General features: G+C 36.3%; 7 protein-coding genes and 1 long non-coding RNA gene across 14 annotated transcripts; 2 read left to right on the plus strand and 6 right to left on the minus strand.

The window, feature by feature from the left end:
• Nucleotides 1-5,715: 5,715 nt before the first annotated feature.
• Nucleotides 5,716-8,246, plus strand: LOC116163867. The gene is made up of 3 exons (XM_031477996.1): nucleotides 5,716-6,180; nucleotides 6,660-7,334; nucleotides 7,384-8,246. The coding sequence occupies exons 1-3, from the start codon at nucleotides 6,051-6,053 to the stop codon at nucleotides 8,244-8,246; spliced, it is 1,668 nt and encodes a 555-aa protein (XP_031333856.1). The 5' UTR covers nucleotides 5,716-6,050.
• Nucleotides 8,247-14,725: 6,479 nt separating this feature from the next.
• Nucleotides 14,726-49,837, minus strand: LOC116163591 (organic cation transporter protein-like). Of its 3 annotated transcripts, none has more exons than XM_031477602.1 (5): nucleotides 49,719-49,837; nucleotides 23,070-23,292; nucleotides 16,756-16,890; nucleotides 16,320-16,489; nucleotides 14,726-15,848 (listed from the first exon to the last, which is right to left on the minus strand). In XM_031477602.1, coding segments are annotated over exons 1-5 (1,509 nt in total). In that variant the 5' UTR covers nucleotides 49,720-49,837; the 3' UTR covers nucleotides 14,726-14,868. The 3 variants fall into 3 exon arrangements, with proteins under 3 accessions (XP_031333462.1, XP_031333461.1, XP_031333463.1); XM_031477601.1 differs by lacking the exon at nucleotides 49,719-49,837 and adding an exon at nucleotides 24,322-24,464; XM_031477603.1 differs by lacking the exon at nucleotides 49,719-49,837 and adding an exon at nucleotides 23,346-23,468.
• Nucleotides 49,838-65,295: 15,458 nt separating this feature from the next.
• Nucleotides 65,296-69,884, minus strand: LOC116163589 (organic cation transporter protein-like). Its single transcript, XM_031477599.1, has 7 exons — nucleotides 69,636-69,884; nucleotides 69,338-69,582; nucleotides 68,679-68,880; nucleotides 66,221-66,575; nucleotides 65,951-66,172; nucleotides 65,633-65,903; nucleotides 65,296-65,586 (listed from the first exon to the last, which is right to left on the minus strand). Exons 1-7 carry the CDS (start codon nucleotides 69,703-69,705, stop codon nucleotides 65,317-65,319), a joined length of 1,635 nt encoding a protein of 544 aa, XP_031333459.1. The 5' UTR covers nucleotides 69,706-69,884; the 3' UTR covers nucleotides 65,296-65,316.
• Nucleotides 69,885-76,216: 6,332 nt separating this feature from the next.
• Nucleotides 76,217-82,500, minus strand: LOC116163009 (solute carrier family 22 member 3-like). Of its 4 annotated transcripts, none has more exons than XM_031476831.1 (8): nucleotides 82,388-82,500; nucleotides 78,142-78,220; nucleotides 77,856-78,088; nucleotides 77,611-77,809; nucleotides 77,206-77,560; nucleotides 76,928-77,158; nucleotides 76,603-76,879; nucleotides 76,217-76,552 (listed from the first exon to the last, which is right to left on the minus strand). In XM_031476831.1, the coding sequence occupies exons 2-8, from the start codon at nucleotides 78,218-78,220 to the stop codon at nucleotides 76,268-76,270; spliced, it is 1,659 nt and encodes a 552-aa protein (XP_031332691.1). In that variant the 5' UTR covers nucleotides 82,388-82,500; the 3' UTR covers nucleotides 76,217-76,267. The 4 variants fall into 4 exon arrangements, with proteins under 4 accessions (XP_031332691.1, XP_031332689.1, XP_031332688.1 ...); XM_031476829.1 differs by having other exon boundaries at nucleotides 78,151-78,220; nucleotides 82,288-82,493; XM_031476828.1 differs by having other exon boundaries at nucleotides 82,288-82,492.
• On the plus strand, nucleotides 81,641-82,250 carry LOC116163011. The gene is made up of 2 exons (XR_004143659.1): nucleotides 81,641-81,844; nucleotides 81,913-82,250. It is a non-coding gene; the product is annotated as an uncharacterized LOC116163011 (long non-coding RNA).
• A 5,870-nt stretch (nucleotides 82,501-88,370) lies between the features above and the next one.
• On the minus strand, nucleotides 88,371-94,192 carry LOC116163010 (solute carrier family 22 member 3-like). 2 transcript variants are annotated; one of them, XM_031476833.1, is made up of 8 exons: nucleotides 93,630-94,192; nucleotides 90,334-90,541; nucleotides 90,041-90,279; nucleotides 89,802-89,994; nucleotides 89,402-89,756; nucleotides 89,130-89,354; nucleotides 88,807-89,074; nucleotides 88,371-88,755 (listed from the first exon to the last, which is right to left on the minus strand). In XM_031476833.1, the coding sequence occupies exons 2-8, from the start codon at nucleotides 90,395-90,397 to the stop codon at nucleotides 88,483-88,485; spliced, it is 1,617 nt and encodes a 538-aa protein (XP_031332693.1). In that variant the 5' UTR covers nucleotides 90,398-90,541; nucleotides 93,630-94,192; the 3' UTR covers nucleotides 88,371-88,482. The 2 variants fall into 2 exon arrangements, with proteins under 2 accessions (XP_031332693.1, XP_031332692.1); XM_031476832.1 differs by lacking the exon at nucleotides 93,630-94,192 and having other exon boundaries at nucleotides 90,334-90,785.
• A 1,038-nt stretch (nucleotides 94,193-95,230) lies between these two features.
• On the minus strand, nucleotides 95,231-97,818 carry LOC116163008 (organic cation transporter protein-like). Its single transcript, XM_031476827.1, has 8 exons — nucleotides 97,640-97,818; nucleotides 97,354-97,589; nucleotides 96,804-96,996; nucleotides 96,396-96,750; nucleotides 96,115-96,342; nucleotides 95,805-96,069; nucleotides 95,486-95,751; nucleotides 95,231-95,431 (listed from the first exon to the last, which is right to left on the minus strand). Exons 1-8 carry the CDS (start codon nucleotides 97,746-97,748, stop codon nucleotides 95,419-95,421), a joined length of 1,665 nt encoding a protein of 554 aa, XP_031332687.1. The 5' UTR covers nucleotides 97,749-97,818; the 3' UTR covers nucleotides 95,231-95,418.
• Nucleotides 97,819-104,684: 6,866 nt separating this feature from the next.
• On the minus strand, nucleotides 104,685-106,698 carry LOC116163012 (organic cation transporter protein-like). The gene is made up of 7 exons (XM_031476834.1): nucleotides 106,614-106,698; nucleotides 106,321-106,568; nucleotides 106,080-106,269; nucleotides 105,682-106,036; nucleotides 105,403-105,636; nucleotides 105,071-105,347; nucleotides 104,685-105,018 (listed from the first exon to the last, which is right to left on the minus strand). The coding sequence occupies exons 1-7, from the start codon at nucleotides 106,690-106,692 to the stop codon at nucleotides 104,737-104,739; spliced, it is 1,665 nt and encodes a 554-aa protein (XP_031332694.1). The 5' UTR covers nucleotides 106,693-106,698; the 3' UTR covers nucleotides 104,685-104,736.
• Between the last annotated feature and the right edge of the window lie 37,481 nt (nucleotides 106,699-144,179).

Raw genomic sequence — 144,179 nt, forward strand, 5'->3', positions numbered from 1 at the left:
ACGGAAAAAAATAAAATAAATCTGATTAAAAAAATGAACAATAGGGGGGGCCCGGCCCCCCTGGAACCGCCACTGACCATAACTACATTGTTATACACACAATACAATACACAATACTAAACTTACGGGGGGATGCGCGTTGCAATGCTGCGCTGACTAGAATTTTCGTAGCATCAATGGCGGCGATGCACCGGAAGGCGGCCAATTACTTACGGCACTAAATATACCCAAATTTCCGAATTGTTCTTGATTTCTGTTTGAAAGAATGTGCAGTGGCAGCTTGAATTTTTAGGTACACCAATGGTGACGTCGGTCTGACAGACCGAAAGGGTTAATTGTCAAAGAACGGCTTGCTTCATCAAGTTGTTCGTCTGGTACTAAACTCAGACACGCAAAATATTAAGCTAGCAGAACTAGTAGTGCCATGCGCTGCGCCGTTTTTACAAAAATTTGAAAAATACTTTTCGTCGGTCTGAGAGACCGTGCGTCACCACTGAAGGGTTAAAGGCTTGATTTAAAAGTTAATAATTTGAAGGTTGTGATGCACTGAAAAAACTGACAAAGTTAATATCTTTCAATGAAACTTTATCTGTAAATACTTTGAAGTAAGTATATACTTTCAAAACTTAATACAGTTTTTCTGTAAATATCAAATTTATAATAAGTGCTAAAATCAGACGTTTTTTAGAAAATCTAACATAACTTTTTTCAGTGTTCATATATTATTCAGACTTTTGCCAGCTTGGTATTAATTGTATAGAGAAGTGATCGCGATACATATGAACACACTTATGCCTCAGGTATGAAAGAGAAGGGAGTATGAATGAAGGTGAAAAATCAAGTTAAAAGCCGTAAAAAAAAGCACTGAATTTGGCCACTCTTCCACCTACATCAGACGCTGCAAGACAACATTTTTTTAGTGTATTGTCAGATTCAACAATGGTTATCTTCTAAAATTTCTCCTGAATCCTGCGGTTGGCAAAAACAAGATATTTTAATGTCTATAAAAATGAAGCAAGACGCTGCTCCCCTTGGAATTTTAAATATGATCTTTTGTAACTGCAAACCTGGTTGTAAAAAGGCTTGCGGCTGTAGAAAAGCTGGGCTACCTTGTTCCCCTGCATGTGGTCACTGTCAAACAGGAAATTGTACTAATTTAGAAAAAAACAACGTAGATATTGACGAAGATGAAGATAATGATGACTTCGACGATCAAACAACTATAAATTGTGATAATCAAGACACTCAAGGTTCACATTTTCAGGATAACTTCAGTGAAGATGAAAATGATATTGAGTTATATTTGAGCTCGGAAGACGAATGATATTGATTGATTTCGATATTATTAATAAATAAAAACTCTACGTTTCTACGTGTCATTGTTTATTTACTATCTTAAAATTAAAAACTTGAAAATTGATGATGTTTAAACATACTCTTATGAAAATTTGGTATATTTCAAAAACTAATGAAGATATCAGAAAACTTTTTAGACAAATTTTGTAGGTAAATGCATTGGCTATAATTTTTGATTTGAACATTTTCCTGTATTTTCATTATTTAAACAATTAAAGTGAAAAAACAAATAACAACATTTTCGACCAAAGTTCTTCCGGAAAATTGCTTACCTAAATTGGTAAAGATTTTCTCATATTAAGCACAATCCTTTTAACTACCTAAATTTGGATTTCCAAAAGGTTTTTACTTTTTGCTGCATTTCACGGATATTTTGTGTACTTTGACCAGGCTAAAAGTCTAAAGTCACTAAAATCTAAATATTCTGTAGTATTCAGTATTCACTATTCAGTGAGTGATCAGTGTTGGCAGTCAACGATTTGGCTATTCGGCATAGATCGTCAATTCGCTACATTGGATGCCCAAAATAACAAATAGGTATCAGGTACAGTACTGCTACTGAGGTGAGGTACCTGCGTCCTGCCTTTCACGAAATGACGAAAATAAGAATGTTATATTTTTTAACAGGAATTTTTTTGCCCATAACCTTTGATTGAGACGTCTAATCGAAAAAGTACGAATCGTTTTGGATTCTACGCACCCAAATTTATAAAAAAAAGTTTTTTCTCGAGAAATTTTGGTGCAGCCGATTTTTGGTAAAAAAGGAAGGTAATAACTGCCTTTTTTTTTGCCCAGAAAAAAAAATTGTCTCAGATCGACCGGAAAATATTTTCTTATAGAATGTGGCATGTAGAATCCATAATTTCAAACAGTTCCAAGATCGGACTACTAGATCAAAAGTTACAGCCGTTTGAATTTTTTGTCGAAATTGGTTTTTTTGCCCATAAATATACCTATTATTCAAAGTTTTCGTTGACTAATTAAAGCAAAAGCAATAAAGGGGCCTGTCAGCAGTAAGAAATAAAATACCGTTCTAATCTAATCTTTTTCGCCTGTACAATAATAAATAGATAAATGACTACCAGCATCAGCAACCTGCAACCCAATTTCTATTTCTTACCCCCCCTCCCCCTTCTAGTACGCACTGGGTGACTGTATGTGCCACGAACTCCCCCCCCCCCCCCCCGAATAAATTTCTACGTACGCCACTGTATATCGAAGATTCTTTACAGAACAAAATTGTAATTGGAAAGTGTTAAGAAAAACTCATTGATCTCTATTGCTTCAGGTTTAAATGAAGAACGTGTTCTTTCTATAGGAAACAACAAACAAATTGTACGTTTAATGTAACAATAATTAAAGATTAAATGCAATGTAAGACAAATCTTACACACCACTTAACCTACACGAAACTAATATACTCCCACCCACATCCAAACTTACATACATCACAAATAACATACAAACATGGAACCAAAAGCCTTTACATGGACGATTTCCACAAGAGGTTAGCCAGGATTGTGTTGATTCTATAGCAACGCACAGTTGGTTGTCTGAATGTGATGTCTTCCCGGAGACTGAGGGTTTCATGTTAGCAATACAAGACCAGGTCATTAACACACGTAACTATAAAAAACACATACATAAAGACAAAACAGTGACAAACGATTCTTGTCGACTCTGTTCACAAACATCAGAAACAATCCAACATATAATATCGGCATGCACACGACTTGCACAAACTGAATACAAACATCGACACGATCAGGTAGCTAAAATCATACATCAAAAATTAGCACTTAAACACAATCTCACAACAGATAAGACACCATACTACAAATACACGCCACAGATCATACTTGAAAACAACACACACAAATTATATTGGGACAGGACACTACTCACAGACAAAACTATCCACAATAATAGACCAGATATTACACTTATAGATAAAACACAAAAATCCATTTGTATTATAGACATTGCCATACCCAACACTAACAACTTAACTAAAACACATGCAGAAAAACACCGTAAATACACCGTTATAGCTATCGAGCTTAAGACGCAATGGAGAATGAAATCTACTGTTATAGTTCCCATTATTCTTAGTGCTACCGGAGTTATACCAAAGACAATACACCACAATTTACAACTATTAGGTTTAGACAAAAACACATACAAACATTTACAAAAAGCAGTCATTATCAACACATGCCATATTGTTCGTAAATTTCTAAACATAACACAAGATACTACATACACAAATGATCCACAACGTATACATGTAAACAACAGTACTCGCTCACAACACGGTACACAACATACTGTAATATCTCCACCTCTAACCCAAACAAACACACAAATACAACTTACCGAACAAACAAGTACAACAAATGATACAACATATACTACAATCAGAGATTCACCTCTGAAGCAAACCACATTATCACGACCCATTAGTATTCAACCCAAACGCAAAAACCTAAACAGCACTTTAGACTCACAACATGAGACACAACATACTGTAATATCTCCACCCTTAACTCAATCAACCACACAAACACAACTCCCTGAACAAACAAACGCAATAAATACAAGTAACGCAACATGCACTACAAAGACAGGTCCACCCAATAAAGTTACACGCCCTAGCACAGTTAAAAAACATAATACTCCTTCTTCTCAGAAACAAACGACTCGTATTCAACCGAAGCGCAAAAATCTAAACAGCACTACTAGCTCACAAAATACTGTAATATCTCCACCAAAAACCCAAGCAACCTCACAAATACAACCTCAAGAACAAAGAAACACCATAAATACAAGTAAGGCAACATGCACCACAAAGACAGGTCCACCCAATAAAATTACATGTCCTAGCACAGTTAAAAAACACAAAACTCCTTCTTCACAGAAACACACCACGTTATCACAACCCACTCGTATTCAACTCAAACGCAAAGCCAAAGAAACACTTACACAATAAACTCCATCAAAGATCATACTACACTAGATAGACAGCGCTGTATAAATTTTAGACTCTCATAATTTGTCCCGCCACATAAGTCGACTGCGTCCTCCAGCGGCTATGTTTTTATGAGAATAGTACAAACTACCTGGCGGGGTAAGAAGACTCGCGAAATGGCAAAGCACAGTTAACAAAGGGCTATTGTATGGGATATCGGTGTCATTCTTAAGCGCAACCTTGTGTGGGTGTTAATAGATGTTTTATCTGGTTACCTTACTGTAAATTAAAATTCCGAATATTCACATCTTATTTTAAATTAAATTTTTTATCGTAACACAACGAAGTTGAGGTAAAGCTTATGTGCTCGTGTTTCTGTCTGTCCGTCCGTCCGTTCCATCGAGATCTCGGCCCCTGGGCCACCTAGAGACTTCGGGTTTTCGCTAATTGATAGCCGTTATGGTCTATATTTGCCCATTTCGATCAGTTTCATATTTTCCATATTTTGCGCAGACTGCGCAATGCCAACTTTCATATTTATGGAGATATTTCTTTGAAATTATAACCACAGACGCTTCTAGTTCCGACTCACTTTAGCTGGATACAATTTTATTATGTAGGAGGCTAAGCGGGATATCTCGTTTATCCCAATCATAAAATGCTTAATTACAACAAATCTAAGTATCGTAGATACGTGAAACTAAAAGTTTTCAGAAATTATGCTAAGAAAAAAGACGCTTTTGCAATTATTAATTTAATCCGAAAATCTGGAAAATGTATTGGTTAGCGCTGGTTAAAAAAAAGCAAAAGGAATATTGTGTACAACCTTTCAAATTATTTCTTTCATTGTAACGTCCTGTCTGTAATAGAAACTACCTTGTCTTGAATGACGCCCACGTACAAATGTAATTTTATCCCAATGATAGTGAGGAGTGTTCAGTAGGTCATGTTTATGTGTCTCGTGTTTAGACAATAATCACTCTTTGTATTTATGATATGATTCGAACTCGTACGAAGACGGCTTCGGATGAATCAGTTACGTTCTTAACTTTGAAAGCCCCCTATAAATATTTTTATGGAACTACTTAAACGCGAAACAACTCTTGCATATACGCTGGCTATCTAGTGTAGTATCACAGACAAAATACTACAGACGGCTCATGAGATATACGAAATGCTTGCGCTGAACAGAAATCCGTCTGCTAGCGCTACTACCGTAAAATGTTCAAATGCTTAGCTCGTAAATGCACTTTTTTCATCGTAAACGAATGGTTGGAAACTGTACTGTAATACATTTGAGAAGGCATGTGTAATATAAAATGATTTAAAGAAAAGAATATCATATTTCCGTCAAAACACTTTATCTGTAGGTCAGGATATCCCATGTAAGGTGCATACCTATTATAATTACGAAAGTTAGGATATTCGCAAATAAATTTTCTCGTTATTTTTTTACGGATACGGATTACAACGGACTGTTTTGCATTGTGTAACCATTTATTGTGGGATGCCGAATATGAACTTTGAATTAAGGTTTAAAGGGAATCGCATTACTTAACCGTTAAGGAATATAAAAAAAGACACTTTAAGCTTAACACTTGAACAGTTCAGACACATTTTCTGTTTATAAAGACGTATTTTTGTGTTTTAATTTTTTTAAATAGTCTATCGTAATTACAATTATTATTGTTTTAAATACCTAGATACTTTTGTGTTAATTATAAAAATGGCCAAAGCAGGAAATGTTTGTCAGTACTTTCAATGTGGTGTTTCAAAACGAGTGGAACCCAATCTTAAAATGTATGGATTTCCTTTTAAGGATGAAAACCTGTGCCGCGTTTGGATTAATAATGCTGGTTAGTCATTCTTGTTTCATTGATAGTATTTGATCATTTATTGTAAATCATACATAATATGAACTATTACCAATTAATGCTGCCATGAAGTTGGCCGTTAAAAATTGAGCTTTGCTGGTTTGAGATACCTACATTAAATTTAGAAGAGGGTACTTATATTAATCGCCGGAGGTTTTCCGAAATCATTTCGGTACACTATGATGAAGTTGACCGGCTGTGATTTTCTGGAATCGGATTTTCCAGAAACGGGAGAGATACCATGAATCATCCAAACAAGTTTTGCTACACTGAATTCTGAAGAAGGTAATTCATTTATCTTTGGGGATTTATGCAGAATTTGTTTGGTGCTCTCAGCTCTCATCAAGTTGACATTATACATTTTCGAATCGCCAATTTTTGGCGACCAGCTTCACGGTGGCCCAGTTATATACAATCATCAAATAAATCTTCCCTATAGATAAAAAAGCACGTCTTTACAGGGGCTACACATCTGATTCCACTGTCACCGAATTCATTAAAAAATAAAAAAATCTGTGAAAAACATTTCCGATTGGAAGACTTCACAAAATCTTCCAATGAAAGGCTCATTAAAGGCACAGTGCCTATGAAATACGATTTTGACACCGAACATTTCGAGGAACATTTACATGTGAATAAACCATTGAAAGTTTACACCAGAAAGAAAGAATTTCCACACGAATTGCTAAGATCGCCCTCACCACAACCTAGTACATCCTTTGACACAATGGAAACGCTAAATATCAGCCCAGATACATCGGTGTGGTTAAACTCACTATCTTCCCTTCCCTCTCCACCGGAAAAAAACGCGAAAAGAAAGCTGCAGTTTAAAAATGATACTCCAAAAGAGAAGAAACTTCGACTTTGCCTGTCGAATCAACGAAAACTTCTCTCAAGAAAAAGAGCAGACATGTCTCGCCTAAAGAAATCTTTGAAAAAGAAGAATGCGACTTTAAGTGCCCTGTCTTCAAATTCAGCAGAATACAGCTATAGTCTATTAAAAAAAGATCCGAAAACCTTTGTCGACATGAATTTATTTCACAAAAATAATACTTCCTGGAATAAAAATGAAAAGGAATTTGCTATATGGTTGTACTACAGCTCACCATCAACTTATCGAGGATTTTTGCAAAAAGGTAAATTTATTCGAATGATGTCGACTATCTATGGAATTTTATTTTGCAGGTTTTAAATTACCTTCTCTAGCCACAATAAAGCGTTGGATAGGTGCTTCGGTATTTAAGCCGGGTTTTACAAAGCAGTTTTTTCATCAGCTGCAATTAAAGGCACAAACATTCGACAGTATTGAGAAAAAATGTGTTTTGTGTCTAGATGAAATGTCCATCATGAGTATCATTGAATATTCAAAATCATTAGACTGCATAGAAGGATATGAAGATCTTGGGTTACCATTCGGCAGGAGGAATAAAAGAGCAAAAAAAGCAATGGTATTTATGCTTAGAGGGCTACACTCGAAATGGAAGTTGCCAATTGCATATTTTTTGTCGCATACAGGTCCTAACTCCAAAGAATTGACAACACTAATTCAAGACGCCATCATAAAAATTAAGAGCTGCGGCTTGCAATTAAAGGCAATAATATGCGATCAGGAAACCACAAATGTGTCCACCTTTAAGCAACTTTTGGTATCAAAAGAGAAACCATACTTTTTTTTTGAAGGACAGCAAATCTATGTAGTGTATGACGTGCCTCATCTCATTAAAAGTCTTCGAAATAATTTATTAAATGGTGATTACATTATAAACGATAAAAGGGTGTCATTTAGCGATATTGTACAAACTTATGAAATTGATAAAAACAGTGGTAGTGCTAGGGCTTTGGTAAAAATAACCGACGCTCACATAAATCCAAACGCTTTCCAACGCATGAACTGTAAGTTAGCTTTGCAAATCTTTAGCAATAGCATGTCAGGGGCGATAAGAACGTGCATTGATACGGGTCAGCTTACCAGCAGTTCCGCTGAAAATACTGCGGAGTTTCTATTGCTAATTAATAAAACTTTTGAACAGCAGGGTTCCATACAGTAAGAATCCCTACAATTCGGCACTTTCCAAGGAAAACACATTAGCATGGAATACTCTCAACACAGCCAAACAAGTCCTCTGTGCGTTACATAAAATTGATAGGAAGGGTAAGGTTTCGAAACCTCCCTCTATAGATGGTCTTATTTTGACAATAAATTCGATTATTAGTATCTTTAATGAAGAAGATACAACTTTTTTGCTCACGTCTCGATTAAATCAAGACGTATTGGAAAACCTTTTCTCCTGTATCAGACAAAGAGGTGGTTTTAACAGAAATCCCTCCAGTAGAGTCTTCAGAACCAGTTTACGAATAATTACGTTGACACGTCTTATGCAGCCTCCAGAAACGTCAAATTGTGAGCAGGACCAGGATGAGATGTTATTTCCGAAACTAGTTGAAAAAGGGGAAGTAGATGATTTAGGAAGTGCAAACTGTGCATCCGTAAAATATGAAAGGTCCTCTTCGTCATCTTCAATATCCTCCAGTTGCAGTACTTCTTCTACCCCAAAAGAAGTGACATTAGAGGACTGTGCAACAGTGTATTTTGCAGGTTACTTAGCAAAAAAATGTATTGATAAATACAAGTGTAATGGTTGTGGACAACTGTTGATATCACAAGATCAGTTAAATGAGAAGAACCAATTACTCATTGTGAAAAAAATGTATGATAACAAATTAGTGACATCAGTAGGTTTAAGATCACCAAGTGCGGTATTAGTAGACATAGTTGAACATAGCTTAAAAATAATTTCTAAGTGTTTAAGATTTAAACCGGAGCGAAGTGGATTAGGGTTGTATATATATTCACGTATTTCTAAGTTAATTAGTGTACAGTTCCCAGAGTTCAGTTTAGAAGTCGGCGAATGTAGTGCTCATAGGCAGTATCTGTTGCAATTATTGATTCGGACAAAAATTTTCAAATGGTGTAAATGGCAATCTACACAGCACGTCAAAGAAACAGCGCATGCTAAACTTCGCATTCTTAAAAATCAATAAGCTATAATTTCTTCTAATACTAAAAATTATCAAAAAGTTGACGTACATATGCCTTAAGCTACGTTCAGATAGGACGCTATTGCGCGATGAGGTACTTTTAGATGCGATGCGATTAATCTCAAGCAAATATCCTTGCATTTTCTAACAAGTTGCCATGCGATGCAATTAATCGCAAGAATTTCTTGTACCATATTCCATATTTACGAAAGTAGTCGCAGGTTAGTCTCCACTCTCCGTTCTATGTACATTACAATAACGAAACTTATATAATAGACGGCACATACTACCGGCGGAAAGTTCTCTATAAAATATATATAGAATCCAAATTAAGGTTGATTCTCACTATACATAACGTTTCCATACCATATCCTTTCCATAACCATTCCGTAAATTATTATATCTAGGAAATTGACCTTTAAGTGATATGTGCGTAAGACATTTAGCGGCGCGCTAATACACACTCTCCTTTCCGTTCACATATGGAAGGCGAATGTGTATTAGCGCGCGACTTAATGTCTTACGCACATATCACTTAAAGGTCAATTTCGTACCCTATAATAATTTACGGAATGGTTATGGAATGGATATGGTATGGAAACGTTATGTATAGTGAGAATCAACCTTTAACCGTATAAAAACGTAAATTGGTAAATACATCAATATGAAAGGAACGGTATTTTGTGAATTTTATCACCTTTTTGTGAAATTGATATCGGTTGTTGTAAAATAAGTCTATTTTCAAATGACTTTGGACCACATTTAATTACCTATATTGAGAATCAAATAAACAAATATAGAAAACGAGCTCCTGGGTATGGCTGTAGCATGTGCAAAACCAAATTTTAAAACTGGCGTTAAATTTGCTTTTATTCCAAGTGTCCCTGTATCAAATTTCATTAAAATACCTTCATAAATAAAAAAGTTTGCAATTCAGTTTATAAATGGTTGAGATGCGAAAAGGGCATTGTGAATGTTGATCGATTAGGCTCAATTTTTGGAATTGCGTTTTATATGGCTAAATCTATACGCATATTGAATTTCATACAATTCCGTTCATAACTCACGGAGATGTCAAATGGCCTCCCTTATTTTTTGGGCTACATTGCCAATTCACGAACTCCGATCCACAAACTTGATAAAGAATCCATCTACTAAATTTTATCGTAATCGGCCCATTCGTTACCGAAATATCGTGCTAACGGACGGACAGACACCGCAAAATTATAAACTCGCTAGGGCTCGTTAATAAAGCCACTGTCTACTTCGCTTGCAATGAGTGGTGATCAATCAAACTTGCTTGAATTTCAGACCATCGCCCAAAGTAGCATCGCATCGCATAAAATAGTTGTCTTAATAAACGTTTGGAGGTTTGAATTCATCGCATCGCACAGCATTTCATCGCCCATCGCGCGATAGCCAGCTATCTGAACGTATATTAAAACGATCGTACGCCAGTATGGATTTTTTGAAATAACAAGCATTTACCGTACTTATTTTTCAAAACCTTAAATCCATATTAAATAACGATTAGGTAGGTACCTATAGTAAATAATATTATTTCATCCTATACAGATATCAGATATTAACTCATTAAGGACATTAGGAATAACCTACCTAGCTATGTTTAACATTTTTCAATTTTCTACTAGTTACAACCTTTGCAAATGAATAAACAAAGCTACAACTTGTTTGTGAGATTGTCGTACTATAAAGTGGAGTTCACTCACTACAAAGAATAAATGATAAACTTTTATCGCAGACTGTGTAACATTATACCTTTAGGTATTATGTTATATAAATAAAAGATTTTTTCTTCTCTCTTCTGCTTTGCCATTTCGTAGGAACGTTGCAGAAATCTTTCTAACAAAGAATGAACTTTAATTTTAATGTTTGGGTTTGAAACTGTACTAGAAAGTTAATTTGGATTTAACACACTTGGCGGTGAAATCCAAATTTCGCGCAGCATATTTTTACATGGCGTGATATATCTGGATTATTTTAATCTGTGGTAGTATGATCTTTGACTCCATTTAATAAAATTACAGGAATTATTATAATGATCTTTTTTGTTTGTTTTGTTTTGTCCTGATAGCGTTGGCTATTGTGCCCATCAATAGCTATGTTGGTAAGTATGAATTACATACTATCTCTAGATTTCCAATGTGAGTGTGTGAATTTTTATTTTATTTATTTATGTATTTTATTTTTTTTATTTTTTAGGACCCTACATAACTTCACCAGACACAGACACAGACACTAATCGTTACTTGATTTTAATCCCTGCGATTAGTTAACCAGGCTAGACCTGAGTTCTCACAAGATACACCGACCATAATAATAATAATAATATTGCCTTTATTAAAAAAACAAGAAAAATAAACAACAGATAAAGTTAGTACAAGGCGAAGTTCAGATTAGCAGCAAAATAATGCCATCTGTTCTTACACTTAACCTTGCTATTTGAATTCCGATCGGTGAAAAAGACGAAAATTACATTATAAAAGAAGTATAGAATATAAGAAAAAAAGAAAAAAAAAGAGATAAATATAAATTGCATCAATTTAGGTGTACTATAATCTTACCGGTATAAATATGTGAAAATTTAGAAATGGAGAAATGGAGCACTTACTTAAACTGTATTTGTTTGTACCCTAAGCAGATCTTTATGAATAATGGATTTGAAGGTTTTTAGGGAAAGCGATTTAAGGTTCATGGGTAGTTCATTATACGCATGTGTAATATAATAGGTGTAAGATTTTTTGAACGCTTGTGTTGTATGAATCGGAGGCGTTAACAATCCCTTGAACCTCAAATTAAGATTGTGCACGTCCGTTCGAAAATTAATTTTCTCGTACAAGTAAGTCGGTGTTTTATTTATTATGATACTGTGGAATAAGACTGTGGCATGCAAGAGGCGACGATTTTTCATATTCAACCATCCGAGCTCAACCAATTTATGACTAATACGTTCTCGCCTTCTTATTCCAAATATTAGCCTTAAGCACGAGTTCTGTAGCTTCTGAATTCTGTTTATATTAACCGAACCAAGGCATGGACCATACAGAGAGTCACAGTAGTTGAGCCTGGATAGTACCAAAGTGTTACAAAGAAGTTTCTTATGCTGAGTGCCAAATAGGTGTCGGTTTTGATAAATAAGTTTTAGACTTGCATAACCGCTTCGCAAACACTTTGAAACATGATGATCAAAACGCAAGTCTGAATCCTGAATCCATGGTAAGCCCCAAATTATTCACCCAATCCTCCAACGTCAACGGCCTATTATTTATCGTTATATTTATTCTATCCATAACTTTAAACCTATTTTGACGACTACCGAAAAGTACCATTTTCGATTTATCAGGGTTGCAAAAGGAGGCCGTGCGCTGCCGACACTCCTGACACGCGCTCCAACTCATCGCTCATGGTTACGCACGCTTGGTGCACCTCATGGGGTAAAAAAGAGTAATATATTTGAGTGTCATCAGCGTAAAAATGAGACAAACAAGAATGAAGAACGCCAGGAAATGTCGATATGTATATGGTGAATAATATGGGACCCAATACAGACCCCTGCGGAACACCGCTCTTCACAAGTAACGATTGTGAAATATTACCGCCTACGGAAACTATTTGTGTCCTATTACAAAGGTAATTAGCAATTAAGCTTACAGCTGTAGGACGAAGACCAATATACTTTAACATAGATTGAAGTAAACCATGGTTGATCGTATCAAATGCCTTCGAAAAGTCCAACAACACCAATACCGTTACTTTACCCTTGTCTGTTGCGCGCATAATATCATCCACTATGTTTAATAACGCCGTATTACAACTGTGTCCGTCTTTGAAGCCGGATTGATTTTTTGGTATGATGTTATTGGACTTTGGATGCATTTTGCACACAGATGACTTTTTCAACAACCTTGGATAAGGCTGGCAATATACTAATTGGCCGTAAATCTTTATGGCTGGTGGGGGTGGCTGTTTTTGCTAAAGGTGTTACCCGTGCCTGCTTCCAGCACATAGGAAAGACCGAATGTGAAATACAGTAATTCACTAAATGCGTTATGACTGTCAGCAAGTACGGCACACATAATCTTATAACACTGATATTAGTACCATCCACCCCACTCGCTTTGGATTAATGGCGCTCAGGGCCAGCAGACAAATGCCACACACAAGCGATCGACTGAAGAAATTAATTAACACATACAGGGTGATTCAACATTACTGCAGTTGCTGATACCAAATAAAACGTCCCGTTGACATAATTTACAGTAGTTCAGTCCATTCCACCATATGGCGTTGTTTTCTATTGTGATTCCCGGACTCTCCCTTGACAATTCTGCAAGGACGTGATTCCACTGTTGATGTGGTGCCAGTTTATTGATTTCTATCACCCGATTGGATACGAATGTATTCCATCTGATGACTTTGATCCATGCTAATGGTATACTGCTGTCGCTCAAAATACAATGGCACTCTCAACATTTAGTGTTACCTGCTGCTCTCTGTGCCAGTCTTGCCAATAATGGCACCGCGCATAATTCTAACTTGGGTACAGTTGCTTTTCTCTTGACCGGTGCCACCTCATTTTGCGGTGAGAATAACGTCAGTTGCCCTTGTTCCGCTCTTGGATAGATTGCTGCCCTATACGCCTTCTCGGATGCGTCGCAGATCCTCCAGAATCAAAACAAAGCCAACCAAGAGATCTTCTGCGTGAAATCTGTAATGTTCTTATTTTTGCACATGATTTGTCTGGATGTGACACCACATCAAGTGTGAACAATCACTTAGATACGGCTGCTCAACACCAAAAACCTCCACCAAAACAAATACCTTCGTTTTACCTCCGTCTGTTCTATTTAACGACTCTTTCCATGTACACCTTCCGCCTCTACTTCTTTATCCAAATTCATCCGTCGTCGAACGAAATGAAACACCTGTGTCTTCTGTTTAGCGATACCTGCTATCTTCAAACTTAATTAGCTTTTTGTAGCGATAAAGAAACTCTTATCGCATTGACCGAAGATCAACTTTAAAATAACACAATGCAATTATTTAGACATGAACCTTATATATAAAACAAACAAAACGATTATTTAAACAAAGTCAAGATCAAATAAATCTGATACAAAAGACATTAAGGTGGCAACAGTAGCAATAAAAAATAGATTCTTTTTTTCTAAATATCTGATTTACTTATGTTTAATAATAGCGTGAAAGAGAAAACTTTATTTAAAACTATATTAGCAATTTTCGTCCAAATTTAATCTCGGCGGGACAAAAAGTGACACTTCAGTCCTTGTCATAATGGAGTGAAGTTGTCACTTTAGTCTCGGAAGTACGAAAACGTGTTTTTCTACAATCGATATCCAAAGTAGGCATTTGCGCTCGTATTTGACAACGTAAACGTCATCTTTTTCGAGGAATGTCACTTTGTGGCTTATAAGCGACAAAATAGAAGTAAAATAAAACCATACGATGAATAAGTACCGAACAATAAAAATTTTATTTATCATTGATAACTAGAAATACATTATTTTCATAAATCTATTTACAAAGTACAAAAAAGGAACATACAAACACAGTATCTTAATTATATTAATCACAAAGTTTGAATTTGGCCTACGAGCGAGCCTCAAACTGAATCGTACTATCAAGCCCTGGTGCAACGCTACCTTTGCGTTGCCTTGAAAATTTTTCAGCGTCCTCCAATGTTTCAGGTAGTACGCAATTTTTGGTTTCTGGTAAATAGTAGCACAACGCAGCGCCGATTAAGGGCACAATTCCGAAAATGGCAGGAGCTAACCAAGGTTGATAAGATGCAAGTCCGGCAACGAAAGGTGCCAGCATTGATCCCACCCTGGCGAACATAGACGAAGTACCAACTCCAATGTTTCTGATAACAGTTGGATATAACTCCCCCGAATAGATGTACACGGTGGGAAAGCAGACGGATAGTCCAAACATTCCGAGTGTGCCCAGTAGTACTCTAGGCCAGTGAGCGTCTTCCGGTACAAAACTGATTAAGAGAAACGACAAACCCGCCAAAAAATCGGAACCCATCAAAGTGTATCGCCTTCCAATGGACTGCATGAACCAAATTGAAAATATTGTTCCCGGTATTTGTATTACGGCAGACATAGCAATATTGACAAATACGTTACCGCCGAGTTGGCCCATGTACTGTGCGCCTCCGAAGAAACAAAGGCCGCAAACGACCCAGTTATAGAAGATCGATATTGACTTTACTCTCATACTTTTGGTGCGCACCAGATCCATGAACGTTCCCGTAGCTTGCTCGATGCTATGTTTCTTCATATAAATGTGTACATCTTCAGTAATAGAGCTCGTCTCTAATTTGTTAAAGCGACACGCCTTCTCCATCACTTTGATTGCTTTTTCGGGTTGACCAAGTGCCAACAACCATCGAGGCGACTCGGGGATGATCCAGTAGTACGATATTAACAGCAGGGAAGGTAGAGTGATCGCCAACTGAACGTAGTGCCAATCTCGAATGAGGTAGCCGATCAGTGCCAGGGATAAGTGGCCCACATTAAACGGAACTTGGTACAGTATGCCTAACGTGGTCCTCCATTTGATCCCTGTAACAAGTGATTATGTGCAAGGGTTATTTAGTATAACTAACAGACATGAGTGTTTGGTACTTTCTGGGTTTGGTTTGTTGGGTAACCGTGACGTGTATATTAATTTCAAGAATAGATTACACATTTTCTACCTACTCGTTTACTAAAGTAAATTTATGTGACCGACGATTGTTAATCAATTCAAATGGTTCATATTAAATTAGTATGCGAAGAGTTGACTATTTCATAATTCCTGTATTTTAATAAGTGAATTGTCTAGCCAGGTGTGGGTACTGTTAGAATCTAATAAAAAATCAAGGCCTGTCTCTCAGTGACCTTTAATTTAAATGCAAAAACCAAGTATAAGCTACCAGGCGAGTTTTGCGAAATGAATTATCGTGCAAGGGGAATTCCAAAGAACTTTCATTTGAAAGGCCGGTTAATGCCTCAACAAGTTATGTAAAATCTTTTTTGCAAAACGAATCGTACCAGTAATTTCCATAACGAGTACGAAAGAAGTGACCATAGTTCCACCGGTTGCAGCGGCTGAAATGAATCTTAGCAATAAAAACAGCCAGAACCATGGGGCAAATGCAGTTGCCGTCCCAGATATTAGTTGTATAATGACGGCCCATATCAGTGGGTTACGACGTCCGAATCTACAAAAAATGCCATTGGTTATAGCGAAAAATAATATTATACATCAAAGTAGCTTATAATAGTCCGTAATTACAGCGTATTTACAAACCCATCGAACTAATGCCACAAAATTGTTTTATGGAGAACCAATTTAATGGAATCTTCTCTAATGTGAATTAAAATTTAACAACTGTGGTTGAGGTGTTATTAATTTAGTTCGAAAGAAAGATGAATGAGTTAGGGACTTTGGAGGGCATTTGCCTTACAGCTTACGTTTTATACTTACTTGTCTGATAATAATCCAAAAATAAAATTTCCAATAAGGATTCCCAACATTGTAATTGTTTGTGCAAAATTTACCAATTGTGATCTATCGCAAATCAAATTCCACTCCATTTGTATCGTGTTGGTAAATATCGATCTGTAAACGAAACATAATTTAGATTTTATTTACGAAAGTAAAATTAACATTGCTAAAGTTTTAATGATGGTGTTGCTGGAAGGCTTAATGCCCAGAAGTGTTACTAGTATCTGTAGAATCATTAGGCAGCTTGATTGCTAGTATTCATTACTTTTCCTATTTATTTATTTTTAGCGCATTTCAACATAAAAAAAATGCGCTATTGTGGCCACTTTGTCCGCCCGTCCGTGCGTCCTTCCGTTCGTCCGTCCGTCCGCTCGTTTTGAGACGCTACCAGTTTTTTATCTTAAGAGCTATTATTCTACTTTTTTCGCTATTTGGTTCGTTATGGTGTCGAGTCTTGTACCAAGGAAGGAATTTTTTCTGTACCGCTTACAAAAAAAGTTATTGTAGATCGTTTATAATTTTGCATTGCTGTCTGTCGTCTGCCTGTTGGTCTGTCCGTCTGTTCCTTTGTCTGTCTGTCCCTCTATCTGTCCGTGTGAACGATAACTTTGTTTAGAAATGTCCGCTCGCTCTTACATCTCCGTTAGTTATGAACTGAATTGCATGAAATTCAATATGGGCATACAATACGCAATTTAGCCATATAATACCAATGCCAAAAGTTGAGTCGAATCGATTCAAAATTCACAGTGCCCTTTTCGCATCTCGACCATTTATAAACCGAATTGCAAACTTTTTTAATTATAAAAGTATTTAAATGAAATTTTATACATAGCCATTTGGAATAAAAGCAAATTTAACGCCAATTTCAAAATTTGGTTTTGCGCATGCGCAGTGCTAACTTTCTTATTTATGGAGGGATTTAAATGAAATTTGATACATAGCCACTTGGAATAAAAGCAAAATTAACGCCAGTTTCAAAATTTGGTTTTGCGCATGCGCAGTGCTAACTTTCTTATTTATGGAGGGATTTAAATGAAATTTGATACATAGCCACTTGGAATAAAAGCAAAATTAACGCCAGTTTCAAAATTTGGTTTTGCGCATGCGCAGTGCCAACTTTCTTATTTATGGAGGGATTTAAATGAAATTTGATACATAGCCATTTGGAATAAAACCAAACTTAACGCCAGTTTCAAAATTTGGTTTTGCGCATGCGCAGTGCCAACTTTCTTATTTATGGAGGGATTTAAATGAAATTTGATACATAGCCACTTGGAACAATAGAAAATCTAACGTTAGCTTCAAAATTTAGGTTTGCGCATGCGCAGTTCCAACTTTCTTATTTAGAAAAGCATTGAAATGATATTCTTCTTATAAACTGAAATTGAAGTAGGACATCAAAATGGATTGCACATTATGCAACGCTATCTTTCATATTTGTGGCCGGATTTTTACAATTTGAACAAAAGTTGCATCTTACAAATACGAAATGAATGCAAGTTGAAATGCGCTTCATGTAAATCGTTTACGATTACTTTTTAACTTGTTAACCTTTATTTCTAAATGGGTGGTGTTTCAGCCAAGGCTGCTTTCTCAGGGTGGCAATACATGTCTACAAGGTACTGTACGGATAAAACAATAGACTGTTATTGTTGCACCCTTTTGTAAAAAAAAACATCTGCAAGTAATAGTGATTGGATAGTTTGCAGAATCGTATCCCCCAAAAATTGCTGGTATTAAAATGGCGCACAATACATCGATTTATGGACCTTATCAGAATATGAGAACGCATTACCATTTTAAAAGAAATTCTTATTCAATGATGGTAGGTACTGAGTAAATTTCTTCCGCTGTTCGGATTGGTAGATTTAACGCAGACAAAGACAGATTTAAATGGGGAAAACTATAACGTTTAATTTTGGACAAAATGTATGACTATAAAGCCTGTTTCGGTTGAAAACATTTCTACGTGTGATTTTACACGCGGATAAAGACCCTTACACACTGTTGTGTAAACTACATCATGCGGACTTTAAATGTGATCGCTAATTTTAGATTGAAGACATATTCACAAGTCAATGGTTTTTGTTTAAATAATCGCTTTGTTATTTTGATTTGTAATTGTAAATTTGAATTACGCGTTAAAAGATTTAAGTTGACGTTTAATCTTTTGGATTTAATTGGGTGTTGTTATATATTATTATATTATCTCCGGTCAGTGCGATAAGATTTCATTATTGTTGCGTTAAGCATGTGTACGCGGAAAGAAAACACATGTGTTCAGTTATTCAAAAACGCGCATTAATCCAGTTAAATATATTTAAAAAAAGCTTCTGTTATCTTTGACGTGACTATGTCTTTGTCAGCTGTATTGCTAGACCTGTTGCTAAGTCTGGAGCGGTTCACTTTAGCAAGATTCTATACGAAGCAAAAACCCTGGCGGAATGCGGAAACAGCCCCCGTGGAAGTTGGAACAGACAATGTGGCAAAATATGCCAGCCAGTGCGATATTTACTCGTAAAAAATGCAATCAGACAGTGGTAATCAATTTTATTTTCCTCTTCCCTTTGTGAGCCGTAACAAAGTGCACGTCATTAAAAACCAACAGCTGAGGTGTAAGCTAAAACGCATGGAATTTTAATTGCCATCATCCATATTTTATTAATCTCTGGCAATTGGATTCATTAAATTGGGGATTCTGGAGTAATTAGTGAACGGATTCTCCTTTAACTCCTTAGAGAGGATATAATTGCGTTTTTTTCTGGCTTACCGTAAGTACCGCCGTTTACATTTCATTTACTAAGAGTGTACTTCTTTAGGTTCGGCCGTCATCTGCTATACGACATTTTTCCATCGACATATTGTTGCTTCATCTATAATTAACCCTCTTGTTTAAGAGGTATGTACATTTTATAACATCAACGAAGAGGGTTACCTTTGCTTTCTTTTAGGGTTCAAGTTTTTGTTCCAATTTTTAGTATTAATGTTGGTTTAAATTCAAATTTAATTCAACTGTAAGGACCAGCTTAAGTTTCCTACAATTGTATTGACGTACGAGTGTGTAACCTTCGGTTAAATTCACCGTTGCTTGGGAGTGCCAACACTTTTGACAAATCTTCCGCCTGCTGATAACGATCGGCCATTTTCTGGAATTGGTTCACCAGGTGATGAACGAGATTTGATTCGATCCTCAACAAAGAGACAACTTCCGTAACTCTTTAGCGTATTAGTTAATAACTATTTTGTTCCTTCTGGGTTAAATGTTACATCCAAGTAATTTGTTAACGTTAGTACCTATTTAATATCTTTGTACGGAATATCGATTTATTTGTGGAAAGTTGTATTATGATTCAGTAATTAGTTTGTTAGTCTATCTTCTTGATTGGGGGTTTTGTTGAACTGGGGAATTTCAATTGTACATTGAAGTTACTAGGATGTTTGTGTAACATAGTTATAATTTTGAGTATTTATGGGAGTACTTTGAATATTTGTGCGCTACGCTATCCCATTGTGGAGAGAATTTTTATTTTTGCCATTTGGTTGAATAAACCAGTATCTCTTTTGGTATCTAAATTGATTTGTATTGTTTTTACTACCCTCGTACCTTCTCAATTTCAAACGGGGAGAGTTACCTAGAAATCTAGGTAGAAATTGGGTGGCGGTCAACCATTGGTAATTGCAACGGAGGACGAAGATCAAATGTGAAATACAGAGGCGCCATTTCACCTTAACGGGGGGGGGGGGGGCTAAGCAAAGCAACGCAAGCCTATGGTATAATACCTACTGTAATTTTAAGTTTCAAGATGCCTACCCCTTGTTGAACATTTGTTGCATTTTCAGAAACGGTAAAAAAATATTTTTGCAGCATACTTTTTATTTTCCATTTGCCTATTATATGCCAATCACATTTGTATATTAGAAATACATTATTTGGAATTATGAAAAATAATAGTACATTATATATCAAGGTAGAGAAGTCGCCTTACACCTTACACCCCTCGGCGCAAGCGCCTCGTGATGTAATCTTGGTGCTCAGGCAATAATAGACTTCTCTACCGTGGTATATATACTATTTTTTTCACTAGTAGCACTTGAAATCCTCTAAATTAACATATTATATTGATAATAAAGTAAACGGTTGGACAGAATTTTTTGTTTATTAATTTAACATTTCAATCAAATACGTAGAAGTACAAGTCAAACAGGCCGTATTTTGCTCTGTCATTGAGATATTTTCAAAGAGTAATTTCGTTCGAATTTTTTCAAAATGTGATAATTTTAGGTATGTAATTTCTCTGGAAATGGCGGATGGTGGCAATTATTCATTTTAGAGAACTGGTTCAAACGTTTATTGAGCGAAATTTCGGGTGGTGTTTTCTAAAAGTGACAGCGTGACAGTTCTCATTATTGACTACTATTTAATAATAAAAGATTATTAACCACTTTGAACAAATGCCGAGAAAGCCTACTTTACAAGTGGAAAAAAGGTTAATAATCAAGTCATCAGACGCTAGTAGTGGAAACAATGTTGTATATGCACCTCAGGACTTACTGGATATTTAACCCTCGGGCGACTTACAATCCCTTGGGCCAGAGGCCCTCGAGCTCTGTCCCCCTCGTCATAAATATCGCTAAATATCTATATACTATCGCAATATTGAGCATTTAATATAGACGAGATTTTGACTAGTTTATGTACTATGTACCTATACTACCTAGCTACATTTACCTACATAGGCATGTGGTCTACTAAATACATACAGTCCATGCGGCATACATTACATTTTTACTAAAGTAGGTACGTGCCTATTTTTCCAATACGACTCTCACCTGCCCCCCTCAAATGGCGCCCCTTGTGAAATACAAGATTTTTGCTAATGTAATTTAAACCAAACATGAAACACTACATGATGACCTTTGTTCTGTACGTCAGATGTAAGTTAATTTTATAATTCTAATTTCTATGCTTCTACCAGCAGCGGTCATTCTATAAATAAGTATAGGTAAGAGTAATTTAAAGCCATTTTATTCAATGGTAGCCGTGATATCCTAGAAGTTTACATGAGATGCCTTGCTTAAAAAATCATACACCTGTTCTATGATTAAATTTTTCGGTTTCTTCGGTTTATACTTTCTATTTTTCATTTTAAGAAAATGAGTGATTTTGTGTACTTGCTTATATGTAAATTTCTTTAAATTTGGAACTTTGTTTTTAATATGAAGTATTCGCAGCGTAGAAGAGATTCATCTTTACTTTTTCAAAAAAGGAAGCAAAGAACGCGCTTTCAGTAAAATTCCCTATTTTTTCCTCGCTCCAAGTTCAGAAACTCATCAACTTCTTATCGTAAACGTATCTAGATTTCATACGAAGCAGCTTAGCAATCGCGTCCTTTGTATTCGATGCCAAAAGGTTGTTGTAGTAAATTCATTATACTCTTCAATAATAAATTACCACACTATTTACAAATTACCAAGCTTTCACACTCTGGATTATAAATGCGGAATCCCAGTCTCTTGGTCTATAAATAACCTATTGTTTATATTTAATTAGACTTCATAATAAACAAACAAGGTGAGGTGAACAAAATTTGTACAAATATTAGAATTGTTAATGATATATATATATTTATACCGCTATAAACAGCAAGCGTATACAACACGGGAGACGGAGATTAAAAAGTTCATCATTCTCTAGTTTTTCTTTAATTAAATTTCAGCATTGACCTCCGAGAAAATGAGTGTTCGTACTATTTTTAAACTCGTTCACTATTTTTAATATGTTCATGGTGTGTACTTAGTTTTTGGTTCGTCTTCTTTTGACAGTCAGCCAAGTCCTCATAAATCATTTGCCTGGTTCAGTGCACTAACGATAAATAGTAGGTTCAGAAGAAAAGTTCAAAGTTGTGTAGTTATTTTTTAAAGACATTTGTTCCCATCACAAAGTGTAGGGTAGTCCAGTCTTCTTACATTCAGCCCCCTGAGTGTCTATTTCGACATAGCCATAGTAACCAGCAATGGGAGGAGGGCGCTCATATTTATTTTCCTACTACTTCTGACCTTAATGGGCTCTAAAATTTCATACTTCTAAACGCAAACGCTTATAAATTCTTACACTTTGTTGGGAGTAATGAGAGGCGAGATCCAGCGGGATGAAGCTGCATTGTTATGAAGATAACTATGGCGTCAACCAAGTAACAGATACAGATTTTGAGGAGTGTAATTTATAAGGTCAAAATGCAAAATGTCAAGTATTAGTGTAGTCAAAACCGGAAAAAAAACCTCATACTCACCTATCAAAAACAATATCGGAGCAATTAGACGAGCACTTCTCAGTCATATTCTCCGCACACGAAAATTCTGTAGGAGGAGCGAGTAGTACAATATTTAGTTGATGCCATGCGATTGGAAGTTTGCACAGAAATACTGAAACACAAATAAGTATTTGCCACCGACCCATAACACCCATGCATTTTTCCACAATGTCGACATTCTGTTCTTCTTTTGCTGGTGGCACTGTAACAAAAATTGTGCTTTAAAGATACTGTTGAAACAATTTATTTCTTTACCCTAGTATTTCCTCAAAATAAAAGAACATGGATATCATATTGTTTTCATCACACACATTAGGCAGGAAATTCCAGATTATCATCTACAACGATTTAACATGAACTCTGGAGTTTGCGTGGAATGTGCGGTATTTTGAATAGAGCATATATAATTAAACGCAGATTTTAATTTATTAGTATCAGATCTAAAATTATGTAATGTGTTGATGAACAGGAGCGTGAGCGTATTTTTTTAGCTCGAACAGGTATCGATTTCAAAAATTTGCAAAACTTCTAGGCTGCTTTGTCCATGATTATATCAATGTTTATACATCTTATCTTACTGTGTATAGAAACTAGTAGGTAATAAATTGTAACGGAGACATTTTAGGTAAAAACGTAATGTAAATACTTCTGTGGAAACATGCAATAACTACGTAAGCAATTTCAATTCAATTAGTCTCAGACTAATAACGTTAATTGATAGTTCTATTATTACGCATGTAAAGATAAGCGTAATTAATAAATAATTGTATTGACTGAAAATGATAGTTGTTCGCCGCGTGGGGGCTCGACCTCAACTTGATGCCTTGTTATATTTTGGTATGACGATACGCGATTTAGTGAGATGAAAATAAAAGACATGAATTAATAATAGGATAATATATTATTTGCCTGATGAGGAAGCATTCCAGTTTATAGAATAAACGCTCAAACGCCTAATTTTGAAAATAAGTTTGTTCAGTGACACCTTAAAAGATAGTAAAGAAATCGGGTCGATTAACAATAATATCCTGTATACATCACTAAAATCATTTGGAAAAGTTCGAAGTCAAAGTTCCACAGACAGAAAAAAATTACTGGATATATGCGGAAAGAAAGAGCATTGAACAACCCACATAAATTTCCATGATCACACGGGGCAAAGAATAAAATACAGAATTAAGAATCTCATATCAATGTCAATGATTTAAGAATGAAAGTTATTGTTACTCACTGAATTTCTCCAGCTCGCCATTGATCTGGATTTCGTTTTTAGCCATTTCGACAGTTTGAAGAAAATTGAACTGTATTACAAGAAGCTTTAAAATTAACTGATGTATTACAAACTATTTGACGACTGTTAAGAAGAAAGATAAGATAATGTCGCCCCGTAGATTACTTGCTGCATTTCGATAGGCAAATCTATTAGGTCCACCTTCCACTGTTTCACTCGCAAAATGCAAAACAAAGGATTTGTATAGATTTTGTCGATATAATGTCGTAAAAATATATTAAAATGATGTTTGTTTGTAAACGTCAGATTGTTGGTAAATGCTTTTACCGCAAACGAAAGGTTACAACTAAACTAAAATTATAGTTGATTACATCTCGATTTTGAAAATTTACTTAAATTATCACGATGCTGGCATTACCTTATAGTGAAGTACTGTAGGGAATCTATTAAAATTTAAGTTTTTTTATTCAATGGTATGACTTTAAACGTCATCAATTTGTTAATACCTACGCGTGTTTGAATTGGGGAATCCATAGTTAGCAGAATTAGCAGAAGAAAATATTTCGATATAAACATCTTCATTTTTATTTCAGAAGTACGGAAAAACCGCCTTGAAAATAAAGGGGAATTTTGGTATATGAGATTGGTAAAATTTTTACGCATCAAAGAAGCCTGAGTTACTTACAAAATTGACCATGTGTGTTTTCCCCAGCGTACTTTCATGGCCTTACTGATATGTTTCATTAAACGCAGGTTTTGCCAGAATCTAGATTTTAAAAAACGTTTCCATCGACAACATCACCCTCTTAAATAACTTTTTCTGCGTTTAAAGAAAAAGTATTAGGTATGTACTATAGCAAATAAACGTGACGTTTTGTGTCTCATCTGAACTCTTATGGATTTGTCACAAAAAAGTATAAGTATATAATATAGCCAGTCTAAAAGTACCAAACTTGTGTTTAATTGAATTCATCGAATGACGAATAGTGAAACAAAGTTTATATAGTGAAGTGCGTATAATCTGAACTTCCTTCCTATTATAGAAATTGGTGATGTTTGTTCCTTTCAGCTTTTATTTGTCCCAACCAGTTACCACTAACATAAAGGGTCTCCATATTAGAAAAATTAGTTTAGAAATGAATAGTAAAGAATATAATGGACATAATGAAATTAATTTTCTTTGACTTTTTTTGGTACACGGAATCGTTTAGCTTCCTAGCATGAGCTAGTGTAGTTATTGCGATCGCCGTTTTTGGGACATGACAAAATTTCATGAAATCTCAACGTTTTACATCATTTTAAGGAACTTTCAAAATAGTATATTAAGAAACAAGTGTATAATCAAGTCTTTAGCACGCGCAACGAGTTTAAGGGCACGACGCGCAGCGGAGTGCCTTTAAACGTTGCAAGTGCTTTAAAGACCAATTATACACGCGTTTCTTATAGTATTTTTTATTATACCTGGAATATAATTTAAAAATAAGGGAAGTACAATGAAATCATATTGACGTTCTACTTGAATACATTTCTAATTAAGTGGGCTGATTATTTGTCATTCTATGATTGCCATGGAAATGTCACTTGACGTTCGCGTATTAAAAATCACTGTCTTTGTAAATAAAATGACTTCGGTTGAAGAAGACAATACACCGTCTATTCAGTGGCTTATTTCTGCAACAGAAGAACCTGTAACATTCAAATGCAAAAGCCTATTATAAAGAATATATGAAAATGGCGTGGAATAATAGGAAGCATCTACCAAACAAGGTCTTAAATGCATCGTTCATGCTGTCATATATGAAGGAAATATCAAAGGTAGGTATTTAAATCTTCTACCCTTCGGTGCATTCATTCAAAACTTGCGTTGAAGCTTCCCACAAAGGATACGAGCCAAAGACACCTTTTTCATTTGCAAAAAGCGATCCGAGGGAATATTTTATTTCAATCCCACATTACAAATATAGTTTCATTATGTCATATTTGAAGCAACGTTACTTAGCAACCTTTAAAGCTCGGCGTGTTTTAATCACCTTTTTGCGCACGCTCAGGCGTGTTTTAAACAGCGATTATGATGCAGGTATAATAATAGTACATTATATATCAAGGTAGAGAAGTCCAGTATTATTGCCTGAGCACCAAGATTACATCTCGAGGCGCTTGCGCCGAGGGGTGTAAGGTGCGAAGGCAATAATAGACTTCTCTACCGTGGTATATATACTATTTTTTTCACTACTAGCACTTGAAATCCTCTAAATTAACATATTATATTGATAAGAGAGTTAACGGTTGGACAGAATTTTTGTTTATTAATTTAACATGTCAATCAAGTACGTGGAAGTACAAGTCAAATAGGCCGTATTTTGTTCTGTCATTGAGATTTTTCAAAGAGTAATTTCGTTCGAATTTTTTCAAAATGTGATAATTTTAGGTATGTAATTTCTCTGGAAATTGCGAATGGTGGCAATTATTCGTTTTAGAGAACTTGTCTAAACGTTCATTGAGCGAAATTTCGGGTTGTGTTTTCTAAAAGTGACAGCGTGACAGTTCTCATTATTGACTACTAGTTAATAATGCCCACATTATTAACCACTTTGAACAAATGCCGAGAAAGCCTACTTTACAAGTGGAAAAAAGGTTAATAATCATGTCATCAGACGCTAGTAGTGAAAAAAAAATAAAATTGTATCCGTCTGTATGTACGTACGTATGTTGGCAATTTTCCAAGTTAACGGCTCGACGAATGCGGTTCAAATTTTGGATATGTATATTAGGCATACAGAAACGGAAAATAAATGTGATTTTTGAAAAAAATTAGAAGAGAAATTAGAGCACCACAACGCCATCGAACCCCTTTTCAAAAAGCAACCTAAAATTTTTAGTAAGGTATTCGAAAGACTTTATTTTTCTGCGTACAACCTACAAAAATTGTGCCAGATTTTATTACAAAAAAACTGAGAAAAAATGTCAATGTTAAAGAACTAAAATTTTTTTTCACCAAAACTAAATTAATTCTAATTAGGAATTACAATTATTAATTATATGATGCTTTGTGGCATTAAAATAAAAAAATAAATAAAATCAATAGACAAACATGAGCAAAAATTAAAACAAGTTAAAAAGTAATCGTAAACGATTTACATAAAGCGCATTTCCACTTGCATTCATTTCCCATTTGTAAGATGCAACTTCTGTTAAAATCGTAAAAATCCGCCCACAAATATGAAAGATAGCGTTGCGCATGGGCAATCCATTGTTGACGTGCTACTTCAATTTCAGTTTATGCGAAGAATTTCATTTCAATTCTTTTCTAAATAAGAAAGTTGGAACTGCGCATGCGCAAACCTAAATTTTAAAACTAATGTTAGATTTTCCTTTGTTCCAAGCGCCTAAGTATCAAATTTCACTTAAATAGTTCCATAGATAAAAAAGTTGGCACTGCGCATTCGCAAAATAAAATTTTGAAACTAGCGCTAGATTTTCCTTTATTCCAAGTGCCTATGTATCACATTTCATTTAAATTCTTCCATAAATAAAAAAGTTGGCACTGCGCATTAGCAAAGCCAAATTTTGAGATTGGCGTTTGATTTTCCTTTATTCGAACTGCTTCTGTATCAAATTTCGTTTAAATTCTTCCATAAATAAAAAAGTTGGCACTGCGCATGCGCAAAACCAAATTTTGAAATTGGCGTTTGATTTTCCTTTATTCGAAGTGCTTATGTATCAAATTTCGTTTAAATTCTTCCATAAATAAAAAAGTTGGCACTGCGCATGCGCAAAACCAAATTTTGAAATTGGCGTTTGATTTTCCTTTATTCGAAGTGCTTATGTATCAAATTTCGTTTAAATTCTTCCATAAATAAAAAAGTTGGCACTGCGCATGCGCAAAACCAAATTTTGAAATTGGCGTTTGATTTTCCTTTATTCCAAGTGCCTATGTATCAAATTTCATTCAAATACTTTTATAAGTAAAAAAGTTTGCAATTCGGTTTATAAATGGTCGAGATGCGAAAAGGGCACTGTGAATTTTGAATCGATTCGATTCAACTTTTGGCATTGCGTATTATATGGCTAAATCTATGCCCATATTGAATTTCATGCAATTCAGTTCATAACTAACGGAGATGTAAAAGCGATCGAACATTTCTAAACAAAGTTATCGTTCACACGGACAGATAGATGGACAGACAGACAAAGGAACAGACGGAGAGACCAACCGGCAGGCGACAGATAGCAATGCAAAATTATAAACGATCTCTAGGATCGTTAATAAACGGCAAAAGTGTAAAATTATGGAACATGTAAAAAACGGTTTTTTGTTTTTTTTACAATAACTTTTTTTGTAAGCGGTACAGAAAAAATTCCTTCCTTGGTACAAGACTCGACACCATAACGAACCAAATAGCGAAAAAAGTAGAACAATAGCTCTTAAGATAAAAAACTAGTAGCGTCGCAAAGTTAGCGGACGGACGGACGGACGGACGGACGGACAAAGTGGCCACAATAGCGCATTTTTTTTTTATTTTTGTGGAAATGCGCTAAAAAAAGAGGCGTTCCCAAGCGGTCACCCTTCGCGCTCGACGTCGCTTAAATTTCGGTGATCTGACGAGAACCGGTGCGGTGTTTTTAACGAGGCATTGCCGTTGTCGAGAAAGTTACTGTTCCAAGGAAAACAATTGCAGAATATCTTCTAAAAAGGAGCACACGAAAAGGATGCATAAGCGATGCGAATTTCACGATTTGGGGCTTTGAGCACTGTTTAAAAAATCGTTAAACAATTTTCGCATGCTTGATGGAAAGTGCCTCCAGATCGCAGAGGGAAAATGTGTTGAGTCCTGTGTTAAGAAAAAGATGCACAAAACAATAAGATGCATCCAAAATAAAGCAATTTTCAATTTCAAAAATTGACCGCAATTAATAATCGTTTATATTGAATTCTGTAAGAGGCCAACAAAAATTTTCCAGTGGGAATTTGAACAATTTAGTGTTTAGTAATAAATCGGCACATACAGCAAATTAATATGACTTTTGGCAGTGTATATGTTGGGCGCAAAGCCCGAAAACGGCCAATGGTCGTTTTTTTTGCTCAATCTTAGGATTGGACTATTTAAAATGACCAAAGCTCGAATTCTAATTCAATTTCGGGCTTTGGCCGTTCTTAAGCAGCCAAACCTAAGATTGAGTAATTAGGAAATAACCAAAGCTGACACGCATTTTTAGTGACTCACTAGAAATTCAGTAACATTCAAAATCTTTGGAGAGGCAACCCATAAATGACGTAACGCACTTATTTCGAAATTTTGATCCCCGTCCTTCCCTTTATGTAACAGTTTTGCCAATCCCCCTCCTAAAATTACATTAACACTTTAAAAACCAACCCCTGTTTTTCATGTACAAAAATTTTTTATTTTGATTTCATTAAAAAAAATAATTAAAAAAATTGCAAATCATACATGGTTTTTCAGGTGTGCAGATACACTGTAAAAAACATTTTCGTTAATATTTTGCCTATAAAATATAAATAACTTCTTTTTGTTTGGCTTGATCGCTTGAGGTTTTGTGTGATATTGCACGATTTTCTTCTTTTTCATCTTAGTTGCTATAGAGACGTCTGCATTAGAATTGTCATTTGATATATTTTCCAGTGCTTCTCTAGTAATGTTTTGAAGGATCTCACGAAGTATATTTGAATCGAATAGGCCATTACGTATAGGAACCCCAAACTTCGCCTCATATGGACTTCTGAGTATACTTGTATGAAAATATCTATTTTTTTGTTAGTTGAAAAATCGCAATCCGTTAGCCCAATTATTAATTGTGAATTATTTTAGCTCCGAACATATCAGCAAGTTCATTTATGACTGCTCTGCTCTGCGGTGAACTCTCTTCCATTGTCACATTGGAGAATGTAAGGAGGAACTATTATACAAAAAATGTCTAATAGATTGTAAGGTATCCCCGTAACTCTTTTAGATTTCAAAGGTTTTAAAAATACTTAATTTTGTTAGATGGTCCTGATAATTTAAAATAAATTTATAGTCTCCGTCTGGTTCTATTTGCATATCTATAAGATCCACCTGCCCTCTTGAGTTCATGTTGTTGCTCAAAATTGATCTACGTTTTTTACGTCACCAATGGTTAAAATGTCACACCTACCTCACACTGACACTGGAACCGAATTTATTAAACTTTGGTCGTTTCATATTTGCACGATCCTAGGTTTGGCTGTTTGGAAACGGTCAAAGCCCGAAATTGAAAGGAAATTCGGGCTTTGGTCGTTTTAAACAGCCCAATCCTAAGATTGAGCAAAAAAACGACCATTGGCCGTTTTCGGGCATTGCGCCCAACATATATATGCATAAAGGATGTAAGACTGTCAAAAAAGATTTTTTTGTTAAATATTTGCTTCGAGCAGGAAGCTGTTCTGTCAACAATTTGGCAACTTGTTTAATATGTAAGTATAGGGATCTGACCCCAATGCCCAATATCCATAATGCAAATTCTGGTCATGATCCCCAAACGTAATGTTACACTTCACGTCAAATATACAGGGTGTAGCAGCTAAGATTCCTCCTTTACCATAAAAGATTCCAAAAAAGGGGCGTGCTGTATTACAATGGCGTATCAAACTTGCATTTTTTTTAAATGGAACGCCCCATATTTTATTACTGATTTGGAGAGTACTTGAAAAGTATTTATTTTTTATGTAACATAATACACCCCTAACTTTAGCGATTTCGCTGTAATAACCTTTTTAGCGCATTTTTGCAAATTTATTTGTAAAAAGTAGCTTTTAATCTCACTTTGGCTGGCTGGCTGGCTGGCTGGCTGGCTGGCTGGCAGCAAATGTGGGCGCGTAGAAGAACTCTTGTAGAAAGGCAACGGGTGTACGTGTATCTACAGGGCCGTGAAATTTGTCAACCTTAGGGACATGGCTACATGATGTGGGGTTGGCGACATCTGGGCGTCATCCTCGAGCGTAGTATACTAACGTGAAGGTTTTTCAGTTTTTTCCTATCTTCTACTACAGTTTTGGTCCGATTCTTTTCAAATTGGTGTCGTCGGAAAGATATTGTAATTTTGTTTTTTGTCCAAGGGGCGAAATTAACGACCTTTTGCGAGGCGCGCGCGCGCGTCTTCGAGAAGTAGTCAACTTCGGGCGCTTTTTACCTTCCGTTGCGAACTCACGCGGTTTAACGTTTCGTAAATCTCGAATCGCTCTCTCTCTTTCTCGTGTCGCCAATAGAAGTGAATTGCGAGTGAACGGGACGTCGGAAGTGGGTACCGCCAAAGGGAATGTGGTAGCCCCCGACACGATCTTCCTGATGGTGGAGTCAAATCTTCAAACGCGAATTGCGGGTGAACGGGACGTCGGAAGGGGGTACCGTCAAAGGGAATGTGGTAGCCCCCGACACGATCTTCCTGATGGTGGAGTCAAATCTTCAAACGCGAATTGCGGGTGAACGGGACGTCGGAAGTGGGTACCGTAAAAGGGAATGTGGTAGCCCGCGACACGATCTCACTGATGGTGGAGTCAAATCTTCAAACGCGAATTGCGGGTAACCGTCAAAGGAAATGTGGTAGCCCCCGACACGATCTTCCTGATGGTGGAGTCAAATCTTCAAACGCGAATTGCGGGTGAACGGGACGTCGGAAGGGGTACCGTCAAAGGGAATGTGGTAGCCCCCGACACGATCTTCCTGATGGTGGAGTCAAATCTTCAAACGCGAATTGCGGGTGAACGGGACGTCGGATGTGGGTACCGTCAAAGGGAATGTGGTAGCCCCAGACACGATCTTACTGATGGTGGAGTCAACACTTTAAAAGCGAATTGCGGGTGCACGCGGAAAGTGGGAAGCGGTTAGTGAATGTAGTAGCCTTCGACAAGATCTGTTATTGATGGTTGAGTCCGAAAGTGGCTAATAGAATACTGATCTGCCACACAAAAATGCGCTGAAGTCCCTTCGATCTCAAACGAGGACTTTGATAATTTTTTCGTCAAAATTTGACTGTTTTTCGAAATTTTTTCTGAAAGAAACTAAATCGCGCAGGCGGCTAATTTTTGAACTGAGGCACAGGTTAACACCTCTTCCACAATCACATAAAATTTTTGATTGACTTTCGCTAAATGTCATATTTTTTTAAAATTTTAAATGGCACCCCCCTAAACAAATTATACCTCTGGGTAGCCAAAACTACAAATTTTCCACTGATATAAACAAAACCATTTCCATAAGAAAATGTCAGAGAAAAACCAGGTCGAAACGGCAATTTGTAAAAGAAACGTTCTTTTCCGAACCCAAGTGTGCCATGATAAAACAAAAAAGATTAAGAAATTAACAGTAAAGTGTCGACAGTGTATGATTGTTTTTTAATCAACATTGCAAAAATGTTTCAAACTCAATCAGGAGTGTTTATTCTTAGAAACCGTTGCCGGAATTGTTTGCTGGCGTCACGAGTGTACGCTGGAAGATATCCTGGCAGCACACAATCAGATCCACGCGTGTTCCAAAGGATATATTTATTGCTTCAGGGATTGTAAAACGTCCAAAGGGAATTAAACGGACCCCGGTTTAGGGGAAGATCATGAATTGCAAGTTCTGGGGGCAGCTGTTGACAATCGCCATATTAGTGTGGGTGAAATCAGTACACACATTCTTGCTCTTCTAATAATTGAAGAAGTAGCTCTCTGAACAGTATCTGGGCCGTATCGTATAGATTGAGCTGCAGTTAGAACATATTGAATGACATGATCTTTGGTCTGTGGATTACTTGAGTACACTACACTTCTCATGTGTTTTCATGGCCTAGTAAATTGATTTATTTTTGTTTTTTTTTGTTTAGAGGGCATCAACTTCTCAGGTGATTAGCCCTTTTTACTGGTTCTTGTTTCTACTTAAACGTCTTCAGGCTAGAATCGTTTTTCCATGTAAGATAAGCGGGTAAGTACCAAGTTAAATTGAATATTGCCCGTAATTAATTTGACTTTTGGACAAAGTGTATAGGCAATTTCGACTTAAAATTGACCAATGAATATGGTGTTAAGCATGTTTTTTTTTAAAAAAATCCACAGTTAACTAGATATGAGCAAAAAACTGATTTACTGATTTTTCTTTTAGATCTTATAGAATCGTTATTATTAGAAATACGGAAATATGCAAAGAACAAAAATTGTAGATCTTTTCCCGCTTAATAAGATACATTTATTAATTTCCATTCTTCGTCTATAATTGTCGAGTTATAACGCAAACATATATTTTCTAAATAGCAACCATAGTTGCTTTTAACATTTTTAAAAAGTGCATTTTTTTCTGTTTATAGTTATATAAGGTTGGTTATACCTACTTTGAAAAATAAATATGATACAGAACTGTGTGTATTATTGAGAGTAGTAAAAACAGAGTTTGCCATTGGAAACATTTTGTCCTCTTAATTACTTTGTCTATTTTAATATTTCTTAAAACTTTAGGGCCACAAATAGAAGGCAAAGAAATTATTACATTTAAATTTCAACTTTGAAGTAATTACATGTAAAAAAATTAATCTATCTCGGCAAATGTTCAAAATGTCCACCCTTATTATTTACACACAAGCGGCATCTTTTCGCAAGAGAATTTACAGCATCACGTAGTTCTTCTTTGGTCGAATACGTTCACTGCCTTCAACAATGAACAGCAGTATTTTCTTTGTTTATTGTTTTCCATCGCATGATACGATCTACTTTTAATAGTGTATTGATTATGTTTATTATTTAACTTTCATAGTTAATTTTCGAAAATGGCCTTTAAATAGGTATGCTAAGTGTGCCCCGTTACACTATTACATATCTCCTTAGATACTGTTTTCCATGGCAAAATTTGTTTATTTATGAAAATTCCTGCAACGCATACGTTTAGCAAGCCTTATATCGCTATAAAGAGAAATTTTTTTTCTTTTTAAAAATGTCAAAGTCAATGACTACCATTTAAAAAAATCAAAGTTTGTATTATAACTCAACAATTGTAAAATTTAGAAGGAAATTAGTACGTTCGTCATATTAAGCATTAAAATGTCTAAAACTTTTATTCGCGTCATTTTTTCTATTCCTAATAATAACGATTCTACAAGCTAAGCGGACGCTAAGAGATTTCGACGATTGGTGTTATAAAAACGGTCATAGCAAAGTTTTAGTCATCTGATTCTGATCTGATAAGTAACTGTGAAATTAAGTTCTCTAATAATAGGTGATTAAAGCATAATTTACTGGCCAAAAGTCGGACCAATTAGTTTTTATAGCCATTTAATGATTCAAGTGAAGTGAGTAAACTTTTTACTCTGATTAAATGGCGAAATCTATTTTGCATTATATTATACACATCAGTAATGACGTTTTCATTAGCATTTATAGATCTTGCATAACTTAAGTTTAATCGTTAAATAAACGAAAAGTGCTTATGCAATTCTATACGTACCAGTATTTCGGAAACAGAGCAACTGAATACTAATAAAACCGATTGAATATGGAGCCTTTCTATTGTTTTTAATTTTCAATACACTAAAATTTGATCTTGATTGAGAATAAGAGAATAAATAGAGAGATTTCGAAAGATATAGACACAGACAACGTATCTTTCCTGGCGAGAGGTTTATATTGAAAAACAAAAAAATTGCTTTATTTTCACAACCCATGTAAATGTAACTATCACAACACAAGCGCTCAACCACTATTGCAGATCCTTTGATTGGATTTGATCTTTAGCGCTTTTGTACTTTTCTCTTACGTTTTGACTAAGATACCTGAGTGTTTACTTATTTACAAGAGAGGACTTAGGAAAAAGAGCGATTGTGGATTACTAAACCTTACATATCCAACCGAGTATCCAAAAAGATGTCGACAGTATATGGACACTTGACATAAAACTTTTGACATCTATAAATCGAGTTCACTTAGACCCTCAGGACGCTAACACATCTAAAACGACTACCTGTTTACTGATTACCAAGAAACGCTTAGTTTATTGCTGAAATCACAACTAAAAGTTTGATACCCTTTGCAAAAATAATGCCAATTTTTATACTATTCCGAGAGTAAGGAGATTTCTTTTTAACCCCTACATGGCCCAAGTTTAAATAACATGCCGTAACTTAATTTCATATACGGATTTGGAGTAGGAATGGAAATTTTCGTTAAAAAAATCCCCAAAGTAAATTAACTATCAAAGTCAAAACATTTTCTAGAGCCCCCAGACAAAAACCGATCACTGCACTCACCTAAATTTAACAACGCGGTGTTCTCCTGGATAGCGTCCGATGACATGTTATTTTAGTTAAAACCAGTTTAACCATCACTAATAGCAAAAAGGCTAATGCTTAGGTTGACTATCTATAGAACATATTCAGCCTTCAAAATCTTATCAACATTTTAACAGCCAGTTACCTCGCAATGCGGTGAATAAAATCTACATCAACGTCGTTTGTAATTATCTACTTGTAATAAATTAAAGATAATGATGAGAAACAGAATTGTTATTGACACCATAATAATTCTAATCCGAAAGATACTTTCACTCTAAAAAGATCAGTTAGCCATATCTATTAGTATGGTAATAGTGTGCTGAAATGTGCCGATAAAATTTTGGAATGTGCTACACTCAATATGTCGTTTTAAATTTTGGTTAGAGGAAACCTAAATGGATATAAGGCTCTCTTTTATTATATTAAGATACCAAACTACATGTAAAAGTGATAAGATAAGATCTATCTCTCAATGTGCTGCAAAGAATAATGCTTTTTTAAATCTTTCCTAGAGAGGGACTAAGTCGAACATCCCTCTCTCTTCACAAAATACATTTCCTTTTCTAATACAAGCGAGTTAATATGTCTTACCTCATATTGAAAAACTGTTAAAAACACTATAAGTACATGGTGCTGAAGAATTCGTGTCTCTATAAAAAAAAATGTTTTCGCATTTTCCAGTGTAAACACTTCTACATGAAGCACCCTGTACAGGTAACAGTTCAAACATTAGGTAAGGGTCTTAGTATTACTTCCGTCTTACATTTTTTCAGATTATTTAACTGCTAGCTAGGTAATTTAAACGTAGTATTATGGTATGTTTAAAAAAAATAACGGGCGATCAAAAGTGAGTGGCGGTCGAGTCGCCTTGGAAGTAAGATTTCCCATGTAAACAAAAATTCCAAAGGTGACTCAACAACAACTCATTTTTGATCGCATAGTATTTTATATTCCAATGATGCGTTTTGCCCTAAGTATATAGTGGTTCAATGCTAACAAAAACTTGCGAATTTGCCCGAAGAAGCAACAATGTGTTGTACGGTAAATAGTCCAAATGAGCAATACATTATAAAATATACACTTTCTACTGTTTCCGGTTAGTGGGTTATGATTGCATTGTACACAATGAAATGCTTAGATAACTAGAATTTCTTTCTGATTGACTTTTTTCTGGACCGAAAACTAAGTGGTTGTGTCATACCCTGAAGTCATCATCCTCGTCTGGGAATTATAATTATTATGAAAGGCCATACAGATAGGGAAGCCACGCGTAAAAAGCGATAATTACAACTTATGTACATACAATGTGCCTATTACAAATAATATTGTGAAGTTTTTATTTTTAGACAATATTTATCATGCACATTTATATTTGTTTTATAAATAATTAATCAATCCTCCAAAATTAGGAACGTACACTCATATTTGCCAACGGCAAGCATTATTGCGATATGGATACATAAATCTGGTATTGAAGCGATCGTGCACACTGCTCAAAAACCTTTTCAAATTGTTTTCATTTTTTGCATGTACTCGGAAATACTTGGTGCGTTCAAATGTGTACACTGACAGTAAGATAGTACTTATTAGTCGTTAGTTACCGAACAATAAATAATTTATCGCTGACATAATTCTTATTAGTTAGTACCTATCAAACATGAAACAATTAGGTTTGTTATACATGCACGTGCTTTACGCAAGAACCTCATATCGCTTTCATAATTCGATTATCACTGCAATGTTTCCAATGACAAATTTCAATTGTAAACAAATGAAGATTGTTTTCTTAAAGCAGCAACGTATATAATTGAGCATGTTAAGGCGAGTATAAATGTCATTTTTCTTCAGCAATGCAAAAATTGAGTGATTTTATCTCCAAAGCTACCCTTGGTCAGTTGACAATTTGATACGGTGATTAACACTTTTTCTTCCAGTATAAAGGCGTATACGTTTTCTTCTAGACACAATTATATTGAATATGACAGGTTTAATAATGTCAGTTTTTTATATGCTACGTCCAAAAATTGGGTGGTTGGGGAGACCAAAATGAATTTACGTTTCTTCTTTAATTTTTCTTGCAGGAGCCCTAGTAGATAGAAGTGTAGCCAACTTTATCTAGTTTTTTGGTATGTCGCTTTTGATTTTTTTATGCGACTTTAAAATATCGAAGAAGAAGATCATTTTATAGTGGAAGTGGTGTACCCTTAAATACCGGAATCAACCTATAAAAACGAGGGCTACTGCGAGTTCCGAGACGGTAAAAGAGCGTGTCAATTTATTTACGCCTAAATCTTGGGCGTCCAGCCCTAGTTTAGTTGTGTACAAAAATAGTTAAGCATCTGAATAAAAGATCTAAGTTACCGTCAAGTCAAGTCAAGTCTTAGAGAAAGTACTAGAATACCAGTTACGGCAGTTTTTAAGTTAACATAGCATATTGCCATTGACTCAGTAAGGTTTTCGAGCGGGATATAGTTGTGCAACCGCACTATGTAGTATAGTTGATGATACCTATCATTACCGAAACTGATTGTGGAAAAATCACTATTCTGGTTCTACTTGATTATTCTAAGGCATTTGACATGTTAAGCCATCAAGTGCTCAATGCAATATTGAAATTCGTCGGACTGGATTATAATGCTTTAAAGCTTATACGTAATTACCTGAGTGATAGATGCCAAAGAGTAACTCTAAATGGAGTGGACTCCGAGCTTACGACTGTGTCTAGAGGTGTTCCGCAAGGTTCCATATTAGGACCCTTGTTATACACAGTTTATACATTTAATTTGTTGACAGGACTAAAACACTGTAAATACCATCTCTATATGCGGACGATACCCAGTTGTATTACTTTTTTACAAGAACTGAACTAGAAACCTCTTTGGCATGTATCAATGATCTATAAAATGTACACAAGGCATCGGAAGATCATTCGTTAATAATTAACCCTGCAAAATCGTGTTTTATAGTGTTCGGTGATGACAACATTGGCATACACAATAAAATTGCATTAAAAATTGGCAATGACTCAATTCCATCGGTGAAGTGTGTAAAAAATCTTGGTGTGCTTATTGATTGTAAATTGAGATTTACCCAACACATCGACAACCTTATTGCTTCGGCTTACGGTCAATTGAGGAGTCTTTACTCAAGTCGTCATATTCATGGTACCAAACACAAGACTGTTCTTTGTGACTCGTTGGTTCTGTCGCGATTTAACTATTGCGATGTTTTGTATGGTCCATGTTTGTGAGCTAAAGACCGTGACAGAATTCAGCGAGTACAAAACTCGTGCTTACGTTTCGTGTTCGGTATCAGGAAATATGACAGAATTTCGCACACCTTCCCTCGACTTGGTTGGTTGAATATGTTGGAAAGAAGGCGACTGCATGCTTCGTCACTTTTTAGAAAAGTTTTAATTCATAAGATACCACCGTACCTGTACGATAAAATCATCTTCCGGACCGATGTGCATCATTTAAATCTGAGGCACAGGGGTTTAGCTTCCATCCCTATACACAATTTAGCAATGTTTCAACGCTCTTTTTCATTTAACATCTGCAAATTCTGTAATAATTCGGTGTACAGACAGTTATTGCCCCTGTCTGAAGATGCCTTCAAACGGAAAATTAAAAAATTATTAATCAGAGAGCGAATTTAACATAATTTAACATAATTTTATTATTGTTTTGTTTTTTTGTTTTTGTTTTTCTTTCCTTGTTGGTAGGTAGTTACTTAGTAGATTTGTGCTTGTTTTCAATCAAAATTGTACTGCTAATTGTTTTATTTCGTAGAATCTATGTGTATAAATATATTTTTTATGTGTCTAGGGGTACAGGGGGAAGAGCAGGTAACCTACTGGTGTATCTGACCCTGAACCTATTGGTTATGGTGTAGGAACCATTTTTTTTCTTAATCAATAAAATCCATTATTATTATTATTAGCTTCCTAGCATGTGCTAGGTAGCTATTGCGATAGCCGTTTTTTGAACATTTCAAAATTTCATCAAATGTCGACGTTTTTAAGCAACTTTTAAAGAATAAAATTTTTTTCCGTCTGTATGTACGTACGTACGTACGTACGTTTGTTGGCAATTTTCTGAGAAAACGGCTCGACGGATTTTGTTGAAATTTTGTATATATGTTTTAGGCATACCGAACAGAAAAATAACGGGCCGGATTTTTGAAAAAAAAATTTTGGAGCGCCGTAACGGCATCGAACTTTTTTTTTCAAATAGCAACCTAAAATTTTTATTCTATTATTTGGAAGACCTTATTTTCCTGTGTACAACCTACAAAAAATTGGGCCGGGTTATATTATCAAAAAACGGAGAAAAAAATTGTCAAAGTCAAAAAATTGTGTTGCATATGTGCAAAACGTGCAAAACGCAACGATCTTGTTTCTGAAGCAATTTAAACGAAATTTCTATGGTAAGTCCTTTTAATAAAAGCAAACAAAATTCATGCGCAAAAATCGTGTTGCGCATGCGCAGAAATGCAATTTTCTTATTTATGGAACAATTAAAACGAAATTTGGATGGTAGGTCCTTTTAATAAAAGCTAACAAAATGCATGCGCAAAAAATCGAGTTGCGCATGTGCAACATCCAACTTTCTTATTTATGGAGCAATTTTAACGAAAATTGGATGGTAGGTCCCTCTAATAAAAACAAACAAAATGCATGCGCAAAAATCGTGTTGCGCATGCGCAGAAATGCAACTTTCTTATTTATGGAACAATTTTAACGAAATTTAGATGGTAGGTCCTTTTAATAAAAGCTAACAAAATGCATGCGCAAAAAATAGTGTTGCGCATGTGCAACATCCAACTTTCTTATTTATGGAGCAATTTTAACGAAATTTGGATGGTAGGTCCCTCTAATAAAAGCAGTGCGTACATATGTTGGCAATTTTTGGTTTCAGTCAGGAAGCTATTCTGTCAAGAATTTGACACCTGGATATTATTAAGTGATGTAAGTAATTTTAAGATTTTTTTAAATTGTATTTATCGGCCGCCTGCTGGGAGGTATTAGGTATTATGTTCAAACAAGCTGTGAAACCTCTCGAACCTCGATTATGCATTTTATTTCAGTAAACTCTGCTCTAGATATGTCAAATAAAAACTCACTGTCGCCTAACTAAACCTCCTCCACAAGCACCAAAAAGAAATACCTTCAAAAAGTCCGAAAAATCCGAGTAGCAATGGCAGTTGTGTTAAGCTATGTTAATTAATCAAAGCACGATTGTCGATTTAGATACTATTAAACGTTATAAAAACAGCTACCAACTTTTAATTGGTTTGGAATTTTGCACTAAAATCGCGGACGATTGCACTACTTTCTATATTGAGTAAAACAAATATAGAAGTGTATACCATTTATGTAGAAAGTTTGACTTTAATAGGTTGAGTTTTTGTTTAATGCTTTGTTGATATTGGGTTTCAATACCCGTTAATTTTCTTTAAGCCAAACCCTGATTTTTTTATTAAAATGAGCTAGTCCGTTGGCAATAAATTTTGGTATATTACCTAAAAAAGATAACCAGTCGAGTTTTTTTAAAGTGTTTAAAGAATCGCATTTAAGAACCATGTCCATTACACATGTAACAATTAAAATATTAAGTAGATATATAAAGGAGTTATACAAAAGAGACAACTAGGAATATTAATTGGCTGATGGTTGCAAAAAGAGGGAAAGTTTTCATTCAGTTTTAAGGACAATAAAAAGAGTGCTTGGGTATTAAAAAAAGTGAACAATTATATAGTACCATTGAATAAGTATTACCTACTTATTCAATGATAGTACTCGAGTTGTTTTATTTGGTTAATAGATTGATCTCGACCTTCACCATTCTATACTTTTCAATTACTAACGTGCACATTAGGTATACATTTCCATAGATCTGCATAAACGGTTTGTTCTTGGAGTTGTATTGTGGTTAGCCCAAATTAGCGGGTTTACACACAAAAATACAGTATGGAAATCTGTTTACTTGAAAAAATAGAAATGTGTAAGGTTTTATTTGATACGACTACAAATGCACCTATGAACATCCATTGTTCTCTTTTATTCTTTCAATTCATTGAAGTGTTGTACTAGTTTTTGTGATTTTGCAGGCGATGGAAGGTTTATATTTTGGATTAAATATTTTTTTTAGTTTTGGGGGGTTAATATTGTCGTTGGTATACCTTGTATATGTATTCAGTACATTTTTTTCACAAAACCACAGCGAACGGATACCGGGTGGTCCTATCGCTTTCCACATAAAAAATTGGAACTAACTAACTTCACGCCCAACACTTAAAAACTGTATTCTGAAGATTCAACCAACAAACGATAAAACAGCCAACAGACGATTACAACTAAAAAAATAAAAAAAAGGTTAGCTTTAGCGTATTTTCCATGCATTGATAAGTGCTTTCCAAAATACATCTATGGTTAAAATGTGTCTCCTTAAACGGGCGGTGTTTTGAACATTCCTCAAGCTCGACTGAAATTCGAAAACGTTTGGAAGAGTAAAGAAGGTTAAAGAAATTCGGTTGAGCCAAGAATGGGTAACTACTACTTTCGGCGGTTCAAAAGGAGAAATTTTCGAAACGCATTATCCAATACAGGTAGACTATACAGAGTGATTCACGCGATTTTTCAAAGCTAGCAATAAAAAAATTCACTTTTTCAAATTGCATCTACTATTTCTGATTCCAGAAATGAAGGTATATTTGAATTTTAGGGCCACTTTTATTAACATTCAGCACGCCTATATCCGGTAATTTTTGAGTTATATGCATAAATCAAAAACAACACAATATGGATAATGATCCATAGTGAAAATTGGACGAATTAATTTGACCACGAAGATAACACTGTTTGACATTTGATCCGAAGGACATTCCAAATAAAATTATTGCTACAAAAGCCTACTACACCTAATAATAAGAATATTTTTTTCAAAAAATGCCAATAACTCTGTACTACCTACCGAATATAGACATACACATTACACAATGTTAATAAAAGTGGCCCTAAAATTTCTACATTCATTTATGGCATCAGAAATAGTGATTTTTGACATTTTATGATTGCTAACTGAAAATCGCAGCAGCCATGGAAACTTTTTCAAGACTTTCGGCGGGCAGTCAAAAAATTCCTTAGACTTTAAGGTTTAAGGGGTATTATATTATTTTTGAATTTTGAATTTCCAGATTTGTTATACGTGATACGCTATTATATTCGTTATTGCTGGCTGGCTGGCTGTCCGGCTGAGATCTCAGCAATTACAATTGCTAGATACTTTGAATTTTCACTAAAAGCTTTCTGATGTAGATGTACCTCTATTTTGAGTTAGATTACTTGCGAGATCTATAATTTAAGAAAATAATTTCGATATGGTTTTCGGAGGTGCTATAATTTTACCGTTAGATAGCGCTACCAGTATAAAAACTTAATTATTAGCGCATTTTTGAAAAAAATACGCTATTATATTCGTTGTGGCTGGCTGGCTGGCTGTCCGGCTGAGATCTCTGCAATTACAATTGCTAGAGACTTTAAATTTCACTAAAAGTTTTCTGTTATAGTGTAGATGTGCAGGCTCTAGTCTATTTTGAGTTAGATTACTCGTGAGATCGCCAATTTTAAACTTTGCTAATGAAATACTGATCTGCATTGCCAAATATGCGCTTTCATCATGGATATGCTGATTTACAACTTGTTTTTCAATTTTAAGTAATTCAATTGAAATCATATTATTTCCCCTTTTAAAAAAATACATATAGAACAGCAAGTTTATTATAAAAAAGCTGTAAGTTGGCAACACATTGATGGCAAAATGAAACGTGTTACTTCAAGTTCTGAAATCGAATTTATCGTTCTTGCAACTGACGCGCTATGCATCACCATCTGGAGTCGGTCCATTTCTTTCACACATTTATCCGAATGGTCCAGAACGCCATACTTACCTCAGTTTTCTTTACAAATTATAACTTCCAACTTCGAGAAAGTGGTCGTGCACGTTGATCGTGAAACAGCATAATTTTTCGAGATAAAAATTTTACTCGTGTTTTACATAACTCAGCTCATCGTCCATAATTATCACTTTTCAATTTTAAAAAACCATGTCTTCACACTGTCATTTTTTTCAGCTACTATACAGAGTGCTCGAACGAAAGTTTTTAACAATTTCGTATAGCTCTAATAATAATAAGTTTACTAACTTTATTTGGAATACCCTGTATATGATATTCTGTTATTCTTTGTGGAAAAGTGGGCATTTAAAGTAAGCAACAAACGTTAGTCGCAGAAACTAAAAATCTCATAGTGTTTCCAACAGGAAAAGTAAAAGTTGATAATTAATGTTTTAGTATTGACCATCAAAAACAAGGACGGCAAGTAGTCATACCTTTATAGAAACGAATTGCAGATGAATTATGACTTCCATATTCTAGAATGTATATAATCTGAGAGTCCATCATAGATGATTGTGATATAGAAATCGAGAGTATAGTCTAAAGCGGAAGAGAGCAAATTATAAATATTATTATCGCGTTGGTGTACTTACATTTTGGCAAGTATTATATCCAAATCCTTGAAACCAATCGTTACGAAATATACGAAGTTAATCTGCAAACATCTTCACATATTGAAACGTCTTCAATTATTAAAATAAACTAAAAAAAATTTGGTATTCAGAAGATTTAATTGAATAAGTTTGTACCTTGTTTTTTTTCAATGCGGCAAGCAATTGAAGGAAAAAAAAACGTGTGAATGGAAATTACATGTAAAATTTTATTTAAATAATTAGTTTTAATTTAATAGTAATTATGGCCGTTATATAAAAGATGCTTGATAACCTTGTTATAGTAGAAAAATGTTTTTATTAACACCATTTAAGAGATCAAATTAATCTTCACGAGAAGTATCACAAAATTGAAGGTCGGTACAAACTATATTTACCCACCTCTACATTCATAATGGCGTTCATTTCCGCAAACAGTCGTATTGTTTCGCAAAAAGAAATTACTAATTTTTTTCGTTCATATGGATTTTAAGTTTAAACATTTTATTAACTCTCGTTTACTGAGAGACAGGGCAAATTAAAGACATCATTTGAAATAATGAGGTTTATCAGTTAATTAACATTTTGAAAATGAGTCCCAAAATCTTCGCTAAAGATTCCAGAATAGTCAAATTGAATTTTATACCATAAAAAATAATGGGGTTTTCAATAAATTAAATAATTAAAAGCTTTGTCATTTGAAAAACGTTGACTCAAAAATATGACCCAAAATGATGATTCGGGGAATGCATTATTTTTATTTTTTATTTTATTTTGCCTTTATTTTTAGTGGGTGGGGTTTCACCCAAAGCTGCTCCACCATCCCAACCCACTATACATTTACAAATATCCATGCCCTAATTACCTAATTTTTTGAAGTTTTTTTTACAAAATAATCTAAACAAATTGTGGCCAAATTGCTACTAAGAGTCGAATGTTTCCTGGCTCAGAAATTTTTTTGAAATAACTACTCAATGAGTCGTTTATATTGATTGACTGGATAGGTACAGTGTCAAATCGCCAGGCTGGAGACACCTAGGTGTCAGGTCTCCTACTATATTTGCCGGGGTGGAAGTGGAGAAGTACGAGTACGTGCCTTTAAAACGAAGTTGTTTATATTAGAATGTAGGGAATTCCTAAATCGTTTGTTTAGAAATACATATTTTCGAATATAGTTTTTGTCGCCATGTCGCCATCATTTAAAATGATTTCGCTGAACTAGTAACCCCCTTCTGCCACACCTCGCATTTGACGTACTCTGCAGTTTCCTTTTGTAATCCTCTAGAGGTATTTGTGTTTTACAGTAGCAACATTAGGAAAAAAACGTATTGATCAATATTTTTTAATCTACTAATTTTACAATTAAATTTAATGTTCAGAATAAATATATACTAAATAATAAGTAATTTTGACAGTAGAGCAGGGCCTCCTTCACGGTGGGGCACTTTTTCCCTCTCCCCTGATGTGAGCCGTGTGCTTGGTGAAAGGTGCAAGGTAGCGGCGTTGGTGAGCGAGATTTCCCGGTTTCGTAATTAAGTGACCTTGTTTTATGCTACTAGCTCGTGACCTGGGGTGTCCCGGGCCAAACAGTCGTGGCATTGATGAAGGGGATCTCCCGAAACCAACGATAACTGATTTAAAGACAAAAAGATGTTAAAGTAATTAAAAATTGGATGATGATTCCTATAGATACCATTTCTTCAGATTGTGAGGTTTAAATCAAATAAAATTGGTAGCTTTATTTTCGGTTTTTAAATTGATTAGGGTTTAGATTTCGGTTTTGCTTCTAATCGATGAAAATAATTCGCGGACTAGCGCTCTGATTGATCGATTATTTTTGGAGTTTTGCGGAATTAATTTAATTATTTCTCAGATTTTAATTTTGATCAATTTCTTCATTCTGGCATGCGATTTGAAAGGAGCGGTAGAGAAAAAGAGAGAGATGCCATATTGCAAAATCTAAGCTTCTTTTAAAAATGACGCTGGCGCCAATTGTGGCTGAATGCGAGGACCAGTGGACCTTGGACAGGTTGGAAAGGACCGTCCCCATCACCTCGAAGCGCCTCCAGAGGCAAAATCCTGGTTTCACCATGAGCCTATGGAGGGCGTTTTTCCGCAGGGAGGAGCCTGGTGGGATTACTACCGGCGCCCTCAGATGTCGAGAAAGATGTCACGAGCTTTTGGCTCGCGGGGGTTTTTGGCTCCGACCAGGGGTCAGAATCGTCAGCAACACTAGGGGAGACGGACCTTAGTACATCAGTAATGGACGAGGTTACTTTCTTACAAAGCAGTTTGCAGCATAGCATAGGTCGATCTTTTTATAGGCAGTCAACTTGCTATAAAGGCGTATACGTCTGGGCCAGGTGGAGGACTCTCTTTATTATAAGAGGGACCCCCAACTGAACCCTAGGACTTGCATTTATGTCAGTATACGAATCGAGTCATCTAATGGCTGATTTCAGGAGTCTCGTAACCCTAAGACTTCAGCTGATAGAGGACGCAGCAGGCACTTGGTGGTCTGCTCTCCCCCCGTACGACTCGGAAGGGCCTTCACCTACCAGGGAGCTGGCTTAGTTGATAGAGTACTGTGGAAATGGTGGGCTCTCTCTCTCTCTTGTGGTTGGCTGTGATGTCCATTTAACAACACCATGTTTGATTCAATTAGTGAGACTGCTGAAAACTTTGGCATTGATAGGTCAATCGTAAGATAGATTCGCACCATGGTCGGAAGCAAAATAATTATGTCCTCTATTGGGATGACGGAGATGAGCTCATCGGAGGATGTCGGCAGGGTGGAATGTTGTCTCCATCGCTGTGGCGCCTGGTGATAGACGGGCTCCTCCACACTCTGAACGAGGACGGAACGTATACACAGGAATAACGGATGATCTCGCGATCGTCATAACTGGAAAATTCCCAAACACCGTAAAAGAGCTCATGGAGGGGGCTCTTGAGCAGGTGGATAGGTGGTGCAGTAGCCATGATCTTTCCGTTAACCCGGAAAAGATCGAAGTTGTTCCATTTACTAATAGATGAGCTCACTCTTCGAGGACGTCAACTGCGTCTGACCAGGTCAATGAAATATTTGGATTCATCATAGATTCCCGCCTGACCTGGAAAAGGCACATTAGCGAACTATACGAGTATGTCTATGGTCATGTAGAAGGGCTTTTTACTGTACATGGGGCTTGAACCCACAACTGGTATAGTAGTGATAAGGTCACTTGAACTATGAAAACCACGCCAACTTTGGCCATGGAAGCGCTTCTGGGACTAGAGTCTTTCCATTTACTTGTGGAGGCAGAAGCTCGGAAAGCTTCCATACGGCTAAATGAATGGGACGAATGGAAGGATCGCGGCAGCTTTCACCACGGGCGGAAACCCTCAGATTCGATCTCCTTTCTAGCAAGAAGGGATGTGCTCCGGGCTGTCTTACTAAGACTAAGGTTACTCTCTCGGACAAGTGGCCGTAGCTGAATTTAGATTGCCCGTTCCTCAAACCTGAGGGGCTCGTGTGGTTTACAGACGGGTCTCCAACGGAAATTGGAACGGGCATGGGTATATATGGTGATCGACCGAGAGCTGACATCAGCTTTCTCCCTTGGTCAACATAGCACGTTTTTCAGGCAGAGATGTTAGCCATCGTGATGGCGCTTGATAAGCTTGATCTGGGTGCCAGCGCACTGCGGAATAGGGAACAACGAAAGGGCGGACGAGCGGGCTCGCGAAGGCGGTGGTGGGGTCTTCGACGAGCCCACAGGCATTGCTGTTATGTGAAACCGGTGAGGGTGAAGCAACTCAGGCTAAACAGCTAAATTGATCAAAGTCATAGTCCAATCTTAAAGAAATAATTAAATTTGCCATTTAGAAAATGTGAGATATGATAAATTGGAATTGAGGAGGTGGAAGGTTTAGTGTATGTGCACTAGCTTACAAACACGAAGGTGACGGGTTCAATTCCCGGGCCCATCAAACAGCCTTTGGCATTTTCCCCCTTGAGATCGGCTCAGCCTTTTTAAAAATGAGTATTTGGGCTATACCCTGTGGTAATAACAGGCGACTTTGAAGGATAGCGCTTACCACACTACTTCCCTGGAATTCGTTCCAGTTAGTGCCGCGCTAAATTTAGTGGTCCATACCCACTTATCCCGTAAAATGTCGTCAGATGTTCTAACGCTGGGCTATTATTATTATTAAATTGGAATTAAGGTAAATAAGAAGTTCTTTAGGGGCTTTAGTTAATCTTAATAATTGATTTAATATGCAGAGAGCAGAATAAAAAGAGACGATTCTTCATATTCCCCCTCGCCCCATAAAGTAATGGCCAAAATTGCACGAGCTAGGTCCTAAAGTAGTATGGACTGGAGAAACCTTCAGACGTATGGGCAACGAAAATGCATGCATTAATCGAAGCCAAGCGATCAGATATTTTGTCGCAGGATTTTTTCGTGAACAAGCATTTTGACATTGCGAGCTCTTGTTATATTAGTGCACCAAGAATGGAAGCATAAACGAACTTTATCTCAAAGTTTTATAGCTCAACCTGTCGCTATTGAATTACGGGAACAATAAAATTGGAAGTAAATCGCTAATCGTAAACAGCTATTGTTAAGAAATCTGCATACATAATTTGACGCCGTAACTTTTGATCCGAGCCTATTCCAACTCTTGCATACATATACGTATAAAATAATAATTATTAATTTGTTTAGAATCTTCTAAATAGCCTCGTGATCCAGAATTTCAATTTTAAACCAAATTAACTGTAAACTGGTTTTTAATGTTTATTAGGCAAATGATACCCATTTACATATTGTCTTTAGCACGTGCTTAACACAAACATTCCCCCAGTGTATCTACTCAAATAATGTTTGCAAGATATTTTCTATCCTTGATTGTAAAATAATATTGAATGTTTTTAAAGTGCTATCAGTCACATACATACTGACTGACACAAAAACCTATTTTCAATAGTACAGTTTTTGGCGTACCAGATCATATAAGAAGGTTATCAACAGAATTTATATCAAGCCGCATGATGAAATGCTAGCAAAAAGTTAGCTTGAATGAAAAGTGACATCAATCAATGAATGGGTTCAAACAATCTTCAGTTGCAGTTCACATACCTTGCTTTTCTTGTTCTTTTGCTTTTTTGTGCAAATATTGCAGAATAATATTCAAGTGCGTGCAATCCCAACTTGTGCAAAGATGAACTAACTTGGTTCGTATACCCATGAAAATTGTTCGTCTTCATAATGGGAATTTAATTCGCTGTGTGCATTATTTTACTGTTTTCACACGGACAATTAAAATTATGAATACTTCGTTCATATAATGTGAACGGATGAAAGATTACATCGCGTTTAAGCTCATCATCATTAAGTTGTAATTTGTATGTCAACCTAAATCAGCGTGTACGGAAATAATGTTGTAGATCAATAGATAATAATATATATGTAGTTGTCCCCCAAATTTCTATAACACAATAACCATCTACTTACACAAACCATAAATTATATATTTTTTTTCAACTAAGAGCGCGTATTATTTAGTCTATTTAAAAAAAACTGGTAAACTTACTTGTTAAAAATGAGCAATTAGGATACGGTAGTCCACCCTACGTAACAAAGAAATACGCTCACACCTTCACTCGTACGCAATCCACCTTAATCGAAGCGAAATACAATCAAGACTGAATGTTTGACAACATTAAACCGGTATGATATACAAATTACTTCCACAGTAACGACCTACTAAATCACGTGGCAAAATTGCATTCCATTTTTTTCACATATGATTTGCTTTAGTGTTATACATTGCTTTATTGCCTATAATTGTGTGAAATTGGTAGGATTCAAACGAGAATTCCAACAAGGGGTGTAAGAAAAATATCCCTGGATTACTATAGGGGCACTTCAGACAATGGTCCAAGAAGACATGTTGAAAGGGGACGCAACATTTTGAAATAAGTCAATAAAGACGTCACGTTCGATTACATAATCAAAAGTTTGAAAGTGGTTTATAATCTAAATTCGTCCTTTAGTCTTAATCTACCCCAATGTTTGTTTCTATGTCATTATCACAATACACAAGTGTAAAGGTGAGTGGTACGAGGATGGATGCAAAGATAGAATACGCGGTCGCTAGGGTTGCAAATAGAAATTGTATTGCAGGACAATTTGCACCCGCGCAATTCTCAACAAAAACAAATTCGGTTCCAGAAAGTGTGCATTCTGACATTTCGCAACAGGATAATTTGCACCTATAGGGATTTCGCTCCTTGGACCCTCCTCTAATACTTAAACATCTACATGCTCTAAATAACAAAATTGTTTTGGGTCTTGCAATTTCGTTAGTCACACGTTAGTTCAATGCTCAAGGAGCAAATTTGACGCAGTGTTATGGACAACGCGTATTTTGACCAAGACAAAATTGCTATTTATTCGCTGATTTTGTTTGGAAAACATGAAACTGACGAAATTGATGCCCAAGAAGTGATTTTCTAAATCTTCGTGCATTTTGACCTAAAAATGTTCAATCTTTCATTTTCAACAGTAAAGTTAGGAAAAACTGGATATTTGTTACTTACGTAGGTATCTTTGGCATGGGTTATATGACTATCGTATAGGATTTTAAATATTAAAGATTATGAAACGCACAATAATATGGGAATTAAAGCCGGTCGCCCACTTCAACAACATTTCTTTTCGACATTCCGGCGACGTGTAGCAGACACGTTGGAGACTTGTTCCAGCGATAATCATGACGACGCGTAGGTACCAAACAGAGAGGCTGCAGACACGAATCGTCATGATTATCACTGGAACCACATGTCTCCCACGTGTCTGATACCGAAAACAAATGTCGTATAAGTGTGCGACCAGCCTAAGAAAAAGGGGAGAAGATTTAAAAAATACTTTTTTGACGTAATAGTGATAGGGGTGCTGGAAGAAATGGGATAAATTAGAAGGACAACATGGAAGGTACTACAAATGGGTACTGGGACTAAACAGAAGGACATCCAATTAGATATTAAAAGAGGAAATTTTAAAATGGAGGAGATATAGACCGGGAGGCAGCGTACATAGTAACTAAACCATAAGCGACAAAAAATTCGACAATACAGGCTGAAAGTACGTTGAAAACTAATAATAAAATCACTCGTCTGCCAGTCGTAAGTGGCAGCATTAACTTGGGGCGGCGCTGAATAGGTGACTTCTTTAGGTGATCAACTAAATTACCAAACTATAAGGGTCACGGAAAAGATTTGTATCAAGAAATCCCATTTTTTCCATAGTTTTCAAATATGCTATGGCAGACGATTTCAAGTGCAGCGTTGGTAGCGAAAGACGCCCTCCAAATGTAGGGAAAAACACCCCTGAACTAAACCATGAGGACCGTATAAAAATTATACATAAAAAATTCCTCTTTTTGTCACTACTTTAAAATATATCCTGGCAGACGATATTAAGTGTAGCTTTAATAGTGGCAGACGTCTTAGAAGTTAAAAAATTTAGGTATAGTAAATCCCAGCGAGTGCGAGCGTGTGAGAGACAAGCGCGCGAGAGCACAACGAACAGAGATAGCTATAGATTTACGCACCGCTTGGAGTTACCAAACGAATTAAATTAGGGAAATTAATAAATTGCTTATTTGGCGATAAGATTGTCGGTATTTCTTGAATTCTTCTCAGACTGAGAAACAGAAAACTTGAAGAGAAAAGAAGATAGATCTTCAGCTCGTTCTAAACTATCCTCTGACTCCAGTTCCGTTGTCTCTATGCAACATTGATGGATCGATGATTAAAATCGACAAGTTTGTTTTGCTGAAACTTTTTCGGAAGTATGATTTCTTCAAGTGCTCCTAGTCCATCGCCAGTTGTAGATGTTGTTTTAATCGATGGATTATTTTTTTTGCATCTTTTAAAAGATCTCCGGTAAACCTTTGAGCGATTTTCTGAACACATCCTCGGCAAGATTTGTGCTGTGTCAGCGAGAGAAGTACATCTTACTTTTGATAGATAGTTACCCCTTCCATGAAGGACGCAGAACATGCTCGTTGGGATCAAAATAAGGAAAGATTACAATCCTACTCAATTTCTGTTTCCACTCAGAAGCAGCCTGCAAATTTCATAAAACTACTTCGCAATGATAGCTCAAAGCCTCTCTTATAGATTACTTATACCGTTCATAGGCAAAAAAGACCTGTTGTGCTTTACTTGAAGGAATGTTGTGTTTGCCACATATGAAGATAAGTGCTATAAATTTGTGACAAGGGAAGATGATGTGGTAAAAACTGAATTGTGCTGCAGCCACTAATGGGCAGATTCTCGAATAATTTACCATCTTGGTAAACTACCAACAAGTAGCAAAGTCATTATTAGCGCTTCCGATATGGATATTACTGTTATTGCTTTGGGAAATGTAAAATTGACGCTACCATCAAGGTATAGATGGAAGTAGGTCCCTTTTCCAATAACACGCAGAAATCCACAAATCTTCGAGAGATGTTCGTGAATTTGGGTGTTGATGTGTGTAACGCGCAGGGTAACACGTTACCGGGTTCCCACGCATTTACCAGATGTATGACTTGTGTATGGTCCTCATGGTTTAGTTCATCGCAATTTGGGCGAATGCCACCGAAAAATGTCTGACTTTCTACAATCCGTCTGATTGAAGTGGATGGAACTATGTGAATGAGAAGTTTAGAATCAAATGATTTGAAAGATCTCAGTAGTCAGCATCCTATCGCTATCTCTGTTCGTTACGCTCTCGCGCGCTTATCTCTCACACGCTCGCACTCGCTGGGATTTACTATACCTAAATTTTTTAACTTCTAAGACGTCTGCCACTATTAAAGCTACACTTAATGTCGTCTGCCAGGATATATTTTAAAGTAGTGGTAAAAAGAGGAATTTTTTATGTATGATTTTTATACGGTCCTCATGGTTTAGTTCAGGGGTGTTTTTCCCTACATTGGAGGGCGTCTTTCGCTACCAACGCTGCACTCGAAATCGTCTGCCATAGCATATTTGAAAACTATGGAAAAAATGGGATTTCTTGATACAAATCTTTTCCGTGACCCTTATAGTTTGGTAATTTAGTTGATCACCTAAAGAAGTCACCTATTCAGCGCCGCCCCAAGTTAATGCTGCCACTTACGACTGGCAGACGAGTGATTTTATTATTAGTTTTCAACGTACTTTCAGCCTGTATTGTCGAATTTTTTGTCGCTTATGGTTTAGTTACTATGTACGCTGCCTCCCGGTCTAATAAGGGCAGTAAGATTCGAGCAAAAGAGAAAAAAAGAAAGTTAATTTGAATTTGGTGAAAAAACTCTTACGAATTAAGAAACGGATACGGAGGGGCAGAGGTCGAAAGGAGGAGAGAAATAGGGAAAAGAATGGATAAAAAGGCACCAATTCGCCAATTGGCGTAAATTAAATATCTATTTACCATTACATCTATTATGAAACCCGGGGCGTGTGTAAGGGGTGCTTAAATTCTTTCTATTCGCCAAATAGCTGTTCTGTATTATACGAGGTGACCAAATGAGACTGGGAGGCGGTTAATTTCGATGACAAAAAATTCGTGCGTTCTTTAACCGCTGTTCCTGTCTGGTTTGCAATCGTATCGCTAGGACGCTAGCCGCAACATCTGTGAGGTCCGGTTTGTACGATTGGAGATAATTCGGGTGTCGAATGTTTTTTATCATCTTGGAGGGAGCGAAATAAAAGAAACCATCTGTCCTATGGTCGTAACTAGATATATCTTTGTGACTTTCCGCCACCATTTTAGGAAGATCTCTGAATGTCACGATTAAAATCTACATCAATTGCTTTTGTTTTAACACCAATTATTTTAACGTAACCTTGAATTATGCAGTTTCTTTGTTTCTTTGAAATTCATATAACTAAAATTCACTTTGTATTTGCGATCAAGCACTAACTAACCGTTGTCAATTTTGTCTTTGGCTAATTTACTCTTCGCCTTAACGCCAAAACAATTAGTTTTGTGTGAATTATAGTACTGCTACCCATAGTCTATTTCCAAGTTTAACGTGCATTAATGATAACAGTGTCGCATTCATATTACTTCTATATTGTTGAGATATCTTCCCTATGGATATGTTTCGTGGTGGTATAGTTGTTTGGTTACTTATTGCCTGTTGCTCTGGGGTTTACCCTTTCGAACTAGACCTTCGTATTATAATTATCTTGGCTTAACTAATTTAAAAATTTCATAATCCTACTTCTAAAGCCCTTATACCTTGGTACACTTAAATGGAAAGAGGCTTGTAAACTAACTCCAATATAATCAACAGTAAATAATCCAACTAATCCAAAGTTAACATTAACTCCAATATAATCAACAGTAAATAATCCAACTAATCCAAAGTTAACATTGTTGGCGAATTGAAAATCTTACACTTGACGGCAATATCTTAAGGGGCCTTACTTATATATTTAAACTTCTTAAAGTAATAAACAAAGAAATAAAACCAGGGATTTAACAACAAACTGGCATTGTTATTATACCACATTTTTACAATACTTCTCCTGAAGGTGCATCGATTCTCCTAAAAATTGATTTGAGTCAGGATTTCCCTAGGTCGAAGTTCGTATTCGTGGTATATGAAGCTGACAGGAATGAAATCCGAAACTTACGTTCCGCCCATATTGAAGAGATCTCCTTACTAGATTTTTACGGTTTCAGCTTTCTTAGGCCAAAGTGCGTCTTTATTGATAATAACGGGTGGTCCATGTAATGTTTGGAATTTTCACTACCGATTATTTGACTTCCGAAACGTCAAATGTCATTCGGGAAGTCACAAATATTTAGTAAAAACTATGACATTTATGAAATGGGACGCTATACGCTTGAAGAAAATATTAAAAATTTATTTCCAAAGTGACGAGTCTTCTCCTCAAACTGTGTGAAATTTGAAAAAAGAATTTGGCAAAAAAAGATGCGATTTACGCCATTGGACAACAGTCGAAAATGTACTCAAAAATCGTGGTGGTCATTTGACCAAAATTATTTTTATAAATAAATGTCATAAACCAACCTTTTAAATAAATGTTGAACCGTTGAAAAATTTTGAGCCGTTTTTTTATAGTAAAATGAATTCCAATTTTTAAATGGGCACCGCTATAGATTAACCACTAAGTGCAAATTAAGAGAAATGTGCTTACTGCAATGAACTGAGTTTTCTTGGCTTCGCTTATACCAAAGAGTATATACTCTTTGCTTATACCATAGAGTTATATTATTTACTCTATGCTTATACCGACCAGCTTGAAATTCTCGTCTTTTATCAAGGTAGCAAATCTACTTAGTGCGATTAACTTTCTTAAAACGTTTATGCGCCACAGTGTTTCCACTAACTTTTACTTTTTTAAAAGAAGGTTCTTCCACATTCAAAATGTTTAGTGAAAGACCTGTACTCTAACCCGACCGGTACTCGACTCCTCTTTCACTTTAACTTTTTTTTGCTAACTTCATTTTATTTGGAGATCGCGGAGAACCTGTACGTTCAAACGATTGCTACTCGTCTTCCTTTTACTTTAACTTTCGCTTGTTATGGTGCCGAGTAGAAAAACCAATACAGCCCCAACGCAACAGGACGGTTCGTCTTTACCCACAGGGCTTCGATTACTCGCGCAGCACGTCCCAACCAACCCGGAACCTCTATTCTTATTTCATCTTTTGTCCGGTTGCCACATCCTTACGGCTCCAACGCAATTCTCGCGACTATCTTCATAAGTACATGCATTTTATATGTTCTTCGTTGTCGCTGAACAAACTCTTGCCATTTTTTTAATAAATTTCAGAAGGGTGTAGTGGACAAAGTACATAGTAAAGTTGACAGTTGGTGTACACTAAATAGTTTACCCTTCAACAATTTTTTTGTTTTTACTTGAAAACAAACAAATGAGAAAAACAGATAGTGATCGATAGATTTTATTCAAATGTTAATCACTAATTTGTTACATCGTAATAGGATTTTTCTGTGTAACTTTCAGTAAAAATCTTCTACGACGAACTTTTGGTAACTCGCGCAAATTCGGGTGCTTTAAAATGAAATAGTAAAGTTAAATAGCTGAACTCAAAATAAAATTTAATCCGCGACATAAGTTAATTACAATTATGTAACATATGTATTAATTTCTAACTGAAAGGGCAAGAGCTTCGGTAGCCGGCGAACCGATACGGGAGTCTCAAGCGCCACCAGAAGTTGCTCACTTGCCTCTGGTCAAGATCGGCGGTTTCGGAAAGGTTGTCACAGATAAACTCACTCGGAGAAACGGTCTCTCCAGGGCCAACGGTCGGCCACTAGCGAATAATCTAAAACTAGCCTTACGGCACACGAAAACGGTATCAAATTCTCAACCCTGGACGGAAGCACAAAATAACTAACGGAAGCTAACGAGAAACAAAATTCAGGAAAGTACGAAAAAGATCCTCTAAATTTCTAAACCAACCTCTTACCTTTTATAAAATTCCCGAAATGCGGAAAGGGTCAGCTGAAAAATCCGGCTCGTCCAACGAACTAGTATTAAAGCAAAAATTGCAACTTCTTTAATCAAATGCTTCTCTGTCATCCTAAAAGTCTGGAAATGGCTTAAACATCTTGATTACTTGGCGCGCCTGAAATGACACTGAACACGGCCTAATCAGCCTCCGTTTGCTGGAGCACATCCAATTAGCTGCCGGTAATTATGCTCATTTAATTGGCCGGGATGAAATTCCAAAATTCGGTAGTCCAATTAATATGCATTGATGAGTTTTCGAACGGTTTAACAATAATTTAAATACCCCACGGGGACAGTTACAAAACTGTTAAATTCTTTGTTTACAATTTGCGGTTCAAATGTGATAATTAACTTTACACTTCATTGTCAGCTTTTGGAAAATAAAAAATTATGTCTAGAAGTTACTACTTGAAGCACCCGGTCGATTTCATACATATACCGTGCGTTCATTAAAGCTGGTCCTTTGGGAGTTGCGATTCTCCAACTGGTAACGTTGCAAATACTGCGAATTGTCCAGAAGGGGCAATTACCACATTGCAAATTACTTCGATGTAAATAAGCAGTGCGAATTATTCCGGTAGCGAAATATATGTCCGCATACGAACTACAGTGATGTATACTGTTTCATACTCTGTATAGGATTTCAACTTGAAGGAGACTCTGTTGACAGATAAATAAATATTTACAGAACGTATGCTATTTATGCGTGTGCGAAATTGACCACTACTGGAAATGACCAGCAAGAGAAACACTTTGTTGAAATATATTTTGGTGCGGATAATCCGGCAATGAAATGTCCATGTTGCGACTCTGGGACGAAATTAATTTTCTAGTGATTATAATTGAAATATGTCGATGTATATTCCTGTTGCCAAAAATTACAATGCTTATCTTCGATGGGTTTACGATCTTACAGGTCCAAGGATCGTATCATGCAAACTATTTTATGGTCGTTGCTTGACTATTACTTTTTGAACAATGCTATAGAGGGGACATCACTTATGTTAACAGAGTAGAATCCCGGAAACGGTAAGAGCTAGAAGGTAAGTTGAATCATGAGAAAATTCTTTTCTGTGGGGCATTTAAAGTAGCATTAAATATCAATGTCATAGAATATTATGAACAAAAATGGAAGTGTGCCAACGAAAATTAACATTAGTACCTACTAAATTTCTGTAATGGAAATCTATGATTTTGCAGCATTAATAGTATATTAAGATACAAGTGTATAATCAAGTCTTTAAAGCACGCGCAACGAGTTTAAGGGCACGACGCAAAGCGGAGTGCCTTTAACGTTGCAAGTGCTTTAAAGATAAATTATACACGTGTATCTTATAGTATTTTTTATTATACCTGCAGTATAATTTAAAAATAGGAAATACAATGAAGTCATATTGACGTTATACTCGAATACATGTCTAATTAAGTGGGCTGGGTGCTCGTAATTTCACGATTGCCATGGAAATGTCACTTGACGTTTGCTTATAAAAATCATCGTCTTTGTGAATTAAACGATTTCCATTTAAAAAGAGAATACACCGTTCATTAAATCGCTTGTAAAATCTAAACAAACGTTGGTAGGTGTAAAATCCAACTCCAGTAAAGCCTATTATAAAGAATATGAAAAGTTGCTTCCATGGATGAATAGGAAGTTACTTACGAATACAGTCTTAAATGAATCGATAATGCTGGCATACATGAAGGAAATTTTAAAGGTATTTAAATCTTTTATATTTTGGTGCATTCATTCAAAACTTCCAAGCAATGTTGCGATTAAAAAGGGGAACAGATTTGGAAGCATACCCTAAATTACGCGCGTTTGTGAAAGCTTCAACCAAAGAGTAGGTACAAAAGCCAAAGAAATGTTCTGCATTTACAGAAAGCGACCTAAGTGTGGTGTCACACTATGCGTTTTTACCGCTCCCGCTAAAACGGATGCGGTTTGACAGGATGAGATCTACTTGTCACACTATTCCGGTCTAACGGGATGCGGTTTTGCTATATTTTGGCAGTCTAAGTAGTGTCATGTCTCAATTATTGTTAAAGATGGTTTGTACGCTTGAGGCGGAGGGGTTATTGAGAAAGCAGATATATCGTTAATATTGGATTGATCCTTTTAATTCAGGACGAGAATCTCATAATAGGTTTGCGAAGTTTTATGAGAAAATTCGAATGAACAAGAACAAATTTGTTGTATATTACCGAATGTCCAAAAATTCAATTTCTACCCATGATTTCTCCCTACAGTTTTTATCTACATACTCTTTAGATTGTTTTTCCCACAGTGCAGTTTTTGCATGCACGCACTCGATGAATAAACCGACATCAAACATTGTAAACCTAACAAAACACCCGGTTGCAACGCTCAGTGTGACAACTGATGACAACCAACGTGCAACAACACGTGGTTTCATGTCATTGTGGTTGTCATGTCATCCTGCGCAGCGGCAGCAGGATGCGGTTGCATCCGGTTGGTGCGGCGAAAACGCATATATGTGACTGGTACCATTTAATAACGTGTGATATTACCATCCCGTCAAACAGGAGCGTTTTAGCGGGAGCGGTAAAAACGCATAGTGTTACACCACACTAAGTGTGGTGTCACACTATGCGTTTTTACCGCTCCCGCTAAAACGGATGCGGTTTGACAGGATGAGATCTACTTGTCACACTATTCCGGTTTAAAGGGATGCGTTTTTGCTATATTTTGGCAGTCTAAGTAGTGTCATGTCTCAATTATTGTTAAAGATGGTTTGTGCGCTTGAGGCGGAGGGGCTATTGCGAAAGCAGATATATTGTCAATATTAGATTGATCCTTTTAATTCAGGACGAGAATCTAATAATAGGTTCGCGAAGTTTTATGAAAAAATTCGAATGAACAAGAAAAATTTTTTTGTATATTACCGAATGTCCAAAAATTCAATTTCTACCCATGATTTCTCCCTACAGCTTTTATCTACATACTCTTTAGATTGTTTTTCCCACAGTGCAGTTTTTGCATGCACGCACTCGATGAATAAACCGACATCAAACATTGTAAACCTAACAAAACACCCGGTTGCATCGCTCAGTGTGACAACTGATGACAACCAACGTGCAACAACACGTGGTTTCATGTCATTGTGGTTGTCATGTCATCCTGCGCAGCGGCAGCAGGATGCGGTTGCATCCGGTTGGTGCGGCGAAAACGCATATATGTGACTAGTACCATTTAATAACGTGTGATATTATCATCCCGTCAAACAGGAGCGTTTTAGCGGGAGCGGTAAAAACGCATAGTGTGACACCACACTAGGAGGATTTTTATTTCATCCAGATGACAGTTTCAAAAGTCATACTTGAAGTATCGTTACTTAGCAACTTTAAAGCACGTGTGTTTTAAAGGTCTTTTTTCGCACGCATTTGAGTGTTTAAAACGGAGATTGTGATTCAGGTATAATAAAAAAGCTATTTCATTATTAGTTCGTGTTAAATCACAAATTTGTCGAATGTAATGTTTGTCGATAAAGATAAAAACAAACATAGCTACTATGTTGCCATGTAATAATTGATCCAATTTCTAGAAAACCGTGAGATACAAGCAAAACATCAAACAAGTGTTCCAATTCCTAACAAGTTGTTAATTTGTTATAAAAACAAAAATACTTGACTTTCTAGGAAATGGACAATTTAGATATTAATTATTAATACCTATCAAGCTAGGACATTCTTGAGAAAGAAAGTACATGTATGCTAATTATACTATAAAACCATTTTCTCTAATTGAACCGATATTCTAGGAGACGTCTAAAGTTACCATAATCAGAATGGTATCAACAATAAGTGGTCATCCCACCGCATAAAATCAAAACCTAAACCGTAGACGATGTGAAATTCCAGCAAAATAAAATAAGGAAATTTTTGCTCCAATTTAAGGCATGTGTTCAACTGTCCATCAGCGTAAAATTCTTTTTTTTCCCAGTAAAACAAAAATTCAAAAATTCGCCTTCCTATTTACATTTCTTCTCCGCAACGGTGCCTCCGATCCGCACATAGAAGAACTAATTAACTCCTTAATAGGTTTTTAAAAGTAGTCTTGTAAACGTTTTTCCAAAATTCCTAACACAAAAAATCAAAATATGTATTATTTATTACTTAAATTCAAAAATATACTGTTGTGAAAACTTCCTAAGACTGAAACTACCCACACAACTTACCCTTGTTAGCTCAATCTCACAAAAACTCTTTAAAACACAAATCTCAGGGCCCGTAAAATGAGTCCGACTACCCCTTTTTTTCGTCCGGACAAGGGGTAGCAACCTCGCCAGTCGGTGGCTAATACCTCCCTTAAATTCCAAATAAAATAATCCCTTGTTAACTGACTTCTGGAATGAAATTTAAGTCCCACCGATGATCCAAACCTTTTTACGTTACCAAACTCGTTTCACACTCGGGATAAAAAAGAAAACTTAACATTTGAGAAACACGAATCCTTGACCTTTACTTTGACACACACAAATAATAAATGACAAAAAAAAATTTTACAAAGCTAAATTTACAAAATCTGAAAAAATGACTTACACGAATTGAAACACAAAACCGTCTCAGACGGCGATTCTTACAATTAAATTAAAACAAAAATGACAGTACTCACGGTGCTAATCCTTTTTACAAATGCACAAACGACCGATGCACACAAAAACACAAACACAGCCCCAGCTATGTGCTGACACAGCTACTCCAACAGCTCCTCGGCGATGCTGGCGTTAAACAAACGTTCCGCCATGTCCAGACAATGTAAAATACAACGCAAACGAAATCTCGCTGCTAAAATGGCATTATTGTACCGCTCCTTTCCCTTCAACAAACTCCTTCCAAAGACCTTCTTAAACTCCTCGATGCCGGCGTAATCCAAACGTTCCCGGACTTTCAAATAACAATAGACGATGAATAAACTGACGTAACTTCAGCAAACGCAGCTACAATAAACTTTCCAAAAATCTTCACATAAGACAAACGTAGGCTTCGCGAAACGGTACAATAAGCGCCTTTTCTTCGCTGTTCAAACAATTTATACCCCAGCCATCGTCAAAGCATCAACGAAATTTGCTTACCATTGCACAGAGACTTGTTATAACTAGACCGCGCGTAACGTAGATTTTACTATAAGCGCCTGTTGTCAAGATAGGATAGGCAACCAACTGTTCAACGCGGGGCGGAAGTACGTTCTCGCAGTTTGCTTTGGCATATTTATTCTAGATTTTCGTAGCAAAAAAAGATAACATATAACTGTTAACTGTTTGAATCGAATTTATTGGTATTTTATTTGAACTAAATTGGTATATTACTGCCTTACTCTAGTCCTAATTTGATTTATATGTGTATTTTGGTGGTGAACACGCATGGGAAAATATACTCTCAAAACTAAAGATGTAAGTAGTAAGATATGATTATTTAGCGGATTTTGATTCAATATTATATGCCTATCCAAAGACCCAAATGGGCTGTAACTGTTATTTATTTTTCTTAGACTGCTGATAACCATTTTGTTTAAAAACCTGAACACATTTTCAGCAATTTGGCAAATTTTTAATGCATCGCTTGATACGTGCAGCAATCCTCCAAGATTTTTTCTAGTTAAAAGCTTTGAATGACTCTCTGATGCGAATATCGCATCTGCAGATATGGAACATTTAACAGACTTAGCTATTTTTCTTGGAACAAAACCTGAAATATACTTAGTACCAGTAAGTACTTAGTTCCGTCTGTATCTAATAGGCAAATAGGTACTGCCGTTATCTTGCTGGTAAAGGATGTAGAATAATAGTTCTACGTTATTTTAAGTGAATGGGAAAGTCGAAAACGCTCGGTATTGCATTATTGTTTAACACCTTCGTCGGTACCTTTCTAGAAAATCGGCTTCATTCCCCTCAGATGCACTATGGTAGGAGTAAATTTTTCTTTTTGAATGGCTCTGATCCATTGGCCCTTTATACTTTTATCCGTCGGAAATCTGCATATTATTTAAAATTTTATCTACAGAGTACATGTTGATACGCACGAGGTAACCTAAGTTTATTGGTTTATTCTCAACAGAAATTTATCTGTTTACTAATTCGAACTAATCACGAAAATGATTAATGAATGTAACATCTAAAATAACAGATTATTTCATTACATTGCACATCATCTCTGCGATTTTTGCCCCGCAGTGCATTGTGTGTTGCATACTGTGTCGACAACACCTTAGATACGTTAAGCGCAGTCTTTGAAATATATATTCAAAGGCGCAGTCTAGTTCTAGCAAGTCTCTGCCATTGCACTAGAAAATAGTACTGGGTGGCCCAAGTTATATAGCACAAGGGAACTAAAAGAAACTAACGCTAGGTATTGTCCCCGACGTTAGGCAATCAGTAATGCACACAAGGATCGATTTCATGGAAGCTGCTGATAATATGTTACCTGATGCAAGCGAAGTACTTACCAAGCTATTAGTTCGAAACTTGATGCTTTCAATAAGAAAGAGCGCAAATCATGAGAAGAGGTACGAACTTGAAATTACAAAACCCTGAAAAAAACCGTCGAAACACGATAATAATACTCATTAGTGTTTTTAATGACTTGACTACTTTCACGAAGACCAACTATTAGACTATTAATTTCATTTGGAACGCACTATAAACGCATAGTCTCAATTGTGCCAAGATAGTTCAACTGCAGTGCACTTGACTTGCATGATTATGAAACTTGATTGGATACTTTTCACATTTGAACCAATCAAATTGCGTTCTTTTGCCCGCAAAGTGAACTGGGAAGAACTATCATGATACAACCGACCCTTAGTGCACCATAAGTCTCTGAACGGTCGCATATCTCGGTTAGTTATGAACCATTTTTTTACTAGAGTAAAACCGAGATATTTAACCGTTTAAGATTTTTGGCGTACTCTGTATAACCAACCTCCGAAAAACGCAAGTCTACTGCAAAACTTTGCAAATCTTTTTGGATTACTTGGTGCTCTGAGCTGTAAGTCGAAGGCTTGCAGTAGGTATACAATGGATTGACATCCTATCTTTTAAAAAAAAGTTAAAACTACCAATGCAAATAAAACTAACTGAAACCCATGCCACATGATCGTCAACTACCAATCTTGTCTAGTGATAGGGCCTACGATGTTTTGTGTAACGAGTTACTACGGGATTTGTATCTATCGCTTTAAGGATCGGCCGACATAAATAAAACACAAGAAATAGGGATAGTGAAATTTAATTAAAAACGTTAATAACAACAAAATCAAATCCAATTCAAATCAGGATCCCTCTCTTAATTGCACGAGAATAGCTCTAGGGACTTTTTGATTACAAGGAAGGAAAAAAGTACTATTGAAAACGTTTCAGGACATGTACTCATTTACTTTCTCACTTCTTTTCTATTGCATCTTACAATTTCGCATTATAACAGTTTTCAGCACAGTATGAAAAATACACATAATATATCATATTTGTTTATGGTTAAGAGCTTAGCCGACTGCATTAGGACAACCGGTCGTACCATAACAATAATATAGGGGTTTTAGTTCAGGCGCCTGCCTTTGGCTACGACACAACCTGTATAATACGGAAATTTAATACTCGCATACAAAGTATTCCAGTATTCCAATAACCTGCAAGGTCAAATAATATGCATGGCCTGCCCATTGTAGCGACACAAACACCCCCCACATAAAGCAAAAAAAAACCCAACCCATCATACAAGCCGATAACAAATATAGTATTTGAATTCCAAAGCCACCTTCATGCGGATGGTTAAAACATAAAATACCTGTGAAAAGTTATATAGCACTACGTACATAAAATCTCCCAGATACTCTAAATTATCTAAATACCATGTATATTAATCTCAAATGAAATCCACCCACATCTGTGGAAAGTTCCGCTTTAACGACTTAAGTAACCAAAACCATAATACGCCCAAATTGGATTAACACCCTATACTAATCTTCACCCTTTAACATACAATAAAATCCACCCCGTAGTGAAGATACACTAACCTTAGCTAAGCTAAATGGTAATTTCCTAAAACGATTGCATCATAATTCGTATCAGGAGCGACATTCGATTAAACTTCTACTTACACGAGAAAATATTTTCTACGTATGTGCCATCTATAACAAATAAACAAAGCTACTTACCCCTAAATACGACCGTCAACTTTCAAACTTTGCGCAAAACCTTGCAAATTCAAATTGATAAAAGCAAACGCCCTAAGAAATTGACAAGATAGTAATACAAAACAATTACCCTACATCCTATGCTAATTACAGTAATTCCAAGGGAAAATAAAAGCATACATTTATCTATATTTGCAAATCAAACACATACACTTATTGAAAGCCATCATTCTTCTCCCGCATAAACTTAAACTTCGCAGCTTTCTCCTCTTAGCCCTTGTGCCTGTATGATTTAAAATAAGGAAGGAACATCCGCAAAATGATCCATTTTTAAATTAAACAACCCATTGACTAATAGTGGCATCATTCAATTATGTTGGCATTATTTTACGCCGCTATCATACTCTTAGAAATAATGTTTAGGGAATTTAATGTCCGCAAAAGTTACTGACGGTTGAAATAAAACAACAAACTCTCCATAGCATTAGGTATATTTATGTACCGTGCTTTTCTATATCATTCGCTAACTCCGGCAGTTCCATATTCTTAGTTTCCGGCAATGGAATTAACAGTAAGGGCATTAGCATCGCCACTGTTCCAAATGTAACAAATGGAACGTACCAGAATATTGCACCGGTACCAATAATAAACGGCGACACCATTCCTCCTACTTTGGCGAACATCATGTTCAATCCTGATGCACTGTTTCTTAGAGTTGTTGGATATAATTCTCCTGTAAAGAGATGCACAACCGAATAGAGTATCTAAAACTTGGTATAGTGATTGTTGGTAAGGTTATTAGAATCTTACAATTAGTCCAAACATAGCGCATCCAAAAAAGGAAACTGAGGCCCAGAAGGAATTACTATACACTGTCGCCATAGATGCAAATATGCATACGCCCGTGAATAAAGATGACAACGCCATGGCCAACTTTCGACCGCATCCCCGTACTATGTACACGGCGATTAAATTGCTGGGTATGGATATCAATCCCGTGATACACACAGATACGTAGATATTTTCACTAAGCGTTCCAGCGAGCTGATAAAGGCCAAAGTAGAGACATCCAATTGCTAGCCTGACAATGTGATGTCATTTATTGACATACAAGAAATAATTACTTACCAATTCAATGATAAAATCAACGTCCGTCCTCTAAACTTTGGATATACTTTTAATGCCTTTAGAATCATATGTTTCTCTGGATCGACGTAGTGATAAGCATCAATCGTTTTCTTAATCGCCGATACGTCTTTTCTATTAACCGTTGCAGCATGCTCTAATATTTCGACAGCTTCCTCTTTCCTATCAACTGCCAGTAACCATCGAGGCGATTCTGGTACAAACCTAAAAAGGCGAATGAAGTGATAGAATCCCGTCAATGAAACGATGTACCAATAATAACAGCAGTACAATGCGCAGCAAACGTATTGGACTATCAGCAATACCCTCCAATCTCTAATGAAATAAGCCAATAGTCCCATTAAACTAAAACCTAATCCAAACGGTATTCCGTGGAGGACAATAATTGTCGATCTGGAAGCGTTGCTTGACACCTCGATGCACATTACAAAACTGACGATCATTATACCGCTGGTAGATAGGGACGAGAGAAACCTGAAAATGAAAAATCCGGGAAACCACGGTGAAAGTGTTGATGCCAATCCGAAGAGTGTTTGTAACCAAATAGAAGTCATTAGAACAATTTTACGTCCGAATTTATCTGCAGCCGGTCCAAAGATTGGCATACCTACGAATGTCCTTTCGTATTATCCTTATATATGTAATTAAATATAACTTGCTAATTAGTTAAGGGAATGCTACAACTCTGCCTCTTAAAATTTTAGTATAGGTAAGTACACAAAAAATGGATAACAGTATACAGGGTACAAAAAAATTAACTGCTTTCCTGCGTACTAGAATGATCCCATAGCTACAAACTGTAATTAGTTACCAATAACAAGAAATCAAGCATATTCCAAATGAAAGTGTTTAAGGACTTAAAGTGAGAAGGAGGTGAGAAGGGATAAAAAAGCGTAGACAAAGCACAAAGCAGGTCAAGGAGGAAGAAATGGAAGAAGAAAAGTCAGCGAAGAGAGAATATTCTGGGAAAGGACACCTAAAAAAGAATGAAGGGAGCGTGTGAAAACCGTAGTGTGTGAATATGAAGGAGGATGGTCTGAGAGAAAAGAGTATGAAAAGGGAAGACGAACAAGAAGCGCGAAACAAATAAATTTAAAGAACTTGAAGGAAACGCGGAGGCCTGGAATATAGGAGAGAGCAAAAGATGCGCTGGGTAAGGAGCCCAGAAGGAGTAATGAAAGAGAAACATGTCGAAGGAACTTTGTTATTTGTGTCTGGCCTTCAACGGCGTTATTTTTCTAGAAGAAAAAGAACAATAGCAGTAGCCATGTATGTGAGATTCCGTTTTTGAGTAATAGCTTTTACCTTGATCATTGAAGTTATCTATAAATTAGATAACAGTTTTACGTACCTACACCCTTTCCTTAGTGGTTATGGATTAAAATTCAACAAAAAATCGTAATAGAAGAGTGAAGAAGACTTAGGTGAAAGATGGGAAAGTAAAAAGTGTAAAATTAGGAACCATCAAAGAATCCCAAAGGAAATAAACTTGATGAATGGAGCGTGGAAGAAAAGTGAAGTGGTGCGAAGATCTCAGGAAGACAAGGGCGAAAGAGGTTTGGACAGACCTGAAAGAATGCAAGGATGAATATCAATTAAAAGCAATTGAAATTGGAAAGAGTGTAAGTAAAAAAAAGCGTAAAGAAAGGATACGTAAAAGAATCGTCGTCGAAGAAAGGAACGGTCGCGTAAGGAGGGGACACGAAGTCGGGAAAGGTGTTGAGGAGGTACGAAACAAGTGCGACTAAGTGAATGAACGAGGCGTCGGTCGTGACAAAACCTGCATCAATGAGGCGAGAAGAATATCAACTTGAAGGTGGAAAACCTGGGAAGGAGACATTAAAATTGAAGCAGTGAAGCAAACACAAAGTCCATTTGAAGGAGGTGTAAAGCAAATAGGAATTAAGAAATAGAGCGGGTGGAGAGGATTCTTAAACGAAACAGTTTTTATAACAGGATGTGCGAACAAAGTAGACATGATGAAAAGAGCGAGAGAGAAAATATGTAACGAAATCGTGAAGTAATAATGAAGGGAAGACAGGACGACTTGAGGAAGGAGGTATACGAAGTGAATATCATAAGCTCAATTTGAAAGAGGGGGGGAGGGGGGCACGTGTTCCTTCAATGTTCACACCAGGTAACGATTACAGTACAAAAAATATATCCCTTCCAGTCTATGCATTAAAATAATGTTAGCTGTTTTGTATTTGTAACTCGTAAGGCCCTTCATTTTATTCTGCTATATAGGTAAATTGCTTACTTTTATTACAAATTACTAAACAATAAATTTATTGCTAATACCATTTGTATCATTTACTTCCGTTTATGTATGGGTATCTCTCGTTTTCGTTTAAAGTCCAATTTGGAATCGTCTGAAACTGCAGAGTGTGAAATGCGGAAGAGATTTGGATATCGTGAAAGAAAGACGGAAGGAAAAGGGAAACTTAAAATAGTGCAGAAAAGGAGGGTGGTGTAAACCAGACGTACAGAATGGAAGCGATAAAAATAGAAGCGCCAAGAAAGTATGAAGTAGGTTTGAAGTAAGCGTGAAAGCATGATATTAGAAGGATGGGATATGATAAAGAAGCACATTGGAAAGAGACGTTTGGTTTCACCAGGCAACACGTCGTCGTTTTCTACTTTTCTGTTAATTTTCTAGCATTTGGTATTTTTTGACAGAAATTCGCAATAAACATAGGTTTTTCCTTACCTAGAAGTATGGCAAGCATGACACACATCTGGAGAATTTCAACCAAAAAGCTTTTATCGCATACAAGGTCCCATTCCGATATTATCGATGAAGACATTTCCGTACGATTGTACTCGTAACCCCATTTGCAAGGAATAATCAAATTATCAGAATTTGGTTCTACAACATTCTTCATGAAACATGAGCTGCTAATTTTCGTGATCTAAAAATCACAGAATTCTTAAAAGCTGTTAGTGATGCCTATCTCAAAGTGCAAAAATTCCGTACTTCCAAAATATCTACTTGATGATGGATTCTGTTGGAAATTATTACTGAGAAACTAATTAAAATCTTCCACAATGCGATCTATATCAAAGTTAGGGAAGTAATAGAATTATGGTTTTATTGCATTTTGAATAGGTACCAGGAAATTATAAAAGTAAAATACCACATCCCAAAGGTATTGTACTAACACGATGTTCTTGCGATTTTATAATCTTTTCTCATACTCGTGGAATGCAAATAACTAATAATAAACTCTCCCGCCGACTTAAAAAGTTTGAAATTGACTCGTTACAAATTGTATAATTGGCAATTAGAGAAAATCATAAAAATAAGACTAAATGACCCCGTGATAGCAAACATCTATCTCTTTTTGCCCAATAATGCACCAGGCTTACATTAAGAAGATCGTCATTGACGGATATCATAGACTTCCATTCACTCTTAGATAAATTCATGAATTGCTTTGGAGGTTTACACCAAAATTCAGTGGTAGTAGGTGCTATGAACACGATTCCCAACTGCACCCAAGCAATTGGTATCTTCAGTAGGGACATCAACACTACTATCCTGAACTGCCATTTTCCGAAACTACCAATTGTCGTAGTCAAAATATCACTTTTTTTCGCGTCGGTTTCGTCACCTGTAACAGTTTCCTTGTAGGTATATCAAAAATAGTAAAAGTTCACTACGCACATTTACCACAACTGCCATATAATAATATGGACTCATTTTGTAGGGCTGTACCTTCTACATTTTTGTCCATAACTGATGTAACACTAACACACAAAATTCAGAGTGGGGAAGTCACCAATTTGTTTATCGAAAGGAAATTCATATTGTTGTGAACAAGTTTGATAAGATATTAGTTGTATTAAATTGTTCTACGTTACTTTTGTAAGTGCTAAACATAATATCGTGATTTTATGAGAACCTTGAATGCGACAAACAATAAATACATTTCTTATCTTCATTACTAATATTAATAACTAACCACGTCATTAGATACGTGTACCTAATCGTTTTTCCTTTTTCAGCAGCTCTCAAAATCATATTCGCTATTCTCTAGCCACACAAACACATGCATGTTATCCATGAATAAGAAACTATACATTCTTTTTAACCTCACCTATAAAAAATTGGATAAGGTTATTGAAATCACTCCAAATTTCGATTTTGAGATTTCTCCGGATCTTTAAGATTCAAGGTCCCACCAGCAATACAGGCCATTTGTGCTCAAACGGGCCTCTAGCGGAAAAGTTGTGGGGTAGTTTTGATTTCTTTGGTTCCAACAAAATTTCATGGGGCAACATTGGAAAATATACAAAAAAAGGTGAAAAAGATATTTTTTGGCAGTTTTTGTACAAGAGGTAATATGGTTCAAAGAAATTGCTCGATGTGGTTTCCTCATAGGGGTTTTGTTCGTGTGCAAAGAGGCTGTTCGCTTGGAATCAGCAATTATTTTGACCAACAAACCACAAGGCTTTAGTATGTAAATTTTGCTCTTAATCCTGCGAAGTCTCAATATCACAATGCGAATTTCCCTTTCGTCTAACTGAACCAGCGCCTGCTTTCCAAACAAGTTTCCAATTTCGAGCAATACCCGCGTATTTTTAAACATGGATAATATTGAAATTAACTAAATTATGAAGTCTCTGGTACAGTATCTGGAAGTTATAGAGCTGTTCAACAGATTGATTTAGAAAGGACAAACCTAAAGGTTTATCTGCACTCAGAATCAAAAATTTCAAGGAAATGTATAGTGTGTCCCAGATTGCGTGGGATTGCATGGGAAATTTTTTATTATTAAAGATAGAGAATTGGTTCAAAGGACAATGTTTTGCAGTTTTTGATGCTTATTTTAAATTTCCTTGCGGAAATCCAAAATGTCGAATAGGTTCGACGTAAATTCAAAAAAACTAAAATTGGCCATTTCCTTTAATGTCTTATAAAAAAGTTTTATATAAAAGTTACTTTTTTTTTTCACAATTCTATTAAGCCCGTTCGGCCAAATTTGGCTATTTCAAGGCTTGTAGCACAGGTATTAATCTTTCACTGTTTTAAGCACTATGTGTTTATATTCACTATTCGTTATTGTTTATTAATTATTTACTGTTTATCCACTATCTCCATCCGATAAGTAAATATCCTGTGGTAATCTTCGTTTCAGGCGGGTATGTAGGTTTTTTATTCCTAGATTATAGTGTTCACAGGCTGGGCTTATGCGTAGTTTAAGTGTTGTATTGTTTATACAGCGTTTTAATAAAAGCATTTACGAGCGGTATCCCGGTTTCTCGGTGGATTTGCACATTCCTGACGTACCATGGAGCGTTTACGATAATTCTAAGCACTCGGTTTTGAAAAACTTGAATTTTATTCAGTTGCATTACCCCATATTGGGCAACCGTATGTGAGGACAGGTCTTATAATTGCCTTGTATATTAGGGTGCCACATTCGATTTTTAGTGGTGAGTTTTTGTTTATCACAGGGTAGAGTTTTAATAACCGCGTGTTGGCCTCGTTTAATTTTTTGTTAATATGATATCCCCATTTGAGGGTTTTGTCCAGATATATGCCCAGGTATTTTACGGCGCTGTTAGCATTGTTCCACTGTATTAGTTGACCGTTCAGTACAATATTGGGTGGGTTAGATACTCGTCTCAATGTGAAGATTTTTGCTTCGGTCTTAACTGAATTTAGTTGTAACCTCCATTTGGAAAACCAGCTGCTAATTACGTTAATGCCGTTTTGAAGTTGAATTACTGCTGCGTCTAAACTGTGATTTTGTGTTGCTATAACGGTGTCGTCGGCGAACATACCTACTGAGATGTTATCGGTTTCTGGGATATCGTGAAGAAAAATATTAAATAAGATCGGGCCAAGAATCGACCCTTGAGGAACTCCCGCTTCGATTATCATCGAAAATCTAACAGATATAGAAAAAAGTTTTATATAGAAGTTACTACCTTTGATACGCTTGGTTTAGAATTGATGTCAAAAAAATTCAAGATGGCTACAACTTCCTAAAGTTAAATAGGCGCCATATTGGATTTTTAGATTACTTAATAGATTTTTTAATTCTCTTTTCAACGAGCTATCCTATCTTAGCATAAGATTGAAAATAGGATACCAGTTATATCAACGTTTCTTTTTTTTTTTATTTGGTTTGAGTGCCTCGACAACCATAGGCCATTGGCACATGTTATAAGTAATTAATTTAGAACAGTAAGTGATATATACAAAACACAAAAATTAACAGAAAAGGAAAATTGAGGAAAAATTTACATTTTACATTAGACTATATGTAATTATATAGATTAGTATCTTTAAGGAAATTGATAACGTTCTGGAAACTATTTGTTAGAACTTCTCTAAGCTCTGGTTTTAGGTCGTGTCGTTTTCTAATGTCCGCGTATTTTGGGCAGTCTATAAGGATGTGCTTTACTGTCAGGACTGTGTTGCAATGCTCACATGTGGGTGGATCTTTAGCTTCCATTAGATGGCCATGTGTTAATCTGGTGTGCCCCATCCGTAACCTGCGAATTATCATGGTGTCCCTTCTGCTCATATTAGGTAGGTCATAACTGGACACGTCGGGTCTTATACTTGAAAGTTTCGTCTTTGCTTGACTCCAAATATTCTGCCATTTTGTAACTACTTTTTCCTTGAAAAGATTTTTGAGGTCATTCTTAAGCTGTATCTTTTATCTTGGTAGGTTGAGTGTAAAGGTCTCTTTCGCAGCTTGATCCGCTTTTTCGTTGCCTCTGATTCCAACATGGGATGGTGTCCATACAATGGTTATATTTATATTTCTGGCATGAAGGTTACTGCATTCATCTTAAATACGCTGAGCTAGCGGATTTTCTGTATATACTAATATACATTCTCTACAGACTGGATTGATGCTAGGGAGTCTGTGCATATGATGACCTTCTGGCTTTCATCCTTGAGTGTTTTGATGGCCATGAGAATTCCATAGAGTTCCCCAGTATGTATACTGCAAAAACTTGGAAGTCTATACCTCGCGATAGTCGCCTTTTCTGTGGTGACTGAGCAGCTAACATCTTCATCTACTTTGGACCCATCAGTATATAGGATACGGTCCGAGTTTAAGTGACTTATCAGGTTGAGGAAGGATTGTTTAAGTACTGAATTAGGAATTTCTGCCTTTTTAGCGCATTTCCACAAAAATAAAAAAAAAATGCGCTATTGTGGCCACTTTGTCCGTCCGTCCGTCCGTCCGTCCGTCCTCCGTTTTGCGACGCTACTAGTTCTTTATCTTAAGAGCTATTGTTCTACTTTTTTCGCTATTTGGTTCGTTATGGTGTCGAGTCTTGTACCAAGGAAGGAATTTTTTCTGTACCGCTTACAAAAAAAGTTATTGTAAAAAAACAAAAAACCGTTTTTTACATGTTCCATAATTTTACACTTTTGCCGTTTATTAACGATCCTAGAGATCGTTTATAATTTTGCATTGCTATCTGTCGCCTGCCGGTTGGTCTGTCCGTCTGTTCCTTTGTCTGTCTGTCCATCTATGTGTGTGTGAACGATAACTTTGTTTAGAAATGTTCGATCGCTTTTACATTTCCGTTAGTTATGAACTGAATTGCATGAAATTCAATATGGGCATAGATTTAGCCATATAATACGCAATGCCAAAAGTTGAATCGAATCGATTCAAAATTCACAGTGCCCTTTTCGCATCTCGACCATTTATAAACCGAATTGCAAACTTTTTTACTTATAAAAGTATTTGAATGAAATTTGATACATAGGCACTTGGAATAAAGGAAAATCAAACGCCAATTTCAAAATTTGGTTTTGCGCATGCGCAGTGCCAACTTTTTTATTTATGGAAGAATTTAAACGAAATTTGATACATAGGCACTTGGGATAAAGGAAAATCAAACGCCAATTTCAAAATTTGGTTTTGCGCATGCGCAGTGCCAACTTTTTTTATTTATGGAAGAATTTAAACGAAATTTGATACATAGGCACTTCGAATAAAGGAAAATCAAACGCCAATTTCAAAATTTGGTTTTGCGCATGCGCAGTGCCAACTTTTTTATTTATGGAAGAATTTAAACGAAATTGATACATAGGCACTTGGGATAAAGGAAAATCAAACGCCAATTTCAAAATTTGGTTTTGCGCATGCGCAGTGCCAACTTTTTTATTTATGGAAGAATTTAAACGAAATTTGATACATAGGCACTTGGGATAAAGGAAAATCAAACGCCAATTTCAAAATTTGGTTTTGCGCATGCGCAGTGCCAACTTTTTTATTTATGGAAGAATTTCAACGAAATTTGATACATAAGCACTTCGAATAAAGGAAAATCAAACGCCAGTTTCAAAATTTGGCTTTGCGCATGCGCAGTGCCACCTTTTTTATCTATGGAACTATTTAAGTGAAATTTGATACTTAGGCGCTTGGAACAAAGGAAAATCTAACATTAGTTTTAAAATTTAGGTTTGCGCATGCGCAGTTCCAACTTTCTTATTTAGAAAAGCATTGAAATGAAATTCTTCTCATAAACTGAAATTGAAGTAGCACGTCAAAAATGGATTGCCCATGTGCAACGCTATCTTTCATATTTGTGGCCGGATTTTTACGATTTTAACAGAAGTTGCATCTTACAAATGGGAAATGAATGCAAGTGGAAATGCGCTTTATGTAAATCGTTTACGATTACTTTTTAACTTGTTATATTTGCATAGATCGGTATTGATGAAGGGAAGATTTCTGGTCCATGGGGCTGTAACTGTTTCTTGAACTATTGTTTTTGATAGGTCAATGTCTTCTTGAACATCCTGCACAATTTTTGAGAGTGAGTAGGGGCGTCTAACATTAGCAGGATGGGTTGTGCGGGTGATGTTAAAGATATCGTTTACAGGGTTTGTAGAAGTTGCTCGCGACGAAGATGTAGCGGTATCTCTTGGGATTCGCAGAGATATCCCTGTACGTTATTATCAAAGATGTTAAAAGTGCTTTAAATTTGATAAATGCGGATATTTTTTACGATAGTGACAATACAGGTGTCCAACCAAAATTTACACCACATACTAATCAATTTTCAGCAAATTAACAATAAAATTCTCGAACACGTCGAATTTGTATCGAAACAATATTTGAGTTCATTTGCTACCTCTTTGGATACAGTGACCGACCTTTATGATAGCTCATTAGAATGGCTGAAATTATCAGGTTTACTTTTCTTGTACCCTGTATTTTGTTCACAGTCGTAATTTTAAAATACTTGCAAAAGCCCTACAACCAGATAGCAAGCAACAAACTTAAGAGGGATCTATCACAACGATATAGTTTCTAAGGAGACACTGAGGGGTACATAATATGGAATTCAGGTGGGCATCATTTTCAACACTTTAATTATTAATATACATATGAATGAAATTGGAATAGATTATTATTAACTAAGTAGGTACAAAAATTTCCTGAATACGTTTAATTCGAGGTCTGGTGGTTCTACACGTACGTAGTTTCATCCCTTGACTGCACAATTAAAAAAAATGAGCATGAAATTCCTAAACATGCCGGCTCCAGATCGTGCACGAAACCCTTACACACGGTTAAAATTTAATCGCGTTGGATTGGATCCCTCGTTAAGTTGGTACTGTTCATTGGTGATGATATTATTAGTGCTAACTTTTTGATGGTTTTATAGTTGTCTTTTATCCAGATGCAAACCAAAATCAAACATGATGGTAACGTGCAATGCGTTTTAAAATCGAGAACCACAAGGAAATAAGGATTTTAAAAAAAAGCATTTCTTCTTTAGGAAAGGTAAGTAGTGACCGATACGTTTATGGTGCACCAATCGGAAAAGTTGAGTATGATGTCATAAGCAACGCAACAACACAAAACTAAGGACATGTTATAATAAAAATCCTCCGACAAAAAACCTTAAAAATTTTGGTATCGGGAACCAAGCTTAACAACCAGTAAGCGTGATTTGAAAGCAAAAATCATTGTGTGGAACTGGTAACGTATAATCAATCACTGTACATACAATGGTATAATTAAAAAATGGTGTGCGGAGTGGAGATGCTGCAAAACTTTTTCATCCGCACTAAAGCACTAATGAAGCACTAACGATATGTATACGTAAATAAAGCTTTTGTACAATTTTAAGTGCAAGAATTTCTTAGTAAACAAATACTTGCAAAATTCGCGCGAAGCACGTACAGTAGTACAAAACGCTTTGGAAAATGGTAATACTATTCTTACGAGGGCTGTACAAATAACAACAACAACGTATGCAAAAAAAACATTTATAACACAAAAGAATTTAAAAAATACCACACGATTAGTGTGAAATTAAACTAGTTGTATCATCTTCTATATCGCGAACTGTTTCTGGAAGCATAGTGTCTAAGGTTTCTGGTAAAGGATGCACTAGTATCGCTTCGACAAGCGAGAGTGCTGCAAAAGAAGCCATTGGAATGATTGGCGAAATTGAACTTAATCCTATGAGAAGCGGAGCAATCATTGCTCCCAGTTTGGTAAGCATAATATTAAGTCCTAAAGCTGCGTTCCTCATAATGGTTGGATAAAGCTCTCCTGTAAATAGATGGAGGGCCGGCGATGAAATCTGAAAATCGCACGGTTTGATTTAGTTTGACAGTCAGTCAAAGCACTTACGGTAAGTCCAAAAATTCCACCAGCAGCCAACAAAATTATTGGCCAATCTTGATAATAAACGCCTTGTGGAATAAATATTATGCTAAATATACACGCCGCTGTAAGGTAATTAGCTGCCGCGATGCTTACTTTTCTACCTAACTTTTTCACAATAATCGCCCCAATAATACCACCTGGTATCGATATTAACCCAATGATTCCAATAGTTAGATACATATTATCATTGAGTTGGCCTGCGTATTGATAAAAACCATAAAATACTACGCCATTGAAAAACCTAGAAAACAGTTACATTGTTTTTTGAGCACTAATACATTGAAATTACCATTTCAGGCATAGATATATCGAACGCCGTTTCAGTTCCGAAGTTTTGAAAACTGTCATTAGACTAATTTTATTATCTATGCATTCGTCGTCGATAAAATTTAGTTCGTTTACTTTTTTTCGAATTAGAGCTTTATCAATACCGTTCATTTTTGCGGCATTTTCTAATATAACTATCGCTTCTTCTTTTCTTCCAACTGCCATCAACCATCGAGGCGATTCTGGAACTAACCTATAAGATGCAATGTACAGCTTGTTCTTCTCAAATGCAATTTTTACCAGTAATAACACAAATAGAGGGCACTTATTCCGCACAAGATAAGTTGAAGGTGACGCCACTCTCTGATATAGTAAGCCATCACAGCCATTATTGCGTTTCCTAAACCGAATGGTATTTGATGCAATATAGGCACGGTGGTTCGCCAGGATCCCGCTACTATTTCTACGCAAACTACAAACGATGTTACCATAACGCCACTCGACACCACAGCCAAGATAAATCTGAGCACCATAAACATACTATAAAATGGGGATAAAGTTGAAAGGATACCAAAAACAACCAGCAAAAACGTTGAAAGCAGTAACGTTTTTCTGCGTCCATACCGGTCGGCCGCGGGACCAAAAATAGTGAGACCTACGAAATTGCTGCAAAAAAAAACTGGTGAGCAACGGTTCAATACCTACCAACGAGAATGCCAAACATTAGTATTGTTTGGGTAATATCTGCCAAAATTTTCCGGTCACACACCAAATCCCACTCGGTTATAATGCTAGAATGAACTTGAGTTGTATTGTACTCGTAACCCCACTGGCAAGGCACAATGGAGGTATTTCTTGAGTCCAAGACATTCGGCATTTCGCAAATGTGTAATTTTCCTGTGACCTTAAGAGATAACGTACAGCGTTTCGTTAGTATCTTGCGTACGTACATTTGATCCTGAGCTTATCAAATCAATCCACTTTCTCGTTGAAAGACCTTCAAATTTCTTTGGTGGCGCACACCAAAATTCCGTGGGTGGTGCTAAGAATACAATACTTAGCTGTATCCAAGAGATGGGTATTTTCAGTATGGATACCAGTATCGATAGTTGACATTGCCAACGGCCGAAACCTCCAATGGTGGCTTCTAAGAGATCTACTGAGTCTTTAACTTCGTTTTCATCTACGAATGAAACATAGATCAGATTACCGTACTTGCACTTACTTATGTATAACCAGTGATACCACTGTCTACTCCACCGTATGAGGGCTGATTCTCTCTCTGAATGTGTACATTTTCCTCCTTGATTGCCATCTGCGGAAAATGAACAAATTTAAGCACAAGTTCTGTTATAGGTGATCATGTGTTAATGTAGCGGAATTTGTTCATCAAATTGCTCTTGAAAACAACAAAAATATCATGGCGTCTGCCATTTTACAATTCTTCCTTCGTAACATTACAGAAATGAACCGCAAGCAACGTAGCTAATCAGTTATTTTTCCGTTTAAACTTATCATGACTTTACTTCCGGTTTATTCTACTAACTTTTCGCTAAATAATGAAAAGGAAATATTAACGAGACCTAATTATAAACCGTGGAAATTTTGCAGGTGCTCTTTGTTTCTAATTTTAAAAATCGAGAAAAAATTGAAGACGTTACTATAGATTTTGGTTTTGGGCCGTTACTAACAAAAGCAGAATTGTGTTACGGCAAGCGTATTGTTGTCCCAATTTTTAAGGAGGTTGATTGACAAAAACTGCAGAGGTAATCACATTTAATTTAAACTAATTTACCGCAAAGCCAATTTAATCAGTAATAACCCATATCTAGTTAGGTGAGGTGCTATTGGTCTCGTATCACAACGCTCTAATTAAACAGGTAATAAAGATCCGCACTCGCACAAATTACTAAAGAGTATTTTTTGCCAACTGTTAGCCACAAAGATATTTATATTCATCCGCCCTATAAAATAAAATTTACCTACTCAAAAAGAATTTCTGTTGGCAGACAGGTAGATTCACACTGTATATTTATAAAAATTAAGCTAAACCATAGAGTAAATACAATGTATTGTAAACCAAAAACAGGAAAGTCTAAGCTAAGTTTTCAAACGTACCTATAACGAAAAGACAGTGCGAGTATGATCTCTATATTTTCTTACAGCGTTTCTTGTGTAGGTTGCGATTTCTTGTATAAACGACAAAAGAACACGACATATTCGTATACAAGTAATTCAGCTCATCTGCCAATAAACGATGTTTTGCTTTCTGTTTGTATGATGTTGCAACTGTAGGTAAACCAGTAATGTTTTAAATTACAAAAGTCTTCGTGTGAGATCGATGGGACAGCGCATTTTTGTGTGGAAAATCAGTATTAGCCAATTTTGACTCCACCATCAATAAGATCTTGTCGAAACCTACCACATTCCCTTTGTCGATACCCTCTTTCGACGTTCTGTTCACCAGTAATTCGCATTTTGATAAAAATCCTCCACAAAATAGTTCTCAATTTGGGACACTTCTCATAGCTCGAACTGTAGCAGTTTTGCGCGTTTACAAGATCTTTCCGATGACACCAATTTGAAAACAATCGGATCAAATCTGTATAAGAAGATAGGAAAAAACTGAAAAATCACCGCGTTAATATAACACGCTCGGAATGGCGCGGCGGCCAGATGTAGTCGACCCCACATCATGTAGCCCTGTTCCGAACATTTATGTGTGCATAAACAATACTTATTTAGAGATATGTAGAGATAGCATATACGTAATGCTTTCGCATGTGCGAAGAAGTTTCATTGAGAGTGTCGCTTCAATTACGTTTATAGGAATAGCGGATTACGAAAATTCCTTTACCTTCATTAATTTTTATCCTGTTTTGACGTCAGGGTCATTTGTTAAGGGAAGGTTGAAGACACAGGGTGTTAATAAATTAGGGCATATTGTAGTTTTCGTTGCTCAGTTAGATAGGATGGGACTATTCCACAGGTGTGGGTGGCTTTCATTTAAATCTAATATACAAAGTGTTTCATTGTTGAAGTAGGTATATGAAGTGTATGATGTCCGTCTGTCCGTCCGTTAGCACGTTGACTCGAAAACGAGTGGACAAGTTATGATGAAATTTTGCATGTGGGTTCTTTGTCAAATTTGTAGATTTGCGAATGCGAATGTAGGATAAAAAAAGGAAGGCCCTTTTGACATCTCCGTGAGTTATGAACCGAATAGCATAAAATTCAAATGGGCATATTATATAATACGCACTGCCAAAAGTGAGTCTTCAACATTCACAGTGTCCTTGTCGCATCTCGACTCGGTAAAATTTGTTTTTTGATTTTATTTAGGCATAACTTAAGGATCATTTTTGTCCATTTAACCAACTCTCAATCTATGTTAATAAGCGAGATCTCTGTACTTAACACAAAATTTGATACAACCTGTAATATATCTTTAGACAATTAGTCAATAATGTGTCGAAAGAGACTCTAATAACCACTTACTACTCTTTGGTTCACTCAATAATGTACTATAGTATTATAATCTGGGGCAACTGCGCATCATCAAAAGACGTATTTGCCCTACAGAGAAGAGCTAAGGATACTGGATACTATTCCCTCCCGAAATAACTGCAGCGACTCTTTTAAATTCCTGAAGGTATTAACCCTGCCAGAGGTATATATTCTTGGGCGCATTTTATTTGAAAGAGACAAACAAAGCACATTCCACACCCAGACAGATGTTCATAAACATAATACGAGTACCAGGCAAAATACTCGTATTAGAAGTATTAGAGTATGTCAGATTATCTAAGACTCATTTTAAAAAGTAGTCATTTCGGAGATTTTTTATGGGTGCGCATTGTTGTAGGTTTGTGAGGAGTGGAACTAGTTTTATCCTTCATGGTACTCTAATGAAAGGTCTCAACGAAATGAATTAATTTCTACCAACCATAGCCCTCCTCCTCGACTTCTTATCGTGATCGGGAATATTCCCTTATTATACCTCAAGAAGGGATTGTCGGAAGAGGGTACTCACAAAGGCCGATTGAGACGTCTGGAAGAAATATATCTATTGGTGATGTCAAAAGTTTAAGAGTGAATATATCGAAAACGGTTTGCCGGAGGAAAGTACTCTCAAAGGCAAAATCTGCAGAATGGAGAGTCGTATGATTTTGAATGTATATCAGGCAGTCTTTAAAAGTTTGAGATATCTCTTTATAACCCAACCATTTACTAAGCTATTTCGGTTTTTAAAAATGCACAAGAGTTGTGCACAATTTATATTTGTTTTTTCCATACAAGGGACTATTGTTTACGTTTAGTTCCAAGTTATCCCGATGCATATGCAAATAGTTAAAAAAAGTCTCTGATGTGCCACCACTACACTTAACCGCATTTTTGATGTGGTAGGTCAGTAAATTGCAGGTTAAGTGACAAGAATAGCTAGATTGTACATGCTGAAACGTCTAAAGGTCTACGACATTCTGTTCCTGATATCGCGATCGATTTGTAAAAGGAGAGATTTAAAGGAAATTCATAAATTCTAGAAACTTTAAGAATGTCCCTTAGCTTGTAGACTAAGCGATGCAGGAATAGCACGATATTACGAATGTACCTAACGCTGAAAAATTCTACGACATTGCTTTGGCAAGAACATCTATTTATAAACAGCCGACAGTAACGCACTAGGCAGCCTGGCTGCGGCAGCTAAGCTGCGGTCATCAATCCCACACATGACTCGTGCTCGTGCCGCAGCCAGGCTGCCTAGTTCGTGGCTAGCCAAACGGGCTGCTGTCTGCTGTCTTCTAGAGCTCAAAAGGGCGCAAGGAGAATGTGTTTCTGATTTTTTTGTTTTTGTTCAACTAAGATCCAAAAAGATAAAAACGAAATTGGCAAATTTCGGTTTTTATGACATATCTGCGGAAGTAATCGGAATTTTCCGGTATGTATGATAATAACTCTTTAATCTGTTCTCCAATTTGACCATCGTCGTATTTTCTACGGTTTCAGAGATCCCATGATAGACATCCTTATCTTGGACACAGTGTATATTTACCGTGTTGTCAAGACAACGTACCATTACTATTGATAAGTGAACATTAAAGAACTTGTTACGAACGATGATTTAAAATTAAAAAAACTATCTGGTGAAATGCAATTGACAAGGGCCTCACGACGAGATAAGATGTAAAAGGCATGTTATAGTTGCGTCGGGAGACCTAAGCAAATTAAAAGTACCTACTATTCTTAGTACTATTCCTATGTAATTACTAAATAGTTTTGTCAAATAAAAATTGACAGACCCATCATACTCTGGGGTCATTAAAAATAGAAGCAACATGTGTAAAGATCTCGTTATTATTACAAATAATATAAAACATTTACCTTGATATGATATTTACTTAGCCGTGATTGCAACAAACTACATTCTTAAAATTAACACCAATTTGTTAAACGTAACGCACAATCTTTCACATATACCTACATTAACTAAATAACTGTTTATTTGTTGCAATCGAATGGTAAAATCCGATATGTTTAAGGATAAGGTTACAAAATTGTTCTGGTTTCTTTGGAAATGTAACTCGTAACTGACGTTATCATAGAAGTAACCTTTTAACCTTTATCATTCAGTTGGAATTTAACAACGCTTTTGTATCAGCGTGGAAAATTTTCTTTGATCTAAAAACCTATATGTGTGTTGTGGTTTTGGTTTTAATGGGTAAAGTTAGAAAAACAATGCTTACCGTATGGTACCTCAAGCAGCCATCAAACCCAAAACCAAAATTCTTAGCAACACTTACCTACCTGTACGTGGAGCTTGAGTTTGATGTTTCAGTTAAACTAATCTAATAGATAACCGCCTATGTGATAGATTTGTTTCAGATTTAATTTCAAGGGCTATAGTTGTAATCAATGATTACATTGGTTCAACATCAAATTTTTGAAACCAGAACAATTTGTATCAATATCAAAATACCACCACTTTACAAGCGGCGATATAGTTCAGTAACTCAGTTGGCCAATCAGACTGGAGCTTTGAATCTAGAGCAAAGAATATTTTTCGATGCGCATTTAACGGATCGTTAGCTCTTAGCTGTCCATTTTTTCGCAAAATTGCATAATATAACATGTGCAATATGCGTGGAGACATACTCTTTTGCCTCAGCTGAATGATTTTGATTACAGAATTGGGGCTGAGTTTCAAAAACTTTAGTTAGGTTTGACCCCAGTAGGTAAACATGAGATACGCCTGGTGGAGGGTACTACCCCCATTAAGCAACGTTACTATCCAGTCAATCCAATTAAACAAAAGATGATCAACAGCCATATCGACGAGATGCTTAGGGAGCGAATTATCGAACCATCGAACAGCGGATGAGCTTCGCCTGTCTGTCTGATTCCCAAGAAAGATAAAACCTACCGATTTTGTATAGACTACCGTAAATTCAATTCGTTAACTGAGCGCGACGCTTTTCCTTTGCCTTATATCAGCATCATCCTAGACCAATTGAGAGATGACAAGTATCTTAGTATCGAAGTTGCTGAGGAATCACGCCCCTGCAGAGATTTTACTTTGCCTCGTCGTGGTCTTTTGGCTTGACTAATACCCCTGCAACTTTTCAGCGCATAATCGCCACCATTTTAGGACCTGAATTGCAACCTAACGTTTTAGTTTACCTAGTCGATGTAGTGATAATACCTCATACCAAATGTAATTTTTGTCGTTCAGAACTTATAAACTCTTTTGGGATTATACGTTGGACAAATACAGATTTAGAACAAATACAGAGAAACACACGTACACTATTAACAAAACACCATATACATCACCCTCACTCCTCTACTATACGACTTTACCTTCCTCGTTCGGAAGGAGGTAGAGGACTTACAGATATAAAACTATTGCACCAAACACAAATACACAATTTGCGACAATACTTTTATAACAAAACAGATACTTCAGTCCTACACAAAACAGTAACATATGCAGACAAATCTTACACACCACTTAACCTACACGAAACTAATATACTCCCACGTCCATCCAAACTTACATACATCACAAATAACATACAGACATGGAACCAAAAGCTGTTACATGGACGATTTCCACAAGAGGTTAGTCAGGATTGTGTTGATTCTATAGCAACGCCCACTTGGTTGTCTGAATGTGATATCTTCCCGGAGACTGAGGGTTTCATGTTAGCAATACAAGACCAGGTCATTAATACACGCAACTATAAAAAACACATACATAAAGACAAAACAGTGACAAACGATTCTTGTCGACTCTGTTCACGAACATCAGAAACAATCCAACATATAATATCGGCATGCACACGACTTGCACAAACTGAATACAAACATCGACACGATCAGGTAGCTAAAATCATACATCAAAAATTAGCTCTTAAACACAATCTCATAACAGATAAGACACCATATTACAAATACACGCCACAGATCATACTTGAAAACAACACACACAAGTTATATTGGGACAGGACACTACTCACAGACAAAACTATCCACAATAATAGACCAGATATTACACTTATAGATAAAACACAAAAATCCATTTGTATTATAGACACTGCCATACCCAACACTAACAACTTAACTAAAACACATGCAGAAAAACACCGCAAATACACCGATATAGCCATCGAGCTTAAGACGCAATGGAGAATGAAATCTACTGTTATAGTTCCCATTATTCTTAGTGCTACCGGAGTTATACCAAAGACAATACACCACAATTTACAACTATTAGGTTTAGACAAAAACACATACAAAAATTTACAAAAAGCAGTCATTATCAACACATGCCATATTGTTCGTAAATTTCTAAACATAACACAAGATACTACATACACAAATGATCCACAACGTATACATGTAAACAACAGCACTCCCTCACAACACGGTACACAACATACTGTAATATCTCCACCTCTAACCCAAACAAACACACAAATACAACTTACCGAGCAAACAAGTACAACAAATGATACAATATATACTACAATCAGAGATTCACCTCTGAAGCAAACCACATTATCACAACCCATTAGTATTCAACCCAAACGCAAAAGCCTAAACAGCACTTTAGACTCACAACATGACACACAACATACTGTAATATCTCCACCCTTAACTCAACCAACCACACAAACACAACTTCCTGAACAAACAAACGCAATAAATACAAGTAACGCAACACGCACTACAAAGACGCCCTCACCCAATAAAGTTACACGGCCTAGCACAGCTAAAAAACACAATACTCTTTCTTCTCAGAAACACACCACGTTATCACAACCCACTCGTACTCAACCCAAACGCAGCAACCTTAACAGCACTAGAGGCTCACAAAATACCGTAATGTCTCCACCAATAATCCAAGCAACAACACAAATACAACCTCAAGAACAAAGAAACACCATAAATACAAGTAACGCAACTTGCACTACAAAGACAGGTCCACCCAATAAAGTTACACGTCCTAGTACAGTTAAAAAACACAAAACTCCTTATTCACAGAAACACACCACGTTATCACAACCCACTCGTATTCAACCCAAACGCAAAGCCAAAGAAACACTTACACAATAAACTATGTTGGTAAGTATGAATTACATACTATCCCTAGATTTCCAATGTGAGTGTATGAATATTTATTTTATTTTTTATTTTATTTTTTTTTTTAGAACCCTACATAACTTCACCAGACACAGACACAGACACTAATCGTTACTTGATTTTAATCCGTGCGATTAGTTAACCAGGCTAGACCTGAGTTCTCACAAGAAACACCGACCATAATAATAATGTCTTTATTAGATGTTGATCTAAAGGGTGAAGTTCATCTAGGGACAACATCACCACCAGGTGTTCTTCAACTTATATTGTTGATTCTATTGGTTTACATCCAGACCCTAATAAAATCAAGGCGATTTTAGATATTTTAACTCCGACTAATGTTCAAGATACACGACTTTCTTAGGAACTTGCGTTTGGTATCGTAGGTTCACTCCTGACTTTTCTACAGTTCTGGCACCTAAACTAAACAAACTAAATTTGAATGGGCATCTGAAGAACCTTTCGTAAAATTAAAAGAACTTTTATCTACTGTACCGGTACTCAATTACCCAGACCGATGCTTCTGTATATGGGCTAGGATCAGTTTTAACCAAACTTTTCCAGATGGATAACGAGTAGTTTGTTATTTATCCGGAACAAAATTATAGCACGACAGAACGCGAGTGCTTAGCAATCATTTGGACGGTAGAACAACTTTGACAGTATCTTAAAGGAGTTCCCTTCACAGTCATAACTGACCATCACTCCTTGCTATGGTTACATTCTCTTAAAGAGCCTCAAGGACGTTTAGCGCGTTGAATTCTGCATTAAAACCCATACTTTTACTCTTGTCCATCGTAAGTAAGGGCAAATATAATGTAGCCCCCGATCTTTTGTGACGTACTGTACCAGTAGTGGAGGTTATACATTCATCGGATGTCATAGTGGATCTTAAAAATTTCCGAACCACTAAAGACCCTCGATACCTTGGTATGTTCGAAAGATTGGAACAAAGCCCTCATAAATATTCTGATTGGAGAGTGAAAGATTCATTGCTGTACAAATATATTAAGTCCGCTTTACAATTTCATGACTATGAGAAATGGAAACTCATTTATTGATTGTTAGCGATTTATGAGTAAATTGGTTCTTCTTTTTCCTGTCAGAACGGCGAATGCCAAAACTCTGTCAATTATTTGTGACAATGGTGTACAAATGCGCAGACAACTTTTCTTGTATTTTTGTGAACGCTACCGTGTAAAAGTCCGGTTTACTCCTTTTTATCGTCCATGGGCTATCCTGCGGAGAGCGTGAATCGTGTGGTAAAACATTTAATCGCTATTTACGTTAAGAACAATCACAAACATTGGTTTATTAAGCTTCGATAACCTGCGCTCTTCGAAAGCTACGACACTGAATTGACTGACAATGAACTGATTGACGTAGAGCAACGGTTAGGCCAACAACAAGGACTGTACGACAAAATCATTGCACGCATTAAAGACACCCATAACCAAAACAAACGACATTATAACTTACGACGAAGGCATGTGCACTATGAGATAGGAGATCTGGTCTGGCGCTAGAATAAAACCTTGTCTGATGCCCCTAAAGATTACTCTGCGAAATTGGCCCCCAGATTCTTAGGGCCCTTTACGTTCAGGCATAAAATTGGGTATTTAACCTATAATGAACCGAATTTAAGAGAAAATCTTCTGGCACTTATGTTTAAGATCTAAAACCTTACATTGAACTCGATGGCCATATTTAGGTGTTTAATTTGGCCGGATTGTTCATTTGTTAACGGCTTTAGATTTTGACGTATTCTTTTACCGAATTTGACTTCAATATTTATTTATGTCCCATATCTCTTTCTTTCTTCTTCTTCTTCTTCTTATTATTATTATTATTCTTCGGAGGGTTTGGTTGGGCACAGGGGATGGCCTCCAAATCGTAGCAACAAGATCGGCTAGGGGATTTTTTCCGATCAATTTCCTCTTCTTTTTCTATACGCTTCTCTATTTTTCCCTTCTACTGTGTTCTTCTTTTTTATGTTGGGTGGATTTTTCCATTTTTCGTACCAGTACCAGGGATGAGGTTTGTATGGGATTACGTAGGGGAATGGTTTTTTGTGGCCTTCAATTATAGGGAGAGGGAAGTTTTTCGATTACCTTGACCCTTGGGCAGCACTTGGGGGTAATTTTCTTTACCCAAAACTTTTTCGTTAGGTAGTAGTTTATGGTAGTTAGTAAAGCATTGTGTTTGTGCAATACGTTTTGGTTTGACGTTTTGGGGAAGAAGGGTTGTTGGTTTTCCCTTGGTGTTTAACATGGATGGATGAATCGATTCGCTTGGATTTAAAGGGGTGTGTTGTTTTGGGGGAGAAATTTCAGAATTTCAATTTTTGTATTTCTAGTTTTTTCCATTACGAAGCAGCCAATATTGACTTGTTGAAAGATCCTCGTAACTTTTGAATGAATGGCTCAATGAATTTTAAATGTCGACCTTCATCTTCCTTCTTTCCTATCGAGAACCGTATCAAGTTACACTTCATTAAAAGCAACAGCTGAGGCGTTAGTTGAGAACGCATGGAATTTTAATTGCCATCATCCATGTTTTATTAATCGTTGGCAATTGGATTCATTAAATTGGGGATTCTGGAGTAATTAGTGAACGGATTCACCTTTAACTCCGTAGTGAGGATATAACTGCATGTGTTCTGTCATCGAAGTACCGCCATTTGCATTTCATTTACTTGAAATGTACTTTTTCTTTAGGTTCGGCTGTCAAATGTTATACGCCAATTTTTCCATCGGGTGCGTCTATAATTAGCCTTATTATTTAAGTATCCTTTAACTCTGATAAAATTATATACATCTGCGTGATTTTAATAATGTGTATTAGTTGATACTATAGGTACAAATAGAAAATTATCAAGTAATCATATAATATTTCTAGTATTCTTCTATGAAGGTGCTATTAAAGGTACTACAACTAAACAAACGAATACATTTCAATCTCTTCTACAGTTTGTGGCAATGCTTGTTTAGGATTCTCAGGTAAGAATACTATAATAACAGCTTCCATGAGCGATATCACGCCCAAAATTACTAATGGGAGATACCAAACGACATCGCCAATTGAAATAATAGAAGGGGCTATAAGCGCACCGATGCTCATAAATATCGAAAATATTCCATATCCAGAATTTCGTATGACTGTCGGAAACAGTTCGGCAACCAGAGGTTGAATAGGAGCGATGCACACCTTAAATTTCCTCGTTACACATATACGACTCATCGGTTGGTACAAACTTACTATTGAAGCAACGAAGGCAATTCCGCCAATTGCACCCCGTACTTGATGCATGTCACGTGGTATTGCCAACAGTGCTAACGTAAACACTCCACAGCAACCCGAAGCTATCATAATTGCCAATTTTCGATTAAGTACCACTACTAGGATGCAACTTAACATTATTCCTATCAATGCCAATACACCTTGCAGGCAAATATTAAGGTATGGGTTAGAACTTAGTTCCCCGAAATGCTGAGATTGTCCATACATAACTGTAAAGATTATTAATCTGAAAAAATACAAATACAATCAAAACTGTTGTGCACTTAAAACGAATATGGTACCCATTTAGACATCCCAGCGCCAAGCGTTTTCGCAAGTAGGTATTAGTGCAGAGAGCAGTAAAATTGGGTGTCCTTTGGTCCTCAGAGAAAACACAAAAACTTTCCACCATTGATCTCACTACCATTGGGTCCACACCGTTCAGTTCGCCAGCTTTTTCTAATATTTTTGATGCCTCGGCATCTCTTCCAACTGTCAGTAGCCATTTTGGCGATTCCGGAACAATTCTACAAACACAAGTTGACCAACTTCAGTAATCAAAAGCCGATCTTACCGATGACAAATTATGCATATGGCGGACATGAAATATAAAGCCGCTTGAGCTATTCTCCAATCACGTATAAAATTCGTCATTATCGACATGATAATTAAACCGAACGCCAGAGGAAGTTCGTATAAAATTGGTATTATAGTTTTCCATTTCCCCGCGACTAATTCCACGCACATAACCAATCCAATAATCAATGCACCACGATCAAAGAAAGCTAAGCAGAATCTGAGGAAGAAGAATAAGTGGAAGTCTCGTGCTGCGGTCGACACGATGCCAAATATCGACCGGCAAATGATTGCCAGTAGCAAAGCCCTGCTACGTCCAAACCTATCTGCGGCAAAACCAAAAACGAATCCACCTAAACTGGGTGATTAGACACCAGACGTTAGCGAGTAAAACTTACCCAAGCTTAAACTGACCATGGTTAACGCTCGAAAAATGTACACTAAATACTGTCGATCACACACAAAGTCCCATTCGGTTATCATATTAGATTTCACGTACTCTCGATTGTATTCATAACCCCATTCGCATGGGATCAATGACGTAACATTTTCATTTAATATATCCAGTATCATGCACGACCCGCTCGATCCCTGGAACGGAACACATAATGTTGAAGTTGGTAAGATGATATTTTACCTTGTGTGAGTTTTCCGCAGTTAAGCTAATTAAGCTTTTCCATTGTGTTGCAGACATATTCTGATACGATTCGGGAGGTTTGCACCAAAATTCGGGCGAATGACCTAATAGCGATATACTCATCTCGGTCCATGTATTTGGTAATCCAATAAGACAAAGCAACGCGAAAGTTTGTAACTGCCATCTCCCAAACCCTCCGACACTTTGTTGTATAACGTCGGCAAACGCCTCATTAGATTCTACAAAACACACAGATATAATCAAATGATTTAAGTTAACATATGATTGATTACCATCCTCATCATCATCCGCGTCATCCCTTCGCTTTCTTCTCCGAGATTTTGGTTTGCACAACATTCTAACTAACGGGCTTTAATTCGTGTGTAGCATGAGGGATATCATAATCGGAAACTTTTGTTTATCAATTTCCGAGGTAAATTGCCAATCAATACACGTAAACAATTTGATTATAGAACAGGGTTTTGATAATTAAATCCAGTTCTAAAATTAAAAATTAACTTATTTATCGATGATTTTCTTATGTTAGGACACAATTGCCAATTTTGGAATTAGAAGGATTGCTTCTGTCGATAAAAAGCGTAAATTTCTCTGCCCCACATCACGTGATTCATTCGAATATCCTCAAAAATTGGGTCATGTTTTAACATCTACCACCTATACGTTACCAGTACCTCCGCAGAGCACTGATTACAAAATAAACCCTTCATTTATATTTTTAGTTAGCTTAATACTTATCAAACTTTTTATTGTTATAATACGACGCTGATAACGTTAGTGGTTACTGATTATTTAATAACTTATCCGGCAACATGTAGTAAATACTATACAGAAAAGTAGTTTCAAAATTATGTTTCTACAATTCGTTGCCGTTGCTAAATTTTGCTTTTTCAGTAAAATGTCAAAATATGTTTTTTTGTAATATTAATTTTAATAGTATATTGTTTATCCTTTTAGGTCTTCGTTTATAAGGAGTCCATTTATTTCTAAATTAGTTGCTATAGTGGGTAACAATAGCAATTTTTAGTAGTTTACCAATGTTTCTTCTGTCTCTGCATTGCGAGGCATTTAGGGATGATATATTATATTAAGAGAGCTTCTGACTTATCTGTTTCAAATTACGTCGGCACTATTGTTAACTTTCAATTTTGTTATCCACGAAAATGATAAAAAATGCATAATAGTATTTAAAACAATAACTGGAAATCGGACTTATTAACAACAGTAACAGATGAAATAAGTAATGTAAGAAATTCCCCCAAACGAATATTGTTCGTGGTAGTTTTAAGTTTTTATTTTGTCGATTGTAATAAAAATGATCGCTCTCTTCTCTTCCCACATTTATCAATGGGTTTATTGTTTCAAATAATGCCTGGTAGCCTCATTGCCTGAACGTACAAGCTAGGTCACTGTTATTTGCACCACGGTTGTGAGGATGATGTTCACATTCGCAATGAAATCATTTTTGGATTGTGCAACAAGTGGTCGCTTTAGGCTTTACAGATTGCTGGTATAGGAAATATTCGAGAAAATAAAGCGCGTTAAGATAAGAAACGAGTGTTCAGCAGATTAGAGTTGAAACGCTCAGTGTTGCTGGTTCTAAAAAACCGTCTTGCCAGAGAATGAGAGAAGTATTTTCTCCTATACCTTCGCATGTATAAACAAGTTAAAAAATCATTATGCAAACAGAAATGACGAGAGCGTATTTATTCGAAGTGCCTACATATGAAACTTTTTTAAATGCTTTCGTAAATAGCATTGTGCATTGTCTACTTTAGAAATTTCAATAAATATCTTCATAAATAAAACATACAGCATGCGTAACAGTATTATTCATTCAAAATACTTACATATAATATTTCATTTAACTGCTTTCATAAATAATGAAGTTGCCATTGCGCATGCGCAAAACCAAATTTTAAAACTAGTGTTAGATTTGCTTGTATTCCAACTGCCTATGTATTAAATTTCATTTAAATGCTTCCGTAAATAAGGAAGTTGGCATAAACCAACTTTTGCAAGTGTGTTATATTTGTCTTTATGCCAAATGCCTATGTATAAAATTTCATTTAGATGCTTTCATAATTTGCATGCGCAAAACAACATTTTGAAAACGTCGCTAATTTTACTTATATTCGTAGTGTTTACATATAAAGTTTCAGTTAAATATTTTCACTTATAATTGCACAAGAGGTTTATATTTTACCGACTAAATTTGGGTTGTTTAGGTAATGAAAATCTGTTGCCTAGCAATTAGACGAGAAAAACTGTCAATTAATAAAAATGCGACAACCCAAATTTAGTCGGTAAAATACAAACCTCGACCACCACCACATCAATCAATTATTGACAAATGTCAAACTAGTCATATGGGAACCGATAATGCTAGCAAGCCCATTCAAATGAGCCCTATATTACCCAAATTGATTCTGTGGTGTAGAAGGAGTACGTGTGGCGGACGGACGGACGGACGACAAAGTGCAGCCAATTTCGATTTTTCTCTTTGAGAAAAATACGCTAAAAACAGAGTTAACGCTTAGTTTGCGATGGGTCCATTTCGTATTTGAGATTCGGCGAGTACTTAAGTGAAAATCTGGCGGGAGAGCGGCATTCTTAACCTTTCGAAGGGAATCTATGCAGCTCGAGCGCTGCATCTTTTCGATCACGTATTGAATCCTTAGCCAGACTTCTAGGCAAACCTACGTATCGTGAGCGCGAAAATTTATAGATCGCGTAAAACGAAATTCTTCGCCAAGCTTTCAAGGGGAATGTTGTGAGTTGTGTACGCCATTTTGAAGGTCGCGCAAAATTTCATGGTTAATTAAAAGTTCGAACCGAAAGTCGTATAACTACCGTATATAAAAAATTCATTACCCGTGGAATCGAAGATTTGTGCTACTATTTTTCGACGAATTTATTGTCATTGGTACTTTATACATTCAATGGTAGCAGCTCTTTCGAAAAAACCAATAATAAGAAGCGTTTTTATGCAACTTCGTCGGATAGCGAAAACTAATGGACGGCTGATATAATTTTCAACATGAACAGTCCGATTACTTTTTTACGCACGTGAATATTTGCGGGTCTTTGATCTATCGGATTAAGGTGCTCGTATTCTCGTATTGGTACCACGAATTACGAAGGTGTTGGAGTTCAAGGTGCATACATACAGTTGCGCTATTTTTTGGAGTAGCTAGTTACCTTGAAAAACCAATTTATTAATCAAGGTGTGGACCTAATTTTTTTATACGAGTTGGCAATAAAATTATAAACAAAACGGCAATAGGTAAAAAGGTTAAAAACAATTAATTTTAACTGCAAACCTTAGGTCACATTGGTAATTTTTGGGACAGTTCCATATTGTGGCACATTGGTAACTTTTCCCCCAAATAAATTAAATTGGAACTAATAAATTGAGAGGAACCTGAAACAAGGTTAAAGGAATCCGCAGTGTAGAAAAGTAGAAACGGTGGTTGATAGTTTACATATTATACCATTTACACTTATTTAACTACCTATTTATTATTTTTAGTGCACTTTGACTTTCAAAAAATGAAAAGTGCACTTTTACCTTCCTGACATATCTGTCTGTCTGTCTGAGTCACAAAGCCTCCGGAACTACACCTCTTACAGACTTGGTATTGGTGTCAGTCTGTCATTGTCTATATTTATATTGCAGCCACTTTCTTTGTCCATCCGTTCGTCCGAGGCCTTAACTTTTTGAATTCGGTAGCTTATAGCTCTGGCACCTGTGCTAAGAACAATCTCAAAGATTAAGGTGCGCATGCGCAGGTTGCGCAATATCACCTTTCTTATTTATAGATATTTTTTAATTTTTAATCACAGGCGCTTAGAGTAAAGGCAACTGTAACTTTTTGGATTGATTCTCCAAATCCTTAAAATCGTTTAAAGTCTCTTTTCTTGTAATATTCTCGAAGTCTTTGCTAAACCTCCAAATATTGTAATGTTTTCAAACGTTTCTCGATGCCGCCCCTTCTGAAATTTTCTAAAAATCTTTTGTAGTGCCTCGGGGCCTTTTTGAAATCCTCTCGAAATAATTTCTGAATGTCTTTTCTGAAAATTTTTATTGACATTTCCAGTATTTTGTTAATCTTCTATTAAGCTCAAATATTAAATTCTCCTGCAACAAACAGAGTGGTTAGGTAGTTTAGAGTATTTGGGAGATTTTGGTGAAGGTGATCTTCAAAAATCAGTTACTATGTTTGTAATGTACGATGGATTGGAGGCTTTTGTTTGTTTTATATAGGAGCGAAATGTATTTATTGAATTTGTTTGCAGTGGTATTTTGCTGTCATCTTATTTTGCACATGTACTGATATTTTCCTGAATTTTTGAATTTTAATGTTATATGTATTGAAATACTGTTATGAAATGGGTCTCGAAATCCCTAAATCTATATGATAGCGAGACAGGTCATGTCCTAGCCAAAATGGCGGGCGCCTAAGGTCTAAACCCTGAACATACTCCTATATTATTGTTGTGGTTAGACAGGTCATGACCAGGGCTATATTGGAGGGTATACGCGGGTTTATGTTTAAAAGTAATTTGTATTTAGCCTATACGGCTGTCTTCAATTGAGTGTTCACAAAATACGTTTGCAGCATTAATGGTTAAGGTAAGGTCATTTCGCTGCTAGGGTAAAGCGTTGTTATCGGGGGTAAATATAAGATATATAATTATATAATTTATTTAGCAACGGAAAAAAATCGAGATCAAAAGTGTGATAAAATGGCGACAGTTTTATCTGGCGCGATTTTAACATGTGCTTTTGATCCAGAGTTGTTTTTCCAGGAGGCAACAAAATTTAAGTGAATTAAAAATAAAATTATCCTGATTTAGAACCAAGATCGAGTGTATTTTAGGGAGATTAATAAAAGACAGCAAATTTTACAACCGCTATATATTTTACGGATTCCTACGCGCATTTTTATCGCTGATCAAAAGCTGCCTAGCTTTTAATTAGATAAATCGTCTGATTCGTTAGAATTTGAAACAACCACAAAGCTGATTGGTCGTATATTAATGGAGTGTAGGTAATAATCACCAGTACAATTTACATTTATCTGTATGAATAACCAGTATTCGGCTTTTGGGCACTGAGAACAAAAGGAAAATTCAGGACGAAACTTGATTTGAGAGGAGCTGACGACATAAAACACATGCAATTTATTACACAGTATTACACATTATTAATTTTACAAAGTCTTAATAAGTCATTCGAGAAATGTAAATTTAAAAGCACCATTGACTCAACATACCTACATCATATCGCACCAATCGTAATAGCTGTCCCTTTAAAATATGACAAAATAAAAAATTATAAATGCAGATAAAACAGTTTATGCGACTGACCTAAAATTAAAGAAATCTTTAGTTACCCATTAAAAAGTCATAAACTTTTCTTACTTTCTCTCTGCCCTGATTTCCTCCAGGTCTTCCGGCAAATCAAAGTTGTTGGTTTCTGGCAAAGGAACAGTCAGTAAGATTTGAAAGAATGATAAACAACCAAAGATTATCAACGGTATGTACCACCCAGCTTCACCTGTATAAAGAACAGTAGAGGCCAATAGCGCGCCTACTTTACTAAACGTTATGCAAATGCCTACAGCAGATGCCCTTATTGTAGTCGGGAATAGCTCTCCACTAAGAAGATACAACACTGGATGCGATACCTACAAACTGGCCATTGCCCAACGCCCATCACCCAACGCTTATTTATACTTACAGCCATACCAATCAAACCAGTCATGGCGAATAAGACATTAACCCAATCATTAGGTGACACGAATAGAAGTGCGAAAAAGCATAGTCCAGTGAAGCAGCTTGATATAGCAATACTTTGACGTCTACCATTTCTGTTTACAACAACAATCGCAACAATTCCACTGATCGAGTATAACAGTCCTTGTAACGCAACGGACATATAGATGCTATCGAAGAACTGTCCAATGTGCTGAGAGAATCCATAAAAGCACAAATCGGAAATCAAGCTAAAACAATACGTATTCATAAATTCTAAGCGACGACTTGCTCACCAATTGACACCCAGCAAAAAGATGCGTTTCAACAGCTCAGAATTAGTAACGAAAGCCAATAGGCCAACTTGCGTGTTCTTCTCTTCATTAAGACGGCTCCATTCCTCCAGAATCTTTATGATCGAAGTCTTATTTGTACCGTTACTTTCTGTCGCCTTGTCTAGGATCGCCGTTGCCTCTCGTCTTCTTCCAACTGCCAAAAGCCAACGAGGTGATTCGCTTGCGGTCCTATATCGGTAATTAAAAGATAATGCCTTTGAAGAAGTCTGACTACATCATACCAAATATAAATGATAAACATAGCGCCCAATATTCCAAGCGCCAATTGTAACTGTCTCCAATCTCTTACGTAGTATGCAATCGCAGCCAGTATAGCGCTTCCGATACCAGCCGAAATATGGTATAAAATGGGAGTGATGGTTCTCCATTGGCATCCGACAATCTCCATGCAGATTACGAACGAAGTCACCATTGTGCCTCCATTTGCAAACGCCAAGAGGAATTGGGAGGTTACGAAGCCGTAAAACCACGGAATAACGGCTGATATTAACCCAAATATGGTTTGCAAAAAGATTGATATGGAAAGTACTGGTTTGCGTCCCAATTTATCCGCAGCGGCTCCAAACAGAAGTCCACCTGGAGGCAAGCAGTGGTCAGTTTTTCTGATCCAAGAGTCGCAATGTAATTACCGCTCATTACTCCGAACAGCATCGCCAACTGTGCGAGATTCAATAGAGGTTCGCGTTCACAAACCAAATCCCATTCGGTTATAATACTCGAATTTGTTATCGAATCGCTGTATTCAAAACCCCAGGGACACGGAATCATAGAGTCGCCTTTCTTAGATGTAGGATCTTTAATTAGGCACGAACCTGGTTTCATCTACAACAATGCGTTCCATTGAAAACTTAATTTTGCTAAGTTTTGGAAAACATGATAAATAGTTAAACTGTATTTATCCAAGGACTCTATGATCTTTCATTTTTAATTAGGCATGAAACTGGCTCAGCATATTTACGCTATACATTATCCTTCTGATAGCGTTTTTTTAAAAAAAGGATGTCAAAATATACGCTCATATGATTGATATTAATAAACAGCATAATGACTCAATAAAACGTGATGTCTACTAAAAATACTAGGCAGGATTACAAAGTGAACTGTAACATCTTGCGAAATATTTTGCGTGCATTTATCGCGACCGGAGGCAAAAGTCGTAAAATAAAACAAAAGACATACGTCACTACCGCTCATGATGTGGGGCCATTTTTCAATTATGGCATCGGGTAGAATGGGTTGCTTGCAAGTGAATTCAGTTGGTGGTGCTAAAAACACCATTCCCAATTGAATCCATGCCAAGGGCAGCAGAAGTAAGGACATCATGATGGATATCTGGCACTGCCACCGTCCGAATTCTCCAATGGTGTTATCCAAAACATCTCCGGTGTTGGAAATACGAGAGGTCACATCGACGTCTACAATTTCAGTGTAGGTAAAGTAGTTCGATTACAAATGCAATACCCACCATTATCATTAGTTCCATATGTTTTCTTTTCAATGTTTATTTTGCCATTTTCCTTGTCAATGTTTTTCTCAATGCGATCGTTTTTGATTTGCATTTTGGGAGTTACCATACACTACAGCAGTATGTACATACGTTCGTTCTCGTTTAGCCGTAACTAAAGGAATGATTTCTCATAAAGTAGATGTTACACACCGAGATTAGATAAAGATGATCTTTTGACCCCCTATTAATGATACAAGAGGGAAACGCAGTGTGGTTGGTAGATAATGATTAACAATTTCTCAACCTATACTAATTCAAGTGTGCCCAGTATTAATTAATTATAAACTTATTTATAACGTATTAAATGATTTCATTAGTATCTTTCCATGGATGCGAGATTGAAAGCCCCCTGGTCGGCCAATTCAGTATATTAGTCATAGCAACAAAGTATTTATAGCGATATAGTATGTGATTATTTAGGTAAATATGTGGCAACATTTGTTTGGTATTGGAGTTTCGTAACAATCCGAAACGTGTTATTTAGATGATAATTTTTTATTGTTGCTAATTATTCAATACACAAAATGCGTGAGCAGTCAAGAATGGTCAGATAAGCACAATCCTCAAATTAGGACTCTTTCAGTTCATTTTTGTTTTTGCCTCATAGTGACCATAGGGTGACCTACTTATGCCATTTGCTGAAAAAATTAATACTTTTGCCATATTCTTGACGCATGAACATAAAACAAAATATGATGTAACAACACTATAACGTCATAATTAGAACAACTGCAGTAATCGCCGGTTAGGTCCTCTGCAGGAAGTAGAAGCGCCGGAGATGCTTTAATCTTTCTTCTTTTACTTTTATTTTCATTTATTTTTAAGTGGGGGAGATTTTAACCGAGGTTTGCTCCCCCTTTTCCATTATGAATTTTCTGTTGCCGTATTCTGCCGCTATTTTGAAAAAATTGGATGTTCCTATCCTGCCACTCATATCGAATATTCTCTAATCTGCGTATTGATTCAAAAATTTTGCAAGCAATCATTTTCTTTTCACCAAACAGCAATTCTACTTGTTTTCATAATATGTTTTGATCAACGGAAAAACTAAGAAATGGGTAGATAGGTTTTTAAATTTTTACTACTGAAGTGTCCGATTGCGAAATTCACATATTATAGGTACCTGTTGTCGAGGTAAATAAACTCACTGTTTGGAATATACCTACAATTTCTTTGAAAAAGAATGGGAATATGGGATGGAGCCGGATGCGTTCTAAAAATGTAACATTTCTTTATCTGTAACATTTTTAGCCGGTTTTTTCAGTCCTTCGACCGAAAATGTCTATTGATATGAATAGTTCACATTGTGTCAATAGCTTATCAATACATCGGAAAACTACTAATTATTGAGTTTAATTAATGCCGCGAGTATACAGTGATATTAATTAAGGAGGATTTACGTGTAATGTTTTTCCCTGTCTACTTTCTAGCCCAGTCAGAATAGAAAAAATAAAAGAACTAATTCATGATTATCAGGTCCTTCGGAATTGTGTAAGGGACGTTTCCCTAATCAACATAATGTAAAGTCCCCCCGACTACCTGCTGTGCTAAAGGAGGGAGGAGAGTGAGAGCGGCTTTGAAGGTCCCATTTTATAGTTGTTTGCTTACAACATGGAAAAGGTACGCTATAATAAAAAATTTTGTACATAAAAATCAAAGCTTATTAAATTTGCTAAAACTTTCAGTGGATACATAATTATGAAAAAACGCATCGTTTTTATGTTATTGACTATCCAAGATTGAATATTTTCATATGTGGATTATACATATCAATGTAGTATAAGACCAATACCTACATCATGATTTCCTTTGGTTTTTTCCCTCCAAGAAACCTCATCGTAACTGCATAAAGGAGAGGTAGTAATTCGAAAGTGGATCGTGCTATATACAATGTGTAACATCAGTTATTTACAGTATCTAAGACTAATTTTCGCTGTCCGAAAAAGTGAATGTGTCGATGTTGTCTTCTTTATCGCCGTCCTCGAGGACCGGTGGGCCGTTAAAGTACGCACTTTCACATCCACAAGCTGAAGTGCAGTTGATGTCCGTCTTACGACACCCACACATCGGGCAGCATCAAATTCCAGTTGTGCAGCGGCAGAAGATGGAACTTAAGACATTGGCCGGTGCTAGCGGGTCGCTAGTCTTGATGGGATGGAGCATTCGATCCTCTCCTCTCACCCAACCCCACCGCTGTTGAGGGTAAATCCCGCTATGCGGATCGAGTTGACTAGTACGGTCATGTGTATAGTCCACATATTCAATCTTGGTGGGTCAAAAACTTAAAAACGGTGGTTTTTTTTTAAAGAAAGTGTATAGAATCAAAGTTGTAGCAAATTTAATGAGCTTGTATTTATATGGAAAGAATGGAAGGAGTTAATAATACATGATTTAGTTCCCCTATTTGCCATTTTTTGATCTATTCTTACTGGACTATTCATAGAGTAATCCCACACAACACGTCAGACCAACTGTGCGGTACCTAGCTGAACAAAGGATTCCTTTCCGGGTTTAGCGTTTATACACATATTTATTTCAAGTGTCACTTTAACTAGCATCTTGTAGGAGATCTGGTTGTGTCCTGGAGTTATTTTATGCTAAATTGTAACGGTAGTTATTAATTTGCATTTAATTTTTTTCGAAATTTCGATGTGAAACGTTGCATATCACAAAAATTCTTTAGGATATCAAAATCTAGAGTCCGATTTCCCAGTTCAACTAGTGGAATTGTATTTATTTATTTAGGTGTTTGCTCAAAACAACAGAAATAATATTCCATATAACCGTTGAGTGAAGGTTCACTCAACGATATAACCTTTTGGGAACAATGATTGTGTCTAAAAATATGTATACAAGTAACTATCTGATAAAACAAAGTGAAGTAAGTAAATAATGTTTCTATAAACATAAAACCAATTTTTTCTTAAATTGCGATAAAGACAGGCCAAACAAGTGCAAGTTGTTCGTTTGAACTTTGTGCAAATCATTGTACAACGTCATCATGCGGTGAATTGTCATGCGTTTTTAAACGTACGCTAGGGATTTCAAACATTGTGAATTTCCTTCTCGTTCTATGATCGGAGATATTGATATTGATCAGAGACAGCAGATAGGAAGAGTTTAGCTGATAATCAAGAAGCTTGAACAAAAATATTAATGAGATATTACGTCTTCGATCACTTAGGACCGAATGCACAAAACTGTTAAACCGCGATTAAACTGACAGTTTGTTCATAATTTTCGATTTGAGGTTGTGAAAAGTAATTTTTATAGAATAATTAGGCCTATTCTAATATTTTTTTACATAGTGATTAAATTATCGGACTTTTTTAAACGAAAAATCGTATGGAAAGTGGTACTTTTTTTCCATGGAGTTTCGTCCTGTCTATGAACAATAGCATCCATTTTTGAGTGACAGTAAATCGCGAATGTCAATCAAATTATTCAGTTGTGGGTTATTATAGATCATTATGCAAAAAAATTTCATGTTGAAAGTGTCTTTTTTCCATGAATTTGCTGAACTGCAAATTCATGAAAAAAAGTATCACTTTCAAAACTAGTTGTACAAATAACTAATTAAGATTATATATTCATTTCTTTAATTGACTCGTGTAAATGCGTTTTCTAAAATTCTTCTCCATGAGGAGAATGAAGTATTCCAGTCGAGCATTCTTCCACTTTTGAAGCTGGTAGTTTTTTTTTTAATTGCTAAATTGACCTATTTTGGATTTGGGGTCTCCGTTTTAGAGCAATTAGGTGTGGAAGATTTTTGGCCAGTAAAGCTTCTTCTGGCCCTTCTGGGAGCTTTTATATATTTTGTTGCGACATTTCTCTATCGAAAGCTTCTTTAATTGCCCTTGATACCTTCTTTCTAAAAACGTACCAATAATTTTAACATTAAGCATTGCTTACATTGCTCGATGCATCCGCTTTTCTGGCATTTCGTTTTATGATGACATAAAAGTACTTCAATTGCTTACTGGTTTTTTTGGCGATTCATTCGGAAATGAAATCTTCTGTGACGAACTCTCATGAGCTTGATATAATTATGTTTCAGAAATGGCGGAAGTATCTGAGAGATCGTCACTCTGGATTCTAGTTTATATGTTCCTTACTAAATTGGAAAAAAATTAGTATTCGGAATTGATATAAGACTGAAAGCATGCAGCATCGAGAGGTCTAAAGGTGAGAAACTTATCAGGAGGCAGTGCTTAATTTATGATATTTTAGCTACTGTAATAAAATATATGTTGGAATAAGCTCCACTTTCAATAAAATTAAGCACTCAATGTAAGTTTAACTGGAACTTTTATTGAACGAACTCAGGACAATCACTAAGTAACTACGAGTTAAATAAGAAGGTAATATTTGCTTCGAGATTTGCTTATGATTCAATCAATTATTTCAACCAAATGTTCTCTCTGTACTTCGGTAAAGTTTTGGCCACGGATCTTTTTTTCCATTGTTAACACAAACATACCAATTCAAAAAGTAGGCTTTGCAAAAATATCACACATTTCCATAAAAGTACAACGTTGCCGGCGCCAATTTTTACCAAATGTATAATCAACGCTTAATCACCTTGGTCAGTTAATCAAGAAGTTTTTTTTGTTTTGTGCATACCAATCGCACTTAATCAAAGGTTTAATTTAATCATACGATTAACTAACGGCCTGATTATTTATTGTTTGTGCATTCGGTCCTTAGTCTCTTAAAATTATACACGTTTATTAAATATTCGTAATGTTCATAGTGGGGGTACACCCTCGTAAGTCTAAAGTGAAGACAGCGTAAGAGTTTGCTTTGAATCATTTCGATGGCCTTTATATGATTTTTCGTATATGGTGACCAAATGATAGCTGCATATTCCAGCTTAGATCGCACTAATGCATAATATAGAACACCAAACGTTTTTTTATTTCTAAAACGATATGAACATCGCAAGATAAATCCTAAGCTAGAGTACGCGGCCTTAATGACATTCTGGATATGTAGGTCGAATTTCAATTTGGCATCAAAAAGCACTCCCAGATCTTTGTGATTGCTAACAACCTCTAATACACTTCCCTGAATGTTGTACTGAAATATATCATCTGCCTTACGAGAAAAACGTAAGCATTTACATTTATCTATGTTCAGGGGTAAGTAATTATTAGAACTCGATTGCACTACGGAATCGACATCAGCTTGTAGTTTTTGACAATCCGAGTAGTCTTTTATTTGGTAGTTCAGCTTCAAATCATCTGCAAACAGCAAAACATTTGCATATACTTGATTACTTCGGTCAAGTCATTAATTAATTAAGATTATAAATAACAATGGCCCCAAGTTTGACCCTTGTGGCACCCCGATGGTACACTGAACACCTTAGATGTAGCCGTTTAGTTTTAAAGTGAAAATTCGTTCGTTAGCACGCAACGCAACCAGAATGTTCCTGATAATAAAATATTTTGATTGGCTGGGTCACGATTGCTACCACTGCGTGATCTTTAAAGAAAAGTCAAATTAAAAAATCCGCGTTTATTAGTGCGACCAGTTGGTTTACCAAATTAAAATTGTGATTATCTCGCGTCCGAAACTGAACATAAAATTGTAATTCGGGTAGGGAACTACCACTGGATAATCGCGTGGTTCTCGTCGATAAGTAAATTAGTGCTGAATTCATCAAGGTCGAAGGTTGTGTTTCTCGAACATAATACATCTCTATCTTAAAAAATCGACGTACGACATATTAATTGGTACGCATGTTGCGCGAGTTTAAAGTACAGTTACAGTCGATACAGGTGATTAAGTGACTGTGTCACTAAAAAGGGAATTATTCTGTAAGCAAACGACGTAAAAACCTTCACTGTGAAATGCCCGTCGCATAAAATGAAGTCGTCTTCGGTCAAGGACAGTTTAATTAAACGCGCTGGGCTTTTTTCGTTACAATAGACTCACATGTGTAACGGTGAACATAAGGGCATTAACTGTGGTGGTTGGAGTACGTAACTCTGAAATAAGATTTGGTAAACAAATTTTTCCTTTCTGTGAATAAAACTATTACTCAATCCCATGCATACAACCTGTTAATGGCCAACTTTAACGTTAATAAAACCAAAGAGTAACGATACTCTTTGATAAAACGTAGTGTGTATTGGGGGCGGAATTACTTTCCGTTATTTTTTTCAACCTGGCCGTCGTTCCGGTGAAAACTTATCGGCATGGCATGGACCCAAAGTACATTTACCCCATTTGCTTATGTAAAAAGCTGACTGTGATCGCATCGATCAACAGTACTGGCTGGTAATTTAAGAAGTTCAGTAAACTGTTGTGGATTTTTCCTGTTATGTAATGACCGTTTGCATCGACAAATTTAAGCGGAGCTTAGCTTAAGCGTAGCTTAAAACCCATGACAACCATTGGGCCGTATGAATAAAAGGAAGCAAATGCTTATACTTGCAAAATTCAAAGTAAATACTCGTAAGTGCTCCTTCGCACTGGGCGACTTAGCAGCGCTTCTAAGCAGAAGGACAGGACGCAGTGCACCGCTGCTAAACCATGCTAAACAGACCAGTATGAAGGGGCAGTTAGGAGTATTTACTTTGAATTTTGCAAGTATAAGCATTTGCTTACTTTTATTCATACGGCCCATTGTCTCAATAATCGTTGCAATGAATATTACATAGCTCCCCTTAAATTTGTCGGTGCAAACGGCCATAAGTGTGTGGGTGAGTTTGGGTGATGTCGGTTGTAGTGATGTTTGTGTTATTCATAGGTGTAATGTATTCAGTGCGTGTGGTTTCTGTAGTAATCCACGGAACACGTGTCTTTGGTCCATAAGTCTGATCAGTAGGTATAGACGGAGTGTTGGAATGAGCTTTTTATGGGTGTTCCCATCTGTTCATGTCTTCAATCACATTTAACTGGAAGGCAGAAGCTGCTATTGGAATTCAATATTTATAACAAGTGCATTATATCTCAGTATGCCGATAAAAGGAACTTTTCTTTCAGATATTGCTTGTTTAATGCCGTCATATAAATATATAAATTAGGATATATCTTTTCAGTGCAACTCAATTCTTCTGGTAGCCGTGCATTTCTTCAACGTCCTCTATTGTATCGGGTAGTCGTTTATTTAGTGTGTCTGGCAAAGGTAGTACTAATGCAGCTTGAATAAATGAAGTTGATCCCAATATTAATAATGGAACAAAAGTTGCATATTCCCCGCTTTGTAGCACGATAGGTGCGATCATTGAGCCCAACTTGGAAAACATAACGGTTGTTCCCAATCCTGCGTTTCGTAATATCGTTGGAAAAAGTTCGCCGGTAAACAAACATAGGGCGGGATACGCTATCTAAGAAAAAGTCTCCTCTAATTTTCACCAAAACTTTGTGTGTTTCACTTACTGACATTCCGAAGAAGCCGCTCCCGGACAATAGTATTCGAGGCCAATCATTTTTATAAACATCCAAAGGAAAAAAGCATATTCCAAAGAAGCACATACCAATGAAACATGCGGCACATGAAATACTCATTGTACGTCCATACCGATTAATAACGTATATACATGTAAACGATCCAGGAATGACTGCAATTCCTCCAATTGCTACCCCTAGATAAATGTTTGCGCTAATTTGGCCGAGATATTCCGAGAAACCGAGGAAATTCATTCCAGAAATTACACTGCAACGAATTTTAGCGCTCATTGACTAATTTTATTACGCTTATAACATCTTACCTACTTAAGCATAATTTTATAGTTCGACTTCTCAATTCCGGTGTTTTGAAAAGCATTCTCAAACCCAACTCCTCATTTGTATATTTAACTGGAGGAGAACCGTGTATGCTATCAATAGCTAGTTTAAGTTGCATCAGATCCAACTGATTAACGCAAGCAGCTTTCTCCAATATTGCAATGCTTTCTTGTTTTTTTCCAACAACCCAAAGCCAACGTGGTGACTCTGAGATCATCCTGTAAACGTCCCACTCAATGCACTTGGCTCAATTGATACCGCACCATATATAACTTAGATACAAAGCGCTCAAACCGAACAGCGTAAGTTGTAAACATCGCCAGTCTCTTAAAAAATATGCAGCAAAAGCCATCATTGAGGTACCTAACCCAAAAGGAATATGATAAAGGATGGGAACAATTGTTCTCCAAGCGCCTCCCACCACTTCCATACATAATACGAATGAAATGACCGAAACACCGCCATTTGCCACGGCCAGAAAAAATCTGGACACCAAAAACGTGCTGAACCACGGAAGGATTCCGGTTAAAAGTCCAAATATCGACTGAGACACTATTGCAAACATTAACACTCTTGCGCGTCCTAGTTTATCAGCCGCCAAACCAAGCCATATACTTCCTGTGGTGAACTTCTACTTATGCGGTAAAGAGTTAGCACTTACCAATTAATACCCCAAACATAAGCACTATCTGAGAAAACTCAATTAAATGTGACTTGTTACAAACTAGATTCCATTCGGTTATAATGCTAGAATGAATCACCGACCTATTATAGGCGTATCCCCAAATGCACGGTATAACCGATCCATTGGCGGGATACCACATTTTACAATTGCCATATTCTAACGTAGACTGCAAGAGACGGGTGTTTAAACCTGAAGAAACCGTACAACCGTTACGCACGTGGCTTTTAAAGGTATCGTTAGGTATATTAGTTAACTGCTTCCATTTGTCAACATCCATGAATTTATACTCCCGGGGTGGTTTACACCAGAACTCTGTTGGAGGGGCCAAGAACACAATTCCTAATTGTATCCATGCCGTTGGAAATCTTAATAGTGCCATCAAAGTTGACATTCTACATTGCCACCTACCAAAATCGCCAATCGTTGCTTCAATAATATCGTTTTGAGTAATATTGTTTTCTCTGTCTGTAAAACAGTATTGCAGAAAACACTTTGCGCTCTGTTCTGTACTTGTTCCGTAGTTACGGCCAATTTTATGGCACTTGTTAACCGTAATTCCTTCAGATTTGACATTGGGATTTTGAGACATGTCATATAAAATGTATCTTCAGTCGTTATAGTAACGATAACTTCCTAGCAACGGATTGTTACATCTCAATCGTGATCGGGTATGTTCCCTTATATCTCAAGAACGGATTGTCGGGGGAGGGTACACACAAAGGGCGATTGGGACGTTTGGAAGAAATATGGGGTCATTATAAGGGTAAGTGTACTTTATGATAACCTTGTGTATCCATTGATGATGAGCGAATACTCGAAAACGGTTTGTTGAGAGTAGAATCCTCACAAAGGCAAAATGAATCAAGCGCCTGGACGAGACATATCGACAAGTGAAGTGAAATCGAATCGCTTGAAAACGAAGTGTCGGAAGAGGATACTCATAAAGAGCAAGTGGAACGTCAAGACGAGACATATTTACTGGTGATGTCAAAACTTTACATGCAATTGTCTGCAGAACGGAGTGTCGGAGGGGGTACTCAACGGCGGAAAGATCATCTCGACCAGACAAATCTACCGGAGATGTAAAGGGGGAAATGCAATATTTTGCAGAATTTCTTTAAGGGACTGATTTTTCTAGCATGATATAACGTAGATGAATGTAGCCCAGGCGGCCTTTAAATGTTTATGTGCAAAAGGCCCCCTCCCCATTAATCATCTACCAAGAAAGTAAACATTTATAACTAGAGCATTTCGCTACGTTATCACCCAACCATTGGCTAAGCTAAGCTATTTCAGTTTCACAATTTATACTTGTTTTCTGTTTTACTCTTTCCGAAAAAATGGTGCACCGTGCACGAGAAACACAGTCTACATTCAATCTGCGTTTAGGTAGAGTTGGAATTTTTTTAGCTTAGGGAGTTTGAGTAGTTTGAACATTACATATCATAAACAATTTATAGGGTATCGAAATCTATAGTTGTACTTCTAGTCTTTTCTGCGGCATTTGATTTCTATTAAAACATTGTTTTTTATAGCCTTCGGAAACTTCAGCGACGAGATGTCGGGAATTTGCATCATATTCAGCTATCTGAATTAGTGCTATTTGATTACAACTGCGAAGAGAAGACGAGACGGAATTTTAGTGCTGAGGGATAACCTCTTCCTCCTTTGCCTCCGTCGGGATAGCAATTCCAATTGTTTAAAAAACGTGGACTATTTTACCAGAAATTGCATTGAAAGGAAAGATCACGACAGTCGTCTGACAGTTAATCCAGAAAAAGCTCCAGAAAAGTTGTCGATCGGGAAATGCCAAGGAATAATTACGTAATAATAAATTAATAAATTAATAATAAAATTAATATCTACCCTAAACTATATTGCATTTGGAGTAAAGATTATTGTTTTAATTTTTAGTGAAATTTGAATGGAAATATTCTTAAAGATATCCACCACTGAGCAATTTGAAGCCGCTAGTCTTACATGCAAATTTGGTGATCTCACTCACATGGGCAGATTTGATCATTTAACTTTTTTCAATCCGACATACAGTTTTCACGTAAAAAAAGAAAATATTTTTTTCTCTGCACTGTGATATTGTTATATTAACGATATTGTCATGATCATGCAGAGAAACGGTTTTTTTAAGCGAAAACCGTGCATCGGATTGAAAAAAACAAAGAGATCAAATTTGCTTAGAAATGGGGAATTGGGGATTTCAAGAATAATTTTTATTTTCAGAGAAATCAGTGGCGTACCATCAATGTCTGCCAAAATGGGCATGTGAAATTCCGTACGAACGCCACTGGTGGAAATTAAAAAAATTTAGTACGTTAATAAATGCGTCTGGATACATAGTACATACATTCCAAATTTCATTAAAATATCTTAAGTGGTATTACAGATACTAAGAAATAATAATAAATGATTTATTTTTGAAAACTTTACCACCCTGTATCTCAAAAGTTAAGACGTTTATGACATAGGTTCATATGAAGTTTTCTTTTTAAACTGGACCCAAAAATTGCCCCCTTAAATATTGACATTCAATTATGAAACACCCTTTATAATTAATTCTAAAGTAAATAACTAAACTTAGTCCAAGAGCGCTAAGATATCATTTAGTCCTTAGGGAATTGAAATTTATATCTGCCAATCTAGGTAATTTATTTGTTGCGAATGATATGTAGCAACGATTAAAATAAACTTCTTGAATGTTTTATTTTATAAAATTATTGATTGACAAAATTAAAATACCAAAACGCAACTATCCAGGTAACTAACTAACTAACTTTTTATAGTAATTATTTAGGCGAGATGCAGTAGGCATATATTAAACAAATTTACAGAGTAATGTATAGGAGATTTAAACAACGAATTGGTATTAAGTGTTGGAACAAAGAAGGTGGAATTACTACGGGAAAAATAAGGTGGAACATAAAAGAAAAGAAAAGCGACTAGGTCAGGGCAATCGATCTTATCATGTATTTGTTTGTAAAGAAATGTTAGACCCCGGCAACTTTCGTCTGTTATAATGATAAAATTTGAAAACATTGCAGCAAAGGCTATTACTATATCCTCTAGGTGGGTAAACAGCTTGTATGCTAGAAATTTGATAAATCTACGCTGGACAATTTTGACCATATGAGTCTGAGTTTGGTAAGTTGGGTTCCAGATTAGCGAACAATTCAAGTCTAGAACGTACTAATGCAAAGAATAATAGTTTTAGGGACGCCAGGTTAGAAATTGATCTACGACAACGTATTAAGGAGCCAAGCATCGACATAGACGAGTGAGATAGCTCATTAAGATGGTAGGTAGGAAAAATTCAGTTGACTGTCGAAATAAACTCCGAGGTCTTTAACGACAGTTTGTCTGTCCAAGCAAGTACCATTGATGTTGTAGCCAAGTATTATATGATAAAACAACAAAGGTCCCTTGTGGTACTCTTTACTAGAGGTCACTCTAGCAGAAGAGGATATAAAATTATTATATGTAACTCCGACAAGTATGAGGCAAATCGTGAGGAATACTATCAAAGGTTTTGGCAAAGTCTGTGTAGACAACGTAGTACTGTAGCCATAAAATTGGTAATCGACGTAAGATTAGTCACTGTAGATCTTTGTTCAACAAAGCCAGGTTGAGCGGTAGATAATAAGTTTTTAACGCATGGAAAAATTCTAGAATCTCAAAAACCAAAATTAGATAAAACGCTGATATGTCGATAGTTAGTGACATCTTTTTAGTTTACGCTCTTGAGTACAGGACAAATATAAGCTAGTTTCCACGTATTCGGATGTGTTGCATCTAAGAGCAGCATTAAAAATGTAAGAGGTACAGCAAAAATACGACAATGGCCTCTAACTAAGAAGATGGGCGGTTAACACGTTCAGAGAGTGCAGGACCGGACATGATAATCCCGGCTAATCTGCAGAAGGGCCTGGAACCGCTGCTCTTGTATTTGTTGCAGTTCTTCAGATCCTCCCTGGATTTATATATCCTCTGTTGCTGGAGGAAGGTAAAAGCCGGATCCTGCGAAATATCACATGGAGAAGGGTTACAGGCGCATCAGCCAATCATCGTTTCTGTAAAAACGGTGAAGAAGCTGGTACATCTATTTCAACATGCTTACAGGGCTGGTATGTCCACGGAGACGGCTCTTCACAGCCTCGTGTGCAGGCTGGAGAGGAGAATGCCTGCTGGGGAGGTAGCCCTGGAAGCGTTCCTAGATGTGAGGATGCGTTTAAAACACCACGTTCGATTCCATTAGTGATGCTACTGAAAACTTTGGCATTGATGAATCAATCGCAAGATGGATCCGCGCCACGCTCGGAAACAGAATCAGGGTCCTTCATCGGGACGACCGAGATGAACTCCTCAGTCACTAGAGGATTTACGCAGAGGCTCGGAATCTCGGCTAAGTGGCTGGGATGACTTCTAAGCTTCTAAAACTAAATAGAAGCCAGATCAGAAAAATCACCGGTGTCCACTGGATGGTCAACTATCACCTGCATAACATTGGACGTGTGGAGGAGCCCACGTGCAGATGTACCTATCGGTAACAGTTATCTGGAGTCTGGGAGGGTGAATCAGCGAAAGGAAGTATGCACAATGGGCCTAAGGTGTGCCTAGTGCTGTCTGGTCGGGCTCTCCATATGAATAAAGTAGAACAGACAGGTAGCAGGAATCGCCTCTTCCCGTCGTAAAATTTTTATTAAATGATTCTAAAGAGCTTATTTGCTGTGTACAACCTACAAAAATTCCTTCATTTTTTCTGTACAACGAAATTATGCTGCATTTTATTATAAAAAAGCGGAGAAAAAAATCAAAGTTAAAAAACTATCTAGCAGCTTAGTGCGCGGTTAATATTTAGGATGGGCGATTGCAGAACTTAAGATAAAATAGCGGTACCTATGTTAAAATCTCAGTGTACATGTAATACAGCAGCTTTTATAATAATTAATTAATATCACAGATTTAAAGACTAAAATCTGTGTTAATATTAATGCTGTAGAGAAAAGTAGAACCTTACATCTGCACTAGGCCGCCGACAAAAAAGAAGGTCAACTTAATGAGGATGCCGTACCCTCTTAAGGGATAAGTTGCAAAATGTCATTCTTATTCTTACCTGCCAATTGAATTAAATAAGGAGCTGAATACTGATGAAGAGCGCTTTTAGGTCTGACCTAGGAAGCTTTTCTGTCATGAATTTGGCAAAATTTTCTTTAATCTAGCAGATCTAAAATTTCTAATGTTTTAAAAATGCTAAACAACTATGCTATATTTTAGGTAAATGAATAGGTGTATGCGTTTTGATTATAACAGTACGTTCAAAGAAGAAGAAACACCTGCCATCTAGTGGTCACGATTCTTCACTAAAAAAGATATACTAAAGATCATTTTTCTACAACTGAAATTAGCGTTATAACAGTTTTCTACACCACATCAAATATATAGCAGCTTATTTATTGTAGCTGTTGACCACAAGAGGAGGACGTTGTTCGTTCTGAAATCAAATATTATTTATTAAGTGGCGGTAAAATTAAACTTAACAAACGTAGTGTCCAACCCCCACAACCATCGACGACGAGAAACTTGATGTTTGGGTAAAAATTTTCTACAAGAAAAATGTCATAAAAAATCCTACATTTCCTTCATTTAGACAGCGTGAAAAGGTCGCCGCCTGTAGAAAGATACAAAACGAATTAATTGAATATAACTTCCATCGTTCATTACTTTATTAAATGGTTGATTTAAAAGTCAAATGGAAAAGTGAATTTTCACGTACCTATATGTGTAAGAAACTGTCACTATTTTAGAAAACAATTTTTAGTTACATTTTGTTTTGAGACATCCAGAACATCGGGGGAAGTGTTACGTTGTCGAATGAGGCAGTGAAACGTTTACGTAGAAAGTTTTTTTTCTTCTATAAGTGAAAACATGATACAACTGTCAACGAACGCGTGGATATCGACCTCAGCCAAAAATAGAAGGGCAAAGCTCCAAAATAAAATCACAAAGTAGATTTTCTGGACGCATCTTCTAGTATGTGGCACACCGTTGTCGGGTTATCAGGGGCGGCGGCGTTAATTCAAAAAACAGCTGAGTATCGCGGGGCCTTCAACCTCAAGGGGTGAATGACATCACGCTACAAGCCTCTCTCTTTACAATACTTATTTACTATTAAGTACTTACTTACAGCTTTCCTTCATAATCTTGACGAGAATGTGAACAATGATCAATAAGAAAACAATTGCGAACGTCTCACCCCTTACAAGCGATCATCATTAACGTACAAGTGGGTAGATTCTCGTTGCATTTAGTCAATTGTCATTTCATGAATTGAACGACGAATTCATCGCTCATTTATTCAGGATTACGTACAAATAGACGAAGCCATTGACCCTTACATGTAACATAATCGAAATTTTTCGTAATTCTATAAATAATATCACTAACTATATATAAATATAGAAGAGCTTCTACTCAGTCAGTGATCTGTAAAAATAAATAGCTTTATGTTGATTATCTGGCCTAAGAATAAATTCTTAACTGATTTTAACCACACCGTTCGCGACAGGTATAAAAATAGTTTCGAAAGATATTGAATAATTGATCGCATCGTATAACTAGGTCAGTGGAGCGATATTACGAAATTTTGATTCTTAAGTTTTGAACATTATAAATACGTTAGCAAAATCGCCACAAGTATGTATGTAAATTACCTCACATCTCTTTATGATGTAACAAAATATGAGAAAATGGAGGTCACAGTTGCTGATCTTGACTTCACTTTTGCAAAAAAAATTAGGTCAAAGTCTTGCAGTTTAGTTTAAAAGTGCGTGGAAGGTCTCAAGGTGTTTGTTCGAAATCTGTTCACAATTAAATTATAATTCGGAACTGTTTAAATCTTCAATGTTTCGAGCAAGCAAGTAATGACCACTGATGATTACGAGTACAAAATGAATGGCAAATGCAGCTTAATTTATAATTTGGTCCTCACTTTGCTCCTACCACCTCGTTACCACCCTGCACTTCGCCAAATGCGTTTGCAAATCTGCACATTTACAATCATACACTTTACCGATTTTTTTTAGACTTCTGTATCAAATGAAGGATGTGAGAAAATAGTTGTTCATGAATCGAAACTGCACGGCATAACGAGATAATCCACTCTTCACCTGCTGTTTAAGCTTTTTTTTAAATAGGGCATTTTACTTAATTTTCCGGATGCAGTTATTGCAAAGCAAATTCAATTTAGATTTCTATATCAGACATCTACGTACAGAGGAATAATGGTTAGGAGTTACGATAGTATAATGGAGAAAATTTGTTGCATAAAAGTCTTGATTTAAGAAAAATTTTCAATTAAAACGCCACTAGGTACGCTGTTCGCCACACTAGAATTACTTTTACTTCATATTAAACTGTCATTATCATTATCATTTTTTTACCTAGATGGAAATGAAAACAATAAAGGTATGTATATGGTAAAAAAAATTGCAACGTTATATGGTGATACTTTGAACCCCCATTCCTAAAAGATACTTTCCCCAGTGTGTAAAATGTCAATGCTATGGAAAAGCTTTCCACCCCTAAGGAAAAGAAATGCCAAACGATTCCGCCCTTCAAAAACTGTCAAACAATATCCCTACCCAACATGCAAGTCACTCTGGGAATCGTATGCCTCTAGGATTAGAAATGAACTTCAAGAAGCCCCACTTGACCATTGCCACCCCACAGCTGGGATTTGTGGTGGAGTGGAAATAACATTTACTAAAGATTTTGTGAACTTCCGTGCAGAGATAGGGGCCCCCATCCCTAAGTCGTGCTTGGGGGGCCCACAAGCTGTAAATCCGCCCTGAGTAGCGCTGTGTCAAATACAGTAACCTACTTTCTGACCCACGGATCAAAGAAAGATACCAGACTGTATCGATTACTGCGTAAATCATTATTTTTTTATCTGATCATTCTTCAAGATCTTCATCGCTATTTTCCAAAAAGACTGACTGGAATAATTTTCGAGAACTAGTAAAAACAAGTTGTGTATCAGCATACGCATGATGAAAGCGCATTTTTAGTAATACCGATTAGTAGTTTATTAGCGAAGTTTAAAATTATCTATCTCATGAGTAATCTAACTGAAAATAGACTAGAGCCTGCACATCTACACTATAGCAGGAAGCTTTTAGTGAAAATTTGAAGTCTCTAGCTATGGTAATTGCTGAGATCTCAACCGGACAGACAGCAAGCCAGCCATAACGAATATAATAGCCATAGCAAAACATACAACTACAAATCATATTTAAATCAGCAAACGACATGGAAGAAACTATCGAACAATTAAACAATACATTGCAACAAGAAGGTTGGAGCTCGACTCCAGAAACAAAACTAGAACCTGGAATAAATGACTAAATCGACCACAACTCACAATACCGCCACTGAAAAGGGAAGATGGTAGTTAGGCTAAGAGTGAACGCATTTAACATGAGGTTTTCCAACTTCACCAATTCAACAGGCGGGAATAAGAAAACGAAATTTGTCAGTTTTTTAACCTTCGTGAAAATAACGAAAATCACAGCCTCCGAACATACCCGAATGACCATAAGCGTGCGGAATTATACAACTAAAGGGCGCGAAACAACCACGTAGCGTCTCATTGTCTTGCAATGGAATTCACGTGGTGCAATCAACCCTTAAAGTATTAAAAAATTCAAAGCAAAGACGTGCATCAGAAGAGTACATTCATACTTAGGAATGAAATTGCTTACCCCAACTCGAAACAGCAAATTAAGAATATGACCTCATCAGCGCTAAAATATTAAAAGAACTCCCACATCGGTGTAAAAGTTATAACCGAAATGTTTAATGCGACTCTAAGAGCGGGTACTTTCCATGCCAATGGAAGGTCGGCAGATCGCGGAAATAAAAAGGATGCAAAAGTCTGGAAAAACACCTGAAGAGGCGAAGTCATACACACCCATCAGCTTTTTTGTTTTTTGCTTTTTTTGTTCATTTCCGGAAAAATGATTTTCTTTTAACGAGACTTGGTTGAAATATACTATTTTATGATTCAAATAACTACAAATTTTTTCTATATAAAAAATTAAGAGGTTTCTGAAATACTTATTCGTTTTTTTCGGCAAAAAACTTTTTTTTCAAATTAAAATTGTCCTTCAAAGATTAATCCTAGGGAGTTCTATTTGGTTTCATTTTTTTCGTGTTTATCTATACTTTTTGATGAAATTGAAGAAGCACAAAAAGCGAACACATTGAATTTTCTAGTAAATGTTGATAATTTGTTTAAATTCTGCAAATTTGTCAAAAAGTGATTTCAGCATTCGATTCTACGGGAAAAAATACAAAAGAGACTACATTTCATTGTTTGAACACAGAGACTTTGTTCCTTGATAGTATTATTAGTAACATTCAAATGAAAAAATGTTGTGTGCTGAAATATAGTCTACGGGAATTTTTGAAAGCAGAATGACCTTTTGTTTACAATTGAATTTGACCCCCTTCCCCTTTCTAGACTTCCAGATCGTTAGAAGCCGTAGAGGGGGGTGACAGGTTACTGGTTAGTCCCATTAGAAGCAAGGCCCACGCTTAAAAAATGGTTAATTCGCCTGAACTATAAATCAGTTTTGGAAGAAAAACAACTACTTCCAGAACCATGTTTGGGTTCCGACGCGCCGACGGAAGCACGCAACTGTGGAGCAGGTGCGCAGGTTAGCTGCAGAAATTCACAAAAACTTTGAAAAGAAGAAATATTGTAGGTACTGCGCTGTTCATTAACATAAGTCAAGCTTTTGACAAGGTTTGGCATACGGGCCTTCGGTATAAGTTGAAGAAAGTGCTGCCTGGTACATGGCATAGCATTTTTACGTAAAATTTCGAGAAGAATACACCAACATTTGTCCAATCCAAGCTGGAAGTGTGTTGGATCCTGTCCTCTACTTACGTTATACTGCTGATTTGTCTACCAGTGCAAATACCACATTTGCAGATGGCAACGCCGTCCTAGCTACTCACGAGGAGCCTACTGTAGCCACAGATACCCTGCAGGAAAGTCTGAATAAAGTGGAAACTGGGTTTAAAAAATGGAAAATAAAAGTGAAATTTGTCCAGTCAAATGGTGATTTTCCAAAACAAAATTGCGGAGGTTTTCTTCTCAACGGTTTTATATGTTTTCGAGGGTGCTGAATTTAAATTTATGGTTTGCTGCCTTATGAGATCGGTTTCATAGCCAAAAACGCAAAAAATCGGAATTTTTCAGCACTTTTTTTAGTTGTTTGCTTATATCTTAAAAACTACACGTTTTTTGAAGATGCGCTTTCTACACAAAATTAAAGCAAACAAAATTTCCTACAAAATGCACTAGTGCACTTTGATTTTGTGTTAAGCGGTCTTCACCCTAGAGCTCAGTGAAACGAAATGATTGTGCACAGGATCATCATTCCTTTGAGTGACCTGACGTCATAGCCACAGTTAATTTGTACGTTTCCGTTTTGTTTTGCGTCGTCCACTAGAACGCCCAGGTAAAGGGTCTTGGGCAAGCGAAAGTCCATCAAAGAGTCAGGAGCTGTGGAAGGTCTAGGCTGAATACTAATGTGACTGTTCAATGTTACATTGAAAAGTGTAACACTAGACAAAACTAAGTAAAAATGCATAATAATGATGCAAAATCTTATATAAATTGATACCTTCTGTGTCTTCAGCCGCTTCAGGCGGTAAGACTGGAATTGGCTCATCCAGATCGGCTTCGCATTCTGCATCGTATCTATCGTCGATGTTGGAGCACGACCCTTAACACTGCTGGCACAGTTTTGTGCAAAAATTAAGTTTTTTGTTGATTACTTGTTTATTCCTCGACTTGAAAGAGGTGGTAGGTACTGGGCACTAATCGAAATTCAAAAAATCGTGGTTTTTTAGCGAACTTTAGCGCGGGTACCGGTTATCGCAAAATAAAAGCTAAATAATGTATTTTGTAGAAAATTTTATTTACTTTAATTTTGTATAGGACGCCCATCTTAAAAAAAACCTATGTTTTTGAGATATAAGCAAAAAACTGAAAAAAGTACTGAAAAATTCCAATTTTTTGCGTATTTCGGTATAAAGCCGACTTCCTACAAGGCAGCAAACACTAAATTCGGATGCAGCATATTCGATAACATATAAAACCGTTGATAAAAAAACTTCCGCAATTTTGTTCCGAAAACGGTAGTTTTAGACACGCATTTACTGGACTACATTTACATTCAGAAGAGATACATGTTTTCCAGTTAAATTGAATAATCAACAAATTCCACAGTCTGATGGGACGAAATATTTGGGCATCCACCTGGACAGACGCTTGGCGCATATCTTCACGAAGAGAAAGCAACTTGGGTTAAAGTTAACCAAAGTATACTTGACCCTTACTAATGTACAAGATCATCTTGAAGCCTGTGTGGACCTTTGGCATTCAGCTATAAGGTTCAGCATCCACCTCCAACATCGAAATATTAGAAAGATTTCAATCTAAAAGACTGCGAATGATTACTGATACACTATGGTTCGTCGTTCCCAACAGGCCAACAAGGTTTATCCAGCGAGAACTACAAGTGCCTACTCTCAAGGAAGAAATTAAAAACTTCAGCGAAACATACTACGAAATATTGTACGCCCATCCGAACAGAGTTGAAAAACTGAAAATCGGTGACTACAGTAAAGACAGACTAAAGCGACGAAATACAAACGATTGGTTAAATAGACTTGAAGTGAACTTCCTCCTAAGCCGAAAACCGGAAAAAGAACCGAAAACCAAACCAAAACCGATATTCCTTCAGAAATGGAAACTTATTGAGAGCCGGAACCTTATTCTTTTTTTTCGGTTTTTTAAGGTTCTTATTAACACGTTAGTGGAAGTTGAAGGACGCCAGCAAACACAACAAAATCGATAAAAAATTACTATATGATTGTCATCGATGGATTATAAATTTTAAATGAGGTGTCGAAGTTGCAGGCAGTACGGGGGGGGGGGCGGTAATTTAGCCAGTACTGCAAAAATAATAGGAGGAGGGGCGAGGATTTAGAAAATAAAAATAAAAAACAATACTACATAGGTACATAATTTCTTTTACATAAGTGTTTGTATATTTCTCCTGTTTTTAATTAATGTTGAAATACATATTTCCCGCTTCCTCCTTTATTCCCCTTGTAGTTGTAAATTGGCTACACTGACGATACGTCACGTTTTAGTATTCATGACCTTCTTTTGCACACCTATTAATTAACAAATCACGTTGTTATAATGAATTTTTTGAATGCCATATTTTCTAAAAGACTAGAACCGTTGTGGACCGAAAAAAAAGCGCAGAACTGAACCGTAAACTTTTTGTAGAACCGAAACCGATATAAATATTTTTGATTAAATATAAACAGAACCGGAATCGATATTTCATTTGGGTCCGGGTCCCTGCTCCTAAGTTCAAATTAGTCATTCTATGATTAAATGGTTCAAAAATACGTCATAGGACGATTCCTAAAATTTTGACAATAGTATTGCTTATTATCCTCTGCTCTGGATAAATTATAATAAAAACTATTAAAAATATATGTAGTAAACTAATTCCAAATTGTACCGGTCCTATGATGGGTTGCTAACCAACGAAGCAATCCTGAGCTTAGTGAACTAATGATAATCATCCCTGTGATGTATCAGAAATGTCAAACTTAACGTACAAGTTATCTGTCAAGAACCGTTATTTTGCGTTATTTAGTGTAGGCCAAATAACGTTTTCTACAAAACAAGAGAAGGATAATAAATAAATAAATAACCCCCACGTTAAGGTTAACGTTAGTGATACATCATAGGGCTGCTTGTTTATTAACCAACTACTAGTCTACAATCTTAGGGTATACATTATGCCCATATTGGCAACAATGAATGTCTAATAAGATTTCATTTAAAAACTCCAATACTTCCAACACTTAGGTACGTCTTGTGATTAACTTATTCATTAATATACGTAAGTTGCAAAATTGTGTTGCAAATTAGTGGTATAAGCTTTAAACCAATTTTATTTATCGCAACAAATTCGGCAATTTAAGTAAGAATAGTTCAGTTCAAAGACCTCACAACTGTAACCCAATTTATAAACTTAGTTCAGATCTGCAAAACATAATTTATAGAATAAACTTCTGAAACGAGTAGAGTTTGTCAAACTTGTCTCACGGCATTAATTATTTTAACTGTTTCTGATAAATTCATCTTAATGAATAAGGAAAGGTGGCTTAATGTGCGTAATGCATTTTCAAACTTTCAAACCATTTTGTACATAATTGGTGAAAACGGTTCATATTTTGTTAGGAGTTATCTTTAATACTTGTACTTGCAATGAGTAAAAGTATATTTTGATACTACTACTTCATACAAATGTTCCAACGAAATCAGAACTACTCTGCACTGTGTTGGGGGTAAGTAATCGGTGTGTCGTGTGGGTTTGCAAACCTTTCGTATTTGTATAGGAAGATAGCGAATTTACATAGCGCATCAGGGTGGGACACTAGTTTCATAAGTAGAAAGTGCTGTTCAGCAACTAAAAACAACCTATACATACAATGGGAAGAGCAAGAAATTTGGTTAAGTCTTATCAATGATCATTTTCTACTTTCTAATACTGATCATTTCATCTTTTGCACGAATAAACCGATGGACGGATGGAAAAAGTGCTAATAGTAGCACATTTATCAATTCGTCCATTTTCTCAAGTAGCTTGAAAGATGGAGAACAGAGCGTCTATTGTGCTTAACATACACATGGGTACGTTTTGGTTATAAGGGGAACTTTTCGCAAGAAAAAATTCCCCTTATGTAATGGTTTTGTCCGCCCGTCTGGCCTTCCGTCTGTCCGTCCGTCTGCCCGTCCATCTATCCGCCTATTCCTTGTCTAACTCGAGAACCAAAAGGGACAACGATGTCAAATCTTCGCCAGTCTACGAGTTCAAGGATCAGAGTTATTGAATATGAGGGCGATTAAAAGGTGAGCGAGCTGAGTGTCAAACCAGGTGTCAAATTCTTGACAGAATAGCTTCCTAGCTGAAACCAAAAATTGCCAACATATGTACGCACTTACAGACGGGAAAAATTTATTCTTTAAAAGTTGCTTAAAATGATCTAAAACGTCAACATTTGATGAAATTTCGCATTGTACCTAGTTCCATAAATAAGAAAGTTGCATTTCTACGCATGCGCAACACGATTTTTGCGCATGCATTTTGTTTGCTTTTATTAGAGGGACCTACCATCCAATTTTCGTTAAAATTGCTCCATAAATAAGAAAGTTGGATGTTGCACATGCGCAACTCGATTTTTTGCGCATGCATTTTGTTTTCTTTTATTAGGAGGACCTACCATCCAAATTTCGTTTTAATTGTTCCATAAATAAGAAAATTGCATTTCTGCGCATGCGCAACACGATTTTTGCGCATGAATTTTGTTTGCTTTTATTAAAGGGACTTACCATAGAAATTTCGTTTAAATTGCTTCAGAAACAAGATACCTGTTAGAAAACGATTACCAAATAAAAAGCCATTATATGACATAAATAATTATTCATACATTAAATATTGAAAGTTAGGTTACCTACTTCTAACAACTGGCTAACTTCATGTCCATGAACCTAGCAGAGCAAGGCCAGCAAAACATAATCAAACATATTGCATAATTAGCTGCTAATTAAGTGCCCATTCCCGAATTAAATGTTCCTTTTTTTTTAAATTATTACATGTTCTACCAGGTGCATATGAACTCATCAGAGCACTACCTCAAAAAACCAAGAAAATGAAAAGTGAACTAACCATAAGAACCTCACACCCTCCCCCCCCCCCCTATATTGAAATCAGAAACCATAAGAAATACATAGTCTGTTAAATTAGAAAAACAGTTGCGTATTTTAGGGATTAGTAAAATGATATTTAAAATTTAAAAAATGCCTAGATTCCAATTAGTTCCGAAGATATTCGAAAAAACCAAAATGAATTATTTTGACATTTTGTCAACGCCTTTCTACAGCACAATGGTAAAAATTGTTTATTATTTAAGGCAAAGAAAATACTAAATTTTTAACATTTTGGTGTAGTAAGCATGTCAAAATAATTCATTTATGGTTCCTGTAAATGACATACCTAATAAAGAATAATATTCCTTTTTACAGTCCATATCAAGAAATGAAGTTGATGATGGTTTTTCAAAGACGAAACGTCGCAGCGAAAATCTGTGAGCACTATCTTGTACAGCTTAAAAGGTTTCTACAAGGAAGTGTTGTTTGTTTTTTGGTATCTTTTCAAACGGCATCAGAAACGAAATTCTTGGATCAAAAAGCTTTAAACCTTCAACTTAATTTAGGAACATTTTCGGGGAAGGACCCCCGGTCCCCGCGTTTTCGTTGGGGGGAACCCCAAACCCCAGATGTGGAGGAGCGCAAATTTTAAGTGGCCCAGCTTCAGATTATAACTTCCAACGAGTAAAGAACTGTTTAAGAACAACGACTAGTGATGCAAGACTTTGCCCCTGATGTTGATGGTTGTGGAACATGAAGAAACTATAAACCTTAACCTCCGCCAACTTGTAAAAGATTTTGAGTCTCTGAAATCATATCATTACCCTATATTATATTATATTATATTGCTATTTGCAAATTGTTTATGTTTATATTATGGTAACAAAAACAAAAGCACATATTTATTAATCACTCTGTAATCGGACACAAGCCTGTTGAGGACCCAGAACAAGAGAGCGACAATAAATAATAATTAAAAGTATTAATGTACTGCAAAAATATGTTTTGCCGTTTCTGAAATACCAACAAAGGTTCAAGAAGGAGTAGGTATCTTGAAACTTAAAATTATGTACAGTAGGTATAGGCAGTCAAAACTTGCACGTAATATACCATAAGCCTGCATTGCTTAGCGCTGGACCCCCTAAACGTTAAGATGAAATGGCGCCCCTGATATCTGTTTAAGAGTCCCCTGCATGAGCTCTTTCATAGCATTTGGAAAGTTTCCAGGTATCCCTTAGTATACGCTCTTCTACACCCTTCTAGCACCAGGTACCACCACAGTGAAGATAACACCCCGCCCTACGGACATTCTCTAGTAACCGAGGAGCTCATCTCCGCCGCCTCGATTGAGGATATAATGACCCTTTTTACGAGCATGACCCGGATTCATCTTACGATTGACCCATCAATGCCAAAGCCTTCAGCAGCCTCACTAATGGAATCGAGCGTGGTGTTAAAAGTACCCTCGATATCTAGAACCGCTCCCAGGGCTACGCGCCCGGCAGACATTCATCTCTCCCGCCTGCACACAAGGATGTAAAGAGCCGTCTCCGTAGACATACCAGCCCTGTGAGCATGTTGGAATGGATGCAGTGGTCTTAGGACCAGTACTCCATTCCCTATATAGGTATGCATCCACGAGCTTCTCCACCGTTTTTAGAAGAAACGATGATAGGCTGATGCAATCCTTCGCCATGCCATGTTTCGCACGACCCGGCTTAGGTAGGTACACAACTCTTACCTTTCTCTAGTAGTCCAAGATCGCAGGACTCCCAGACTTTACTTATTTTCTAATGGATAAAATATGTACAATAGGGTAGGATTAGTGTGTACAACGAGGTGTACAATGAGTTATGAGCGTACAGGTGTTACAGATACGTGCGCAGATATGACGCTCTTGTGGCGTCGCTTACTAATGCGGTCCTGCTTTTCCACGCCCTTCTACAGAAAAACTCGTGTAGCGAATTTTGGTGGGTCCGAAGTTCCGTAGTCCCCAGAGCTGGGAAACTGTATTTCCAGGAGACAAGTGACAGCGTCACCCGCGCTACTGCCGGAATCCTCAGCGTCCCCACGTTTTGAACAGGGTCTTTCAAAACGATCTTACAAAGTTTTTGAACATTAGGAAGATCCTCTATGTTACCACAATAGGTCCTTCAAGATCCTTGTTTGGACCTTCGAATATGGCTCTGAGCGATCTCGAGTTCTTCCCAGTCCGCTGGTAGCTTAGTTCGCATGGTTTTAGTCAAAAGTCTGCGAACCTCCTTACGAACCTTTTCCTCCTAGGTATTCTCTTCGTTCGTCGAAAGGTCCGGAAGGTTTAGACGCTCTTGTGGCGTCGCTTACTAATGCGGTCCTGCTTTAGGCAAGGCAAAGGTAGTCCATTCAACCGCTCTGACAATTTCACCACATAGCAGTCCCAGTCAGCAGATCGGGGATTCCAAAACCTACAGGACCCGCAGTGGAAGCGACGGCTTATCACATACCGTCCAACTCATCATGTGAGCTGTTGAAAAGGACTCAATCAGCTCCCACGTATGTGGAGCATCTTCCAAGTCGTATGGGAGATATGCCGAGCAGACCACCAAGTGGCTGCTCCGCGCTGTTCCATCTTTCAGCTAAATTCTCAGAGCTACGAGATTGATGATGGAAATTTCGAATAGTGCAAGTTCGGTATATACTTGTGGACTAGATAATTATGCGGTATTAAAAGGTAGGGGTACAATTACTTACATCTGTCATCTGCGGTTGAGGGTACCGTGGTTTCTAGGGTGCGCGTTCTTAAAGATGTATAAGCGGTCGACAATCTTCGAAGAAATTGAAGTAGGTGTACAATTGTACATGTTTTGGTGGGGTGGACCAGTCTTGCGGTTTGAAGAAGCTGTTCCGTTCTCATACACATCAGTAGAATTTGTTTCAACATTTAGGTCAACCTTGATGATAAGAGCAGACTCCACCGCATGAGGGTGTCTAGGTACCCCACTTGTAGTCTCTACAGTCTCTAAATTTCTGGAATTGTATAAGCCGCTAGTGGCGCTTTTTGTTTGGTTTGATAGTGCTACAACCCTCTATTCTCTAACTTACATTAGAAGTCGTATTATAGCCCTTCACAATAGTTTAGATCATGACAAATAGCTCTTTATTAAAACAAAATCAAATAAAATAAGAAATAATTGCTTGCATTCGAATAGATTTTTGAGTTTTGTATTACCTGCATTTTTCCTTAAATTGCTTTGAAAGAAAACCGAGTGGGCTTGTGATTTAAACATCTGAATGACTAAGATTATACCCACATGTCATGAATTGTTACGCCCTCGCCATTTCCATTCTTTAGCGATTTTCCCTTATTTTTGGCCCGGTTTATTTCTAACATGATGAAATTCTTCTGCTTCCATTGAAAACAACGCTTACCCGACGCCAATTAAATTTCTGGAGATTTTCTACCCCCAAATCTCGACATTTTCTTATTATTTGGTTAACGTGTATTTGTGGTTTATTGATCGCGGACGAAAAACGGTCGTATTCTTTCTTACCTTACGGTTAATCGTAATTGTTGGAAGAGATAAGAAAAGTGAAAACAATACAATCGTAGAAAATCGCTCCGTTTCGGGATGTTATCATTGGTAACTAGGATGAGCGCGTACCGTTTGTTGTGCGTCGCGTTTTCTGCATCCAAAAGGCCAGTGCTCCCTGGTTCGTTGGCGTCGCACGTGGAGTACATCGCTATCAACGTGTCTTTACCCCCGCGTTTCATAACCTTCCTCAATAGTAGCACAAACAGCGTGCTTCATCGCGTTATTAATGTACGACATTTTCCGGTACGGTCATTTAATAATAATTACGAGTGCGTTTTATTTTCGCGCCTTAACGCAATTTGTTAAAACTTATCAATTTATAATTGGATTTTTTTCATTGTTTTAGTGCAGTGTTGTGTGAGTGTTTTTTTAATAGCCATTTGGAGTTCAATGCCGTTTTGTTTAGGTGAGAGAATCTTTGAAAATACGCTCTTCTGATATTATGGGCTATTTGTGGACATTTCACGAATGAAGATATTTTCGTTGCTCGTCCGGCATATTAAATAATTCAGCGTTTAAAGATTTATTCTTGGGCAATATTTTGGAGTAAAGTAATCCGTTTCAAATGACCAGATGTGGCTTTGACGCCGCATTTGTCCGATTAATTAATCAAAGTTAACCAGCCCACCGCACATGTGGTTTTATTGTAAAAGTGTTTCAAATCAAATTTAGATATGGACAAAAATTCAATTCATGGCGGAACGTAGTACGTACTCGTCCAGTTTATAGAATGCCTGAATGTCAAAATCCTTCTTGATTTGGGTCTCTCTGGAGAGCTTTCCCATATGCGTTAGCCTCGGCGTTAGCGTCCGAAAAAGGGTGAAAGTAACTTATTATTTGCATCCGAGGGGTTGACCATTTCGAAAATTGTACCTACCTACAGTAGTCCTGCACCATTTACATCAGCACCGCAGCTACCCAGTGCTTCGCGTGTTTCGGGTTCAAACTTTGGGATATGCGCAACAAATCATTTCATTAACCAGGGTTTTTTTAATTAACAAAAACCAATTCTTGATAGTTGATCGGATTCTTCGATACTAGCTTCGATAATCCGTTGTATCGGTTTAATTTTATTTAAATAAAGTAAAAACGACAACAAAGAATAAAATCTTGAAAAAATATCATAGCTTTAAGCTTTAAACTGTTTTTTTTTAATTCGGATACCAAAAACCAGCCTGAAGTTACATTCGCTTTTTTTTTTAAGGACATTCGCTTTTGGGGTAGTACCAACCTAAACGGGAAAACAAAAAATAACTAGGACCGGGCTGAAGTTAATTCGTTTTTTTTTTATCAACGGCCATCGAAAGTGATGGGATCGGGACCAATTCTCATCCCCTTTTCGGAAAATAGCCCTAAACCCCGTCACTGGCGCGGTATACGAATAATGCAAGTTGTAATTCAAAATTGATTTATTAAAATTGAGAGTTTTGCACGCGGAGGATAAGGTCGCCGTGGAGGCCCAAGGGCCCACCTAAAACCCCCTACCTGTAGTTTTTCGAAAAGTGCCCCACAGTTCGAGAAATTCCCTTTTGTTTGGTCAATGGCGCGGTATACGAATACTGCAAGTTGGAATTCAAAATTGATTTATTAAAATTGAGTGAGTTTGGGCCTCCACGGCGACCTTATCCTCCGCGTGCAAAACTCACTCAATTTTAATAAATCAATTTTGAATTCCAACTTGCAGTATTCGTATACCGCGCCATTGACGGGGTTTAGGGCTATTTTACGAAAAGGGGATGAGAATTGGTCCCGGTCCCATCACTTTCGATGGCCGTTGATAAAAAAAAACAAAAAAAAAACGAATGTAACTTTAGCCCGGTCCTAGTTATTTTTTGTTTTCCCGTTTAGGTTGGTACTACCCCAAAAGCGAATGTCCTTAAAAAAAAAGCGAATGTAACTTCAGGCTGGTTCAATTGCGTGCGAGTAACAGACCCACTAGAAAGAAAATGAACGAAACAAAAAATAAAAATAAAGAAACTTAGGTACCTATTAACAAGAATTTTACTCGATATTACTTCTTCACAGCAAAATATCTGTAAATTTTTACCAACTTTGCTGCCTTTACATAGCTGAATTTGTTACCTAATTTGCTCCAAATATTTCCAAAAGTGGAAAATACTCGTTCAATAGCTGCTGAACTAGCTGGACAGCTCAGCAAATTGGAGACGAATGTACAAAGCTATCACAGCTTGTCCCTGTCTTGCTTCTGTACTTTGTCTCCACTCCTGGCTGGAGCTTAACCGTTTCGAAATTTTATCTTTCACGATGTTCCACCACTTGTGGTTTAACTTCTTTAGTACAGTATCTGTAAACACGATTAAAGGATAAGTATCATCTATCACTGTGAAGGAAAACGTGTAGGTAATATTAATTCATCTTTTTCGGATAAAAACTCCTTAACGCTTCTTTTAAAGTTTAGGTGTCAATTTTTTTCCAGAAAACTACCCCTAGTATAACCTAGTACTTATGTAACGATTTATGGTCATTGCGAAGCGAAGCATTATTATTGTTTACGGTTTACTACTTACTTGTCGAAAACCCCCCGTAACATTTGACGCGATTTGATAGATGGCTCCACATATTGACGGAATTTAACAAGGCAATTTTTCGGCGGAGTAATGACAGCGCATTTTCTTACCTTGATTTTTGGGTGTCCATTTTCATGTCCTTTTCTTTGTAAGCCGCATCGAAGTACACGTCGATTAAAAAAACATCTGAACGCGTAAGAAAGAACGCATAGAATTCTAATTGCCATCTTCAAAATAAAGATATTGATCTCTGGCGAGTCAATTTGTAATTTCGGAATTCCGAATTATTTGGGCGGGATTTGCCTGTGGAGGTTATACATATGCGTTTTTATCCTTTTGTCGTAAGTACCACCATGTTGCCATTTATTTATGGTATACCTACCTTCTTTAGGTTTCGGCTGCAGTTGTGCGGTAATTTCCATCGACAATCATTGCATCATTTACGATTAGCCCTCTTATATAAGAGGTACGTAAAACCTTATATCATCAAAAAAAGGGGGGTAGGGGCTTCTACTTCTTTTAGAATTCAATTCCATTTACGTTACATACTAATTCGTGTCCGACGTACAAGTTTTGTAACCTTGGGTTAAATTCTCCATTACCTATGGGTGCCGACGCCCTTAGCTTACCTCCACATCTGTAGATAACAAGCGGCCATCTTGCTGTGAAATAAGCCACCGGGTCATGAAATAGTACATTATATATCAAGGTAGAGAAGTCCACTATTATTGCCTGAGCACCAAGATTACATCTCGAGGCGCTTGCGCCGAGGGGTGTAAGGTGCGAAGTAATAGACTTCTCTACCGTGGTATATATACTATTTTTTTCACTACTAGCACTTGAAATCCTCTAAATTAACATATTATATTGATAAGAGAGTTAACGGTTGGACAGAATTGTTTGTTTCTTAATTTAACATGTCAATCAAGTACGTGGAAGTACAAGTCAAACAGGCCGTATTTTGTTCTGTCATTGAGATTTTTCAAAGAGTAATTTCGTTCGATTTTTTTCAAAATGTGATAATTTTAGGTATGTAATTTCTCTGGAAATTGCGAATGGTGGCAATTATTCGTTTTAGAGAACTTGTCTAATAACGTTCATTGAGCGAAATTTCGGGTTGTGTTTTCTAAAAGTGACAGCATGACAGTTCTCATTATTGACTACTAGTTAATAATAAAAAATTATTAACCACTTTGAACAAATGCCGAGAAAGCCTACTTTACAAGTGGAAAAAAGGTTAATAATCATGTCATCAGACGCTAGTAGTGAAAAAAAGATATAACATCGAGGATCGATCCTCGTATGGGACAACTTCTGTAACACTTTAGCGTTTTTGTTGATAACTATTTTGCCCCTGCAAGATTATATGCGATTACATTTAATTAATTTGTGGACATTAGTACACGCTCAGTATCTTTGCCATCTCAGTTAAGTTATGATCGAGTTTCAAACGCGAATGTTGTAGGACACGGCCACATCCTTTTGAAAGATTTGGTCAATTCAGTATCGTAGTGGTACCTATAGAAGCTGATTACGAGTAGAGCGAGGCCCTTCAATCAATCATCAATCAATCAATCAATACTTTATTATCAATAAATAGTAGGACTATAGAAGATTCGTCAATTCAGGCATTAATCAACGAATTCTATATACCGAGCCCTGCGCCTTGGGAGAGTTTCGCCGCGGGTTTGATGTAACGCAGCCCCAACTCTACCTACTGTTGTAAGTGGGTCGTAACAGCTTGGTCAAACCTTTTTTGAACAATGTCCCGGTATGATAACAAAAATTCTGTCATTTGATAGAGCATTTTTTTTTCTGATTTCAAAAATGTAAATATGTATCACTATTTTTTAAATATTGTTAAAATATCTTCTTTTTTGCCTGGCAAACTTTGTTTTGGGTAGTGTATGTTCGTAGTTTCTTGCGTTTTTATACGAATTAATAGCGCCATTTTTTAATAAAAATAGTGATATTTACATTTTTGAAATCAGAAAAAAGTGCTCTATCAAATGACACAAAAAGTAAAAATCTTCCATAAGAATAAACAAAGTTGATGATGGTTAACCGGGGACGAAACGTCAGGCTTAATATTTAAAACTATCATCTTGTAGAGGGAAAAAAGTGACCATAATAATAACTTCAGTAAGAAATAAAAACGATTTTGCAAAATTTCGTTTTTCTCCGAAAGTAGTCGGAATTTTTTCAGTTTCAAAAAGGCATTTTGTTAAGCATCAAAATACGCAATTTTGCCAAATTTAAACTACCTACCTATCTCTTCTAGTTTCCGAGATCCCCATGGTGGCCCTCGAATTTGCTTCAGCCTGTATAGCAACATAAAAAATGTGTAGCGCATAAAGGAAAATAATTGTGTTAACTAATTTTATAATTTTACTAGTTTGTGTTGAAAAAAAAAACGTTGCTCTTTTGTTAGTTATGCCTATATAAGCAATTTATTCTTTCAAAAATGACTAAAAATCTATATGCTTAAAATGTAGTGGCGTGGATGGGTTTCAACGGTGTCTTGTAGAGCTCAAAAAGTGCCAATGGGAAAGTGGTTTTTATTTTTTTGTATCTGTACCAATTACATCAGACAAAAATAAAAAGGAAATCGGAAAATTTCCGTTTATCTTTCATTCTGTAACTTTTTTCTAATTTGACGACCATCGTCGTATCTTCTGATCCGAGATCGCCATGATGGGCATCCCTATCTTGGACACAGTGTCTATCTTCCGCAATACGTATGAACTCGAATATGAATAAGAATAAGAAACTGTTAAAATACAAATAATTTAATGAATTTTTAATATTTTTTTTTTATTTTTATTTATTTATAATTGCTTTGGACAATTCACGATATTGTATAGGATGCGTCATGATAAGTATGAGTATATAACAAACTGAACAAACAATTAACAAAACATTAAACTATGACAAACAGTAGATAAGTACATAAAATAGACAGTTCAACAGACTACTTTTCATTGCAGAATTTTAATATTCGGCGATGGAGTAAAAACAATTTTCATTTAAATAATTTTTTTACTCTTTAAACACTGTATAATCTGTCTGGGTGACCAGTCAAATTGTATCCCGGTGTTTTTTTAAAGGTAATTTAGTATAAAAACTGTTTCATTCCTTTTCTCAAAGTTTCGCTAAATTGCTTCAATTGCTATACGAAATAAGTTCGGAAAATCGATAAAATTTATTTGTAAAAAGGTAGATTTTAATCTCTCTTTGACCGGCTGGCTGGCTGGCAGTAAAGGCGGAAGAACGCTTGTAGAAAGACGAGGAGTGTCTATGTACCTACCGTCGCCATGTAATTACAACTTTAGGGACGGGGCTACATGATGTGGGGTCGGCGACATCTGGACGCCATCTCCGACCGTATTATACTAACCTGGAGATTTTTCCGTTTTTTCCTATCTTCTTCTACAGTTTTGATTGTTTTCAAATTGGTGTCGTCGGAAAGTTCTTCTAAACACGCACAACTCCTGCGTGACGAAATTTTGTTTTTTCCTAGGGGCGAAATTAACCACATTTTTCAAGGCGCGCGTCTTCGAGGGGTAGTCGACTTTGGGCGCCGTAAGTTTCTCAGAGCTTCAATTGCGGTCTTCCTTTCTCGTGTCGCAAATAGAAGCGCCAGCTATGAGAAGTGCCCAAAAATTGAGTACTATCTTGTGGCGCGTTTTTAGCGAAATCCATCAAAATGCGAATTACGGGTGAACGGGACGTCGGAGCTGGGTACCGACAAAGCCCAAAGGGAATGTGGTAGCCTTCGACAAGATCTTATTGATGGTGGAGTCAAAGCTGGCTTAATAGAATACTGATCTGCCACACAAAAATGCGCTAAAGTCCCTTAGATCTCAAGATTTTATTATTGTACGGAAGTTAGGTCATTTCGAACAATATAGCCGTTATATATATGTACATTTTTAAATTTTCAAACTGGAATCTTTAAAGCGCGATTTCTAGGTAACTAACCCGACTAACCGATGAATAAAAAAGTAAAAACGGTTGTGTAAGTAACGAAAATCGCTTCCCCTCGTCCCATTTCTTGTGGTGGGTGGCAACCCCTACCACAGGTTAAAACTTGCACCGGTTTTTAGATTTTTGTCAAAACACTTTTTATTGCCGAGTTTTCGATGGGACACTTTGTACTTCATGGGTTAAGAGAGTGCACTATAATTCTTTTTTCTGAAACTACTTTAGAAACAAATACTGTCGTCTCTAACAAGGGTGAAGAAAATGTGATTTTCCTCTCTATAGTGAGGAAAGTAAAAATCAATTGCCGCGTTAATCTTAATAATGAAATTTAAAATTGAAACATATACCCATATCTAGATTGCTATGTGTGAAATTTCATTATTGCATACGATCATTTTTCAATTTTGATTGTAATTTCAGAAAAAATTATGTGTAAAACTTGAGAAGAAAGTGTTTTTCAACTTTATTACAATTGACAACTAACTTTGCACTCAAGGTGAAAAACTGTTGATCCTCTTGATGACAAGTTTCTTAATCTCAGCTCACTCTTCGCTACAATCGTGCGAAACAAGTTTCCTTATGCTTATGGAAAGGGCACGAATAATAATCTTTTCCCAACGAAACAATTTAAGGGAGGTATTGTTTAAATTTCGTGAGAGGTTGGTGTTGTCTTCCAAAGAAAGCTACCGTTTTCCCTACTCCTACGCCCACTTTTAATTTTAGCGTAATTCGCAATGATGATTTGCAAATTTTTAATTTGATTTGCTGGGTTGCAGTTGTGTCTTAAACTCGACAAAAATCGCATGTCAGCTTCCCTCCTGGAACAAAGTTGTTCTTAACGATTGCTGTCAGATTAGACATTTATTGAAATTGCACAATAAATTATAAAGATCCCGAGGGAGCTCGTTTACATAATTCTATAATCAATACCGAGTAGGTGCACACAGAATAGTCTAATTTATTCTCATTATCATAAATATTGTTATAGGTTACGATCGTCGTAAATTTTGAATAAACGTCATAATTTGCTCCAAACCATAATTCCTATTTCGATCAATTTTGATTGAGACTCTTATAAGTTGTATGAAATCTTCCTCTTTCAGAAAATTATGTCACTTAATCAATGGTTTACTAACAACGCTGGCCGATTTGTATATAGGTACGTGTTTAAAATTTGTAAAGGTAGATAACTTTCGGGCTGCGCTTTTCATTTGAATTATGTAAGAGGTGTGGACTTTTCCGATGGTGTAATGAATAATTGTTAATATTATAGTGCAGGTGATGGCCACTAGGAGTAATGCAAGTTAGGGCAACGACCGGACACTGCATTGCGAGATTCTTCTGCAGACATTTTTTTGTTCTTCAATAATGCACTTTTCGTTAAGGTTCATCGGATTCATTATTATTTACGAAAGTTATTAACGAATTTGGCGAATTCCTCTATGGTTACAATACGTGTAACCGCATGTTTTCATGAAAAACGAATCTTTTTTACATCGCGTGATTCACCTAAAAAATTGGGATGGCATTGAAGAAGAGTTTGTGTTTTTAATTGATTGCGTATATCAGGACTTTAAACACACATTACATTTTTCCGTTTCTACAAATAATTCGTAACGTAAGGCACATTTTGCCTTCATTTTTGTGGGTGATCTATTCCATTTTTTGTTGATAGATTGGAACTGTAAGTGAACAGAATGCGAGATTGAATCAAGCACGAGATCAAGCATTAGTTATAAATTGATGTATGCGTTCTCATCTTTAATAAGGCGCGAGATAAGGAAATGAAAACTCGCACTTTTTGTGTCGGACAAAAGAAGTGAGCTAAATCCGTAAAAGTTTCTAGAAAAAACAATCTTATAAATAAATTAGAATAACATTAAAGGTTTGCAGGGCGAGGCGCGTTATTTGAAATGAATTTAAAATTAATTATATAGACCACATTTTTGTAGATTTAGGGTCGCGATATCCACCACCTAATAAATTAGCTTGCCAAATAAAATCCTTGGCTAATACGATCATAACTAAAGAATCTAGGGTGAGTCAACCTTTTGTAGGTGGGCGAAAGCGCCCAAATGGTTGAGTTTAAAAAATTGTATTAAACAAAAGTTTTGTGTTACGAGAAGCTTTATAACCTAAAACTAAGGTTAGGCAAACAGGGTGTTCAAAAGCCAAATGGACCGTATAAATTTTGAATTTTTGAATACCTCTTAATAATAGCGGTTGCGTTTTCATTTAAAAGAGGCATTGCTCTTCATGGCACAGCGTCATTAAGGGCCTTAATCAGGTCAACTTCAGGTAGATATGCGTAAAACTCCATTGGACAGTTGGACACCCTATGTTATTATTAAACATTTGAATGTATCACCTCAAAAGGTGTATCTCCTACTCCTATGCTAAATAGTTTTCGAATAAAATAAACATATTCGCAATATACAGGCTGTACTTTACAAAACACCGCATTCAATGCAACAAAAACCATATTTAATTAGGTACTGCAAAAATACTATAAAACGGCCATAATCAAAATGTTTTAAATTGTTATTTTCGTAGCTATACTACTAGTTGACTTAAATATTTTAAATGGCTTGATTATGTTTTTTACTTGGATTTGATAGAATTTTCTCCCCTAAATTCAATGATTGATATCAAAGTTACGTTTAATTGGAATTTTTCACACTCAAATTAGAGAAGCTAATTATTCAAAATTTTGTAGTATGCCATGGAAACAATCTTCTTCACGCATGAGTGGAATAGGAATCGTAAGCAAACAGTATGACTCTATTACTGCAAAAATGCTATAAATAACCACAATTATAATGTTAATTCTACAGAAAATGCTCAAATTTGCAACCATTTGATTCAATGCAAAACTGGCACCTACGAATTACTCCATACAGCTACAGCCCATTTAAATCTGCAATTTCTTCCAAAAAATCCTGAAGATTTTCATTCAGTATGTCATGGTACCGTTGTTGATTGAGAGTCCAATTATTAAAAAATGGTTCGATTAATTGATTACAACAAATTCCGCACCACACTACGGGTTCCTTTTATGCCGTTTTAAATTTGCATGAACTGTTTGGTGTGATGTAATGTTTGCTGCGATTTCCCGATTTGTGGATTCTCTGTGACATTAAATAAAACATTCAATTTGACGTCCATATTAAACAAATTGCGCTCTGAGAACTCTTGGGTTTTTTAAAGGAACCATAATTTCATGTTTTCCTCCTGCAAACTTGCGGGGTTCTGGAGGATCTCGGTTAGGGAATCGTTCGCGATACAGGTGCTCTACTTGTCCACGGTTTTTCATTTTTCGATTTTACGAATTACTTTTTCTGACCATATTTTTTGACCTAGAGCAAAACCAAGAGCTCTTTAAAGTGGAGTTGTTAGTTTTTTAATCCGAAGTTTTCGTCTTTGCTGAACCATCATCAACATCATTTTCTTAAACACAGCCCTGATATTCCGATATAGTATTCCGAAAGTCCTTTTTATTCTTAATCTAATTACGTATATAGCACTTTATGGTTTAATTCCGGTTTAGCCTTTTTTTCGGACTTAATTAGGAACATCCCCATAACGGATTTGTACAAAGATTTATTTAAATAAATAATTGGCCAGGACAATAAATGATTTATATCTACGTATTTAATAACACTTCAATAAGCGAATTCATACAACATTTAACATAAAAAACAAAATAATTAAATAACGTCAGATACAAGAATTAAACTACAACATGAACGAATTTGAATAAAACAACAAATCTAGAGCATCTGTCCGAAATGATTGCCATTACATAACGTCTGGCCGTCGATTCTAATACCGGGTCCGTTAACTTGGCCCCCCCACTGAGAGATTTGATAGTCGTATTATGTTAAAATGAATGCGCTCGTTATGCGCTCATATGCGCCACCGATAATAACTCTTGCGCCATTATCGTTTTTTAGAAATCCGAAAAAACATTTGGGGGGGGCCAAGTGCACGGAATCCCCCATAACGCATTTTGCTACCGGTATTTGTGCCACTTATACATCTGGTTATGAGCTCAATTGCGCCACTTGAATTAAAGCTAGCGCCATTACGGTTAAGCCATAAAAAATTTTTAAAAAGTGGGGGGGGCTAACTTAACGTTTTCAAAAGTTACGTTTTTTAACATGTTTTTTCTACTACATCGTACCTTTCATCATGCGCTAAAATGCACCGTAAACAAAAATCTTGGCGCCATTATAGTGTTTCAGAAACACTATACAGGGTGTTTTTTTGGGAGCTTTAGTTAAACGATTCTGGGAAAGTAAAATAGGTAGGTTTTTAAAAATTTGTACTTAGGAGTTACTCCGAAGGCCGAATCGATGTAAAATATTTTCAAAATGGACGCACTTCCGGAAATAACTTTTGAAAACGCTAAGTTAGACCCTCCACTTTTTAAAAATTTTTTATGGCTTAACCGTAATGGCGCTAGCTTTAATTCAAGTGGCGCAATTGAGCTCATAACCAGATGTATCAAGTGGCACAAATACCGGTAGCAAAATGCGTTATGGGGGATTCCGTTCACTTGGCCCCCCCCAAATATATTTAAGGATAACCAAAAAACAATAATGGCGCAAAGATATCTTTTTACGGCGCATTTCAGCGCATACCTGAGAGTACAATTTCGTATGAAAAGATGTTAAAAAAAAGTAACTTTTAAAAACGTTAAGTTGGCCCCCCGCTTTTTGAAAATTTGTCACCGCTTAACCGTAATGGCGCTAGCTTTAAATCAAGTGGCGCAATTGAGCGCATAACCAAATGTATCAGGTGACCTAGTTACAAGGGACAAAATACGTACTGGGGGGGGCTACGTTCACTTGGCCCCCCCCCAATGTTTTTTCGGATTTCTAAAAAACGATAATGGCGCAAGAGTTATTATCGGTGGCGCATATGAGCGCATAACGAGCGCATTCATTTCAAAATAATACGACTATGAAATCTCTCAGTGGGGGGGCCAAGTTAACGGACCCTCTAATACCCTAGTCAGCACTTGTGGTTTCAACAGGATACGCCTTCATCGTGCGAGAATACCTATCCGAGAAATGTTTGGGAAAATGGAAAATTTGTCAGATAGGTATTCTTGCACGATCAGGGCGTTGTGGGCGGGTGCTCCATCCTGTTGAAACCAACAGTTTCCAATTCTTGTTTGTTTGTGTGCCGTAAATCTTTGTATTCGTAATAAAAAATGCTACTCAATACAATGTGTACTTACCATATAAAAAATAAAGTTGATGATTTCTCCGAAACCAAACGTATTGAAAATCTCTCAACGGTATCTGGTAGTGTTCAAAAAGTGGGCAATGAGAATGTGTTCTTTAGTATCTGTTCAAATAACATCAGAAAAAAATAAACACGAAATCGGCAAATTTCGGTTTTTCTGGTCTTCGGAAGTAAATGGAATTTTCTGGTTTTCTTTAAAGTATGATAATAACTCTTTAATTCGTCATCTTTTCTCTTATTTGACCATCAGCCTATCTTGTATGGTTTCTGATATCCCCATAATAGACACCTAGATAGACACCCTTATCTTGGACACATTATTGATTATGCGCTCAATTTATTTTTATAAGTACCACCTTCTGTTTTGAAAAATCGCTACAAATAAAGAAGCGATCGATTCCTCGACGTGTGTTTTTAATTCGTTAGAAGCATATGCAATCAAAATTTCAGAAAACAGAGGTACACACTTATATCTGCACATAAGTAATCCATTTTCAGCGCATTTCCAGAAATGGCCACTTTGTCCGTCCGTCTGTCCATCCCTACGGTCATTCGGTCACTACTAGTTCTTCATATTAAAAGCTATTGTTCTACCTTTTTCTCTCCCTCCGAAGATACCCGACGAACAAGTACAGTGGCGTGCAGAACGGCACACAATTACACAGCTTTGGCAGTAAATTTTAGCAGTAGATTTTAAACATACTCCAATAATATTTCATACATAACGACCAACTTATTCAAAAAATTCGAAAATAAAGCAAGAATGAATTATTTAAATGTGAAGACGACCAGATCCCAACCTCAAATTACTCTTACTTTACTTACCTTACACAGGATCACCTACTCCTATTCATTCGGAAAATCACTTACCACCCGTCTAAGGGGGGCAACTATTTTCGAATTTGCTCCCCTTTGACGGGTGGTAAGTGATTTTCCGAATGAATAGGAGATGATTCTTTCTTACCTTACTTTCGAATTTTTTTAATAAGTTGGTCGTTATATTTGAAATATAATTGGAGTAGGTTTTAAATCTACTATTAAAATTTACTGCCAAAACTATGTAACTGTGACCCGTTTTGCACACCACTATACTTGGTTGTCGCGGGTATATCCGGACAATTTACTGTGAAAACCTACTGCAAAGTTCACCTAGTGCATTGTTTTATTTTTGTGGAAATGCGCTAAAAATAATGGAAAAGGTGCGGCGGAGAAACGTTATTGCTGTAACAAAGATAAATTTTATGTGTACTTATACGACAAACACAAACAATTAGGAATATTAATATTTACTTCTCATTTAATTATTTTTTCCTCTGTCGGAAATTTGAAAAGTCCGCATTCGTAGTGTGCAGAGAAACTCGGGCATTTCTATCTGAAAGTTACAGTTTCAACTTTGAGCATTTGGAAATGGCACATTACGCTTGCAAAAATTATTCTTGATTAGAACTCAAGAAGTGAGCCATTACCTACCTGTATATTAGGCAATAATATCAAGTTGTAAAGTTAATGATGACGAACTAAAGCCGTGACCGATAAGGGTCGTTATCAGAAGAAGCATTGGATTGAGCAGTGACGTAGAAGGGTCAATGGCTCACTTACAGGAGTTCATATTGTGGGATTCCATGCGAACTATAAAACTAAAGCAAAGGAATGGGTTCTACGATTTTTTCATAATAATTAATTACTTGTGAATTTCCACTTTATTTAATGGCATCTTAAACTTACCTAATGGATAGTCATTCTTGCTTTATTAGTAATTTCTTCTCAATTTCTTTAAATGCGTTTTGTAGCGGGATACCTGATTAGAGTCATTTTCCGAATGTCGCCCCGAGGTCAATACACTATTTTAACAACAATTTCTAATCCGTATATCTTAACTTTATTTAACAAACGTACAATGTTTGTTGAGGCATTTTGGGGTGCGTAACAAAAACGTTCGTTAGTACTCGAAGGATTTGCAGATAAACTCCCAAAATAAATTTAGAAGGCTATTAAACATAATATGAGCAGTTTTATAATGGCAAATTATCGCAATGAAATTGCATGTGTTTGCTTTTATCGTATATACTTACTCGTACATTGTTTTATTAATTTGCATTTAAACTCCCTTGCCTTTAATTGTCCATTAACTTTAAGTGATTCTCTTGTTTGTGTAAATAGTAAACAGAAATTAGTGTGACAAATGAGCTTGCTACACCCTAAAATAATCTACCTAATTCATGTATGAAGGAATCAAAATACGTACGGTTCTCTCGAGGCGACAATGAATTCGTGCTTGTAATCAGTGTGCACTTTCAGGTAACTTTATCGTTTCGGAGCGGTTGTGTGGAAAACCCTCGTGGAAAATGTAGTCTTCATTTTCCGAATTGCGACAAATAGGTTTGTTAAACCTTTTCTTGTTGCTTATTTTCATTTACAAAGTTCTAAGTGTCAAATAATGAAATAACATTTCCCGATATTTGCAAGTACATTCATATTGAAATTTGAAAATGTGGCATATATCGACTTTACTCATTCTACTCTTTTAAACCCTTACGCGGATTTTTTATTCTATTCAAAGACGTATTTTACGGATTTCAAGGGCGCCTTATTATATATATGACCTAAATAACGAAAACTGCGAGGAAAACTGTTTCTGTGTTACTGTAGTCTACAACCTTTTCAACATTTGACTGCAGATGCTGGTATACCGCAGAGTTGGGCATTACACACCCAGTACAGCATTTACTGACTTGGCTGTGTCACTCTATAATCCGGAACTACTCTCTCTATAATCCGGAACAGTGCCGGATTATAGAACGATTGAGCTTATTTGCAAAATTTACTTTTGCGTTCGGCCCTGCCCTACTCTTGACAGCCAAACCACGTGTCTTTTTGCTTTCGTTGGCGCCTGCCCGAGTAGAGTGCGTAGGTGGCTGCGCGCGTCGGTCACTTAGACAAGATGGCGGACGTTTTGTACCTACTTTAGTATTTTCTGCTGTAGGAATAGATTCTCGACATAGTACCTACATGTAGGATATAAAAATGATTCATATCCCATACAAATCCAATAACCCGGCATGGCGAAAAATTTAGCTGCCGTATTACCGAGCGCTTACTTTAATTTAATCAATTTCACTGAGGAATTCTCGAGGGAGAAATCATAACTGTTATTTTAAAAAATATTTCCTCAATGAGGAATTATTTCCTTTTCAGTCTATATTTCCTTATATGTCCCCTAGGGAAATATGTACCTATAGACTTCAGACTTACAATGCATTCAACCTATATATGGAATTGGGAATATGGGTTATATACAAACGTTTTAAGGGCAATAAACGCATATTAACTGGTTCTTTTGTAGCTTAAATTCGTGTGTGAAAGATAATAAGGAATTCAATTGAATTGAACTTAAAGGAAAAAAATGCTTCAATTACATTGTAATTATGAATTAAATTAATGGTGTATAGACAGTTTGGTGAATTGAGCTTGAATCTTAAAAGGTTCAAAGCCGCCGCATAAACGGCCAGTTTAGGTTAGGGTTGTTAAATGAAAAGAGCTTGAGATTTGTCAAAGCGGTTATTTGTTTTGGGCATATAATCTTCGATACTTCGTTGGCACTTACCGTTCGGTTAAGTGCCATCCAGATTAATCGCAAACTTAACTCTCTCTGCATAAACTGGGAAATATAAGGATACCTAGTAACAATTAAGTCCAGTGGCGAAGTCCGTCTTATCCAAAATCAAATCGGTAAATGAAATTAAATTTCCCCTCACAATACATAATATTTCTCTGAATTCCACAGGATTACGTTAAACTCACAGTTAATTTCCCCAAATGAATAGATGTCCTGATTCAATAATGATCGAATAACTTGGTTTACTGACTCTCACAACGATTCTCAACAAGTAAAATGATATTCCGAACAAAAATTCGTACCGATAACGACAAGTAGGTATAAGTATCAATATAAGAACAAATCTTACCTTGAGTAATGCAGGACCCCGGAAGTGAGCTCAATTCCAACGTTCTGTCCCGCAAACATAGAACAAATCGAACTTCCCAAGCTATAGTTCGGTACCTAATTAACTGATTTATGCCTGAAGGGCCTTGATCTACTTGTAATTCGGTTCAGTATCGTTTACGATTAAGAAATGTTCACCACTCATATATCAACAGAGATTACAAGAATTACAGTTCATATATCGAAGCTGAAAAATTAATTACATGCAATTGCATATCTACTTGAAGAGGCAGATGGTTTACGGGAGTTTCGGTGGATTGTTTTGGTCCTTCAGAAGGAAGCATGTTGTCTTCGGTCTTTTGAATTTTTCGTTGACCCAGTGACCTAATTCCGATAGGGTGGCTCTATGCCAAAATGGCCGCGAGCTGTCTATAGATGTTGTTATAAGCTACGGGTGTCGGTAATAGCCTAATAGGTTGTGACCTCGGTTGTGACCGTTTTTTTTCGAAACTCTGTACGTTGCTTTCTGAGCAATTACGGAGGGTCAGCTTTTTGGTATTTAGTTAATTTATTTTACATTAATTTTTATCTTTGGTTGTAACATTTGAATTTTCTAATTTTTCCTTCTCTTCTTTTCTCCTCTGTGATTTGACATTTGCACTGTTCACATTTAAAATCTTATCACTCTTGGTGTGAAAAAATCAATAATATACAGTTTTTGATAAAAAGAAATCACATAATGATAAATCAGGGGAATACATGCAATGGGTCTTTCGAAAATTTTACTCATTAAAAGATGAACGGTTTGACACGCTAAGTGGGAGCAGGTTTTCTGCGGGAAATCTTTTCATTTTGCTTGGAAATATTCGTAGTTTCTGGTTCGGATCCGACTTCAGGCATGTATACTTGGATAGTGGATGGGATTCGTAGAGATACATTGGTAAAAACTTAAAAATAAAGGCGAGGTTGAGCACAAATTTTTCTGAGAATTTATGGTTTTTAAAAAAATATCCATATCAATCCTTTTGGAGTAATTTTGGGAAATCTCTTTATTTATCTTAGATGCTTTAAGAATTTTACTATACACAGCTATTTGGACATTTTAGATCTTCTAGTGGCTTTCAACCAACCTTGTTCCCAATCTTCTTAATAATTTTAAAACATTTTAAAAAATCCTTCAGTCAGTGCTTGAAAAATATGTTTTGCTCTTTGGAACATTCTTTGGATTTGCAAGTCATACTGCACGATAGTGACTTCTGAATTAATTAGCAGCGGAAAAATCTTTGTCAATTTATAGCTGAATTACTATGTTGCCGATTTGAAAAAATGTAACTTTGCTGATATTGAACTACGTACCTATGTACGTATGTAATTTTTGTATTATTTTGAAAATAACGAGGAAAATAATAATCGACTTATTTTTTGTTGCCAAAATGTGTAAGGGGTTTTGTATAATTTTTGGACGATTTATTAATTCTCCTGTGCGTTAACCAAATATATACATGATTCATGAATAATATACTTCGAAATGTAATTTTGTCATATCTCGTCCAAAACTCGGCATACCTAAAATCTACTACCTATATGAAGCAAGTTATATTTTGTAGGAAGTAGGAAATAGCTGCATATAAGAAGCCATTTCATTTAGATTGTATGGCACGAGCTAAAATCATTGGCCGCTAAATAGTATAATTTTTAAGTTATTAGAAAGGCCATTGACCAATAAAAAATTATAACCTTTGAAGTTTAGATGTAATTGCAGATAGGTTTGTCCGCTTTCACTGCACTTATGAATGCATCCACCAAATTAACAGATTATATAACATACTCAATGCAAACGTAAAAGATTTTTGGTGTATGATAAATTCAAACCAAGCTTTAATTGTGGAAAAGTTAGCTATAAAATTCGTAACTTTTTTTTATGGCAGAGAATAGTCGTGATCTATGTTTCTTGTCGCAGTAACTAAAATTCGCAAATTGTTTTCAGCCAATTTAATCATGCAGAAAGTGTCCCAGTTCGTGTCTTAGCTTAATTTCAGGTGAGTTCTTCAGTATAAAAATGTAACCACAACACAAATTAAATAAGTAACCACTATTGAACAGAAACAAAATTTAGATTTTACAAAACAAGCAGTGAATATGAATGTCAAAAATCAATCACATAATGTGCGGTTTTTCAGTGAGACATATATCCGCCCATTAGCACTAACTGATCTGTCTATGTCAATTGGAGGTAATTTACACATTATTAACTGCAATTAGTGAGATTCAACTGACATATTTATCTGTTAACTAGCATTATTTGACACATATGCAGTGCTAAATAAATAAGACTTAATAGTGCTGATTGTCAATTAGTTCTTATTGGTCGGAAGATGTGACGAAATGTGGCACAAACAATATGAAATTTTTGGTGATGAAAGATTAAAATAATTAGCACATTCTATTCCTTTTCTTGGAAAAAAAATAAATCTCACAGTTGCTGCGATTTTTGAGATCTTCGGAACCAATCGGTGTTAAACTTTTGGCCGTGAAGAAATGTTGACACTTAGAATATTTCATAGAGACATACTTTACTTCCACCATGTGAAGTCTTCTAAATATCCATTTTATCGAAAAATGTTTCAAATAAAAGTTAATTTTTTATCACGTGTGTAAGATTCTTTTCTTACCGATTGGAGGTAACCTTCTGGCGCTCTTATAGAGATTTCTTGTATTACCTAGTTCTTTATTTTGCCGTTTTAGGGGGCCTTCTAGTGTTAGAGGTTTCTTTTACCTACTTCTTACTCTTGTTTTTAGAGTCCACACTTTGTACCATCCTGCATTTAATGCCACCCCTCCTTCTTTAAGTTATCTTGCTTGCGTAATTGTATTTCTTCTCTTTAGTGATGTGTCTCTGGCGTCAAATTGATTAGATGTAAATGTCTCTTGGTACGCCATTAGTTTCCTGACTTCGCGCCTAACTTTTGTTTTGGATTTACCATATTTATCTTTGGCGTGGTTTCTCTTTCTTTCTTTGATGTCTGTGGTGGCTCTATTGAAACGATTTTACGGATCTGTATTACTTAACCCTCAAGCTAACCTTCTCTCACCCTTTTCTCTTAAGTTTTCATTGTTCCTTCTTTTAGAATACCTTTCTACGTTGATCTATCTGGATTTTACCTACTACCTACGCAGTGCGTGTATGATATAGCATTTTTATTTGAACCCGCCATCTTATTAAGGATTTGTTTTGGAACGACATGCGATAGATCAGATAGATGGAGTTTCTACTACCAACTTGTGAAACTCTAACTACATTAACCATTAATCGATTGCATTCTACCAACATTAGCACCTACTACGAGAGTTGTTCCTGCATTGTAACTGCAACTGCAAGTATAACGAAACCCATTAGAGATTAACGACCCTCTAAATCGCTCTGTTATACCTGATACTACGTACTTTGTTTTTGTCGCTACCCAAGATTTGACTTTACGGATATCGAGACCTGATTTTGATCACCATTAATTCTGTGACTACGAACATTCATTTCTGTTAGATCGATTACATTGTATCCTTCATTAGCTGTATTCTACTGCTATTAGTATCGTTGCTTTGTGAATTAGTTTTGGAGTTACCGGAACTTTGTCCGAAGCCGATATATACAAGTTTTAGTTAAATTGTTCGTTTATTCCAAAGAATCTTTTGTTTGGATCAATAGAAATTCAGTATAAAGTCATTCTAATTATTGCTTCTTATTGAGTATTAATTACAGTTTTTGTAACATGTTTGCCTCCGTGTCAGACGTTAGCATTGCTATATCGCAATATTTTATATGCAGCGCGATTCACTGCCCCTTTTATTTGTTTGTTGTGTTTATTGTCTGTTACAGACTTTTATTTTTTTTACATAAATAATGCTATACTTTAGAAGTGGTTGTCAAGGAAGGATGTTATTGTGCATTATTGACGCATTGTAATTAATTCATAGAAA

Source organism: Photinus pyralis, unplaced genomic scaffold (genome assembly GCF_008802855.1).
Source record: "Photinus pyralis isolate 1611_PpyrPB1 unplaced genomic scaffold, Ppyr1.3 Ppyr1.4_LG2, whole genome shotgun sequence".
In the NCBI taxonomy this organism is placed as follows: Eukaryota; Metazoa; Arthropoda; class Insecta; order Coleoptera; family Lampyridae; genus Photinus; species Photinus pyralis.

Excerpts from the sequence above, each read along its gene's own strand:
- LOC116163867 (XM_031477996.1), top strand. The coding sequence starts at position 6,051 with ATGGCCAAAGCAGGAAATGTTTGTCAGTACTTTCAATGTGGTGTTTCA. Across the intron at positions 6,181-6,659 it reads CGTTTGGATTAATAATGCTG|GGGCTACACATCTGATTCCA; the intron begins GTTAGTCATTCT and ends ACGTCTTTACAG. Across the intron at positions 7,335-7,383 it reads TCGAGGATTTTTGCAAAAAG|GTTTTAAATTACCTTCTCTA; the intron begins GTAAATTTATTC and ends TTTATTTTGCAG.
- LOC116163591 (XM_031477601.1), bottom strand. The coding sequence starts at position 24,367 with ATGGCTAAAAACGAAATCCAGATCAATGGCGAGCTGGAGAAATTCA. Across the intron at positions 16,891-23,069 it reads TCCGATATTGTTTTTGATAG|ATCGATATTTACCAACACGA; the intron begins GTGAGTATGAGG and ends TTTCGTTTACAG. Across the intron at positions 15,849-16,319 it reads ACTCGTTATGGAAATTACTG|GGATCAAATGGAGGACCACG; the intron begins GTACGATTCGTT and ends CACTTGTTACAG.
- LOC116163589 (XM_031477599.1), bottom strand. The coding sequence starts at position 69,705 with ATGGACAAAAATGTAGAAGGTACAGCCCTACAAAATGAGTCCATATTA. Across the intron at positions 66,576-68,678 it reads CATGCTTGCCATACTTCTAG|GTATGCCAATCTTTGGACCG; the intron begins GTAAGGAAAAAC and ends GGACATTCGTAG. Across the intron at positions 65,904-65,950 it reads TTGATTTTATCATTGAATTG|GCTAGCAATTGGATGTCTCT; the intron begins GTAAGTAATTAT and ends TCACATTGTCAG.
- LOC116163009 (XM_031476831.1), bottom strand. The coding sequence starts at position 78,220 with ATGGCAATCAAGGAGGAAAATGTACACATTCAGAGAGAGAATCAGCCC. Across the intron at positions 78,089-78,141 it reads AGTAGACAGTGGTATCACTG|ATGAAAACGAAGTTAAAGAC; the intron begins GTTATACATAAG and ends TTTCATTCGTAG. Across the intron at positions 77,810-77,855 it reads TGATAAGCTCAGGATCAAAT|GTCACAGGAAAATTACACAT; the intron begins GTACGTACGCAA and ends TTATCTCTTAAG.
- LOC116163010 (XM_031476833.1), bottom strand. The coding sequence starts at position 90,397 with ATGTTGTGCAAACCAAAATCTCGGAGAAGAAAGCGAAGGGATGACGCG. Across the intron at positions 89,757-89,801 it reads CATGGTCAGTTTAAGCTTGG|GTGGATTCGTTTTTGGTTTT; the intron begins GTAAGTTTTACT and ends CACCCAGTTTAG. Across the intron at positions 89,075-89,129 it reads GCGCTGGGATGTCTAAATGG|ATTAATAATCTTTACAGTTA; the intron begins GTACCATATTCG and ends GTATTTTTTCAG.
- LOC116163008 (XM_031476827.1), bottom strand. The coding sequence starts at position 97,748 with ATGGTAACTCCCAAAATGCAAATCAAAAACGATCGCATTGAGAAAAAC. Across the intron at positions 96,751-96,803 it reads GCTGTTCGGAGTAATGAGCG|GTGGACTTCTGTTTGGAGCC; the intron begins GTAATTACATTG and ends GCTTGCCTCCAG. Across the intron at positions 96,070-96,114 it reads TTTTTGCTGGGTGTCAATTG|CTTGATTTCCGATTTGTGCT; the intron begins GTGAGCAAGTCG and ends GTATTGTTTTAG.
- LOC116163012 (XM_031476834.1), bottom strand. The coding sequence starts at position 106,692 with ATGTCTCAAAATCCCAATGTCAAATCTGAAGGAATTACGGTTAACAAG. Across the intron at positions 106,037-106,079 it reads TATGTTTGGGGTATTAATTG|GAAGTATATGGCTTGGTTTG; the intron begins GTAAGTGCTAAC and ends AGTTCACCACAG. Across the intron at positions 105,637-105,681 it reads TTGTATCTAAGTTATATATG|GATGATCTCAGAGTCACCAC; the intron begins GTGCGGTATCAA and ends GGACGTTTACAG.